The sequence below is a fragment of the Leptosomus discolor genome, chromosome 18 (assembly GCF_034619465.1).
Source record: "Leptosomus discolor isolate bLepDis1 chromosome 18, bLepDis1.hap2, whole genome shotgun sequence".
NCBI classification, from domain to species: Eukaryota; Metazoa; Chordata; class Aves; order Leptosomiformes; family Leptosomidae; genus Leptosomus; species Leptosomus discolor.
This window is the reverse complement of record NC_141408.1, coordinates 15,014,133-15,134,986: the sequence shown is the minus strand read 5'-3', so window position 1 is coordinate 15,134,986 and position 120,854 is coordinate 15,014,133. Positions and strand designations below refer to the sequence as shown.

The window sequence follows — 120,854 nt, the reverse complement described above, 5'->3', positions numbered from 1 at the left end:
ACCCCGAGCACCAGAGCTGGCCCTCGGGGCCTGTGCCCTTCCCGCAGCACCCCGGCACCCCCCGGGCACCCAGGCCGGGCCCCCCCCAGCTACGGGCGGGCCGAGACCGGCGCTGGAGGCTGTGCGAGCTGCCCGCACCGCTGCCGGTACCTCTGCCCGCACCGCTGCCGGTACCGCTGCCGCTAGAGGTCAGTGCCGGTGCGGAGCTGCAGGCAGCTGCCTGCGCCCAGCGCACACGGCGGAGCCGCCGCCGCTGCTGCAACGCGGAGCCGCAGCCCCTGCAACCCCCGCACCACCCTCTCCCGCGCCGGGGCGGCTTCCGAGGGGGACAGCCCGGTCCCTGCAGCAAACGGGGCGCTCAGGTGGGTCCCCCCGCAGCCGCCGGCCCCGAGCCCCGCTGCCCCCCGGTCGCTGCAGCGCCTGCCCGCACCCCCGGGGGGGGGCACGGCGAGCCGGTGCTGCCGGTGCCCGTTGCCGTCGGATGTCTGCCCGCTGGTGCGCAAGGGGCGAGGAGCGGGTCCGGCTCGGCCCGACGGCCTCCGGAGCTTGGTAGCACCCGTGCTGGCAGCGGGGACCCCACAGCTCCTCCTGAGGCCGAAATGGCCGTTCCTGCCATTTTTGACTCATGGTTGTTGATCACAAACTACCTCAGAGCCGTCGGAAGAGCCGTCCCAGTCCAAAAAGCTGAAAGCAGCTCTCTCTGAGCAAAAAGCTGCCAGTGAAACCAGTTCACTGTGGAACGGTGAGTGCAAAAGAGAGAGGTGATGGGAAACGCTAATAGCGTGTGTGCATTGTGGCTGGACCCGAGCTGCCAGGGGCAACCGGCTTTACCCTGTGCCACGCTGGGTGCAGAGGGCACGCTCTGCTCCGCTGCCTTCCCTCGCAGCAGGGCCGTATCCTGGAGCGATGACCTCATTTACAGAGGCAGCTCTCTGTCCCCAAATGCCTGGCCTCGATCGTTGGCAGGCTTGTCTTTTATTCAGTGGAAAATCAATGAGAACTGCACAAACCTGGTGAAACGTGACGCACTCAGAGATCAACCCTCCCTCTTCCCCCACCTCCCTGTCGCTAATTCTCTGCTACTCAAGTCGCCGCAGGAGTTAGGGGAAGACATGGTGAGATATTAAAAACAGCTCCCCCCCCCGAACCACAGCAAACTGCACTGAGAGGGACAATTGACACCCTGTCAAGCGTTGACCTGACGGTCACAAATGGGTGAGAGGTGTTTATAACAAGACAACACTTCTCTGCACAAGAAAGTCTGCACTCTCCTCCTTCGTGCAGAAATCCTTCACCTCCTAACAACTTGTCATGGCAGGAAGAACTATTTTTTTCAGAGAAAACAAGCTGAGAGGAGGCCCACACAGCAGTCAGCGTGACTGGATGAGCACTAGGAAGCACCGAAGCTCTCGGCTGCCCTGGCTGGGGCCTTAGGCAGAGGTGTCTGAATAATTCATTGCAGATCAGAAGCTTGTGTGTGCGTGTGCAGACCTTCAGACCTCACTGGTCGCCTTTTCTCCTGATATAACGATTTCTCTTTTAGTGTGAATTAAACTCACGCTCCACAGAAGAGCCCCAAGCCCAGACTTCCTCCACTAGCAGCCAGCACCAGGCTGGGCTGTACCACACCACTCTGCATTGAGTAAGGATCCAGTCTCTGGCTGTTAAAGCACAGGGATGTTACAAACCCACCGTGTCACACTTCGATTATTCACTTCTCTGCCTGCCCTCCTGCAGGCACAAGGCAGGGCTATTTCCCACGGCATCACTTTGTGCAGCACAGGCACTCAGTCACGAGTTGGAACCATCCAAGGGGAAGAAAGGACATGGGATGACAAAATGATCCCACAAACGGTGCCCTGTGGGCTGCCCTACAGCACATTCACATGCTGTGTGTGCGCGCTAAAGGCTGGGACGCTGAGGACTGCTACCCGCAGAACAGCAGCAGCTTTGACACGAGGATGGCAGCACAACTCAGCCGAGCATCAGAGCAGGAACACTGCGCTCTCTGTAGCAGATTTGGGAATAAGAGCACGGGAATCAGCAGACTGTCAGCTGACGGGGAGGACGCTACCATCGCTCTGCGCCTTCGCTGCCGCGCCACATGGAACAGACCACCGCACCCGAGCTTCCCCTGCTGCAAAAGAGGCGCAATGAATTTAGTCATCCTCGAAAGTGGAGCCCCAGCTGCTCTGGGTGTCGCAAACAAAAGGGCATGAAGAATTAGTAACCACATGAGTAAACAGCCTTTTCTCCTCCTCTCCCTCACCACAGCTTCTGGGAAGCTCTGGTTTGACTCACTCTTCCCACCGGTTTCCTCGCTGCAGCGGGTGCCACCCCGCCGCTCACCGCCGTTCCACCCTTGAGCCCTAAAAACCCCGCAGGAACACGGACGCTGCTGCTCCCCCAGCGCCCCCCCCCCCGCCCCCGGCTTCCCCGGCTGCGCCCCCGCTGCCCGGCGGCTCCCGCGCCTCGGGGCCGGGCTGGGGGCGGCGGCGGCGGGACCCGCGGGCGGCAGCTGCGCCCGGGCGGCTTCAGCACCGCGGACAGCGGCGGGACAGCGGGAACGCAGCCCCGGCCGCACCGGGGGTCGCCGGGGAGCGGGGCCCGGACCGGGTGGGGGGTCCCTGGGGAACGAGGCCCGGCCTGGTGGGGGGTCCCTGGGGAGCCCAGCCCCGGCCTGGAGGGGGGTCCCTGGGGATCACAGTCCCGGCCTAGCGGGGGGTCCCCGGGGAATGGGGCCCGGTCCTGGAGGCGTGTCCCCGGGGAGCGCGGCCCGGCCTGGCGGGGGAGTCCCCGGGGAGCGCAGCCCTGGCCCCAGCGCGGCTCCCCCCGTGGTCAGCGGAGCCCCGTCCTGGCTGTGGGGGGGACGTCCCCGGCGCTAGGCTCGGTCCCCCGGGACCCCGCCACTCCCCGCTGGCGCCCGCCCGGCGGCGGCTGACGGCGCGGCCCCGCTCCCCGCCCGCCCGCCCGCGCCTCGCCCCGGCGGAGCTCCCCAGTTCCGGTCACGTTGCCGCCTGTTTACGGCGCGGCTGCCGGCGGGCGGCGGGGCCGGGCCGGGCCGGGCGAGGCGGGGCCGCCGCAGGCAGCGCGGGCAGCGCGGGAGCCCGGCGCGGCCCCGGCCCCGGCCCCGGCCCCGCCGCCGCCCCCCGCCCATGACGCCCAGCGGGCGCCCCGCGGGGCCCCGCCGTTCCCCCCAGGTAAGGGACCGGGGCTCGGCGGGGCCGGGAGCGGCGGGCGGCGGCGCGGGGCTGGCTGCGGGCGCGAGGGGCCGGGGGGCGGCGGGGCCGGGCGGGGCGGCGGAGCGAGCCGGGGGCGGCCCGGGGAGGGGAGGGTTGCGCTGCGCTTTGAGGGGGACCCTCCCCCCAGAAGTTGGCCGCGGCCCCTCCTGTGCCTGTTGGAGAAGTTGTGTCTCCCCGCGGGGCGGTCGCGCTGCGGCGGCGGGGAGCGGTGCCGGGGGCAGCCGCGGGGCTCGGCGCCTGCGGAGGGTCTCCGGTGGGGGCCGGGGAGCATCGCTCCGAGACTCCCGAAGTGCGGGGTGGCACGGCGGGGATCACCCGCCTGGGAGGATGATGGAGTCAGAGCGCTGGTGGCGGGCCAAGTTCTGCTCCCGAGAGCGCCGAATCCCCGGTTCATTCCCCCGGAGCCCGCAGGAGGAACGCGGCCTTGCTCCAGCATCTGCAACCACATGACAGGCTTCGGCTGTGCCCGTTAGGCAGGCAGTTGTGTTCGGAGAATTGCGGGAAAACACAATAATTTATGGTCAACCTTTTTATTGATTTCATCTTTAGATAGATACTGATGGATAACGAATAGCAAAGAGGAGCCCGAGAGTAATTCTGCCTCTGCTGAGATCAGGGAAGGTTTCCCGCTGACTCTCCCAAGGCCAGGGTTTCACCTCTGGTTTCTATTCCCGGCATTGCCACTACCTCTGTGACCTTCTGCAAGTTTCTGAGCTTCCTGCTGCCTTATTTTCCGTACATTTAAAGGCATGCCTGCTTCGTGGTGTTGTTGCAAAGTGTATTCGTACTCTTTGAGATCATAAATACTAAGCAGTATGGATTTCTAATATGTATCAGTGTCTGTTCCTGCGTATGTTTTAATGCGATGGAGAGGGGGTTGCTGGCAACCATAGCGGGATAAATTATCGACCTGTTCCTGCAAACCTTGTTTGTGCCCTCTGACTCCGAGTTAATTTGCCATTTATGGGAGAAAAATGATTACACGGGTAAGGGCTGGATCTTGGTGTGACGGTGTTCACGCTGGGGTATGTGTATGTACACATACATATGCAGTACCATACCTGCCTTTCAAATGCATCATCAGTAGACTTACAACTAAACCGGTCATTGTAGCTTCTTCGAGCAGCAGCTTCAGTCATTTGGTTTTGCGAAATAAGAATTCTGGTAAATTGAGATGAAATTGCAAATCTCACTGAGATGTTCTGGTTGCACTTGGAAACACCCAGCTGAGATCAGGACTGCCGACATGCCTCGTCCCAAAGGCTGTAGTCTCACGGGAAAAAGATAAGGAGTGAGGGGAAAAAATGTGATTGGGGGGGGGGGGGGGGGCAGACCCACAGGAAGGCTCAGCGGTTGAGACCGTGCCCACGATCACCCAGCATGAGGAATTGAAGGGGGCCGAGACCAGAGCCTCTGCACCCCACACCGGTGCCATGGCCAGGCACCAGACCGTGGCCTGGGCTTGGGGAGCCCCTGCCGAGGGACCGGGCAGGGGCAGGGCGGGCTGGGGGCTGAGCATAGCAGGGAGGCTTTCGCTGCAGGGAGCAGCTCTCCAGGGCTCGTTCTGGAGCATCTTCACCTGTCCCTGGTGAATCTCCCCATGTTGGGCTTGTGAGTTGCACTCACACGGCCTCCCATGAACTGCTTGTGCTCAGCAGCCCAGAAACCTCCTCTAGCTTGCCTGGCACTTTACCCACTAAGCTGTCACAGCCTCCCTGAGTAAATTTGCAGTTGAGGGTTTAGATATTAACAGTGCATTTTTAAAGCTAAAGATCTGGTCCCAAATGCCCCGCTGAGGGCTGTCCTGCAAATCCAGGGAGAGGCCTGGGAGCCCTGTCCTTAAAATCTTGGATGTTCAGCAAGGGAAGCTTGTTCCTGGAAAGCTCTCGGTGATGAAGCAAAGCCCCTTGGATGTCCAGTCTCTAAAACCAGAGACAGCTCTGCAGGGGGAAGGGGCCAGCTCAGAGTGTCAGTGTCACCTTTGAGTGGGGGCAAAAATCACTGTTCAGCTGCTGGCTGCCTCCTTGCCAGCCCTGTGCGTGTGTCTATACAACTGCCGGCAGCACAAGGGCACAGGGCGTCCTTCAAGCTAAAGAGGACTATCACTTACCCTTGGCTTTTATTATGAATGACGCTGTTTTCTAGACTTGTAACCTCAGACGTAACTCCTCAAAGCCACAGAGGGCAGCACGGTCACCATGAAGGCTTCCACCACCAGTTGCTTTGCCAAGTCAGACCTAGTCTGGAAAAGAAAAGCAGCAGCGACAGCAGCGAGGCAGGGATCTGAGCAGGACCACTTCCAACCCCATCCCTCCTTGCTCCGTACAACCATGCTTTTGGGAGCCATGCTCGCAAGGTCGGGCATAGAGGGGCTGGTGCTTCTTAGCACCCCTAGGAGTGACAGCCCTAGTTGCTGTGCTTTGGCTCTCGTGTCTGACGCAGGCTGAAGGTTCCCACCTTGCTTCACCGCACAGAAATACAGTCATCAGCGCCTGCCGGGTGCTTTGAAGCCCTCGACATGGGGAGCTTTGGCGTTGCCAGCCAGGAGGTGCCGTGGCCCTGCAGAGCGCTGTGAAGTCAGCCAGCAGCAGCAGCTACTCCCTGTTAACTCCCAGCACCTCCCGAGTGATTGTGCTGTGTGAAATGACCAAAGGCACGCATCAAACTAAAGCCTCAAAATGCTGTTGCAATCTCCACTTGGCTTCAGAAGCAGCGGAGGGAAGGTACCAGTTGTTGAGAGTTTGGTTCTGAAACCCTCCGGGTTAACGGGTGGACGCAGCCTCGGCGGGGCGAGGGTTCATCTGCTGCCTCCTGGTAGCATTAGAGATGCTCCAACGGCTTCCAGATGCTGTTGAAGCCTCACGACTAAATTGCAGCTTCGTTAATAGCTCTTGGCTCTTGCATCATTACCTGTGACACCGAGCTGTCTAACGGCTGCCGAGTGGAACGGCACGTTCCTCCCTTCGCCCGTGAGGGCCGTGGGGTGGGGAAGCAGCAGCAGCCTCAGGTCACCGCCCGCGGCCCCCCCAGGCTCCCGTTGCAAGGGGCACAGGAGCCCCAGGAGAGATCTCCCCGTGCCAGGCAGCAGCGCCACCGTCACCAGCGATGTCCTCCTTTGCCTGTGAAGGCAGCTCCTGCCCCTGCCTGCCCCGTGTCCTTAGTGCTGATGGGGGTTTCGAGCGTGGACAAAACGAGGCACTCTCCCCCAGGCGTGGTACCTCTGACGTTCCTGCCACAAGCTGAGAGCTGTTTCTCAAGGGAAAAGGGGAAAGTCACGTTGGACAGGCAAAGCTGATCCAATCCTGCTCAGGATTTCCCGTAGCAACTTTGGAAACAGACTCCCCTCCTGCCAGGTGAACTATGCAGGATTTTTCATCTTCCAAATCAGAGTCAGCAAACAGATCTCAATTCCAGGGGTTTTTTTCTTTTACTTTCTTTACAGCTTGATATCTAGCAACTATTTATTTTTAAAGGAAAACATTTTCATTGGTAAAAAAGGGTAATTTTCTACTTAAAAAAGGAGGAGGGAAAGTTCAATGGAAAATTTGCAGCCATTTCTACTAAAGACATTTCAACTAGACAGAACAAAGTGCTTGAAAATAGCACTACATATCCCCCGGGCTTCGTCCAACCTACTTTCTGACGCTTCTCAAGATGAGGTGCCACAGCTCCCATCAAGAAGCTGCTCCAAAGCCCAGCACATCGCGCTTTCGAAGCCCCCCGCAGACAGGGCTGGCAGGAGGGTATATGCCGTAGTATGATTTGTATTCCTGGCCTACAGCAGATGCCCAGTAACTTCCCTAACTGTTGCACTGGCACCCCCACCACACCTTTAACGAGTCCCCGTCACTGCCAGCTCTCGCAGTACAAAGAACAAATGCCAGCTCTCTTGTCTATTCATTACGGTGCCATCAGGAAAGCCTAGGTGACTTACAAGGCTTAAAAATCATCATTTTGCCACTCAGAAGAATAAGACATATTAGGAGGTTAAGCCTAGAGCTAGATTTTTTTAAATTTTTTTTCCTCCTGGTTCCATTTTAAAATGCCCAACATTGAGGGACTGCAAATCCCTAGGGTTCCTGGCAATGCCCGTGGTTTCCTTGCACAGAGATGCACACCTTCCCTTCAGCCAGGCAGGACTAAGCAGGCTGAGCCAGGGCTGTTTTCACTTACATGACATTGTTCCACAGGGAAGCTTTAAGCCGGTATAAATCATACCTCTCACAATAAGCGCCTTAAATGAGAAGCAGGACCTTTGTATCTGTTGCTGTTATGTGCCACACCAGCCTTTTTCATGATTTCCCGTCACATTCATGGGGTGAATGTTTGGAGCATTTCATTCCCTGAGCAGCAGAGCCATCCTAAAACTCAAAATTTCATTATTTTGCCTCTAGAAATGGCTCCCTGGGACATGAAAAAACCCCAGTGACAATCCAGGATGCATGCCAAAGCCGGTTCCCGTTACCCTATACTCTTATTTTAGGCTTTATGCAGAGCCCCCGCAGGCAGACGCACCCCCAGGCTGCAGAGCCCACAGCAGGAGCCCCAAGCCAGCCCTCCGAGGGGGACAGCCAGGCCAGCCCCCAGCCCCCTTGCACAGCTTGGTCTGACCCCCTCAAGCGGGAGCAACGACAGGAGAACACAATTTCTATTATTTCTACTTATTTACATGCCAGTTAGGGTCTGCAGCTGCCTCGAACTGCCCTGCCTGTGCACCACCAGCATCGCAAGCCGGTGCCCACCCGGCCCCCTCCCAGCACACCCCACACGGGCTGCAGGGGAGGAACGGCAGCACCAGAGCTCCCCAGCCCCGCGGCACTGGCCTGCCCCGGGGGCATCGCAACCCAGAAATGCCCCCTGGAAGCCAGGCTGGCTGCTGGGCTTGCAGGGGGTGCAGGAAGCAGCGCTGCCCCCATGCAGCACCCCAGGAGGCAGAGCAGCACCAGTCCCTGGCGGGGGGTTATACCCCGGGAGGGAGGGACTGAGCCCGGGGCAGAGCCGGAACAGAAGTGGAGGGTCAGCCTGGGCGAGGGGCGGCGTGAAGGCAGCGCCGTGCTGTGCCACGGCCCCTTCTGCCCAGACGCAGGGCGTCCCCCACCCTCTCGCCCCCGCGGCGGGCGCCTGTCCACAGGGGCTGACGTCTCCCACGGATCCCACGGCGGCTGTGGCTACACAGGCTGCGTCAGCAGAGCTGCCGAGTCGCCCACGGGAAGGGTCACGCAGGTGCCAGGGACCGTGGCCGGTGAGAGCGGGCTGGGGCGATGCCGCAGGAGCGGGGCACAGCGGGAAACACCCCGAACCTGTTAGTTCTGCAGCCTCACTGCATCCCCCCCTTTCACGGGGTGGTAGGAACACAGGGACCTGACTTTAAGGATTTCACAAATCTGGGGAGGCTTTGGGGAGAACAAAGCTTTGAACTCAGGGCACTGCCAAGATCGCTCTCGGTGGCATCGAGCTGAAATGCAGTTTGATTCGATTTTGGTTGCAGGAACTATCTCAAAACGCGCCACATTACCGAGCTGGGCGCGCCGTAAATATGAGCCAAAGCGCTCGCTTAGCTCTGAAGTTTCTGTAGAAAGAAAACTGAAGTCAGACACGGAGGAAGGAGGGAATGGAAGCAGCTTCCCAGGGACAGGACAGTGCACGCCGTCCCTCAGGCTTGCTGGCACAATGTCTCCCCACTGTCACCTCGGTTTGCTGTAGCTTCCCCTCCTCCTGGGCCGGGTGTGGGGAGTAAGGATGGATTCCACATCCGTATGAAATGGTATTTCCCAGGATTAAGGGCTCTTTCAGGGGTTTATTTTTATCTCCACGGTGCAGCGGCACAGGTAGGCAGCTCGCGCGCGCCTCTTTGCTGAAGCCATTAATTAACACGTGCTGATGGACCCCCAACGCGGGCTGAGGTGCCCGGCGCAGGACTGACAGCAGCTCTTGTCTGCCAGGCGAATTACCAGGGAAGATGTTTCTTCTTCTGGAAGACAACATGACTCTCGTCGCCATGTAACACTGATCAGGTTAGACGGAGCATATTGTATTTTTCATGTGTTAGATCGCTCGCTGCAGTTACTGCTTCGTAATATGTGGCTTGTCAAGTGAGAGCCAAATTCGTCTCTGGTGCAACTCCCACCTGGGGACTGCGGGGAGCAATCCTGTCCCAGATGCAATCCTGCGCAGTGATAAACATTTCCTAGGGCCAAATTCAAAACAGGAACAAGCCGTTCCGATGCCGGGGTCCGTGCAGCAGCATTTTCCGCTCACGCAGTCTCTGAGCCTCCCAGGCCGAGCGCAGGCAGGACGGGAGCCGGCCCCGGGAGGCGCTGGGGCGGTGGGTTGGCTTGGGGGCCATTTCCTGGGGGATCTGCTGAGCGGGGCTGCTTCGCCCCCTGCCACGTCTCCATGGAAAGGGGAGATCAGAGCAGTCACCCCACCTTAGACCCAGCGGGCTCTGCCCCTCGCAAGGGCTCCAGGGATGGGGCTCGCCGGCCCCGTGTGCTGCTGCGTGTCTGATCACGAGCCATCTCCGCTCCCCGCAGGCCTGGACCGTGAATTTGGTAGCGATGGAGACCGTGTCCCTGGAGCACCAGATCCAGAGTGTGCAGCGGCACATCGCTTTCCTGAAGAAGGAGCAGATGGAGCTGCTCCACGACCTGCACCTGGAGATCCTCCGCTTGCAGAAGCACTGCTCAGGTGAGCGTTGGGGTGGCCGTGGCTGGTGGGAGCTGCATGCCCACGGAGCACGTTGGGCAGGAAAGCTCCTGCTGGCACCCCGGGGCCCAGGGCCGGTCCCACATGGGAGCTTGTGCTGGCGTTTGGCAGGATGAGGAGGAGGCGAGCACCAAGCCGCAGGGGATCCTGCTCCATGTGTGATCAGGGGATCCCCATCCCCTTCAGCCTCCTGCTTGCACCCCTGGCCTGGGTGCCACCAGCCCCTCCCTGGACCACGCTGGTGTGGGTCAAAGCCTTTGCAATCGCTTCTCTGCGAACGGGTGCCAGCAGCTTCCTCCAGTTACAACACCGAAGAACCGGAGCGATTTTTATTCTGGGCACCTGCTGGCCAGGCAGGTGATAAGACAGGAGGCTGTGTTGATAATCCGTCATTAAACCCTCTCCCTTTGTTTTCACACCGTGCTCAGGGCACACTTCTGAACGAGGATTAGCCCCAGTAGCTCAGCACCCTCCCTGGCTGCCTGTTCCTGCACCTTGCAGTAGTTTGGCTGCAGCACTTGCTACCCCGAGGGATTCATGGTGCAAGGAAAGGGAAAAACTCAGCCTTAGCCAGCCTTAGCCAGCCAGATGGTTCTGCCTTTTCCTCCTGTGATCTGTGCCCACAAAGGTATTTTGATTATGAGAATGTAAAAGCAGTTCATCATTTCTCACAGGACTAGGGGAAAGAAGAGGGTTGGACGCTGTGGATAACAGGGCTGTATGAAACCACGACAAGGCCACTTTCAGAACAGGAGGAAAAGTGGTTTTCTGGTTTATATTTTGTTACTCTCTATTCTCTTGCACACAGAGAGGTGAAATCCATTCCCTTTCTGCCAGCCCAGCCCAGAGCAGCCCAGCACTAGGGCCGGTGTTGGTGACCCCTTGCCGTGCTCTACCGCTGCGGTGCTGATTAAGCACCGACGCCGGCAGCGTCAGCACATCTATTCCCCCACCCCAGGCTGCTCCCAGCCTTGCCCGAGATCGGGGGCTGTCACCAGGAGCCTGGCCTCTCGGGTAGGGTGCAAACAGCTCCCCAGGGTCATGGCAGCCCCTGCAGCAGCTGGCCGGGGTCTGCCCGTCTCCAGTCCCTGGGAAGCGCAGCCACAAGCCTGGCACAGGGCTCGGGGACCTGCCCCGGCTGGGGGGTGCACGGCTGCCACCCCCCACCCACGGCCCCGCTGCGGCAATGTCACCCTCCCCTTCAGCCGGCCTTGCAAGAGCGACGCTCTCCGACCTCCTGCCTGCCACCGAAGCTCATTCCAACTTGTGCCATCGCTCTCATCAATAATTCAGCCATAGCTAATTACTCCTTGTCTTCCAGCCTCTCATCTTCCCTGATTCCTGGGCAACAATGACATGTCTGCATTGGTGAAATTGTCTGGTTTTCCCCATCCTTTCCGACCTTTTGCTGTTCTGTTTCATTGTTCTAATGGCTTCAACTACAGCCTCTCCAGACAGGCGAGACAGCGGAGTTCTCGTGCCTAAATCAAGCTGGGGGGTTCTGAGTGCCCAGGGGCAGAAATGACCTCGTTGCACAGTTGGTTCTCAGCGATCTCTTCCCAGTGCCACCAAACGACAGCAGTGCCTGACTGGACAAGTCACATCCTCATCTGCGAGGTGTGTGATTCTGCAGTGCCTTTCTGTGAGGAGCGACGGGGGCAAAGCCCCTGGTTGGGTGTAAGGTGCCTTTGGTGACGGTTTGACTGCCGTTATCTGGTGGGAAGTGGGGTCGGTAGCTGCTGCCCTGGAGCTGCTGGTTCAGACCTTAGACTTTCGCACGGTCCCCCCGAGGTGTCACCGTCAGGGATGCCCACCCTCCTGCCGAGCTCTGTTTCTCACCTGCCACCTACTCAGCCCCGAGAAGCTCCGTTCGCCTCAGCCGCGGCAGCAGTGGCAGTTTCCATGTGCCAGAGCCCCCGCCGAGGGAGGGAGCGTCTGCTCCGAGGGCGAGCCGAGCCGCCTGTGTGTGAGGGAATCCCGGGGGAGCAGGCAGCAAGCCAGCGCCTTCGGATCCAGCAGCAGGAGGGACCTTAGTCAAGTCAATAAATCCCCGGGTTTGCTGCCTCTGGACCCAAAGCAGTTCCCGCTGGCTGCACCCAGCATCCCGGGAGCATCCACCACCAAGCAGCAAGGGCCAGCAGCAAGGCGGGACAAGCCTCTGTGTGCTCAGCCCCCATGAGCTCCCGACACCCGGCAGCCTTGTGCCTTTCGCTGCAGCCTGGCAGGAGGAGGGGGCAGCTTCTTTGGGCAGGTACCGCAGCCCTCGCCACGGGGCCAGGGCAGAGCCGGCCCCAGCAAGCCCCCGCAGCCCAGCGTTCCCAGTCGGAGGCTTTCCAGGAGGGTAACACAGCCCAGAGCCCCGCGCTGTGATTCATTTATTGGAACGAGCCTCGCCTTACAGAGGAGAGTTGGCTTCCCTCCCACTCCGGTTTTATTTGCAAAGTATAAACACAGCAGAAATAGCAGTAGATTCCTCTGACTCCTCTGTTTCTCCTTTTACTGGAAGATGAGCTCAAGCCTCGTGGCGATCCTGAGCCTGCTCAGTGGTGTTAGCAGAGCGATGGAGGGAGGCTGGTGCCGGGAGCGGAGCAGAGTTTGGCGGGATCAGTGCGGCGGATACCAAAGCTGGCCGGGCAGGCTGTGCCGGTGGTCCCTCCGCACCCTCACACATCGGGGCACCAGGATGGTCCACCCAGGCAGCGAAGGGGGAAGCCCAATGTGTTGAGAGAAACCATGTCTTAAATAGACGCATTTCAGCTTGCCTGCGAGCCTGTAGCCCCCCCGAGGGGCACACAGCCGTCTCCAACAGGGTGACGGGCCTTTGGGCAGCTGGGGCTGGGGGGCTCCTGCGGGGCAGGACCATGTGTCCCAGCCCACGGCAGGGAACACAGACCAGTGTGTCCTAGCCCACGGCAGGGAATACCAAGCCCTCCTCAGCCATGTCCTGCACCAGGCACGTTGAAGCGCATCACCCGGCAGTGCCCATCCGCTGCCCGGCACAGGGGACACCCGGAGGCACCAGGGCCGAGCGGGAGAGCCGATGGGAGCCGGCTGACGGGAGGATATGGAAGTGCAGAGCAGCAGGATCTGTCCTGCAGAGACCGGGAGCTCCAGAGAGCCCTGCAGGGTGCTCTCCCCTGGATTTTCCCCATGGGGATGGTACTGGGGCAGGTTTCCACCAGCCCCCGTGGCTCCAGCACAGAGGGTTGCTCACCATCGCTGAGCCCTGCACCCACCCTTTGGAAATGGCCAACTGCTTTAGTTTTCATTTCAAATCTCAGACTCCAAACCTATTATTTTAACTTCAGAAAAATAACACAGTTGCCATTGATTTCCAATGGGGCAGGCAGGAGCGCTGAAAGCTTTCCAGAAACTGCATTACGTTCTCGGTTACTTCTGCCTTCTCACTACAGATTTGTTTTCCAAGGCAGACGGGCAGAGCAGCCTGAGCCAAGCATTTCGTTTCAGAAGGACGGCAGCGATGAGGATTAGAGTCAACATGAAAGCAGATTAAAAGAAAAATGTAGGGCAAAGATTAACCATTTGAACTCATTTTCAGGGAAAAAAAAAAGCCCCCAAACAACCAAATGCTGCTGGCTGCCCCTGTCCTCCTCCTCTCAGAGCTGGGTGGGCTGTCATAATTAATTCAAAAGAGATTGTCTGTAAAAGCATGCAGGGTAAAGTGAACTCCAGAAAGTCCCTGAGCTCCCTCCCTCGCTGCCCTTTGTGAGCTGGTCTCGTAGCTCGGGGCTAGGCAGAGTGCAGGCAGCGAGCAGGCAGCGAGCAGGCAGCATGTCAGGGCCGAGCAGGCGGGCAGGGGCTGCAGCCTTGCTGTGGGCTCACCCCCGCAGGACGCTGCCCTCGCTGCTGCTGCGGCTCCCGGGTGCAGCGTGGGCACGGCGCAGCTCTGCCCGTGGCTGCCCGTGCCCAGAGCCCGGACCCGCAGCACCGCCGCCCTGTCCTGGGCCCGCTGCAGCGGGAGAGGGGACCGTCGCAGGGACGTTCCGGTGGCCAAGGTCTGTGGCCCATGTCCTGCAGCGGGGTGTCTGTATCCAGCAGCCCCGAGGAGCCGCGCTGGGGAGGCTGAGGCTGCATCCCAAAAACGTCAGCTCCTCTCTGCCTGGGGAGATGCCCGCAGCACCCGGGCTGCTCTTGGTGGCAGACTGAGAGGGGATGCTGAAGGCAGGCATTGCCCCCGGAGCAGGGCAGCATCCTTCTGCGGGCAGATTGTGCAGGGATGAGGCCGTCCCGCTTGCGTCACGTGCAGAGGCAGAGATCAGCCTGGAAGCAGTAAATTATGAAATACTTTGGGTAGCAGCTTACACTTTGGTCTATTTTCAGTCCATTGCTCTGCTCTTTGTCCTGATTTAAAGCACCGAAAATGGTTCAGCAGCTCTCTTAGCAAAAGAAAAGGCGTTGCTGGAGACACGGAGCCCCTGCCCCGCCATGGGGCAGGACCCGCAGACGCTGCCTTGGCCACATCGCAGGGGCAGATGCTGTGGCAGATGCCAGATCCCAAGGCTGCTTAGAAACGTATAAATTGCCAGAATTGTCTAGTTTTGGCTCAGCCTGTGGCTGGTGCTCCGAGATGGCTGCACTCACACCGTGGGCTGGGCACAGGCAGCGCCACAGCCACAGCGATGGCCAGTGCCCCGGCAGGGAGCAGAGGGAGACACAGGGAGCGCACGGGAAGGGTGGGATGCTCCTGCTCAGCCCTGTTTGATTTCTCTTCCAGAGCTCACCCATGACCTGGAAATAAAAGAGCTGGAAGCCCGCCAGCAAGGTAAGAGCAGAGGTTTGTGCACGAGATGAGATAAGATAAGGGGTGTGGGTGTGGGGGCCACCCAAAGAGCCTGCGGCTGGAGGGGGCCCATCAGGGCAACCCAGGGAGGGGACATGGACCTTGTCTGCAGGGGACAGTCGGGCTGAGGGCAGGGCTGTGGCTGGGAAGGCAGCGTGCACACTCACAGCTCGTTGGCAATGCCTGGGCAGCCCCCTAGGAAGGCTTGGCATGTGAAAGCCAGCACCCCTCGGCGGGCTTTGCTGAGCCCTGACGCAGACCCAGATCTCTGGAGCAGCTCAGAGATGCCCAGGGCAGGACTCAAAGCCTGCAAACCCTTCAGCCCCAGGGGGAAGCCGACAAGGACTTTATCAGATCGCCCTCCAGCTCCGCTCACCCATTGCAATCCAGACTGATTCAGAAAATCTCCCAGCACTCTTGGTTCATGAAACAGTTTTGTCCACCAAACAATCTTTGGCATTCCAAAACAAGGGGGAGAAATGTCTTGGTGCATGAAAAATGTCTGCAAGCTCCAGGCACCATCCCAGCCCTGGGACCAGCAGCAGAGAGCTGCCCAAAAGGCGTTTCACAACACACTGTCCCCTTGGAACACCCAGCCCCATGTCCTGCAGCCCCTCCCAGGGCAGCCCTGGAGCTGGGACAGGCAGCCCTGCCTGGCTGGACAAAGCGCTTCTCCAGCCCAAAGGCCGCCTCATCCACCCAGGAGAGGCAGACGGGACTGGGAGTAACTGGAAACCTGTGGAGGCCACCACAGGCAGGACATCTCCTGCCAGACCAGCATGGCAGAGGGCTCTGGTGTCTCTTGGTGCTGGCCGAGGGCAGGTTTTCAAATGAAATCCTGTGCCAGGGGACACAGGAGCGGGGAGCTGGCGCTGAGTGCGCCCCGATTTCGGCTCCTCTCCTCCAGCGACGAGTGCCCAGACGGGCAGGGGTCCTGGCCGCAGGCTGGGCTGTGCCCGGCTGCACATGGACCCGCCGGCAGAGCAGAGACACCCCAGGCATGGGGTCCCACTTCCAGCATGCAGGTGGGCGCTGCTCCCCTCCTTCCTGAGCATCCCTCTGCCCCAGCCCCTCATCTGGAGGGATGCAGCCGCTCCCGCAGCCCTGACCCACGGAGCAGAGTCTGGCTGGCCTGGCACCCGAGCAGGACGTGTTGGGCAACCCCCCGGGCGGTGGACTCTGGCCAGTGGGGCCCACAGGTGGGAGCTGGGTACTCCCCCGAAGGATGTGCCCAGTTCCTCCACCCTTCCCAGGCGGCTGCCATCCCCTTCCCAGCAGGGCTGCGGTGCCCCAGGGCTCCCACCGCCCGCCTGGCTGGGGCCATGGCCCAGCTCCGTCCGCAGCCCAGAGGGGAGGGGGTGCGTGTGGGTGTCCCTGGCGTGTCCCTTTGGGCTCTGTCCTGCCTGGCCTTGCCTCTGTCCCGAGGTGCCACAGGCTGAGACCACCCTTGCCACGCTGCTCCCAGGGGCCAGCAAATGCCACCGCAGAGCTCCAGGTGACGCATCCCGGTCCCCAACCGCACGCGGGGCAGGCAGGGGCAGGCAGAGGTGCCTGGGTGCCCACGGCCGGCAGAGGATGCTCTGTGAGCAGCCTGGCTCCTCTTCCTCCTCCATCCCAAGGATGAAGCTGAAACTTGTCCCTGGCGCTGCCCGGGCACAGTCCCTGGCGCCGAGCCCCAGCCTGCGCTTTGTCCTCGGAGCGGGGGCTGGCAGTGCCAGGGCAGACGTGGGGCTGCTCTCACTGGGCTGTCAGGGTTTTCCTCCCTTGGCAGCACCCTCGCTCCGTGCGGTGGCTGGCTCCAGTGGGATTTGGTGCTCCCAGCCCCGAGGCCATCCCCAGGAGGGGGATGCACAGCAGGCAGTGCACACCCAGCCCCTCTCAGCCCATCCTAGTGCCCAGCAGACCCCCGTTCCCACCTCGCCTCCCTCCTCCCCCTGAGCCCGGGGTCCCTTCCCCATGCGGGTGGGCTCGCTGCTCGCAGGAGGGCCTGGCGTCCAGCCCCCCCAGGTGCCATCGGTGCATCACGGACCATCATGTGCGGCGAGTCCCACCCACAGGTCTCTGCCCATCCTTCAGCTGTTTAACATCTGACGAAGAGCGTGATCACATTTGCCACGTTTATGGGGCAACCACCTAAATTAAGATGCCATCAAATGATTGCTCTTCAAATGCCACTCGTAATAATTACCGCGTGCAACTGCCTCCCCTAAGATCTCATTATAAAGCATTTTTCCTCTGCAGAAGACACTTAGGAGCTGAGGCTATAAAGCGGTTGCAAATCGTATCATAAAAAGCAGATTATTGCAGACAATGGGAGCAGGCCTGGGCAGGCAGGGGAGAGCGCAGGCGGGTGCCAGCCTCGGCGGGGAGCGTTCGCTCCCCTCCCTGCGCCCCACCAAGGGCTGGGTGCAGGTGTCCGGCTGCGGGCAGGGAGGGTGCACCAGGGCGGTCTGGCCCCCCTGTGCCCCTGTGCCGGGCTCACGGCGCAGCTGCACCGCCCGGCCTCCCACTGCCCGCTGGGCTCGGCCCTTCACACGCCGGCTGCTCCAGATGCCATCTCGCACCCGCGAGTGGGACATGCCCCCTCCCCGGCGGCCCCTGGCCCCCAAACACCGCGAAATGAATCACTGTGGCTGCAACCCTTCCCCTCCATCCCTCACCTCCTTCAGCCTACCAAGGTTGTTAGGCAGAAGGGATCGGGGAAATGCAAAGTTCTGTTACCGAAATGGCTCTACAGGTGTTTAACCAACGCCATCTCTTGATGCCACCACGGCGGGCGGGATGGAGGAAGGACGGCTGGCAAGTGGGATGGAGGGATGGATGGTGGGATGGATGTCAGGCAGGTGTTATCACAGAATCACAGAATGTATTGGGTTGGAAGGGACCTCTAAAGGCCATCTAGTCCAACCCCCCTGCAGTGAGCAGGGACATCTCTCACTGGGTCAGGTTGCTCAGAGCCCCATCAAGCCTGACCTTGAATGTCTCCAGGATGGGGCTTCCACTGCCTCTCTGGGCAACCTGTTCCAGTGGTCCGCCACCCTCGTATTAAACAACTTTTTCCTAATGTCCAACCTAAATCTACCCTTCTCTAGCTTAAAACCATTGCCCCTCGTCCTATCGCTGCAAACCTTCAGGCAGTGTTATCTCCCTGGCCAGAGCAGTGCCGGGTGCGCAGGAGCAGCGCGCAGGGCCCCGCGTGAAGTCACATTCTTTTGGGTGCCTGTGCTGTGACTCAGAAGGGTTGGGGCAGGGAGGGCATCTGTCACCCGCCGTGGTGTGGGAAGGGCTAGGAGGGCGGTGGGAGCCGTGGGGAACTGCCGTTTGATGCAGTGGCTCTGCTTTAACAAGTCCTGTCCATGCCCCGTGGCTGGCAGTCGGCTGCTGGCAGGAGCAGAAGGATGAACAGGTCAAGCGTTAGAAACCAGAGGTGACGGCGTGGTGAGCACACGGCAGGCAGGGAGGGCTGGCTGCCTGGCCAGGCTTCCCCTGAGCCCTCTCCTCCCTCCTGGGGTGCAGGTTCCTCCCCTGCTGAGCACAGCCAGGCTCCTCCGTAATCCTGGATTAGCAGCGTCATCCTCACTAATCAGGCTGTGGAGTTTTGGGAGGCTTGAGGTCAACAACCCCTCCTAAGTTGGGCTGATAGTTTCACTGCCGCTGTTTCCTTTTCTCTCGCAGCCCAGATGCTCCCCCATGCCCTCTGCACACGCTCAAAGTCGCTTTTAGGGGGAAAAACTAGTTACCTAGGGAAATCTTAAAACTGCAGCACAAGGCTGCAGCGAGGCAGAGGCGGCAGGTTCCATGGCAACGGTGTCCTCTGCTGAGACTGCCTTTGCCTTCACCCCCGCGCCGGGGTGTTACACGTCGCACCGTGCCCGCAGCACCGCCGCTCGGGGCTGACACGGTTCCCGCGCCTGCCTGCGGTGCGAGGGGAAAGGCCGCCTGTGCTGGCGGGGAGCCTGTGCTCGGGCAGCTCTTGGGGAGGTTTGGAGCCCTGGCTCCGAAAACTCCTGAGCAGCCTCGGTGGCACTTGCTGGGATGTGCCGGCACCGTGGAGTGGCCAGCAGCCACGTCCACGTGCCCTCCCAGCCACGTTGGGAGCATGCGGGGACCCGCCGGGAGCGCTGGGCTGAGGCCATCATGCCGGGCTGAGCCCCCGCTGCCTCCCCTGACGCCTCTCCGTGCCTTGCCCCCACAGATGTCCTGGACCGGGAGCTGGAGGAGAAGTGCCGGGCGATGGAGGCCCAGCTGCAGGAGAAGGAGAAGGACAACCTGGAGCTGCGCAAGGAGCTGCAGCACAAGGAGACGCTGGTGGCCGCGCTGCGGTCCAGCCTCCGCAACAAGGAGCGCCGGTTCCTGGAGGAGCTGAAGCGGCGGAGCCACCGCGTCACCATCCTCGACACCGAGCTGCAGAAGCAGACGGAGGCGGCCGCCTACCTCTCCCTGCAGCTCCACGCCACTGCCCAGCGGCTGCCGGGCCCCCGGGCGGGTGGGCGGCCGCCCCCCGAGCAGCCCCCCGCCGGCCCCCCGGCCGAGGGCAGGCCCCGGCGCCGTGGCCACAGGGCGCACGCCCGGCGCCCACCCGGGGATGCCCCTCGCCCCAGGGACCCTGCACAAGAGGAGCACGATGCCATGCCCGACCCGGCCCTCTTCCTCTACACGGCGCGGCCGCACGCCCCGCAGCGCCCGCCGACGGAGCCCCCCGCCCAGGCCCACGGCACGGCCGGCGCCGCTGCAGCCCCCCGGGTGCAGAGGGCCCCCCGGCAGCCCCCGCAGGAGCCGGTGGCCAGGGCCAGGTCGTCCAAGAGCGAGCCCGGCAAGAGGCAGGGGTCCGGCCCCCACGGTGCCCCCCGGGCCCGGGAGTAGGCGTCGAGGGGGCAGCATGGCCCGACCGGCCGGGAAGGCCTGAGCCCAGCGGCACCGGGGTGGGCGCCGGCTGAGGTTGCTTTCCCCGTCCCCTCGGAGGGGAAGGGGCAGTGGAAAGCGGATGCCCTGCTCACACCTCCTGCCCGCAGGCAGCCAGGGTGGATCCCCCTCGTCCGAAGGGTCTGAGCCGGGGGTGCCGTGGGGCAGGCGGGCAAACCAGCACAGGGTCTGTGGAGGGAAAACAGCTGAGTGCCTGTCTAGAGCTTCCAAGGAAAGAAAGAAAGGAAAGAAAGGAAGAAAGAAGAAAGGAAGACAGAAGGGAAGACAGAAAGGACGAAAGGAAGAAAGGAAAAGAAAGAAAGAAAGAAAAGAAAGAAAGAAAAGAAAGAAAGAAAGAAAGAAAGAAAGAAAGAAAGAAAGAAAGAAAGAAAGAAAGAAAGAAAGAAAGAAAGAAAGAAAGAAAGAAAGAAAGAAAGAAAGAAAGAAAGAAAGAAAGAAAGAAAGAAAGAAAGAAAGAAAGAAAGAAAGAAAGAAAGAAAGAAAGAAAGAAAGAAAGAAAGAAAGAAAGAAAGAAAGAAAGAAAGAAAGAAAGAAAGAAAGAAAGAAAGAAAGAAAGAAAGAAAGAAAGAAAGAAAGAAAGAAAGAAAGAAAAGAAAGAAAGAAAGAAAGAATAAATAGCATTTCTGCAATGAGAAGATCTTCCTGCTGCTGCTGCCCCTCAGAGCGGACGCTGGGTGTGTTTTCCCTGGCCGGGGGTGCCCGGAGGTGGGTGTGCAGCAGCAAGCAAGGGGCTGTGTGGCACATGGCTCGGCACAGTGGGACAAGCTCAGCCAGGCCTCCAGCCCTGGCCATCACCGGCACCCGGGCTAGGCTGGAGAGGGCCCCAGACATCACCAGGAAGGTCCTCCGGGACGCAGGCAGATGAACGGGTGCAGGAGGGATCCCCTCTCCACGGGGACGGTGCAGCCGTGCCAGCCAGGTCCCAGGCCCCCGCTCCCCGGCGCAGCGGTTTGGCCGTCTCTAACACGGATTTCCCCTGCGTTCCATTCCCACGCAAGACTCGGACCAGGTGGCTGGACGTGAGCGGCAAGCACCAGCCCTGCCGGACGCTCCTTGCCCGCCGCAGCCTTCGTCCACACGCCACAGCCCCGATTCGCGTCGTGCTGGAGCAGGGCTGCGCCTCCCCCCCCCCCCCCCCCCCGTGCTGGGCAGGTCTCGTCGCGACACCAGCATTTCGGTTCTTGGTCGCGTCCGCAGCCGGGTCCGGGTTTGTCGCAGACGACTGAGCAGCCCTCCAGTCCTGCCTCCCCCACCGCCTCCCCATCCCTCCCAGCACAGCGGCCGCACAGCACACAGCCTTTGCCCCTCCAGCGCAGCCTTGCCTGACCTCCAAACCGTCGGCTCCGTACATCCATGCCATGGGTGTTGTGAAGCAGCAGGAACGAGGAGGGGAGAGGAGGGCTCCGGTGCCCAGGCAGGGCGAAGGTCTCGCTGCTCGGGCACCGGCGGAACCTGCGCTTCTCCGGGCAATACCGAGGGGCAGGTTTTGCCCTGGTGGTTTGGCTGCCAGTCCTGGCTGGCCTGGCCGCACAGGCGTGTGATGCCCAGCCGGGAGCCCCAGCCCCTGCCTGCAGCCAGCGCCCTGCCCGGCTGCGAGGGCAGCAGCCTCCCGGGGGACCCCCGCTGCTGCCGCGGGCAGGAGGAAGCTGCGGGCTGCGATCGGTCCCGTTTCCTTCCAGTTCGGTTTGAAACCTCTTCCAAAATGTCGCCCTCGTAGACCAGTCGGGCTTAGCCTGCCCGAGCTCACCCGCAGTGTGCCCATGCAGTCAGAGGTGTCTATTTTTGTAGTTCAATATTTATATACTATATTAAAATGCTTTTATGAGATTCTTGGCAACAGTCCGTAGGCCAGCTCTTTGGTAAAAGCAAATCCCTAAGCATACGAGCTGCACTAGCAGGACAGAAATTAGCAGCTTTTGTACCTTTTCTTTGGCTGTGATGTGAGTAGTCAGGCTTCGGAGGGCAAGACCCCATCTGCTCCCCCAGGGCACCCTCCAGGGTTGGGACCCCCCATTCCCCAGCTGCTGCCATGGTCTCTAATGCACCTGAGTTTGGAAGAAGCCCAGCAAAGCCGTGCCTGGGCAGGCGCCCGAGTCTGGCTCTCGGTAAGGCTGAGGGATGCTTCCCGCCTGCGTCCCACTGCGAAGTGGTTTAAGGCAGGCTCTGCCCATGCCCCGGCCCTGGGGTGAGCAGGGTGTGCTCTGCTGTCGCCCACCCCCGCGGAGGCAGAGCGGGGCAGCAAGGGGCAGCTGGTGCTGCATTGCACAAGCAGCACCCGGGGTGCAGCATCGCGGCCACCCGCTTCCCAGCGGGGCTGGGCAGGCGAGGCGCCGTCTGGCCTCTGGAAATCGTTGTTTCTCTCAGGTTCAGAGAGGTTCTGCTGAGGATTTGTCTCTGTTCTCTTTTAACATGCGAGAGGGTAACACGTGTCCCTGCGCTGTTCGGCTGTTCTGTAGCTGTGGTGTGCACAGCTGCTTTCCCCTCTCCTTCCTCGACAATCCTGATAGACAGAGTACGTTGCATTTTTATTACAAAATCCTTGATAAGATCATGGTGTTCATGACTGGCCTGAGCATTGAAAAGGGGAGGGAGAGGTACGATCCTCCTTCTGTGTAAATACCTTCCTAGCAATCATCATTTTTAGTGCCTAGTATGTAAATGAAGCAACCCTGTCTGAGCTGCAGGATCCTTTCCTCTCCACTACTAATTAGCGGCTTGCTCAAGGAGTTGATCTCATTTCCAGTCCCCCCCCGACTGCTTCTCCCTCCTCCCAGTGCTCCCCGGTGCTCGCGGGCAGCTGGGCAGGCCCTGAGCCCCGCAGCCCTTGGACGTGCAGGCAGAGCTGCCTGCAGCGAGGGGGGCTGGCTTCCCACAGGGACGGAGAGGGAGCACCCCAGTCCCCCCCTTCATGCCAATGTAACGCGCCTGGAAATGAGTTGTCGGGGCGAGCCCTGCGCTCTTCCCTCGGCACCCTTGCCTCGGAGCGGGAAGGATCAGCTCCTGCGTGCTGTACCTGCTTCAGTCGCTGCTGCTTTTCTTGGGGGGGAGCTCTAGAGATACTATATATACACTTATATATATATATATACATACACACACTTGTTTTGAAGGGAAAACACTGTATGATTGTAATAGAAATGATGTTGAGATAAATTATTTTAATCTTTGTATTTATATAAAATGATCAAAGAGATCAAAAGGATGATCCAAAAAAAAAAAAAGAACAAAAAGGCAGCGTTCCTATTTTTTCATGAGTAGGCTGCTGTTAGCCACAGCGAGCCCCGGGAGCAGCGGGAGCCCGGGCAGTGCCTGCCCCGCTCTCCCTGGGCAGGGGCTCTTACAGACCCCTCTGCACTCGGACCGCACGTTAGCCCTCAGCCCGTGAGGCGTAGCAGGGATCTGTAGGTGCATTCAGCCAGCGCTGCCGGACGCCTTGGGAGTCCAACGGGTGTGCGCAGCTTCGACCTGCGCCGTGTGCCTGACGCGCAGACCGGGGAGTGCGGCCGCTGGCACCTTCGTGCTTGGTGATGTTTAATGTTGACTCGTAAAGCTTAATGATTAGTCTGGAAATGGATGCATAGCAATAACGCTCGGTTGTTAAACAACGTCTTATGTGTATAAACCACAGCGTGCTGAGAGCTTTCTGCGTACAGCCGGGCACCTCTCCTCTGCACCCCCCCTGCCCCTTTCGTTTGCAGCTCTGCAGGGGCTCATGGATTCAGTGTGTTTGGTTTGCTAATCTCTCTTTTCCTTATTATTATTGTTTCCTAATGCTCTCTGAGAAAGCAATGTCTCAAATTGTGCAACCTTGCAGCAGGCGCGGAGTGAGCGGCGGGTGGGGAGGAGATTCGCCCGCTCCACTCGCTGCGGCTGCGCCCGTGCCGGAGCCAGTGGCACCAGGAGGCAGAGCCAGTCCTGGCGACTTCTTGCAACGCAGGGCAGAGTGGCTGGGAAGTTCTCTGTCTTGGCCCTGTTAATTAAAAAGCCATATTTTCTGAATGTGTTTGCTGGGGCTAATCTAAGCGCTCCCGGCTGCGTCCTTCCCGTCCCTGCTGCGAGGGTGCCATTGCGGGGGCCTGAAGAGCGCAGCCGCTCCCGAAAACCCCCTCGGGAGGCTGCACGACCTTCCCCGCTGCCGCACAGTCCTGCGCAGAGACCCGTCTGCGGCGGGGCCTAATCCTGCTGCCTTTGCCTGAGGCAGAACCCGAGGCTTTCTGTAAACCCCCTTACTGCAAGCGAAGTTAGGCGAGGCCCCAGCTGGTGGGTGTTGCATAGGGGCAGCTGCCGCGCCCGGACTGAGGGGTGGTCACTCCTGGATGCCCGGGAAAGCCGGCAGCGATGCAGCTCGCCTGAAGCAGCTGGAGCCAGCGGTGGTCAGGGATTGCCCTGCTCTGCACGGTGCCTCTCCATGCACGAGTTCCCCCAAAGCAGCTCCCAGGAGGTAGAGGAGTGGCAGCGCTGCGGCGCTGCCCAGCTAGCTCTCCCCACCGGGAAGGTAGATCGGAAGCACGCCGACGGACTTTGGTTTTTGGGACCCAGGTGAGGATTTCAGGGTCCTCACGTGCAGCCTTGTGAACTGGCTCCTGCTGCCCCGGTGATGCCGCAGCATCCTGCCCTTCTCCGGGAATACCAGCCCTCGCTCCCCAGCGGCCCTTCCAGCCGGTCTCGCTGTAGTGACGCCTCAGTGCACGTCTGTTCTTGTCACCCTCTTGCACTGTCGGTGCCTGGCTGCCAAGTCCCGCGGGGAAAGCGATAGGAGGGGAGAGAAAACTCCCTTACGTCTGTAGGTTGCCTCACGCTGTGGATAAGATCAGCAAGCCGCTGCGCCGGGCTGGGTGAGTGAGAGAAACCCGGGATCGATGAGCACAGCAGCCGCGGAGGATCCCACCAGGCGACGCGGCCTGTAAAAGCACAAAGGGAAGTGCCGTGTCTCCTCGCTGGTTAGAGCTGCCCTTTGCTCCCCAAGGCCAGGTTCCTGCCTCTGTCTCCTCTCTGCCAGCGCTGCCCCAGGGCCGTCCCAGCTCCCCGACGCAGACACGTGAAGGGCCGGTGCCTGTGGGCAGGGGGACACGGAGCGTGACGCTCTGTCACCGTATCAGATCCCTCCATTTCACGCTCCTTCCCCTCACGCTTTTGGGCAGGAACAGGATCGTGAAGCTGCCGGTGCGAGAGAGTGGTGCAGCACAAACGCAAGTGGCACCTGATCCCCCACAGGGGGTGGTGGTGCCTCCTGTCTCTTTCCGATAGAGTTCACTGATCTTGTGGCTTCCAAAAAATATCCCCTTTCCTGTCATTGCAATTATAGCAGGAATAAGACGATCAGGCCACGGGAATCCCCCAAAACTTTGTATGTCTGGAAAAGCAGACCCTTTCTCCCCTAGGGGACGTGGGTAAGGTGCTGAGCCACAGCCCCTCAGGGCCAAAGACCACTGTGTTCGCTCGGGTGTTTCAAGGTCATGCAGAAAGTTGCTATCATCCCAGTCCTTGCCAAGGCTGTAACACACCTCCTGAGGTGGGGACATCACCTCTGCTTGGCCAGAGCTGTGCTTGGGACCTGGGGAAGGCTCTGGCAGAGGGACTGGGAGGGGAGCACCCCCGGGTTACAGCCCCCCTGGTCCCAGAGCAGCTGTGGTTTCATTGGAGCAAAATGTTCTCCTCGGCCGAGTTTGCGAAGCTCAGCTGAGAACAATAAAAGCTTGTGCCTCGTGCTGGGGAGAGCCATTGCGGTGGGACAGATGCCAAAGCTTCGACACTGCTCTGCTTTATTTGAATGTTCATTTTACTACATGACACCATTATTCGCCAGGACGATGTTAATGTCGACTTTGCTTTTTAACCAAGTGCTTTCCAAAACGTGTTAATACCCAGAGACTAGAGTATGGAGCTGTACTTTAGGAGTCGTTGTAATATGCCTTTTTCTTAATAAAGAGATTGAAATCTGCAGAGGGTTGCCCTGTCCTGCCCCAGCACCCATGACCAAACCATGAACATCTCTGCCTCCGTCCGCGGGACCGACTCCTGCCTCAGCACCGGGAGCCCCTCTGCAGCCACGGGGCCGGCCGGTGGGTCTGTGCCCCATCCCCTTGCCCCAGAGACGAGGCAGCCCAGCCACGTCCCTGCTCCGGTGAGGGCGTGGGCAGCCCCAGCGCGCCCCTCCGCACGCCCCGTGCCTGGCTGCTCCCCCTCCACCTGCAGCCCAGCCTGTCCCTGAGACCCCAAACTGGGGAAGCCGGCTGGTTTTAAACGCTGCTGCCCGCGTTTACCGGTCCCCCGCTGCCCCGGGGAACACCCTAAGGGGCCGGGGCCAAGCCCCGAGCTCCGCCGGGAGCAGACGGGGCCCACAGGCCCGGCGCGGCCCTCCCGGCTCCCCGGGGCAGGCCGGCCGCTGCCACCCCCCGGGCGCGGCCCGCCCAAGCGGGCGACCTTGCGGCCTGCGGGAAGGTCGCACGGAGCCGGGCGGGAGCGAGCGGCTGCGGCAGCCGGTGACCTTCACCGGGGCCTGCGGGGCCCCCCTGGACCGTGACACCCCCCGCCTCCCCCCCCCCGGTGCCGGGCCGGGGGCTGGTGCGGGGCCTGGCCGTGGCCCCACAGCGGCGCCCACCCCGCGGCCCCGTCGCGGGTGCGGAGGCCGCCCGGAGGGGCGGTTCGCGCAAGGCGAGCCGGCTGCGCGGCGCTGCCCCTTTAAGGCGTTGCCGCCGGGCGCGGAGGTTGGTCCCGGGCGGCGCGCCGTAGCGGCGCGCGGGGTCGCGGCACCACGTGGGGCCGGAGCGGCGCTGTCCTTCGCGGCGGGCGGGCGGGCGGGCGCGGGGCTCGGCGCGGCCCCATGGTCATTAAAGCGGACGAGATGCCACCGGCCGCCGTGCCGGCCGCCGCGCAGGGCGGCGAGCAGCAGGAGCCCGGCCCCCGCGGCAGGAGGCCGGCGGAGACGCAGCAGCGCCCCGGTAAGGGGGAGCGCCGGGGCTGAAGCCGGGGCCTGCGGCGGGAGCACGGGCCAGGCCTGGCGGGGCCTTGCGGAGCCGGGGTGCCCGCCCCGGCAGTGTCCGCCCGGTGGTGCAGGCCCACCGCCCCGTTTCCGGCGCCGGCGCGCTTGGGTCCCGCCGGGGAGATGGTGGGGTGCCGGGGGAGTGGGGGACCAGGGCCGCGGCGGGGACCCGGGGCGCTTCTGCCAACTTGGGCCGCTCGTCCCTCCGCGGGAGACCCCGCTGGAGCGGCCCGGGCCCGACCCGCCTGCCCCGCCGCGGGGTCGGGCTCCCGGCACACCTCCCTGCCCGCCCCGGCCCACGAGGCCCCGTTTCTTGCGGGGGAACCCGTGCCAGGCCCGACACCCGCTCTGCGGCTCGGGGAGGCTCCGCGCAGCCCGCGCCGGGGCCGCCGCGTCCCCGGGGGAGGCGCTGGCTGCCAGGGCCGGAGGCCGCGGCGCTCGCAGCGGGGCCGCGACGCGTGATCCCCGCTGCTCGTCCGTGCCCCGCTGAGGCCGAGCCGGGGGACGAGGCTCGGGGAGGCAGTGAGGGACGGGGCGCGCCGTGCGGTGCCCGCGGCCCTCCCCAGCCGGGCCCGTCCCGGCGGAGCAGGGAGCCCCGGGCCCCGGTGAAGGTCACCTTCACCGGGCCGCACCACCGCGCGGCCGCGGGCGGGGGGGAGCGGCCGCTCCGGGGCCCCGTGCGCTCCCCAGGACGTCCCCGCCGCTGCCCGGGCGCGGGCCTTGCAGGCGGCGGCGTGGCCCTCTCGGGCGGTGCGGACCGGGGTGGGTGGTCCGCGGTGTGGGGCCTGCCCGGGGGGAACGCCGGTGCCCGTGCCCGGGCCGCAAGGAAGCGGCCGCCGTTCCCGGCCGCCGTGCAGGTTGCGGTGTGGCGTGGGGGCACCGGGAATGGGCGGGCGGGCGCGTTGGGCGCAGCCGTGTGCGGGTGCGGGAGCTGCCCGCGTTACGGACGTTGGCGTCTGCTGTGGGAGGTAGGAGAGGGCTGGGTCGGGCTGGGAGGTGGGGATCCAGGAGCCATTGACGCGTTAGGAAATGCTCAAAAGCAAGAACTTGGGTTTTCCTGGGAAGGGCAGCTGGCTTGTTCGGGACCTCAGCTGAAGATTGTGTGTTTTCACTAGTTATTTGCTGGCTGCTCTTGCTTTAAATCGGAGCCTGAGTGACTCAGGTCAGGGAGGAGGTGCAGCCCACTGTCCCTAGCGCTTGTGCCAGGGCTCTGGGCACAGCCCCTGTGAGGCTGCCCCCTGCTCTGGGTTTCATCGAGTTCGATGTGTTGTATCTTCAAGAAGTTCCAGTCCTGAGTGTTCATCTCAGGCTCAGCCTTTTTCCCTGATCTTTAACAACGAGAAAAAAGGGTAGCAGCAGCGTGGTTTGTGGCTGGCCTTCGTCCTAAGGCCCTTGCATCTGCTGAGCAAGTGACCCGCCACTTCCTCCCTCCCTGGATTTTATGGTGGCGAGGTGAATTTTTGAATTTTGTCACCTAAAGCAAAGTTCATTGGAGCAGGCTGGATGCAGTTCAAGAGTGGGGTGCGCAGTGCTGAAAGCCTCCCCCTCCCCCCACATGCTGGATTTTAAAGCAGGCGTCACGCCTGCAGTGCCAGCAACTGGGTTAAAAAGTTACGCTGTGTAATCCTTGCCTCTTGGGGCACAAGCTGGTTGCTGAAGGAGGAAAAGTCCTCGCTGTGTTTCAGCGTTACAGGATGGCTGAGGCACCTCGTGGGTCTGGGGAGGAGTGGGGGGAGGAAGGCTCTTGTGTGGGAGCCTGGGGTTGAGGCAGCGCACAGCTCCCAGGCAGAGGTGCTGTGCTGCGGTGGAGGTCGGGGCAGCCTGTCTGCGTTGGCATCGCCAGCGTGACGAGCTCTGGTTCCCAGGCACCCCTCTCTGCCAGGGAAAATCGGCCTCCGCTCTGGTGTACCCGGTGCTGCCTGCGCAGCTTGTGGAGCACCCATCTTGGGCACCCTGCTTTGCCGAAGGGCGCTGTCGGTCCCGCTGGGCGGTGGGCAGGCTCTGAGCCGGTGTCTCGCAGCCCTCTGCTGTGCCAGCCGTCCAGATGTGGGGGTGGTTTTCTCTGCCTCTGCAAGGTGAGAGGGCTGATGACTGCTCTGCCTCCAAGCTGGACAAAACTGTTGCAGCCACTCTGTCCTTCCGAGTGCGGGAACACACAAAAACGTGACTGGTTGGGGTTCCTGTAATGATCTCTGATGGGGGCAGTTATGGCTTAGGTTACTTTTCTTATTACCTAGCACGAGATCAAGAGATAGCCCTTGTGTGCAGCGTTTCTTGGATTTTTTTGTTCCCAAGTTGTCACTGCCTTAGAACAAGTTTGTCTTGTGTGCAAGTTTAGCAGTGCTTCTAGCTACCATAAAACGCTTTTCAACCTTGCCGTGCCCAAAGACTTGCTTTTCCTAGCTAGGTCCCTCTGTCCCTGTTCTTCCCGGCCACCCGTATCTTCAGCCACACCGTCTGTTAAAAAGCGGAGAATGCAGGTGTTAATGGAGAAGTGCTGTGGAGGCAAGTGTAGCTGTGCCTGAGTAACAAGGTCAGAAGACTCATTCTTTATCTTAGGATCTGCTATCGCTGTCTGTCGCCCGACCTTGGAGGCTTGCTGGTGTTTCGGAAAGGGCTGAATTGCTGTCAGTCAGGGTCTTTTAATATGCAGTTTTAACAGGCTTTGGGGGGAGAATCGGAGGAATGTTGTGCAAGAGAAATCTGGTCCCTGCTGCAGGGTTAGGAAGAGGAAAGGAGTGTGATAACACAGCCTCTGTGCAGTGAGATGGGGGATGGGAACCTGGGGGGGATCATGTCCAGAGCGGTTCTGCTTGTGGGATAACAGAGTTGAGCTCCTGCTGGAAGCTCGCTGCTCTGCTTGAGCAGCCTTGCTCGTGGGTTTCCCAGCCAAAAAGTGGAAGTAAGTAGGTCAGGAACATGCACCTAGATAAATCCACCTGCAGACGCAGAACTGCTCGTGCACAGCAAAAACAGCATTGTGTTGCAGAGTCCTGTGTTTGTCTTCATCGTCTGTAAATGACTCGACTTGGCAGTGCACCCCTCTCCTGGCACAGCATTCCAGCACTCCTTTGCTTCCCTGCATTGGGCTGTATTGGTTGTACTAGAAAGTTGATATTTCTAGAAGCTTTAAAGCTCTGAAGTTCATGCCTTTTTTTTTTTTTTTATTTGTGTTTGAGAAGTAAAACCGGTCCATGGGGCAGTGCTTGGACAGAGTGCGAAAGTTGAAAACCAAAGCGTGGCTACCCCCATGGTGGGAGTGGCTGTCACCTTTTGGAAGCAGGTCAGTTTTTTGCCAGTAGTAGCAAGGCTGTCTAAGGGTTCTCGCCTCGTGCAAGCGCGTGGTTGATGTAGCAGAGCTCGCACGTGCCCGTTTGGCAGCCGAGCTTTCTGTTGCCTTCCACTTCTTTAATATTAGTGAGTCTGGGACGAGTGGTTATTTGGCATTTTCTTGACAGTGTGGCATAGAGGCACTTACACAGGTGACAAACCTTCCCTCTTTGTGTGGGAAAATAGATCTGCAGTAACAGAGGTAAGCTCCTTTCTCAAGCTGAAGAAGTAACTGCTGTGGTGCTTACCAGCTACTTGACCCGTCCTGAAGGAAAAATCCCGTGAAGCGGGCCACTGAAGTGTGGTTCCCTACAGCTAGTGATGTTAGACAAATGGCACTTTTTTTAAAAAAAGCGTTTCCTTAGTTTGCCATTTTTTTACTCTTTAAAGAGAAAAGCTCTGCTGCAACCTGTTGACAAAGCTGCAGGCTCAGAGTTTCATGTAGCTACTGTCCAACAACGTAAAACTGCAGGATTGTGACTCTTGCCCTGCCTGCCTAGAGCTCCCGCGGGTTGGATGAGCCTGACACCAGCCCTCCTTCCCGGGCTCCCTGCTAGCTGACCCGCTGCCGTTGCGGTTGGATGAGGCTGGAAGTGGTGAGGTGGATATTGCCCGTTAGCCGGCCGCGTCGGGCAGCGTGCCCTGCGAGCCGGCGCTGGGGCTGAGACTTTGCTGTCGGTGGCGCTGAAGCCTGCGAAGCCTCCGCTGGCCTGGAAGCTCAGCGTGGGGCTAAGGTGGGTTCTGGTGAGTGTGGGCACTGTGTGAGGTAGGACTGGGCACGCTGGGTGCTCGGTGCCCCTGGCAGAGGGGTTTCTGCCGGACAGGCCGGTTTCCCAGGCTGCTGCCCGTGGGGAGCAGTGCCCAGCCTGTTTCCCCGGGGCTGTGCGTGACCCCGAGCAGGCCAGGGGCAGCTGGAGGCGGCTGGCATGGGGCTGGCCGGGTGGGGGGCTGCAGGCTAACCGGCACATCTGTGCCATGGGATGCAGGAAGGCAGCTGGAGCGGCTGAGGACGACACCGCAGCTGCCGGGTCTGCCCTGCAAACCCTGCCCAGAGCTCCCTGCCATCACCTCTGCGGGTCTGGGGGCTCTCAGCCACATTAAGATTTGTAGAGGGCTCTTGGGACTGGCACAGTTGGTCTTTCCAGGCTTGGGCTACATGAGTTTTCTCCAGAGCTGCTGTGGTGGTGGTGGCAGGCATCGGCGGTAGCGCGGGGTGAAGCTGGAGTCTTCCCGGTGACACTGTGGAGCTGTGATTGCTTCTGTCTGCCAGCCTGATGTTCTGCTGGTCCCACTGCACGCAGAGTCTGGTGGGATGCTTCACTGTCTTGGGCTCTCCCTGTCTCAGTAGCTTTCTGAAGCTAAGGTATGTGCCAGAGTAAAATACACGTACTTGGAGAATTATGGACTGATTCTCAGTGTCTGTCTGAAATGCGATTTCTTCGTCTGGCTCTCTTTTGAAATTTGAGAAACGTGCTCTTCTTAACATAGCTGATGTTTTTGTCGGTGCTGATCTTTGCACTTTGCCTTAGGCCCTAGTCTTTGCTCCCGATTTCTGTGAGGTTTGAATCGCACATTGTTTTAGCAGGGTCACCCAGCCAGCTGCTTTCAGGACTAAGTTTGCAAACTTTCTGTCTGGCCAAAACTTTGAAAACGGGTTTAAATGTAGTTCCCAGGTGTGGAGAGCGCAGCGTGGGTAACTCAGGGTGCCGCATGCAAAGCACTGAGACATTTCCGTGGCTTGTAAGTGCCTGAGCCAGCAGCTGTGGGACCCCGTGAGTGCCCTGGGGCACGGCTGCAGTGCAAATGGCCCAGTATCAATATGAATACAAAAAACCCACAAACTTCTAAGCAGGCTGGAATGTGGCTTGAGTTGTTTAGGTCTATCCAGCCAGATTTTACTGTGGATGCAGAAGAGCTAGGAATGAATAATTTCCCCACTTGCCATCCATGGACTGTTAGTGCCACAGGAGAGATGTCTGGGCCAGCGAGCCTGGGGCCGTTGTCCAGAGAGCCGCACGCTGCAGCCCTGCCACACTCTCTGTGCGAGTCAGTCCCTGGTGTTGTAAAGCCACTGAAAAATAAAGGCTGTGCTTGTATTTCTACCCACAGATGGGTTATAACCAATTTGAGCTATAACCAATAATGATGGCAGTAAAGCAGCTCTGACATTTCACTGCGGGCCCTTGTTAAAAGAAGTGCTTGTTGCACCTAAAGTGCTGAAGGTTTCTGGGAAGCTGTGGTTTCCGCTGGGGAGGTAAGAGGGAGGCGTCTCCGGGCTGTCTCCCACCTCCCCTGACGGAATGTCCTGCAGAAACGTTTCCACTGGGGACGTCTCTGGAGCTAATGCCTATTCATTTAGTCAGTTTATTTACATTCATTAAACTATTTATTTTGTTTAATTTATTATTCAGCTAAGATTTAATTTGCATTTGCCGTACTGACACCAGCCTTCGCGTGTTAAAGCTAGCACATCCCACACTGCTCTGAACTCGCTTTGGCTTGAGTTGAAGAAATGCTGCTCGGCTTCATGAGACCTCCCGCCCAGGTACTTCTCCAGGAGGAGATTCCACCTCTTGGTGAGGAGGAAGAGTTGAAGCTGTCGATGCATATAAACTCCTTCAAAAATCATCAGAAAAACATGAGTTACCGATGCTGATGTGATGTACAAGCTGGTGCTGGCTCCCGAGGCTGAGGGGTGCCTTGTCTCAGGGCTCCCAGGCCCAGTGGCTCCTACACCAAAGGAGCAGCCATGGCAGGGCCTAGGGCTCCTTGCTTATTGGGACGGGAGCTCAAATGAGTTGGGATGGGAGAGACTTCCCTCTGATTCCACTTCCCTTTAAAGGCACGACAGAAGCTAGCTGGGGTTTTCTGTGGAGAGCTTTTGGTCTGGTGTTCAGCCAGCTTCTGCCTGTCTCCTGGCAGGTGGATTGCTGGCCCAGGGGCTCTGGGGGCCGCTCCTGGTCTTCCCGGGGCTTTCTTTAGAGCAGGCATTGCCCTTCTTCTGAGTGTGTGTTGTGTTGGCCTTGAGCAAGTGATCGTGTGAGCTGCGTGGTCTTGGCTTTGTTCTAGTTTTTTGTGCTAGGGACGTGCCATGTTTTTCTTCTGCTTAGTGCAGAGGTGTGCCCCTTCCCGTCCGTGAAGCCATGTCGACCACTCGGGAGACTTGCCACGGAAGCCTGTGCTGCAACTTGGGCTGCCCAGGAGTTGAGGGGGTCGTCAGGTTCGCTAACCAGATGTGAACTTTCCCAGGCAGGTCCCAGGCCGGTTCCTTCAGGCTGCAGCTCTTGCACGTCGCGTTGCGTGTTTGAAAGATCCGACTTTTTCCGTGTGTCTCAGGAAACCGGGACCACTGAAGGGACCCAGGGAGCTGCATGCTGAGCAGCGCGTGTGCCGGTGTGCGGAGGGGCCGTGGTGCCAGGCTGATGGCGCCGGGGGAAGGCGAGGAGCAGGCGGCTGTGGCGGGGCCTAGCTGGAGGCGTGCCGTGGCCTGCTCGGCTGCGGCCTCCCCGGGGCACCTGGTGCTTGCAGAAATCTCCAGCTCCGTAATCCCTGCTTCAGTTGCTGGGATTTCTTAAATTAGCCCGGAGAGAGGAGTGGTGTTGGGGGTTACGTGTGTGGTTTTGTGGTTTGTTTGTGTTTGATACGGCGGAGCGGGGTGAGAGGACAGAAAATTCGTCTGGGAACTGCTTAGTGGTTCACTGCCTGGCTGTTTTGTGCTCGCCTGCTTAGTATGGATGGCTGTGCCTGGGCCCGGGCGTGCCATAGTAACTGCCCTCGCCTTGTAATTCAATGCATCTCGCTTGCTTACAGGTTTGGCAGCGCCGGAGCGCTCCAGCACTCCTCCCATGCTGCACTGGTGCAGCACTCGAGATTGGGCTATTTATAACCCTCTCTGGGCCGGGGCGTTCGGGCCGGCATCCCTCTGGGAGCGCGCCTGAGGAAGCCGTTAGATACGTGCCCGGTTTGGTTCTGGCGTGACGGGGAGAGGAGGGCTTCAGCTGCGGGGAGCTCCTTCTGAGCTTCGTGGATGTCGTGATGGTGTGAGCGTGGCGGTCGGCGAGAGGGGCGAAGGTGCGCGGTGGGTGAAGGTCACTTTGGGAGAACTGCTGTGAGCCCAGCGTCTGATTCTGGAGAGCCCACGGGACGTGAGCTCAGGGTGCGCAGGACAGCGTGCGGAGCCAGCTGCTCGTCCTCTGCCTCCCACCCTGGGGCCAAGTAGGATTTTTCTTTGGGGAAGGCAGCTGACTGTGTGAGAAGGCGAGCGGGTCCAGGCTGCGGAGGCCGAGGGCTGCCGCGTGGGAGTTTGCCTTGTGGGGCCTTCAATATATGTGTGCAAACAAGAGATTTGCAAACAAAACTAACTTTTGTGATCCGGTGCTGTGTGAGCTAGGCTGCTTGTGATCATGGGGAACAGCCTTTTTGCAAACTGCTGCAGGCATGTCACCGATCTAATCTTCCAGACGCGCAGCTCTAACTCACCCGATGAGAGGTCGCCCCTCTTACCAAAGCCTCCCACGAGCTGTGCTGCCTGCCCGGAGGTGCCAGAGGCTGCCCAGCCTGCTGGGCCGTATCCAGACATCGTCCCCACCGACATGGTGACTGGGAGCCTGCGGAAGTGCACCAAACACATCCAAGACCTATCTGAGGCCAAGGACGAAGACGGAACGGTGATCGTCTGCGATAAGAGCTGTTTGAGACCCAGCGTTGGTGCTGCCGGCCCACACCAGCAGGCAGAGGCATCCCGTGTGGTGGCTGTCCTTCCAGCCGACCTTGGGGAAGGGCCAGCAGGGCTGGTCGATCATGCTCAGTCGCTTGAGGCCTGCCAGAGCTGCGTGAAACTTGAGGACAGCGGCTTAGCCCATAGATCCCGCCGCCGGGAGGAGCACGTGGCAGCAGCTGGTGGGGGGGATGCAGCCCCCGGAGCACGTCCCACCGGCCGGGGCCGCGGCGAGGGACAAGCAGCCTTGCGTTTAGACACAGCCTTAGTGGGTCCCGACAGTGTGCTGAAACGCAGAGGTACTGCTCCCTCCCAGGGGAGCCCTGGGACACCTTCCTCCGCTCTGTCAGCGAGCGCAGGGAAAACCCTGACAGCCCAAGGGACAGTTGTGCCGCCTGTCCCCCCTGGTGAAGTGTCATCTAAGGCTTGGGACACAAGTACTGGTTTTGTAGTGATGGACCCCGCTGCCTGCCCTGGCGGCAGGTCAGGCTGTGATCCTGACGTGCAGGCGCTGCCCTCAAAGCAGCAGCAGCAGAAGAAGAAGAGGAAGAAAAAGAAGCTCACACTTCTAGGTGCTCAGCAGCGTGGCACTCTGTCGTGCTTCGTGTAGCCAAAACACTGTGTGTCCGTAACGGGAGTGAGTGGCTGCGTGGGCATGTGGGATAGGGCAGGACAAAGGAGAGGGCAGGCGAGGTGCCACATCACCTTGATGGCAGAAAGAAAAGGAGGGAGGTGGCGAGGTATCCCACCTGGGGTGTGTGCCACAGAGGGACCTGTCTGTGCCTTGTCTGTATTAGTAAAACAAACATCAGGGGGTTTTGCTTATTTTTGTCTTAATTCATAAGGCCAATAGGCCTCTTGTTTGTGACTGCAAACAGGGGCTTTGTAAAGGATGGGAGTGGCTCTGCCAGGCCCGGCCTGCAGCAGGGCAGACAGGAGCATGGGGCGGCGAGGGACCGGAGCAGCGTTTGCTCGGAGCCTTTGGTTCCCTTCAGTCACGCGCGGGTGGGAGCAGATGCCTGAGCTGCGGGGATGGAGCAGCTCCGGCTTTGCCCAGTGCATCTTCCCAGCGCTGCGGCGACAGCGGGGGCTCAAGCCAGTTGCTGTGGCGTGGGAGGGGAGCAGCCGCTCGGCCGCATCATGCTTTCCTCCTCTCCCACCCAACGTGTGGGGTGACTGACCTGAGCTGGTTGCGTGGTCTCTGCTTTGGCGCCTTGTTTGCTGTCCGCGTGCCCGTCGGCGTGCCAGCGGTGGGTGTTGAGGCTGCAGGTGCAGCTGCTTGGGAGACCGTGCAGACACTGTCTTACGCTGCTCGGAATTCGAAGTACCTTTGAGGAAGGAAAGGCAGAATTTGGGCCCTCAGAATGACACTGGAGCTGATAATAAGAAATGCACTTCTAAACTCAGTGACGGAAAAGGTAGGGTTTTAATTTTTAGTTTTGTGCCTCTAATAATCTCTGCCATTACCAAATGTAGGGAAGGAAACTCCTCATTTACAGAGCAGTCCCTCCAGACCAGGCTGACTCACAGCAACATAACGTTGCTGTCTTTCTGACCTGATAATCTAAGAAAAGGATTAGTGACTGACTTTGGTTTAGAAGATTGGTTTGAACATTAATTAGTTATTAACTGACACTTCCCATGATCTATGCTGTCTATCGCTGTATGCAGCCAGCAACATTCAGGTTCAGGTGTGGACCCTCTTTGATGTCGGGTTTGCGACGTGCTGCCACCTCCGCAGGCTCGCTGTGAGTAGGAAGCGTGATTCAAGCAGGGCCTGTCACCTTGGCGTGGGTACTCGTTGCCCAGGTGCAACGACGAAACTTAATCCTTGCACTGATCCTCTCTGCCAGGTGCCAGCCGCAGTCAGGCGGGCGTGGGTCGATTCCCCCTGGAGAGGTGGTGCCTGTGCTGCCTCCTCCCCGCTTCGGTGTTCTGCTTTGCCCGTTCTCCTGACGCCTTAGTCTTGCGTGCGCTGGAGGTTTGTCCACGCTGTGCTCCGGGTAGCGATGAGAACATCGTGTTACAGCTCGGCTGCCAGCCAGCGCAAGCTGGAGCTCAGCAGCCTTGGCCGTGCCTGCGGGTACAAACCAAGGGCTGAAAGGAGGAAGGTCCTTGCTGGGACGCTGGCGCATCCCTTGGAGTGACGGGGGAGACTAGAGGTCACAGCCTCTGGTCGAGACCGCAAAACCGCCTCTCGAGGCTGGCGTGTACCGGGAGGGATCTCCTGCTCTGTCTGCAGCGGGGCGGTAAGCGGGAGGAGCGGCCGGGTGGTGCCCCCGGAGCGGGTGGGACCGCTTCCCCGTGACTCAGCCGCCTTCCGTGACACCCTCCGGGATGCCTCGCACGGCGCTTTCTCCTGCAGGCGAGAGCTTGCAACCGAACGCAGCTACTGGCCCGTTTGGGGCTTGAACTGGGTGCGAGTGACAGGGGAGAGGTCTCTGCAGGTGCCTTGTGCCTCGCTCTCCCTGCTGGCGCTGCCGAGGCCGTGGCACAGCCGGGCTGCAGCCGGCGGTGAGAACCGGTGACCCACTTGATGGCAGGTGGTGAGGCACGGCTTCCCCGCGGGGAGAGCACACGGGGTGAGTCAGCACCCAGCGGGCAATGAGTCCTCCAGGCAAGCTCACCTGTGCTGCCGTCAGCTGGGGTTGAGAAAAAAATGCGCTGTTTTTGTTGAAACATACCCATTCTGTAAAAAACCCACTGGGAAGCCTTCACTGGCCTTCACTCGGAGGGTTAACCTGCTGGACAGCTGGTCTTTCTCAGTCCAGGCTTTAACTTTTGTTTCCAAACTTAAGACAGTGCTGGCTGGAGCTGGATCTTCTGTCATAAGGAGACATGAAGGTGTTGCTGCCTCTACATGTCTCTTCTGTCGCAAAGTCCAGAGCTGTAGCAGCCTTGTCTTCACTCAAACAGGGAAAGAGGGATGGAAGGTACGAACATGTTGTATTTCTGCAGACAAGAAGCAGTCTTCTGATTTCTGAAACAGTCAGTAGTTTGGGGATCTGATACCACTGAGTAGTGAAAAGCAGAAATGTGGCTTTGGTTGGTAAATTTTCCTTGCTGCATGCAGGCTTTCCCTGTCTTGCTTTGCAGCTGAAGGTGTTTGCTGGGCTCGAGACCAGCGGGTGCACAGGTTGCTCAGCTCTTGTGTGAAGCCTGTCTCCTTCTGGTTTGGTTAGTCCCTATGCACTGCTTTCCTCCTCCCCAGTTCCAGCTCCAAGCTGGCCAGTTAATTTCTGCTTGCTCTGGAGGCACCTTCTGAGCTGGATCTTGCTTAGAAAAAAAAGGTAAAATCACACTTACTCAGAGATGACAGTGTCCCTTTCAGGAATATCCTGCCAACTGTTGTGGCACAGAAGTAGCTTCAGTGCCCACCTCGCTACTGCTGATGAGTCTGTTGGGTGCAAAGCATCCTTGATCGAGCCTTTAGCATGACTGCCGGGCACAGGGCAGAACGGAGGAGCGTCAGGACAGGCGGTGTGGCTGGGAATGAGAGCAGAGAGACAGGAGCTGACACATCCTACGGGCTGCTCCTTCCACACCTCAGCTGCCAGCGAAAGTCCGCTGTTCGTAAGCAGCACCTCGAGCTTGTCATCTGCTGTGCTGTTAGAAAAGGCCCTTGGTCGTGGACAGGTGGAGAATGGGGTTCTTGGGGGGCTGGGCAGCACCGCTGCCGCGGTGCTTGGATTTTGCCCTTGGTGTCTGCTGCCACAGTGGTTGAAGATGGGCTGTTGGCTCTTTGGTCAGTGCTGCAGCCTTCCTCATAGCCAAATTCTGGCTCCCCTTTCTGGCTGCTGCAGCAGGAGCAAAAGTTCAGTGATCCTGCCCTGCTGGGGAACCTGGTGGGTTGTCTTGTCTGTGGTACTAGTAGCCCCAGCTGTAGCTTTTCTGCGATAGCTTTTCTGCTTTCCCTCCTCATCCCCGCACGCTCAGGCAGTGCTGGCTGCAGGGTGTGACAGGGGCTCTCCCCAGCCCTCTGGGCATGGTGTGGTTTTTCTGAAACCACGTCTCTTGGGGCTCTCTTGTGTGGAGCTTTTCTTCCTCCTTTCCAGCATGACTGCAGCTTGCTAGAGCCAGAGCCAGGCCTCTTTTCTGGCTTGCCCGTGGTTTTGTCTGTCAAAGAAATGAACAGCTCATGTTAGGGACATACACGATGTGACAAGGGACACGAGCAGCAGCTGCTGAGATGCTGAAGGCAGCAGAGGCTGCTTAAGGTAGCTGTTACCTGCTGCCTTTTGGAATGGGTGTTCTTTCCTTGTGTTTCATGCTCTCTTTCACCACGTCCTAATTCACCCTTGACAGTCATCTCTGAGGCGGGTTTGCTGTTGGCAGCTGTAGTCTGGAGCACGAGCGTGACCCTCTGGGGACGCCGCAGCAGGGCTTGTCGCTGCAGCCTCGTGTTGCGCTCCAGAGGCGTGCAAGGGGCTGTAGCGTTTCCACCTCTGTTCTGACACATGGTGAAAGTTGGTGACTTTTCTGGTCTTCCAGAGCAGTTGGGGCTGATAGGCAAGAACTAGCCGTGGTAGCTTTAGGTCTTCGAGCCGCAGCACCAGTCTGCATTTCAGAAGTGACAGAGGTTGAGCTGCCATCTCCCCTGGAGCGCAGTTGGGGCTGGGACTGATGCCTTGCTGGGAGGTGAGGAGGAGGAAAGAGACCTGCCAGGTGGAGCTGGCTGGAGGACTGCAGCTCGGTGCTCCGCAGCCTTGGGGTGTTATCCTGGCTCTGAGCCACGCTGACCCTGTGCAGCCTTTCGGAAGGGCTGTTCCCTGTGCCCGGGGAAGCCCCAGCCTGCTCGCTCTGTGCCGTCTGCAAGTGGGTGCCTGGGAGCACCAAGCTGGAACCACTCCATGTGACTTTGGGGGCTCGGTGGCCGGGTGTGCTGGCAGTGTGTGGCCGGGCCAGGACAGCCGTGCCGTGAATGCAGCCCGTGGGGTACCACACCCGCTCTCTTCCAGTGTTTGCTGCCCAGGGTAGAGGAGTTGGGGTGGTGCCTTGCTCCCAGGCTGGGGACAAGGGGGTCTCTTCCCTCTCTCAAAGGCTGTCATCAGTGGCTCTTTGCACTGTTCCAGCTTACCCTGGCAGCACCTCGATCCAGCAATGCAGTGTGTCCTCTTCAGCGTGGTCCCCAGCCCGGTTCGGTGGGTGTAGGCTGCTCTAGGAGACTGGCAGCTTCCTAGATCTTATCAGCTCTTTGACACTGTCCACCTTATTGGAAAAGAAGAGATTGCAGGAGTGGTGAAGTAGGTGCAGAGAGCTCCCTGTACCTGTGACGCATCTGTCTCAATGAGCACTCAAAATGTCGTCACCTTTTTCTTGAATAAAATTGCTTAGGCAAAGCCTCGCCCTGGCACCATGGGATCTCTGCGGAGTATTTTGGAAATGCAGAGGGTGGCCAGATGCAGGCAGGGGTGTGGGAGCTGTTTGTGTGGCTGTGGAGTAACCTGGCTGCCACGTGACGTGCAGCTTAGCAATGCGATTGCCGCCTCGTCCCCTCCCTTCTCTCCTGGCTGAACAGTAGCGTACCAGGAGGTATGTTAGGAGCTGTGTAACATGTTGGTGCAGAGGTTACAGCTGCCTCCGGGCCGCAAAGCACCACACACCCATTTCTTTTAATTAAGATGCTTCTTAAGACTAAGCTGAATGTGTTCTACACTGACCCATCCTTCCTGCTTTCCTTCCCTCCCCTCTCCGCACATGGTTTGTGGAAGATGCAAAGCCCACAGGCGAGTGAGAGCGTGTTAATTATGCTGTGAGGGGAAGGGCCTGGCACACCTATGTCTAGTAAACACCAAGTGCAGAATGAAACGCTTGCTGCCTTTTAACCCCTGGCTCGCTTGGGTTGGCCAGAGGACAGTGGTGTTGTCCGAACCAGTCCCTCCAGCCACGCTGAGAGGACAGTCCCTTTGCTCAGACCTCGTCTCAATCTCTCTCCTCTCACCCAGAGCACCCGTCTGGCGTGGCACTGATGAATGGCAGCGGCCCGCACGAGAGCCTCAAGGGCGAGAAGGATGCCAGGCAGAACGGCCACGAGGAGGCTGACCCAGGAGAAGATGGGAACGACCAGGAGGTCATTGTCATACAGGACACGGGATTTACTGTCAAGATCTGTGCGCCAGGGATAGAGCCCTTTTCCCTGCAGGTACCTCCCTTTGCTGGCTGGGGAGGGGAACGGAGATGGCACTGGAGGAGGAGGCGGGAATCATTTGAGCCAGGGCCCATGCAGCACTGTCCCTTCAGCCAGCCAGGCAGGGAAGGGGACAGGGGACTGTGCCCTGGAGGGCCCCTGTTAGCCCACGTGGTCTGGACGGTACCTTCAGGCTGCTCACAGCTCCCTGACTTGTCTGTCCTCTGACGGGATTAAGTGGGGAAGGAAGCACGGAGGGTGCAGGAGAGAAGCTGCCTGAGCAGTGGCTTCTAGAGGAAAAGGAAGGAAGAGGAGACATGAGCAACAGGCTGCCTGGCACAGGCCTGCCTAGGCTTTGCAAGGACGGGGAAGGTGTTTTGCTCCAGGTCTCAGGTGTGGAGCAAGGGGAGGGGGAATTGGCTGAGGTGTAGCTGCTTCTTGCCCCTCGCAGAGGGGCTTGGGTGTGGAGCTGAGCACGGGGTCAATGGCCTTTCCACTTCTGGGCTGTTTCAAAGGAGGAATGTGAAAACACGATTTCTGGGTCTGACTCTCAGGAAGAGAAAATCCCTTGCTTGCCTAGCAGCTTTGGCATGATGCTTCTTCAGGCTAACCTGGGTTTGGTACGGCGACACGTGCTAGTACAGCTCGGGGAGCTCAGGCACCAGCCTGGAGATCAAGGGAAGGATGCAGTCTGCACGGAGAGCTCTGCGTGTGTCATGTGGACAATGACGTGCTGCCGGATCAGGACAGGCTTTGACATGCCTAGCTGATATTCTGATTTAGCTTGATACTTCACCGAAAAAAACATGGGGATGAAGTATGTCTAATTTCAGGGAGAGGCATCTGGAGACTAAACCCAGTGAGAAGCCTTATCTCCCCAAGACTAGTAGAGTGCAGTGAAATTCCATCCCCTGTGGAACTAGCTGTATCGCAGCCTAGCTCTTTTCTCCTTTAAATCCCCTTGGCTGTTAGTTTTAATGGGCTAATAATAGCAGGCCATGTTGTTTACAGCAGCTTATGTAAACTGCCCGGAGTCCTCCTCGCTTGGGAGCGGTGTCAGTGGTGCTGGAGCCGGTGCGGGGAGGGAGGAGAGCAGCCCTGGCGCACAAGCCGGGGCAGTTTCTTGCGTCACGGGAGCTGGGCACTTGCAGGCAGCGTGCCCTGGAGGGCTGGCGCCGGCGCGGACACGCCGTGCCGCGCTGCGGGTACCGCGGCAGATCGAGTGGAGGTGACGGTCTGTTTTCAGCGTGCATCGTTCAAAGCCTCGCCACAGGCGCACGGGGTGAATGGATAAGGGAAGAGCCTCCTGTTTCCCCCGTCACCTGCTATTCCTTCACTGCCCCCTCTGCCACCCCTGTCCCGTGCCGAGTGCTCGGCACAGCGCCAGGCTGGGACGCCTCTGGGTGCCAAGCCCTGTGGGATGGAGCTGGGGTGGCCGACCCTGCCAGAGGTGGCAGTGCCCTCCCAGCAGGGACAGAAGTGATCTTCCTGGGAGGGAGAGCTAGAGTCTGCCTTTCCAAGTCTGGAGAGGTACGAGAGGTGTTTGATTTTGCAGCAGAGTTTGACAAGAACACGGGTGAGGACTGAGTGTAACTGTCTGGGTTCTCCCCTTCTTAAGGTCTCTCCTCAAGAAATGGTGCAGGAGATTCACCAAGTTTTGATGGACCGTGAGGATACCTGCCATCGGACTTGCTTCTCTCTGCAGCTGGATGGCAATGTCCTCGATAACTTTGCTGAGCTGAAGACTATTGAAGGACTGCAGGAGGGCTCGCTGCTGAAAGTGGTGGAAGGCAAGTTTCTTCAGACTTTGGGAGGGAATGAGTGAGGGTTTTCATAGGGAGTGGTTTTGGCCACCTGGCAGCCCTTTCCTGTGGCTCCTTTTGGAGACCTGTGTGCCAAAGGAGTACGCAACTCTGTGACTCCACTTTCTTTCCTCCCTTTTTGCTCATCAGAGCCGTACACAGTGCGAGAAGCCAGGATACACGTGCGTCACATTCGGGACCTTCTGAAGAGTCTTGACCCGTCAGATGCTTTCAATGGTGTGGACTGTAATTCATTGTCCTTCCTGAGCGTCTTCACTGAAGGAGACCTGGGAGGTACGGGGCAAAAAGGCTTCTCTGGCGCGGTCAGTGTTTTCATTCCCTTGACTCATTGCTTCGTGAAAACACGTCGTAACAATCAGCTGTCCCACATCATTCAGGAGTGCAGAGAAACACTCAGAGCACTTCTGCATTCCTCCTTGAATAATTACTGGAGGAGGGGACGCTACATTTTTCAGCACTGACTTTCTGTCTCTGTCCGTTCTAGACAGTGGCAAACGGAAGAAGAAAGGTACCGAAATGGAACAAATTGACTGCACCCCTCCTGAACATATCCTGCCAGGTAGCAAAGAGAGACCCCTGTGTGCCCTTCAGCCCCAGAACAGAGACTGGAAGGTAGGGTTCTCCTGTGTCATTAAAACAGCTGTTGGCACATTCCTTGCAGCAAACTCGTGTTCAGGGATTGGAAGCTGCACTGAAGTGGACTTTGGGATTTGTTCTGCCTGATGCTTAATGAGTGCTAGAATAGCACTGCTTAGCCAAAAGAATAAAGTCCAAGAGCTTGTGTGCAAAACAGTGGACACCAAGTCTGGACATCTGCAGAGTGCAGAATGGCCAGTTGTGTTGGGAGGGGTGGCAGGGAAGGGAGAACTGCATTTCTCTGCAAAGTCCTGGAGACAGGATCTGCAAATTACCCTTAGCTTTCCCATACCTTCCCACTTGGATTCCGGTTTAGAAGCTGCTGTTTGAAAACCAGTACAGCAAGAAATCCGTGCCTTGTGCAGCCCAAAGGCCCAGGGTGTCTGTTTTTACCTGTGTCTTGTGGGGTGAAAGGCAGCAAACTGAGATAAATTAGTGGACTGCACATGGCTGGAGGAGGGCTGTGCTCTTGGGACCAGTTTGGGGTTGTTTTTTTTTTTTATAAGCTCTGTGTCTGGAACCAAGCAAGGGCAGCAGGTGAAAGGAAGCTGGCATGTACATCGAATGGCTCTGTAACTCAAGGGGATTAATTCCTGCTGACGGGAGTTGCTTCTATTGTGTTCTTCTGTAGCCCTTGCAGTGCCTGAAGGTATTGACGATGAGCGGCTGGAACCCTCCACCGGGTAACCGGAAGATGCACGGAGACCTCATGTATTTGTATGTCATCACGGTGGAGGATCGGCACGTCAGTATCACTGCATCCACTCGAGGATTTTACTTGAATCAGTGAGTAGATTCCGCCTGCCCTGCCCTGCCATGGGGAGCTTGCGATAGGCAGCTGGAAAAGAACCCACAAAGAAACAATTGCTGACTTTTTTTTGTTTGTTTGGTGGAAAATAGCCTATTTTAATTCAGTGATTACATGGGTTTGTAGGAGTTGCTATACTGGATTGGGCTGTTCAGTTACGCCTGGTACCATTTCTCCGCAGCGGATAAATGCCTGATGCTTTAGGGAAAGTTTAAACATCTCATAAAGTCATCAGCTAATTAGAGCATTTTGAGTTGGGAGGGAATTCCTTCCTGACCACTGCAACTATCTCATTTTGCCCTAAAGCAAAAGCACAGCCTGTCAGAACTTCCTAAGCTGGGCACAATTTGACTAGATTTTTTTTTTTTTTTTTTTTTTTTTGAATAGTGACTCAGACTGTTGAAGTGGCTGTGCTGTGCCTGGCAGTACATCCAGCCCAGTAGCCCGTAACGGAGGCCTATTGAGTTGAGGGTGGACAGGAGGGAACTTCAGAGCAGCGAACCCTGTTGTACCTGAGCAACCGTCAGCTCAGAAACATCTCTGGGTGGCCTCGATCCTGCAATCCAGATAATTGCCTGGGCAACCATAACTGTGTGTTTGAAATACAAGGTTATAATTCACAGAAGGAGAATGAAGCTGCCTGAAGAGGAGAGCTTAAAATGTAGAAGATAAAATTCAAGCTCATTTCCACCTTCTGTCTCATTATGAAGTGGAAGTGCTCTGTGTTAAACTAGCTCGTGGAAGAAATAATTTGTAGACCATTGTTTCCCCCAGATCTGTAAAAATAAATGTGTACCCTTAGACTCATTACTGTTAACATCTGAGACCAAGTGGCACAATGAACATGAAACAAGTGGCCTTTCTGAGTCTGGCAAAATGTGACCTGGAGAGGGGGACCTGTCTGTGTGCTCCTGGCAGGCCTGGTGCTCAGCCTTCCAGCTGGGGGTCAAGGTGTCCTGCGAGGGCACTGTTGGGTATGGTTGGTGCCATTACTGTTGGGTTCTCTGTTAAGCAAAGACCCTTTTAATGTGTTTGGGAAGCTCTGTGAAATCACTCCTTCCCAGCTATGAAAATGTAAGCCTTTCTTGGCCCTGGTCATGGCTGAAGAAGGTCTACGTTAAATTTGCTGTGCAAGCCATCAGGGCCCAGGTACAGGGTTACTAGCTGTGTCGCACGTGGAGAGATTGGAGGGGGCCCTTGCAGCTCGTGTGCTACGTGGTCTCCGTTCTGCAAGCCATGGCACATTGTGCAGGCCTGTCATGCGGCGCATAGGTGGGAAGCTGCATCCATGTCCCACGTCCCTCGGGTATGGGAAGTCTCAGGTGAGACAACGGCTTGTGACTTTTGTTTCTTTTTCCTCTTGCAGGTCTACTGCATACAACTTCAATCCCAAACCTGCAAACCCCAGTTTTCTCAGTCATTCCTTGGTGGAACTACTTAACCAGATCAGCCCTACCTTCAAAAAAAACTTTTCCGCTCTGCAGAAGAAACGGTAGCAGCACTTTTTCCTCTCTAGTTGCCCCGAGTAGCCTGTTGTGAAGCTGCTTGGTGAGGCTTAGCTCTGTGGCTGGGTCTGTGGGAACTGGATACCACTGATACAGCAAGGGTTGCAGTGCCTGCTTTCTCTGAGCTCACGTAGTGGTGGGGTGGTTGGGACATGCGAGTCTGGGCAGCAAGGACCACAAAACACCTGACTAAATGTCGTGGCACCACCCTGATGTAACTGGCTTTTCCCTTGCTCGAAACATGGAGCTGTCAGAGCTGATGCGACTTGTCTGGTGATGCTCAGCACGACAGTGACAGAGGCCAGTGGAAGCCCAGAGTCCTGATCCTTATCCACGGGATGGTTTCCCTTGGCTGTAGCTCCCACATGGCGCTTGCCTACAGCACGTAGATTTGTGGATTTTGGCTCTGCCTAAAGCAAGGGGTGGGATGACAACAGCTTGCTGTTGCCATGGGAGTATCCTACCTGGGATTTGGAGTGCTCTGTTCCTGCTGAGAAACTGAACATTTAGGGCAATTTGTGCAGTGGGAGAGAAGGCCCAAAGGTGGACCGTGGTGTTCATACAAGGGGCACTGCTGATGTGTTGACTGGCTCCTGAGATGTGGGTCTCCTCGCTGAGTCTCCATGTTGGCTACATGCCTCATGGGAGACTTGATGACTTCCTAGCTAGCCAGCCAGCAAAGAGTTAATGTGAAGCATGGCCACATGCTGCAGCAGTGACTGGGCTAGTAACCTGAGCAGTAGGTACTTCTCCTCTGAATCCAAAAAAGAGACCGAAGCATAAAATATCAGGGAAAGAAACACATGAGGGCTTTGCGCAGGCTTTACAGTGGAGAGAGAGTAATTATTTTGAACATGTCTGTGCTTGTTCATTTTCTTTAATTTCCTGTAGCTTCTGTAATAATAAAATAACCAATGTATTGTTCTATTCTCCTGTCCTTGCTGCAGGGACCATTTATTCTGCTCCAGGACAGTGGGTCCTGTGCAAAAGCCTGCCATTCTTTAGAGTCCACTTTAATGAACTGCCTCGGCTCAGCAGGGTGCAAATTGACAGGCACATTGTGCGGCTTTCAGGAGCTCTGCTTCTGCTCTCATTAGGAAGATGAAAGTGACACTAGACAAGGGCTGGAAATTAGCAGTGGCCTCCAGCCACCACTGTGACTATCTGGCCATTTAAAAATGATTATACTACTGCTGCTTGGGCCAGGAGTAAATACAGATGAGACTCCAGCACCTGCTGAGAGCAGACAGATTACAGGAGAGGCCGTTTGGTGAAGCCTGCTTTTTCACTTCATTAGGGGCTGTGTGCTGTAGGCTGGTTTTATGACACAGCCCTTACGGAACTGGTGTGAAAGCTGAGGGCCAAGGCTGAGAGGTGGTAGCTGGGAGTGGGATCTCTGGTGGTACACCTGAGGATAAAACTGGGGAATGGGGGATGGGGAGAGCCAGGGTGATTCTGCAGACTGCTGTTGAGGGATGCTGCCCATGCCCATCAGTCGTGGGACACAGTACTTGTTCAGTGAGCATCCGCTGTGCTGCTCGTGAGGCCTGGTCTTGTTCTGTTGTTTGTCAGAAGCTGGTGCTGCAGCAGAGGGAAAAATCTCTTAGAACAGAAAGGAGTCTTCCTTTGGAAAATGTCTAATGGTTTTCATTCCCAAACTAGGGTTCAGAGACACCCTTTTGAAAGGATAGCCACTCCTTTCCAAGTGTACAGCTGGACGGCTCCGCAAGCAGAACACGCCATGGACTGCGTCCGGGCAGAAGACGCTTATACTTCTAGACTGGGCTATGAAGAGCACATACCTGGACAGGTACTGGTCTTGCTTTGCCTGAGAACACTGGCCAGAGTTTTGCTGCCAGCTGTGCTGGGAACCAGTTAACTTTTAACAAGTAAACCGCTCCTATTTGTTGGAAGGGTTTTGCTCATCAAGGCAAAACTCGCAGCAGTCCTTGTTCTTGACAGTGCCCTTGACTACAGGGGCTGTGCTGCTCAGGCTGCAACTCCCTGAGCACATAAAGATCTGAGGGGAGCACTTTCTGCTTGGGTGTCTGTAAATGCCACGTCCCTGCTCTGATGAGTACCACTGCACCGAAGGCAGAGCGCCTCTCCGTGCCAGTCAGGCCTGGAACAGCTCTTGTGTCGCAGCAAGCTATTCCAGATACTTCAGTTGCAGCTTCATAGCCTAGAATCCTGCAGGGGCTGTAATGGGCAGCTGTTTGCCTGCAGCGTGACCACATTGCAGCAGTGTGGTGGCTGATGAGACCTGCACCGTGCTTCTTTAGAGCTCGCGGGCTGCTGTGCCAGTTAAACGGCACTGCGTAAGCCGGGCTAATGTGAGATCTACCCTGAACTGCTGCGAGTTCGCTCCCGAGGAGTGTTCCTTCCTGCTGCCAACTCGCTTCCTCTGAACTCCATGGCAGCCTGAATTCTTGTCCCTTCCCCTCCCTTCTCTCACAAAATGCCCCGTAAAGCCCCTTCCTACACAATGCATTGCTTCCCACGAGGCTTTTGACTCTTTCAGACCAGAGACTGGAACGAGGAGCTGCAGACCACGCGAGAGCTGCCGCGCAAGAACCTGCCCGAGAGGCTGCTGAGGGAACGGGCGATCTTCAAGGTAACTTTGGGATGTGCAGGCAACTCCTCTGCTGCCTGTATCTCATCTGGACGCTTCGCCTGGGCTACCCTTTAGAAACTGCAAGAGGCGGATCCCTGCCTGTAAGCCAAGGGGTCTTGTTGTCTCTTGCACGTCTGCCTTCTGCTCCCAGCCCCACGGTGAAGAATTGTGCTCCTTGACCCGCTGTCTCCTTGCTGACCCCGAGGCAGCCTCCTCCTAGTCCTCTGCTGTTCTGTCTGATCCAGTCCTTCGAGTGGGTGGGAGGAACTAGAGGGAGGGGGGACACACTGACACCTAAGCCCTGCTCTGCAGAGAGCTAATGAGTCTGAGCCGTGCTGATCCTTAATGATCTGGCTCCTGGAGCTTGTATCCAAGCCCCTAGCCGGGCTCATGAAAGCAAAAGCCAGCTGACCTGCCTGCCTGCTGGAAGGCTGTCAGGAAGAGAGGAGTGAAGGAGAAATTTGGAGGGAGCTTTGGAAGCGAGGTGCCGGGACGGTGAGAGCCTTTCCTTACCCAGCTTTCTCTCCACCTACCTCCAGGTTCACAGCGACTTCACTGCAGCAGCAACAAGAGGTGCTATGGCTGTCATTGATGGCAATGTCATGGCCATCAACCCCAGTGAAGAGACCAAGATGCAGATGTTCATCTGGAACAACATTTTTTTCAGCCTGGGCTTTGACGTCCGTGACCACTACAAGGACTTTGGCGGAGATGTTGCTGCTTACGTCGCTCCTACCAATGATCTCAATGGTGTGCGGACCTATAATGCTGTGGATGTAGAAGGGCTGTACACGCTGGGGACTGTAGTGGTGGATTACAGAGGTTACAGGGTGACAGCTCAGTCTATTATTCCTGGCATCTTGGAACGGGAGCAGGAACAGAGCGTCATCTATGGGTCAATAGACTTTGGCAAGACAGTTGTCTCGCACCCCAAGTACCTGGAGCTGCTGGAGAAGACCAGCAGGCCGCTTAAAATCCAGAAGCACAAAGTCCTCAATGACAAGAATGAGGAGGTGGAGCTGTGCTCCTCAGTGGAGTGCAAAGGCATTATTGGCAACGACGGGCGTCACTACATCCTGGACCTGCTCCGTACTTTCCCTCCAGATCTAAACTTCCTGCCCGTTGAAGGGGAGGAGATGCCAGAGGAATGTAAGAAAATGGGGTTCCCCAAGCAGCACAGACACAAGCTTTGCTGTCTCCGGCAAGAGCTGGTTGATGCCTTTGTAGAACACAGGTAAGCTGAGCTCTCCGCTTCCTCCACCCGCAACTGGTAACAGTCCAAGTCAGGACCACGCCGTGGTGTCCCAGGGACATCGCAGCAGAGCTCCCAGAAGTGGGCAGCTAACGTCCCCATTGCGTAGTGCAGGTGCAATTGTAGAAACTTCAGTCACAAGCTGAAAACGGTAGGGGTGCTGCCAGGGTTACAGGGAGCCAGGGGAAGAGGTGGTTTGCGTTTTAGTCTCCAGATGTGTTTTTGTTTCCTGTCCAGACATTTAGAAGTTCTTCTTTCCCTGCAGATAGCCTGTGCACCTGATGGCTAGGGAATGGGAAGGATTTACCCTTCTTTTTAAGGTTCTCAGATATCTTCAATGCTACCTTTTTTTCCTGGAGGCTGAAAAAAATTCCCTATGGGAACTGCTGTGGGCACTTTTTTGGTGGGATGTGTTGGCGTTTGGGCTCGCTCAGTGCCGGCAAGGGAGTGGGAGCTCGACAGGTCGAAGTTGTGTGATGCTGGTGATGTTAACGCTCCTTCTGATGCGGGGGGCTGCAGGGGCTCTGCTATCAGATGGTCAGAGCCTGTGCTTCACTTGCCGGGAAGACAAGCCCTCGAGTTGCTGACGGAGGAGCCCTGCCCGCTGAACAACCAGTTCTGCAGCCAGCGCCCTTCCCAATTCTGCCACGTGCCTGCAGGCAGGCTTTGCTGCTCCCTGGGAGAGCTTCCAGACCAGCAGCCTGCAGGACTATGGCTGTAGGGTGCTGCTGCTGCTCCTTGGCTAGCAGAGGCTGGGCCTTTCTCTGCTCAGGTCTCCTGGCAAAACTGCTGCTGGCTTGTGTTCGACTAGTCCTGTGTGTCTGGCAGCGAGAGTCCTCCTGAGCTGTGTGTGGAAAGCAAAACCGCTGCAAGAAGATTAGTTTCCCATTGTGGTGGGTAATGAAGACCCACTTTTTTTTTTTTTGGCTTCTGCCAATAAACTAATATGCCCTCCTTTGATTTTTGGAAAGCTCATGGGAAGAGGGTGTACGTCCTGTCTTTGCACAGGGAAACTGTATGGTCTGTAATGCTAACTGTGAGGTTTTTCCTCACAGAGCAGTGGTGATCCTCTTGGATTCTCCTGCTGTGCTGAGTTCCTCTTTCCCTTTACCGTAGGTATCTCTTATTCATGAAGCTGGCTGCGCTGCAGCTGATGCAGCAGAAAGCCAACAAGCAGGAGAGCTCAGGTGCACTGGAAAATGGCGCCTCTCCGGAGAACGGTACTGCAGACAGCGAGAAATCTGAGTCAGAGGATGGTAAAATAGACGATAACGTGACTGGACTTGATCAGGTGAAAGAGCTCGCTGAGACCATTGCATCTGATGATGGAGCAGGTATTTCATCCTCAGCACCAGAAGCAGCCCAGGCTTCCTGCCCTGGCTGGTGGGCTGTGCCGCTGGTCGGGGCTACACCAGGCTGAGGTGGTCGGGGTGATTATTTGTTGTTAAGCAGGACAAGCACTGGCTGCTTCTGTCAATATTTCGTAGCTCTCTGCGTAGAGCTGCTCACATACTAAGGAATTAATCACCCTGGGGGCCGGTCGGGTAGGTGGGCAAGTGTCTCTGAATGCAGCAAGCCCATCGGCTCTGCTGCAGGAGCAAGAGCCTGGCCAGCAAAATGGCCTGCGGGCTGGGCTGCCAGAGGCTGGGAGCGGGTGGAGGGAGCGGGCTGGGCTGGGCTGGGAGGCCTGTGATGCACAGGCGCCTTTGGGGATCCTGGGCTTGGAGTTCAGAGTATCTGTGGTTGGGGGGGGGGTGTGTGTGTGTGTGTGTCTGTGGCTTTTCTGGGTCATCTTATGTGCTTTTGTTCAGCCTTTGCATGTTGCAGCCATCCTCCTTTCCAAGTATCTTGCAATTGATTGTTTTTATAATGGATTTCTGCAGGATGTGCCATTGTTGCTGCTTTTAGTAACAGAATTGTCTCTTAATTTAATAGCTAGGCTTGTCACTTTCTGAAATCCGCATTCATTTGTATTCTGGTTTTTTCTCCTGCTCCAGTGGATCCCAAAAGCAGAGAAGTGATTCGAAACGCTTGCAAGGCTGTAGGCTCCATTAGTGACACGTCATTTGACATTCGGTTTAACCCAGATATCTTCTCACCAGGTATGTGTACAGAGAGCTGGTTTTAGTCCTCCTTCAGAGGAGCGCTGGGTCCAGCCAGCTACAGACAAAAAATGGTGTTCTGCAGCCAAGAATATTGCTGGCTTTTGGCTCACTGGGCATGGTGCAAGATTCTCCGTGAAGCACAAAGATACAGAGAAGAGAAAGAAGTGTAATTGATTGCAATGCTCAGACTGCCAAATGCAGGCAGTAAGCTGTCTCCCACCGCTGTGCTCGGGGGAGGTCTGCAGATTGCTGCCAAGAATCTTCTTGCGATTCTCCAGCATCCCAGCTGCTAGACCACACGAAAAGAAGCAAAGGGAAGGAAAAACTTAAATTTGATCCTAATGTAGTTTACACAAAAACCAGCAGTTGTAGTTGGATGACTGATGTTGCATCCTCGGTGAAGGGCAGGGTTTGTTTTAGTAACGTTATGGTAAGCAGGTCACAGTGCCCTTTCAAGTGCATGCACCACTGTATGTCGCTTTCCATGGCTGGAATCAGTATTTTTCATTCGGAAATACAGAAGAAGCTCCCAGAGTGTTTATGGGGGTGCATACCGAAACTGTACACGTGCAGATTGCAGGGAAATGGCCCAAGAGTTGAATTTAGCTTGGAATAAATGTCAGAAGGAGCATGTTTGAAATGCCCAAGCACCTTCTAAGGCTGGTAAGGATTAGCGCTTTAACACTGACTTTGCAGCGAGAATTTAAAACCTAATTTTAATTTTGGTGTGCAAAAAGCAAAAGGCTCTGAGTTTCTAGCACTTGCAGTATTTGCTGGTCCATCTGCTGAAACGTCCCCACTCCAGTCTAGCCAGTTGACTCTTCTGCACTGGAAGTGTACACAGCACTCTGCCATAGGTAGAACGGACCAGATAAAGAGCAGAATTGGTGCCTTTAAAAGCTGTGTTAAGAGTGAATGAATGGGCAAGAGCAGCGCAGCTGCTAACCGAGCAGAGCAGCTAATGCTCGTTCCACTGAAACCTGTTGTGAAGCGAAGTGCCTTTAGTGCAAGGGAGACAGAATCACTTCAGTTTTTACCCGCTTTTCCTATACGCTTTCTGCTTATGACTCGTTTTGTCTTTGAGTTGATGTGGTTTATGTTCTTCTCGCTTGCCCTCCTAGGTGTTCGCTTTCCCGAGTCCAGCAAAGAGGAGGTGCAGGATCAGAAGCAGCTGCTGAAGGATGCTGCTGCGTTCTTGCTCTCGTGCCAGATCCCAGGTTTGGTAAGGACCCGAGCACCAGCAGTAGTGTCCCCTCTGACAGCTTGCCTCAAGCCTGGCCGCTCTGAGCAAGCCCTGAGCCGGCAGCGCGCCAGCTTCGCCCCCCCAGCGCGCGCTGTGTCCTGCTGGCAGCCGCGTTGGGGCACCAGCGGCGAAGTGGGGGGCGCAGCCCAGGCATCTCGGGTGCAAGCGCAAGAGGGGGTTTCCACTTCCTCTTACATCACGGCACAATTGTCCCACCTCAGTCCAGCAAAGAATTTTTGACACTGGTAATTAACAGCTATTGCTAGGAGTTTGGGACAATAAAGGCCACGTAAGGCATCCTCCCTAGCCCTGGGCACCCTGCACAACTTACTGGTACTGTCAGACCCTGATGGTGACTCAGTTGGTGACTAATAATTTGGAGTGAACTGGGATATTGTTCTTACTGGTGTCTATTACTAGAAACTCCCTCTCTGTGTTAAGCATTTTGGATGCTTACCCATGCAGCTGGATAGATAAGAAATACCAGCCTTTCCCTTCTCAAGGCGCTCTCTAAATTGACTCCGATGCGTACATTACAGCAGGCGTGTGACTAGGAGGGTAGAACGGATGATCTCCAAGAGGTTGGGGAGTTGTTGGTCTTAGGTAGGAGCAGATTTTCCTTGCTGGAAGGTTTTTTCTGAACTCTAAATCCACTAGTTTTGTGGTCAGCATAACCTTTAAGACCAACTATTCAGCCTTTGAATAAAAAAGGAGGGGGAGCAAATCGGGAACGGGCTTGGTGACTGTAGTTTTACAAGACAGTTGATGCGTTAGGATATAAACCCAGAACGCTGCACAAGCATGTGTGAGGGCAAGTCCCAGGCCAGCTGCTGTAAGCAGGCAGTCCTCCGTACGCCGCGTATCGGAGAGTAACTGGTGTCACTCCATGACGTGAATTAAGCGACTCTTTATCAGCACTGCAACACAACTTCAGACGCCACTGCCATTTCACCTTATCAGCTGAGCGTGCACAACTCCCTGTAGCCTTTTAATTGGAAATGGTTTTTAGTTGGTGACTGTGAGGCCCGTAAAGAAGGGTGAGCCCGCTCGTTCCCCAAGCGTTAGTTAAATAAGCCGTGCCAAAGGGAAAGCGGTTCTCAGTGCCTGAGCCGCAGGAATCCTCCGAGTCCCTGCTCTGCTGCTGAGTCCCTGTGTGGCCTCGGGCAAACCGGTGGAAGCCGTGCGCTGAGCTGCGCCGGCCGCCGTCGCCGTCTCCTTGGGCTCCTCAGCGCTTGGTTACACGGCTCTGCGCTGCTCCACGGGGCCTTTGCCTCCGCTCGTTTCGCCCCAGGGACTGGATGAAGCCTGAGCTGGTTTACTACGACAGTTGATCCCTCCGCACCTCAGTTGCTGGTGCTTACTGGGAGCACGTAGTGCTGGTCGTTCTCCACTGAGACCTGGCGGTGCGAGCGCAAGGAGCGTGCACAAACGGGGCTGTCCGCTGCAGGCATTCCCCTGCCCCTGTGGCGTGGTGGTCTCTGGGGTTACAGCACTGTGCCCCCCAGGAGAGCCTTGCCTCGGGGTCTCTCTGCCTTCGCAGGTAGCAGAGGTGTGTGGGGCCGGCCGCTGGGGAGCAGTGGTCCTGCCCCGCGCCCTCGCAGCGCTGGGGGGGTTGCCCTCCCCTTAGCGCTGGAGGTGCAGTTCTCCCTCCTGCTGCTGGCTCCTGCTTGCGGCCCCGCTGCTGTGCCGGGGGCTCGAGGCCGTGGCCGCTCGGGGTTTCCTCTGTGCCGGGTCCCAGAGCAGCCATCCTGCCCCAGAGCGGAGCAGAGGAGGCACTAACCAGCTGCACGAGCTCCTGAGGAGTCTCTCCAGGCTGGATTTATCCACTTTGCTGGCTGTGGAACCTACGGCTGGAGGCAGGGAGCACCTGGCAGCCCTGGCTCTGGCTGATCAGTGCTCGATACTTGCCAGTTCTTGCTGTGCTTGTAACTTAAATGTCATCCTTGGAAATTGCCTTCTCTGTCAGGCAACGCCTTTTTCCCTCCCCAGTCAGATAATTTTTTTTTTAAAACTGAAATTCTTTACTTCATGTCTGCTTTCGGTAACTGAAGTTTGTATATACCCTGCAGGTCAAAGACTGCCTGGATCACACAGTGCTCCCGATGGATGGGGCCACCTTAGCAGAGGCCATGCACCAGAGGGGCATCAACATGCGTTACCTAGGCAAAGTGATCAACTTCATCACCAAGACCCCTGGCCGAGCTCAGCTGGATCACATTTTTGTAAGCAGCAGGCTTAATTTCGGGCTGTCGGTTAAAACCACCAATTTGCCCTGTATAGATTCCAACTTGGCCAATTGTTTTCTCTGTGTAAAAAAAAAAAAATAAAAAAAAAATAAAAATAAACAGCTTCAAAAATAGAGGAGGAGGGAGAAGGACCTGTGAGTGGTGGGTGGGGAGTTCTGCTCCCAAATCCTTTGTGGCTTTCATAATGTTGGGGGGTTTGCCTGTCCTTGGGGATAGAGAAGTGCTCCAGGGATTCCCAAGTGTAACAGCAGGTAACGCAGGTGGGTTTTAAGCCGTGCATTTTGGCTTTTTTTTTTTTTTTTTAAGCCTCTAAAATCCATCAGAGCTTTGGATCAAACAGGACAGTGCTGTGAGCGCAGCCGCCCGTGAGCACGTGCCGGGCTGGTGCCTGCGGTAGCTCCGTTAGCGCTGGGCTGTGCCGCACGGGTGGCTTGCGGTCACCGGGCGGGGGATGCAGGGGGCTCTTCCCCAGCTCCAGGAGTGCTGTCAAATGCAGAACAGCTCTGCTCTGCAGGGGAGAGGCTGGGGCAGTCTCGTGCAGATCTCGATACGAGCCCCTTCAAAAGCAGCGTGTGTTTCCCTTGTTACTGACTCTTGGCCTGTTCTTTATTCCTTTGGGCAGAAAATAGGAATCAGCGAATTGATCACTCGATCGGCTAAACACATCTTCAAGACGTACCTCCAGGTATGACCCGCAGCCTGACCTCTTGCCTCCCGTGTCCTCTCTAATGACTCTTCCCCACGAGCAGAGCGCCGTTCCGTCGCTGCTCGTTAGGCAGGTCGCGGGGGTTGCTTAGCAACGGGAAGTACAATCTCATTAGTGCTAAACTAGGTACAGGCCTGTGCGCAAGGGAAAACAAGTTCCCACTTGAAGATGGCTTTCCCAGAGAGTAATCATTCATGCTTTTCTTCCCCAGATCCTCACTCATTATGGTGAACGCTTTTAAAAGTGAAATCGCAGCTTGTTTTCCTTGTAATACCTTTTCCCCTTAAACAGTGTTACTTTTGCCCTTCTAAGAAGCTTTTTAAATGCATGAACACTGGTGCAGCCTCGGCCCTGCCTGTGCACAGCATAGCGATACACCTGGCTTTGTTCCAGCGTCAGGTCGTCTTTACGCTCTCTGGTTTCTCTGTCCCAGGTAGCAGCCCCAAATGGAACTATGCATTTGTGTGTGTACTTATGCATTATCTCTTGTATCTACATAATTCTGTCTGTGCTAGTTCCACTTGCAAATAGTGCCTTCCTCTCCTGGAAGAGTTCCCTGTTCCCGGTAGGACTGGATCTGTGTGCGGCTCGGGGTCAGAGCACTGCCGGTGTGATGGCGGGGCGCTTCCACGACTGATTTTGGTGTCTCGCTGCAGGGCGTGGAGCTGTCGGGTTTATCAGCAGCCATCAGCCACTTCCTCAATTGCTTCCTAAGCTCCTTTCCAAACCCCATTGCCCATCTTCCAGCTGATGAGCTGGTCTCCAAGAAAAAGAATAAGAAAAGGAAAAACAGGAACCTTGGAAATGCTGATAACACTGCATGGGCCAGCATGACCCCGCAGGAGCTTTGGAAGAATATTTGTTCAGAAGCAAAGAACTACTTCGATTTTAGCCTTGAATGGTAAGCAGAGCAAATTACCCTCGCTTGTGCCCGGGCTCTCACCAAGTGTCTGTGGCTCTTGCTGTTCTTTCATAGGACCTGCCTTTGTGACTTGTTGTCTGTTTGATTATAAACTTGTACTCTTGAGGGAGTCTTACAGGCTGATTATGGAAAGAAGCCAGGCAGGGAGCTGCAGGGGGAAGTGTAACTGAAATTGGGAATGGGGCGAAACCTGTGAGGCAAAGGCAGAGGAGGAAGGGAAGGCTCTCCTTAGTGGGGCAGAGGGGAGCAGAAGGCAAGAAGCTGAAGGAGTGTAGTAAAAAGATACTTGTCTATATAGACTATGATCTAGGCTGAAGGGAGCTTGTGTTCCAAAAACAAGGACAGCTTCTCCTGTATGTGAAAAAGAGGTGGTGAATAAGGCTGCTGGAGGGTGCAGATCGTGAGTGTTGAACTGGAACCTCAAGCAAAGTGGCCCAAGAGAAAAACCATGACTAGTTGGCTAGACCAGTGACCATCCCTTCACGTCAGGGACAGCTCACTCCTTACCAAGAGCTGGAGGCATCCAGCTCTCGCCTCAACTCTGCAGCGAGCTTTGAAGAGAGAGAACACGCACAGGATTTCAGTTGGGCATCTCTGAGCTGGAACAGATCGTTACAACCGCTGCGACGTTAGTCAGTGGTTTCAGTTAGCGCCCGGCTGTGCAGGGACCTGGGCCTCAGGGACTCCGCAGCGGAGGGATGTCCTTGAGCAGGAACTTACCTGAGAGCTGAAGCTTGTGTGTGCTTTTTGCAGTGAGAATGCTGACCAAGCAGCTGAAGTGTATAATCTACAGAAAATCACCCTGCTGCGTGAAATCTCCCTCAAAACTGGAGTCCAAGTAAGATCCACGTTCTCTTCCCTCCCTTCCCCACCATGTTCTGTACTGAGAAACAAGAAGTAAGTGCGAACTGCTTTGCAGGGGACAGCCTGTCAGATAGGCAGCGCGAGCCCCCAAAGGCCTTCGTGGTGTTAGTGGTGGAATACACGGAGAGAGATTTCTAGTCCAGGTCCCTGGATTAGCCAACCTGGACACCGTTCCTGTAGCTGGCTCTGCCTGACAAACCAAACGCGCGTCTGAAGCTGATGGACACGCGCGCTCCCCTTCCAAAGAGGAGCAGCTCTTTGTCTGAGCAGAGCAGGGCTTTGGGGTTGTCCTTGCGTGAAGAACGGGGGTTCCTTCCCCACAGCACTGCCTTCTCACCCCTCTGCGGGGTGCGGGAGCTTGGCTGGGTGGGTTCCCTTGTTGGGGCTCCAGCAGTGGCACTGCGGTGCGGTCTCGGCACGCGCACGTGGTGGTGCGCCCTACACGCGACGGCCTCTCAAGGCTCTGTCCCCAGGTGGTGATACAGGAGACGTTTCGAGTGGGAAGCCACGTGCAGAATTCAAGGCTCATCTGCCCCTCTTCTCTTGCCGAGTCCCTGTGAAAGTGGTGACTGTGACCTCCCGTCTTTTCGGTCCCCCAGATACTGCTGAAAGAGTACAACTTCGACAACAGGCACAAGCCCACCTTCACAGAAGAGGATATTCTCAACATCTTCCCTGTAGTGAAGCACGTAAACCCCAAAGCCTCAGATGCTTTCCACTTCTTCCAGAGCGGGCAAGCAAAGGTTCAGCAAGGTACAGACCCAACGTGCCTCTGCCTCTCGAGGCAACTGCTGGTCAAGGGGAGAGCAGGGTATGTGTGGCACGGCCCGCTGCCCTCCACCAGCACGCCCCCAGCCACCCCGCTGTGGTAGAGAATCGGGGTCTCCAAGACCATCCGAAACCCACGCCCGCTGTAGAGTTACCAACGGGGAACGAGGGTGGAGGCGGGGCAGCGATTTCCTTCCCCGAGCTTTCGGTCCTTAGGCAGGGCAGTGCCCTGCTGCTGCCCGTCCCGCCGCTCGTTCCCCTCCGTGGGCACCAGGAGTGCCGGGGGGCGTTCCACCTCCATACGCGTACGAACGTGACTTCTTTCAGGTTTCTTGAAGGAGGGCTGCGAGCTCATCAATGAAGCCTTAAACTTGTTCAACAATGTGTATGGTGCTATGCATGTCGAAATCTGTGCCTGCCTGAGGCTGCTAGCTCGTCTCAACTACATCATGGGGGATTATTCAGAGGTAAGCAAGGGCTTGGATAGCGTCTGTTTACTCCCCTCATTCTTTCCCCGTGCTTGCTCAAGTGCACGGCACTGTGTGACTTGCTCTTGGGTCTCCTGTTCTGTTCAGGCCTTAAGCAATCAGCAGAAAGCGGTGCTAATGAGCGAGAGGGTCCTGGGTATTGAACATCCCAACACGATTCAAGAATACGTGAGTACGGGCTGCTGGGGGAGAAGCAGCGCCTCGTGTGTCCACCTGGAGTCTGTGAGCCTCAATTTGAGTCTGCATCTAGAAAACAGTTGCAGTTCTCCCTCCTTCTGCAGTGTTCTTCCCAGAACCCTCCCCTTTCCTAAGTTTTGCATCTTAGGATTTTGCAGACCGAGTACCGAGTGTTTGCGTTGCAAGCAGCTGGCATGGTCAGCCTTCCTGCTACTCAGTTTAGGATGTTGGGGTTTTGTCTGCTGAACGTTTGTTTATATTCATTAGTTCTGCTGCCTTTTGCCCTGGGCTTATGTCAAAGACAAAGGAAGAGAAAGAATCCCCCCAAAAGTGCAATCAGAATATCATATATAGAGGGGTCAATTTTGGATTATTTCTTGACGTGCGTAAGAGGAACTGAAATGAAACACTTCGGCTTCCGCAGTACTGTGTGTCCCGTGCTACCTCGGTGGAGCTGTGAATCAGCCACCAGACTTGGACCCTTCTGAGTGGTTGAAATGCTTTTGAACCATAAAAGAACACCTTTTTGTTGGCGTGCAGCTGAGGAAAGGAATGAAAAGGAGAGATCAGTTTGCTTTACAAGGTGGTAGATAAAAACCGCTAATGCTGGGTCGCTTCTTTTGCTGCAGATGCACCTTGCTTTGTACTGCTTCGCAAACAGCCAGCTCTCGACCGCGCTGAACCTACTGTACCGTGCACGCTACCTCATGCTGCTGGTCTTTGGGGAGGATCACCCAGAAATGGCACTCTTGGATGTAAGTAATCTTCTAGACTCTTCAGCTTTCTAATGTCCAAGAAAGCTCTTGGCCCTTAAATGCCCAGAGTGCTGCTGTTTAAAACAAACGTTCAGGCACTGCTTGTTCCTCCCTGGGTTATTACCAGTTGGTGCCATTAGAAGGGAAAAAAGGGGGTTGACTCTTTCGCTGGGAAGGTCAGCCTTCCGTGACCAGAGCTCTGCCCTGGGACACTGGAGACGTGGGTTCAAGCGCCTGTAATCCTTGGGCAAATTCCTTCATTTATTCTGCTCTTGTTGCCCTTGCGTGAAACGGAGAGAGTTCCTCATCTCTGCTCTCCGGCTTGTTCGGACTGAGCTCCCCAGGGGGAGGATGGGCTCCTGCCACGTGCCGTGGGGCTGTCCGCTGGGGACCTGCGCCTGCTGCGGCCTCTCCCCCAGCGAGGCACCTGGGTGGTCTTGGTATTTACGAGCCTGAAGTTGCCTTTCTGAATGTCCGTGACTTCCCTGGGCAGAACAACATTGGCTTGGTGCTCCACGGGGTTATGGAGTACGACCTGTCCCTCCGGTTCCTGGAGAACGCGCTGGCCATCAGCTCCAAGTATCACGGCTCCAAGTCGCTGAAGGTTGCACTGAGGTGAGGCAGGGCGGGGTGCCGGGCTGGGCCGCTGCGCTGTAGAAGAGAGCGAGCACGTTCACGTGCGCTCCTGCGGGAGGGCTCCGATCGGGCCGTGTCCAGCTGCACCCCGCCGGATCAGCGATTCCGGCTCCTTGGGGCTGCTGGGCTGCGCCAGTCAAGGTCACGGTGCAGCATCCAAGTTTGTTGTCCTGAAAGACCGAGATCCCTTGTTCTTGTAGCTAATTGTGGGATCAGCTGGGATGCTGGTTGCCCCAAAAATCTGCCAGGATGACCCTGGTTCTGTGGACTCGGTAGGAAAACCCCTGTGGCAAGCGAAGGTTGGAGAGCACGGCTACTGTAATTATACTGGGAGAGTGGGACGATACGTAAACACCCGTGTTTAATTGTTTCAGCCCTCAGGGAGCTGTCTTTGAGCAGCATATAATTTGCTTTTGTCCTTCACCATAAAGCCTTGTATTTGGATAAAATACTGAGCAGCTTCCTTGTGTTTCCAAGGGAGCTATGAGGGGTCGGCACCTTTTGGATCTGCTCTAAATACCCACCTCTCCTCACTGCTGCCTGCGCTGTCCTTGAATGCAGAGCTGGCTGGCTATCAACCAAGCAGTGGCCCACTCCTAATTACTACTACCACATTGCAACCCATCTGTTCTTCGTCAGGGTGAAAATAAATCTTATTAAGCACCCACAAGAGTCTGATTTGTTTTCCAGCAGTTGATGGATATGCATTCTGGAGAAAGCATCTTGCCTTCCCTTAGTAGCACGGGGATGCTTGATGAGATTCATCGCCTCCCCCAGAGTGACACTGCCAAACCCCGAAATCATTTTTTCCCTTCCAGAAACACTAAGGAAGCAAAGCCCCGGCCGAGTCGGCTCTCCCAGCTGAGAGCCCAGGTGACGTGGGGCCCGGCTCTGCCACTGTTCTGCTGGTTGTTTCTGTGCCAGAAGATTTTTTTGCTTTTGGCTGTGCATAATGAAGTAATTCACTTATTTGCTTTCGAAGAAACAATAAGACCCTTTTTGAAGGGTAAGGGCTTACGGCTGCTTCCTCCTCCTCCAGTGAACAAAGCGAGCCCCGAGATGTTCCCGGGGATGTGCTGCCTTCGCTGCGGTGGCCTTCAGCTTTCTGGGGTGCAGGAGAAAAAAAAAATCCCCAGTTCAGTCTCAATTCTGTAGGTGACATCTCAGCATTTCGGCAGAACTCCCACCCAGATCAGCGCAGTGTATTAACCCAAACGGGGTGGGGGGAAGTACCTCCCAGGTCCCTGCACTCAGAGTCCAGCATCTGCCTCCTTTGACCCTGGTATTGAGGCTTCTCGCCTAAACGTGGCCGTACTAACGTCATTCTCGCTGTCGCGCAGAAATGTCCTTCCTCGTGGCGGTACCTCTAAACCCTGTTCCTTCCCTCAGCCACCACTTGGTAGCCCGAGTGTACGAGAGCAAAGCAGAATTCCGGTCGGCTCTGCAGCACGAGAAGGAAGGCTACACCATCTACAAAAACCAGGTAAGGGGCGGTGATTCGGGTCACACCGCTTTCCCGCCAGGACTCGGGGTGGCTCTGAGCAGGCGCCAGGGAATCTTCTCTGTAGGGATGGGGCAGAGCTGCTGCCCTGTACAACTGATTGTCCACTTCTGTGGCAAAACAGACTTCCCGTGAGTTTGTCCTTGCTGTACCCCTGTGGCTGGACAGAAGCTTCTGTCGGTGGCACGGCCCCGCGCTCTGGCAGGGCGCCGCGAGAGCCGCTCCTTTCCCCTCTTGCGCCGCTGTCTCGAATACCAGAACCAAACTCGGTGGTGGCTGAGCTGCTCCGTGGGCAGCGCCTTCTGCCGCTCGCAGCCCTGGCTGATGCACAGTGAAACTCCTGCCTCAGCCCGGGCTCCGTCCGGACACGTCTGCGGTCGTACGCGGTGATTCGGCACCCTCTCACTGGCTGGAAGCACAGCCTGGTGGAGGGACAGCCGCTCGCCCTGCAGACGTGCTCCTGCTTGATGGGAATGTGTCATGTTGATAATGAGGCTCCTAGAGGAATTGTTTGTTTGTTTTTTGAGTGCCAAGGCAGGTGGAACCCAGTTCTGAGCAGCAGGGACTAGGAGCGCACCCTGGGCTGGGTCCCGACTGATTCGTGACGTGCGTTCTCTCTTTTCTTTCCTTCCCCTTCTGTCATTAGCTTGGAGAACACCATGAAAAGACCAAAGAGAGCTCCGAGTACTTGAAATACCTGACTCAGCAAGCAGTCGCTCTTCAACGCACAATGAACGAGATTTACAAGAACGGCTCCAACGCCAACATCATGCCCCTCAAGGTAAGGGCAAGGGAGAGCACTGGCCGCGAAGGCGGAGGTTTGTGTTCAGCCGCTCCTGCAGGACACGGGAGCGGACGCAGGGAGGTGGGGATGGCGGTGGCAGCCGCAGGCCCTTCACGGGCAGGAGCTCCCTGCACAGGCAGAGGCTCAGGCGCAGCAGAGAGCCGCCGCTGCGGACTGAGCGTTGGCCCCTCCGCTCCGAACCGAGGTCCTGGGCTCTTGCTCCCGAGCTCAGACATTGGGCGCAGCGGGCTGCGTCGCAGGGCACCCCGGGGAGCGGGGCGAGGACAGGCCAGGCAGCTCGCAGCGTGGGAGCCTGGGACGCCTACGCACGGACCTGCCCCGCTGCTGACTCACTGGCTGGAGGCAGGTTGCTCAATCCAAAAGCACTTCAGTTTCCTCATCCTCGAAACGCTGTCGTCTCCCACCAGGTGCTTTGTTCTCCTTCCAAGGATTTTGTGGCGTGGGGAGGCTGGACAGCTAGCGGAGCGTGGGGGGGCCTGCCTTGCCTTGCCCGGGGCAGAGCCCTGGGCCCTCTTGGGCCAAACCCAGCTGCTCTCACCTGCCGGTGCTGCTGGCAGAGCGCCCAGCCCGGCCACGGCGTGTCGAGGGGAGTACGCAGGCCCTTGGGCGAGGGGCGCCCTCCCGGCCCCGCTGCGCACCGGTGGCTGCCAGAGGACCGCGAGCCGGCGCGTTGGGGAAGAGGCTTCCAGCCGCAGAGACTCCCTCCCGGTAGAGAGGGCAGAGCAGGGCAGCGCTCTGTGGGAGCTGCCGGGTTTTCTTCTCCCTGGAAGAACCGAGTCCTGAGGAGTTTGTGGCGGAGTAACTTGAGCCTGAGGACCTCGAATCCAGTAAATGATCGAGTCCAGGAAATAGTGTCCAGCTAAGAGGCTCAAACCCATAAAAGAGGCATAAAAGATTTTACCCTTGTTAGAACACCTGAGGGAGGAAAAAAAAAAATAAACCCAACACATTTTGAACTGACATCTACGCTGCAGGAACTGGAGTCCTGCAGAGCTTGGGGGGAGGTTGCCCACAGTGGCTGGCTGGGGACCTCTGGGTGCTGCTTTTCAACTTAGGGGTATAAAGAGGTAGAAAAAATAAGTGATGCCACCTTCCAGCTCCTAGCACGTCCTGTGGAGCTAGGTTTTTGTAAGCTGTCGGTAAACAGTGTCTGGACTCGCTTAGGAGCTCCGGGTTCTTCTGTCTGGGTTTTGACTTCTAAAATGTCTTTTTCTCTGACGCTGCAGTTCACAGCTCCCAGCATGGCCAGTGTCCTGGAGCAGCTCAACATTATCAATGGAATTCTCTTCATTCCACTAAGGTAGAGTGAGACCTCTGGGTGTTGTGCCTTTAGAAATCGAGTGGTGCTTTTGTACTGTCTTTGTTCCTGAGGCAGCATAAACCAAATCCCTTTGTCGCTGACCCCCAGTGATCTCGGGTACCTCTTCTCTTCAGGCTGCACCAGGCAAATGACGGCAGAAACTGTCACTTCTGCATCAAAAACTGCTTTTGGAGGTGCTGGGGCCCCCAAAGGCACTCCCGAGCACCCACGAAGGGACGCTCTCTGGGATCCCTGGGCAACCCTCAGGGCCCCTAAAAAAGCGGTCCCTTTCGAAACCGTAACCTTGGCCTTGCAGCAGCAGTGTGACCTCACGAACCCCGGGCGGCTCCGTGAGGGCAAAGGCAACGGGACAAACGTCCTGGAGCGCTGGCGCAGCAGCGGGCAAGGCCGCTGGGGTGACTTGCCCCGTGGGTCGCTCTGCAAGCGGCCAGGAGCCGCCCTTTCCCCTGGTCACCCCAGCGGCAAAGGGACTCTTTGGTTTAGCTCCGCTTGCAGAGGGAAGCAGTTGAAGCACATCAGTGGTCTCGGCCCAGAAGAGAGGAAGGGAGCAGTGTGGGGCGTTTCCACAGCCACGGCTGCTCAGCAGGGTGGTTGCTTTAAGTGCACCCTGGAGGTGTTCCTTCCCCAGCTCCACAAAGACCAGTAGCCGAGATCACAACACCAGCCCTGATTCTCATCATCGTCATCTTTAAGACCACTCTAGACAGCAGTATCCTTAAAAATTATTTTTTTTTTCACTAACTCTAAATTGTCTCTTACTGTTAGCTGAGAATGTGATGGGGGGCTGGGAAAAGATGAGCTGACCTGGGCCCGCATTCTTCTCATGATCTAAATGGTCACTGACGGTAAAAACTCACCAGCAGCAGCTGGAGGCTGCCTAGGCCTCGACAAGGTGAAGGGCACCGCCTCTGCCCTGCGGGGCCACTGACGGGTCACGTCCTGGGGTCGGACCCCAATGGCAAACCGAGCGCCTTGCCTCGCTCGGGTGCTGCTGAGCCCCGGGGCCTGGCAGGGAGCGGGCCAGCGCCAGGAGCATCCCCGTTTGATTGAGCACTACCCTCTCCCTGCGCTTCACACCCTTCCTAAAGCTGGTCTAATCTTTGCTACCCTCCCTGCTTTCCCCTTCAGCCAAAAAGACTTGGAGAACCTTAAAGCAGAGGTGCAGCGACGCCAGCAACTCCAAGAAAGCATAAAGAGTGGCGGACAGCTGGAACCAGAGGACAAAGCTGTGGAGGAGAAGGAGGCTGAGCCAAGCATGCCTTCTGCTGAGATCCCCTTAACACAGAGCTCTGCTTAATGTGTACCTCGCTTAAAAAAAAAAAAAAAAAAGTTAAACCACCCTTTTCTGATCTGACCCAGGGTCTCGGACTCCCCTGGAGCAGCTCCTCCTTTTTTGACAATGTTATTGCACTGGTACAATTAATACACAATGCAAAGAACTAATCTGAGAAATGTAATCTGTCTGACTGAGCGTGTCTGCCCCGCGGAGGGGAAGGTGGCCAGGATGCAGCAGCGAACAAAAGGCCCATCCTAGTGAGCGCAGCCCGAGGCGTCGTGCCTGCGCCCGTGTGTCCGTGTCGTGTGCGTGCGTGTCTCGCCGGTCGTTTCTACTGTGTACATAGGAATTCCAGATGAACTGTTGGAGGTATGTAACATTTCTCAGGTCATTTTTATGTTGACTAAGGACACTGCTTTGCTAAACCAGTACAAAACCAGCCCCATCCACTGCTCAGCATTCTTGTAAAACGTGGATTCCAAGCCAAAAGATTTCTTTTCCCCCCAGTAACTCTCCCAGTTTGTGCTAAGGAAAACTAAGCAGCCATATTTGTATCGCTCCGATGACTGAAGCCTGTACCGTGTGTGTGTAAGTGGGGGAATGTACAGCATTTTCTACATCAGGATATAGCCATTGGATTCCTTTAACCATTTTTTTTCTACTTTGGTTGGCAGTTTGGCAATTCAGTGGGGTTTTGTAACATTCACATTCTAATTTTCAAAGTAAAGATATAGATAGAGAGAGAGATAGAGATATATATATATATATATGAGATGATACTCACAGTTCCACCTCTGCTCCGCTTGCAGCTGAGTAACTTGGGATACTGTATCCAAAGAGTGAGGGCTTGATGCTTAAAAAAAGCGCACAAACTTCCCTTGCAATGGGAACCCCAGTGCCTAGGAGAGACTGGTAACGGCGTCGACTGAGGCCTGAGCTTGAGTGAGCGAGAAATTGTGGCCCTACTGGGGGTGGGGGGGGGAGAGAGGGGAGGAAAAGTCAGGAACAGGGACTTAGTCTCACTGGCAACAGCAACTCTACCCCAGAGCTGCGGGCCTTCAGCCCCGCGGGCACGCTGGACCCAGTGGGAATCGTTTGTTTCCCACAACCTGAAATTACCAGGCTTTGGGGCTGGGGCTTAAATACGACCTGACGTCCCCCCAGCACTGAAACCCGTGGCCAATACCTCAACTCCCGGGTGCGCACCCTGGTTTTGAGATTGGGGCCAGGGGAGCTTCCATTGCTGGCGATGGACGTTGCTGAAAGGGCAGATGCCACCAAAATCCTCCCGTCCCCTCCTCGCCACACCCACGTCCCGTGCGGGTTGGCAGCGACCCGCGGGTGCTCCCCTGGCCGCGCCGGTCCCAACGCAGGCCAGACGTGGCCGCTGCGGGCCAGGGCCTGCCGACAGAGCTGAATGTCCTTTTCTCCACCCGGGTCAGGCTGTAGAACGCCCGATCGCTAGTGCACGGCCCCTGTGCTGGGAAAGGAGCCCCCCACCCCTCCCCTCCCCTCGTGTTGTCTGTCACGGATAGTGCCCTGGGCTGATTTGCGTTGCTGCTTTTACCGACCTTCTGAGAACAAGTGCTGTCCCCGTGCTCTGTACCTTGGTTCCTGTACGCGGTGCAGGTGTTTGTAACTCCGGGTGGGGGGCAGGGAAGGAGGGGAGCAGCCTCCGAGTTGTTAAGAGGCGACAAAGCAGGAGGAGTCTTTACTGCAAAAGAACTTGCTCCTATTAGAAAACTTCTGAATTTCCTGGAAAGCAATCAATAAATGACTACAGTGCATCTTTCCTACAAGATTTTTCTTTTCCTAGTGTCTTTCAGTCCATTAAAAGCTTTTTAAACTGTTGTAGGTATTCTGTTCCTTGGTTTCTTCCCAGTTTGGCGCTGGATGCCATTTTGGAAGGTGCTGTGGTCACTGGAGCATTTCAGTGCCACCCCGTTCACAAGCTCGTGCAGGTCTCCCCTGCCCCGGCTCTGTGACCCCTTCTCTGCCACGGTATCCCTGTGGACAAAGGGATCGACTCCACAGGATCCGTAACAAAACTAGGACTAGAGTCATGACCAGCGAAGCAGGAACATTTGCTGCTCCCGCGTCACTTCTGCCTCAAGTGAGAGGAGCGACTTCTCCCTCTTGCTCGGGGGGGGGGGGGGGGGGGCAGGGGCTCCCTGGGTTTTTTGGAAATGATAATGTGAAGCTGAAGGCTGCAAACCCCACCTAGTAAGGCTACACAGTGCAGCAGCTCAAATACCGTCAATAACTGCATTATCAACGCGGCATTTGGGGTTTGGGTGCTCTCAGGCACCTGGTTCACAAGTTCTTAACCAAAACCGAAGGTAGAAGGGCTGACACAAACCGGGGCCGAGGATGGGCCAGGTCAGGAGGTGGGTGGGCGCTCAGGAACCTGAACCTAGCTCCCCCGGCCCCAGAACAACACCCCCCCCCTGCGAGGCCAGCTCTGCTCCCCCATCGGGCACCTACACACCATCCAGCTTTCCCCACCTCTGCCCTGTCCAGGTCCGGCTCAGCCAGGACTTGCCCCCTGTGTACAGCTGAGAGCAGTAACCGCAGCAAAGTGGAATTCCTTCAGAGAAAGGGTAAAAGCAGCAGCAGCAGCAAGCCTGAAGAGGGCACACGGAAATCAACACGCTCCTTTCCTCCTCCTTGCTCTCCAGACAGGGACTTCCAGCACTTACTTAACGACATCAGGCCTGCCACACCCCACCGCCGCTGCCGCTTCCTTTCCAGAAGTCACCAGTGAAACCCCCCCCTGCTCAGCTGCACCTACTGGCTCCCGCCCTTGGCCAGACTTCCTAGATGTGTCCTCTCTTTTCACGGGCAGCCCTGGCTGCTGAAAAATGTTTTAATGCCCATCGCTGCTCTACCGCACTGGAAACAACTGGTGGAGGACAGGCCCAGTGTAAAGCCGCTTTCAGCAAGGCGCTTGCTGCATAAGCCAGTCCCCGAGTTGAAGGGGAAAATGAGATCCTTCAATTGCCCAGATTGCTCTTGGCCACCCACGTTACAATATCCCCTCCTGCCCTTTCAATCAGCTTACCGGGCCTGCAAGTGTGCAGGGGCTTTCCTTCCACACCTGCACCCCAATTCTGTCTCTGGACCGAACCCTGGGGACACCCCCTCGCCTCAGCCAGGACGCCTGACCCACCTTAGCAGGGCGTGAAATTCTGTTGTTTCTCCCAAATGACAGGCAGTCTCCCCCAAAAGCCTGTCCCTGGCCTGCTCCCGCCACCAAGCCGTGCTGTGCACAGCCCCCTCCCAGAACAGGGCTGGCAGGAGCTTTGTCCCTTCTCCCCCACCACGGTCACGGTCACGTCCTGCGCTCCCACCACCACAGAAACGCTCGCTCCCACCTCAGTTCACTGACCTGTTCCTGGGCAGCGCTCAAGACAAACCGGGCCCCAGCACAGGGAAAAAAACCAACCAAACTACAGCCAGACAAACGGAAAGGCACCAATATGAAACCAAAGCTGCCAAGAACCGCCCCGTGCCGCAGCTTCCCAGGCGCCCCCTCCACCTGCACAGGACCCCGTGCCCCGGGCAGCAGGACAGATGCCCCCAGGCCGAGCCCCGCGGAGGGTTCCCCGGGAGCAGATCGGCCTCAACAGCTCCAGCGGCACCGCCTGACGGAACGGCCACAGACGGCTCTGACCGCGCTGCTGTCGAGCTCAAGGCGAGGGAAACCACCCAGCCCAGCCCAGCGCAGCCCCGGACAGCGCGGCCTGGCCGAGGAGCAGAGGGAGGTGACCCCAGCCTGGGCCCGAGCCGTCCCGGGCCGGACCCCAGTGACCGCCCCAGCCCCTCGCACAGCTGCGGGGCGGCAGCGCTGGAGCCTGGCCCCAGGGAGCCCCCCGAGCCCGGGGAGAGGCAGGACCCCCAGGCCCAGCCCCCTCAGAACCCGCTCACCAACATCCACAAAGCCGCTCATGAAATCGCCCTCGGCCCCATCGACCAGCTCAGCCTCCGCCTGCCTCGAGAACTCCCCGCGATCCCCCAGGGCAGCCCGATGGCCACTGCAGTCAGGGAGAAGAAAAAAGCAGGTGTGGAGCAAAATCCGAAGGGTGAAACACCAGTAGCTTTTTTCAAAATAGTTTTAATTCTTGCATCCAAGGAAACAAAACCACATCTAGTTTTATATGCATTTAATAGTTTACCAATTGGTACAATAAGATTTTTTTAATATGCAGAAAACATGAATAAATTTTGTTTTACACAGTCTGAGAGCAACAAATCTTACTGTAAAACACAGAGCAGTATTATATACATTCTTGTACGGATTTTGTTTTGTTTTGTTTTGTTTTTTTAATTGTGTCAATAGCTTCAGTTAACTCCTACAGTCTGGGAAACGTTTTCTCCAATTGCAACCTCTAACACCGTTCTTATGAAAAAATCCCACGTTTGCCTTCATGCCAACGCCAGGATGAGCCTCTACGAGGTGAAGGCTTTGCTAACTTATCTTCCGAACGAACCGGGGGAAGCCTGAGGGACAGGTAGGACAAGGAAGCAGCTACTTACATGACACAGTGGAAAGATAAAAAGGCCAGTTAAATCCAGTCGTGACTTGTAAATCCAACTCAACCTTCCCCGCTCCCAACGCTGCAGCCCCGCCGTCTGACGGGCGTGCTCTTGCTGGAAGATTCTCGGTACGACTTCCTTAAGTACACGGGACTTAGGTACAGCTGGACAGCAAGGAACTCCTTCGAAGTGCGTTTCTCCTTCGCTCAACTCAGTATTTTTAACATTCAGATCATTAAAAGGATTATCAAGCCACCACTGTCTACAAAACCAAAGTATAATCTTTTCCTTTTAAATAGCTTTCAGGCGAGTCAAAAGCTATTTAAGAGTGATGCCATCAGGCAGCTCACGTGAAACAGGAGGCGGCGAACAGGAGCAGCAGGGTACTGACAGGGTGAGTGGACTGGGCTCGGTGAGTCTATAGCCAAAGCTTTCGAAATACTACAGTGCTCCACAGCCCTGGGACAACTCGCTAGCAACTAGGGTTTGTTTTCTTTTTCACTCGTGCCCCGGGCACATCATTGGTCACACCACACACAAAAGCAGGACGGTTTTGTTTTTGTTTTTTTTTTTTTAAAATCTTCTAAAGTGCAAGATGCTCTAAAACATCAACTTCCAGATCACGCCTAACCCACAACGAACGCTGCACTTTTCAGAACGCATCTACGGCTTCCTGGGCACTTCCCCCAGGGCGGCACCGCAACGTCGGGCTGCCCCCGCGCCACCAGGTCGGCGCGGTCCATCTGGCATCGCCGTCTAGAGACGGTTATTTTTAAGCGATGCCAGTTTCAGCGAGGGGAGCGAGAGCAGCAGTGAACCTCCTAAACCCCCCAAGAAATCTGTGTCGTCATCCAAACCAGCGACCTCGCCGTTGTACTCACTGTCACAGGGAAGGCACGGGATGAGCTGAGACACTGCCACAGCGGGACAGGTTCAACGCGGCGCAGTGCGACGGAGCGACCCCGCAGGAAACCCTCACACCCCCACCTGGGTGCCGCGGCTTTCACTGCTGGGTCTACACAGGGCTTTAGCTTTTGATCCGCCCGGGACCATCCCTGAGATCGTTCACTGCTTGTTACAGGAGGCGGCCGCGACTGCGTCGCAGGAGGGTTTCACCCAGCAGTCAAACGCTGCTTCCGTGACTGGTCAGTCCCGTGTCCTTGGCAGGAGCTGTTCGCTGCAGGGAGGAAATGCAGCAGACAACTTCCACTGAACAGGTACCTTTAATTTCTCGTCATGGCTACGAGTTATGTACACGAGTGTGGTTTACTTTATGCTTAAATAAAGTTTATCGGTCCTATCAGGAATTGAACAGATTATTACTTTACAGCTGCAGATGCACCGAGGAGTTTGAAGATGCACTACTTGTGTATCTGGAATTCTCAAACAGGACAAAAAGCAGCAAATTTTTCCAGTCCAAGCAGCTAACAAACGAAAAAATGCTTTATTCGTGCATGCTTAACTGCGAAACACACACTGAAAAGTACATAAACCACTGGATTTAAGAGATTAGCCTGAATTTCAACTGGCTCCGAAACACCCCTGTCAGAACTCCGCTCCCTCCACCCCCTCCCAGAGGCAGGCCCGCGCCAGGATCCGCGCTGACGTCCGCCTCCTCCCCGCGGAAGAACGGATCCCTCTGTGGGCGGCCGCAGGACGTGAGCCACCGCGTTGGTGCGCGCCCTCCGGCCGACCCGCGCGGGCCAAGGACTCTCCTTGGTAAAAGGGACAGGTTTAAAAGCCACGCGTTAAACAAAAGGGATAAAACAAAGCACAACTTCACCTGTTAAAACATCAGACTGGTACTTCATTATGTCGTAAATTTTAAAGTGGATTTTTAAAAAGACCTGGTTAGTTTGATAAGTATTGTAATTCTTAGTTATCTACAATGGAATTTGTCACAAAAATGCTGATTAAAATATTAACTTGTAGCATTTCCGATCACTTCAGAGCAAAATATGTAACTTGAGGGATATGCAAATTAAAAATTGTATACACCAAACAACACAAGCACTACTAACCGAGCTGGGCTAGGTTTGCCGATGGGATTCGGGTTTAAACGTTTACTCGATAGCATCATTCCCACAGACGGACTTTGTTTCCTTGATGGCGTTTTGTTTTTCTTTTAGAAGCCTGTATCGATCTGTACCTGCCAGTACAACCTGACTCTCAAGGCATGCAGTGCTGGCTGTAAAGCATTGCAACGCTGCACCCCAAGATACGTCTCAGCACGCAAACCACAGTGCGATTGAGTCGAGCCACCTCGTCTTGTCAAGGTCGGGACAACCTCACTGCCAAAAGGGATCCAAGGAGGCACCAGAGAAACCAAGAAACCTTCGTACACCCCAACCTCCTGCACCGAGCGAGGGAAGCGCCGCTGGTCCTGCCGTGCCCCAGGAGCCGCGCTGAAAGCCAACAGCGAGCTGTACCGTGGCAGTCCTCGGGGAGATTAAGCTCTACTAGAGACCAGGTCCCTAAGTGCTAGTGGGATGGACAACTCCTCCTGGAAGTTCGTCTAGCATAAAAAAAACCCAAACAAAAAAACCATTTAAACTTAGTTTAACAGCACAGCTTAACCATCGAATGACCAAATAAAAAATAAATACATTTATCACATCAGCTGCTACTAAGGTTGGTTGTCTGATTTCCGGCTTACAGTTAGTTATATAAATATACCACCCCTTGCGTGATAGGAGGCCAAAACAAGTGTATTCTGTTGATTTGGCAAATGTTTCATGACAAATATTCCAGAGTTTAATTACTTTCCATTAATTACATATAAGGTTCAGAAGATTCTGAATTGCAGCCTTATTATCTAGTACTCTTAGAGAAGATTTATTAAGCACACTTAAGTGATGTTACATAGATACACGTTTCTGAAAGAGCCCTACAAAACTTTTCCCAAATGAGGTCACCAATTCAGGCACCAACAGACAGCAGAAAGAAAAACAGGTATAATTATCCGACATAGAACGACACTGTCAACTATTCAGTTAAGTGCCCTATTTCAATTATCCAGCTTCTGCCTTCTCAGGTCTGATGTGACCAATGCCAGCCCATGTTCTTAAACCTATGGTACTTCTAGACAACGTATGTAAATTTACAGTATACAATTTGGATTCACCATGCATGAATACTTTGTGTGTAACATTTAATAAGCTCAATCTACATCCAGAATAATTTACATGAAAGGACAATATTTATTTAAACAGAGCTCAATGGGTAACCATGGTATCTGAGTGCATCCAGAGGAAAAAGGGGTCAAATGTGAATTCGATCAACGGCACTCCCACACTTTTACTGTTTGATCTACACTTCCAGTAACCACATACGGTGCCGTCTTGTGGAAATCTGCGAGGAAAGAAAAGCTTACGTTAAGAACAAACCCACAACTTCGGTATTTTCCACGCTCACTGGATGTCATTACTTTTTCAAAAAATTCTCAGCGACTAAATTTCAAAGCTCATCACGTCTGTCGTTCCAAAGGCAAATTCCCTCATACTATGATTTTGTAAAGCATGGAAATCTACTTTCAATTCAGCTATAAAGGAGCTTTCACCGTAAAGAAATCAAGATAAAGTTGTAACAGAGGAGCCCAAAACACCTCAAACTGGTAAAACCCTTGAGTACTACCAGAGGACTGAACTTCACGTCTTTATCTAAGAGGTATTCAAGACCCAGAAGTCGACAAAATTGGCGTTCTCCTCCTGCTGCAGACAGTACAGGCTGTGAGCCAGTGTTTAAGAACCGTAAAGCCGCACTGCTGCTCAGGAGAGCCCAAACTACTGCACACATACAAACCAATGCTGGACCGGGTCGGACGACAGCACTGGGAAGCTTGACCAGGAGGAACCAAAAAGCCTCACTGTGCAGCAAGGGCTCAGCAAAGCCGTCTGCCAGCCGGAGCAGCCCGCTCCTTCCACGCCAACGGCTTCACGTTCTCCAGCTCCCAACCACCCTTCGCCCCGTTCTGACCCGCTGTCCTCAACTGTTTACGCGTCAAGTCAGAAACCCCGCACTTTGGCGAGACCTGCAAGCTCCGTCAGGAAGCCCCAGTGCCAATTCCAGGGTCACTGCTACCCTAACTTGCGCAGCTTTACTGAAGCGGCTACAAACTGCCGGGGGAACACGGAGAAAAACCCAGGAGAGAAGTCTCCAGAGTAAAGCCAGCAGTGTCGAACAGGGAGGGGTTGGTTTGTTTTGGTTTTGCCAGGGCAGGGGCAACTAATGTCTACCACGACCCAGTAAAACCAACCAGGAATGCCCAGGAATTCAAAGTGTACTTCTTTCTAACCATTTTGCTTTGCTCCACACACCGCCCCACCCCCCCCGCCCCTTTTTTTTTCCCCCTGGGCAAGCATTTGCAATACAGCACTCCCCAAATCCTTGCACACTCAGCGGTGACAGGTTCCACACCACCCTGGCAGTTAAGGTCTTTATCCAACATGCAACACTGGCAAGAGAAGCGGAAAAATCCAGCACACTTGAAATTCATACTGTCCTTATTTGGTTAAAATGCACACAGCACCGCACTTCACTAGAGCCCCAAAGGTGGATGTCTAGCTTGGTGCTCCAGCTGGTGCAGCTGCAGCAAAATCTGACGCTCTGGCTCTGCACTCTGCAGCACAATACCTACCCAAAGAGGTAACAAAGTGTTCGTGCGCATTGAGGGTTTTCATGCATCGCTTGTTCTTGAAGTCCCAGACACGTAGGGTCTTGTCATCAGCACAGCTCAAAATAAATTTTCCCCCAGAATGGAACAGAACGCCACGTACCCAGTTATCATGGCCCACCTTGTGCAGAAGGAGAAATCAGTGAGCGGGTGCACGTTTCGGGGCTAAGCACCCTCCCAGTTACGCTACGCCAAGCTGAGCGCCTCCTTGCCCCGCTCCCGCCAGGACACCATTCAGCTTCCCAAAACCTCGGAAAACTCTGAGTTTTTATCTTCGGTTTCTATTCTTACACCTCTATCAGCACCACCAACAATGCGAGTTCCTGTCCTTGAAGGCAAACAACCAGAGGGCCTCATGCGATCTGCGCCGATTCTGCTCCCCACCCCCAGCACCCCACCCAGCCCAGCCCCAGCCCCGGGTGCGAAACAGCAGGCACAGCCCGCGGGAAGGCCCGCACACCGTGAGGACACGACGTTCCCACAAGACACAATTCAGATGATTATCAGCATTTCCATAGGCAAACCAAGATGTCATCATCACAAAACCCACACCACGGTACTCCTGCATTTATACTCTCTGTTTTCAGAGTCTTAGTATTTCTTAGCAAGGAGGCCTGAAATAGAGAGGCCGTTAAAACTGTGTATTTCCAGTCTTTGTCTTATGTCAGTTACTGTGGCTTCTCTCGAAGACATCAACCCGTAAGCTAACTCATTCCGTTAAAACTGGTTGTACACAGGCAGCTATGACCACCAGAGAAACACCAGTGAACTTACAAGTGTCATAAGGCACATGCCAGTGCTAATGTCCCACATCTTAATGGTCTTGTCTCTGGATCCAGACAGCAGAAAAGGCCCAGGCTTGCCGCTCTTCTTAGTCTACAGAAAATTATGATTTCAGTTATGGCACGTATGGGTCAGAGGGGAAACAGGAGGGAGGAAGCAGATCCCTTCTGAGGGCTATTTCATAGCAGCAAAATTGGATCATACAGCAGCTTTCAGCTAAAAAACACACTGAGACTCACAGGCATTTTGTTACTAATACCAGCAGAACTAAACAACAACAACAACAAAGGAATTAAACAATCTATTAAAAGAAATGGTTGTCTGTCCTGCTGATGCACCAAGCCAAGTAACACTTTGAACCCACACTTGCTTACTGCAAGACACCCTCTTTTAACAGCAGACACAGTTCAAGCAGCCCCAGACACCTCAGGACAAAGGAGTACGAAGTTCAGACACACCTTTGTGTTCTCACTCTTCATAAAAAGTAATGAAGCAAGTTTAAGAATTTTTGAAAAGCTCCTACTCTGAACTTATTTCTGTTTGTAATCATGCCAAGTACGAAGGAAGACTCGGTTCTCCAAACTTGAAACGCTTCCACTCTGAAGTTAACCTTAACGTGCCTCCTGCTCAAAGCCTAGTGCTGTGCTGTGCAGGGGTGGTCAGACCAGCAGAGGGCAGGGGAGACACCACTTCAGAGAGTTACCACCGCAAGAGGAAGTGAACATTTGGCATTTAGTTTTAATTGCTTTTAATTAAAAGATTATAAGGATCTTCTAAGGATGTAAGTAAAATTTGACCAAAATAATCTGTAAAATCCATCACTAGACAAGTCCCTGTCTCCAGTGGATCCACTCCTCCTCTTGGGTGTTTGTGTCCTTTCTGAGGGAGGGGGCAAGGCAGAAACGCGTGGGGGCTTTTTAAGCCGAAATTGGGAGTTAATTCCTAGTTTGTTCCTTCTCCACTCTGTCATCCTTAGAAGGAAATTTCTGCTGACCCCTAGTAAGCCTTTCTTGAAGATTTAGTAACCGAACCCAAGAAGACCTATCTGTGATCACACAAATGGGGAATTCTGTTAAGGAACGCTTTCTCCCATCCTTAATTTTATACACGAGGACAGGGCGGTCAAGGCTTAACTCCAGCGCGACACACCCGAGGCAGCTTCGTTTCTGCGTTCCTGACTCACCGCTTCCCCCCGCAACCTTCACGGCTGAGCACCCCTACAACCTTCACCTTATGCCAGCTGAGCCGCCTCCTCGGGAACAGAGCACCGCTCCAAAGCTCCCTTTCGTTAGTGCAAAGGTAGGGTCCTACTGTTAAAAAGCACAAAAGCATGGATCCCAGGAAGCCAAGAGGGGGGATGAACAGCAGCACACCAAGCGTACTAGGACGAACTCTCATACCCCTGCTGTATCTGCCAAGCACCCTGAGAGTAAAGCCTCGTCGTTCCCAACGCTATCCAGCAAGTTCTATGTAGAGCAGAGTCAAAAAGTCTTATTTAACAGCATGGGAAGCGTTACCTCTGATCCCGTAGCTTCTGATATGGTGGAGTACGAGCTCTCGGGAGCCCAGGAAATGCATTCTACCACGTGCTCATGTTCTCGGAGCTCAGCTTTGCATTCCTTCGTCGCTACCACCCAAACACGCACTGTCTGGTCATTAGAACAACTGGCAATTAAGGTGCCATCCTGGTTAGGTCGCACCATGCGCACCCATTCTCTGTGACCCGTGAAAGTCTTCACACAGTAACTATTCAAAAAGAGAAACACAGCATGACTCCATTAACATTGCAACACAATCATCACACATGCCTTTGAAATTTAAGGACGCTTGACCTACTCTTGGAAGTTAAGATAAAATATTTTAGCATGCACGTGTCCATCCTCGATGACGATGTACAAGGCCAGAAAACAGTTCATGGAAAGGAAGCTGATATGAGAAAGAAGTGACAGCTAGGAACTCGCAAGTCCTTGTTAAGCTAGAATGCAGGAAGCTTAGGGAAAAAAAATGAAGTTGACATGACAGCTTGCATTAAATAGGTATTTTAAGAACAAGTAGAGATTTACAGGCTATTTACAGATAGCCTTCACCCACGACTTCTAGCAAACAGATGGATAAGAAACAACTAATAAATGAAACAGTAAGACAACCCCTCCCCAAAAATCAACAAAAAACCTCTACCCCCTCCCCCCCCCCCAACAAAAAAAAAGCAGAGGAGACATCTGGATCTGCGTCAAGAAAGGTAACAGATCTCTCCTCCCTCCTCTCATGCTCCCTTTAAACTTGTGGTTAACCACCAAATTTATACTCCTACCTGGTCCTGAGTTATGGTGTTCTACCCTCATAGCTCCCAGAAAGATAAAGCCAATTAGTTTTAATTAGTCGGTACTAAAACCTAAAACCCTGCGCTTAACGATTTAAGGCGAGTCCTTAAGTGAATTACTCTAAAGGGCACAATATCGTACCTCAATTCAAATAAAGTTTGCTGACATTCAAGATTTACATGGCCCATTTCCTATAAACAGTGGTTTACGCTGGTTTTGTTTAGCTGCTGATGTTCAGCCAGAAGTGCACTCACCCTGTTTGGACTTCCCACATTTTGATAGTTTTATCCCTTGAGGCAGAAACTATATGATCTCCATTAGGCATGATGGCTACTGAAGAAACATTATGATCATGACCTAAAAACAAATAAAACCTTTATTAAGTGGTACTGTAATAGTTTTTACAGAGCACACAGGACTTGCTATTCATTTATCTTGGGCAAGTAGCTGGAGCAGTAGCGCAGGTTTTATGCAATAATCTTTACATGTAAACTTAAGGTTTTATGAAATAGTAATTTCTATTTTCAGAAACCACACAGTCCAGACATGGAGAATCCTTTAAAACTGTTTCAAAAAGGTACTTAAGATGTTTTAAAACCAGACACCACTGCAAGCAACACTTCTACCCAGTTACAAAAGCTGGTAGTTTAGAAGACAGAGCTGCTACAGTGACTTTAAAAAAAAAAGTGTCTTTTACACTTTAAAGTGCCTTTAAGATGATCGGTCAGGTCTGATCACAGTATGCTGATGCACTGTGCAGACGTTTAAAAGGCAAACAGGTCTTCAGCGAGAGGTGTGCCAAACCTCACTGCAGCAGCTTAATGCTAGAAGACTGAATGTTTCCAGACACCCGATATCAGGCTTTAATAAATCACTGTACTGCACGGATTCAAGGACCAGTAAGAACTGACTGTATATACGTGACAGCAACCTCTGCTACTGCTGAGAGACCCAAGAGGAAGATGATCAATGCCGAGTCAGGAAAAAGCATCCAGACTGTTTCCTGAACACAAACTCCTGAGGACCTCCTGTACGTGGCTTCAGCTCTCGACCCCACTCATCCCACAAGCAGTGGGACACAGCAGATAAAGGCAGATAGCACGCTCTCTAAAGACTTCTCATTTCCAGTATTACAAAAAATTAGAACTTAAACTTCCCAAAGTGGCAACATTAGAATTAACTGTTTTGAAATTTTAGTATTCTCCAGAACCAGCTGTTGGGTAGGGATTTTTTGACAAGCCCAGTGTACAAGCTCAACAATAACAGGTTGTATGTAATTCCTGCACTTGTCTTTAAGCTCTGCAATTGTCCCTACTCAAACTGTCGGGATTAGAAATGAATCTTCCAAGATCAGTAGTTTAGAGTATATATAATTTCTGAGCAGATTAGAGGCATTAAACAGCTTCCTTTCTTTCCATCTGGAGATCTGATGTTCTTTTTTCCAAGAAGTTACAGTCAGTAAGTTCACTACTAAGGTGTTGTTTTACTTTTATTGGCAGCTACATTGCATCTTGCATGCCGTGGACCTAAGATGATGTACAACTTCACCATTTTCATTTCCATTTTTTCCACTAAGAACTCAGAGCCCCAGCAAACTCCTACTAAAAAACAATCACACCAGTGATCAACTATCTGAAGTGTCAGAGAATAATAGTTTCAGTGCAAGCACGGTACTTTACAACTCCTCACTGAACAGATTATTTATTTCTTTTTACTTGAATTGAGTTGAAGGGATGTAACTGCCAACACGCATGAAGCTAGTTCACCCACGCGCCTAAGTTCATAAAAATACACATACTGCGTGTGTGTTCATACAGGAGTCTTTGAAGGCCAAAAAACCCTCCAACCCTGCAGCACTATATTTTCTTGCTATCAGGCAGCTGCAACGCCTGTTCTTCCTCTACAGTCATGTTCTGTGGAGTTTAAAAACTGCATGCACAAAAGCCAACAGCTGTCTGTTTTCTTTGCTGTACGTGTCCCTGGGTTTATTTTCATACATCTCATTCCTTCATTTCCACTCACCACTTCTACAAGACGATATTAAAAGCAAGACAAGCAGTAGCATAAAATGCTTGTACATTGAGACTACAAAATAATTAGAATCTTGTAGTTACAGTGGTTTCATTCTCCCATTTCTTCCTCAGGCTGCCAAGCCTAATGCACAGGGCGCGTTCCTTCGACACCAACCATGAGCGCAGGACTGCACCGGCACACAGAACACCTTTTGCACTACTTGCTTCCCTCCTGAAGCAGGATCAGGGAAGTAGAGAGCTGAAGGAGGAGGTGATTTTTCACTGATTTGAAGGCACAGTTTTACTGTCTAGTAAGCACTTAATTTTTAGTGCCAAATCCCTCTAACGGCCATTTCATTTCAGCATCATTATGGGACGCTTCCCACAGCAGCACATGTAGCAGATTTCAGATGCTACTTCATTCCACAGGCACTACACAACACCTCATTCACAGAGCACTCAAAGCATCAAAACATCCCCCCTCTTTCTTTTGGACAATACTCTGGTTTATAACCCCTTTCCACATCACCAGTTTTCCTGGATTAAAAAGAAAAATCACTTTACAGACTGCAACATCACTTCCCTTTGTACCTTACCATGCATAGTTCTGATGCACTCAAAGCCCTGGAAATCCCATAGCTTAATGGTCATATCAGCAGAACAGGAGGCCAATAGTTTGCCAGTGTGGTCAAAGGAAATATCTTGCACAGAGTCTGTGTGCCCCTTAAGGGTTCGTTCAAAGTCTCCTGTCTCGTAATCCCACACCTGACAAACGAACAGAAAATCCGTTAACAGCAACCTATTACTCTTTGTATTCTCCAGCCTTATATTTGCACTCTGCAGGCCAGTCTGGCACATTACTCAATAATTAATTGTGCAAGAGACAAAGACAGACAGCCCGAAAAAGCCGAACGGCATAGAAAAAGCAGCATTATTTTTGCATGACTGTTACTTATAAATTAACCAAATTCATGCATCTTGAGAACTGTTTTTCAGCTAATTTAAAGCATTATAAACACAGCAGGAAAATGAGTTCCATTGTATCTAAAAGTCTTAGCACCCAATACCCTTAAAACAAAAAAGAGTGATTTAGAAACATTGGACAGAATAAATCCGCTTTGCACAGACTGTTTTTCTCCATCCCTTCCTATGCTAGTTCCCTAACTCCAGCAATACAGCCCATTTTCAGCTGGTGGGGAAACCACCATCTTTAACACCACCCCCACTCCCCTTTCCCAAGCTTTATTGTGGCTCCAGAATTTGCTTGCTGCTTCAGAACCAAACAGCAAACACTCTGCATGCTGAAGAGCAAGAGTCAGAACGCACTGGTTCAGCAATGGTAATCCAAACCACTCTGAAGAGTTCGATACGCACACATCAGCAGATTACAGCGTTTGTCAGAAATTAAATACACATTTGCAGTTAATAACTGCAAGATAGCATGAAGCCCCCACTCTCACCTCCTAATTAAGTCAGTCTTCTATCATCTAACTGCAAACAAAAGCTTTCGAAACAAAACAAGTTCCTACAGATTTTACTGTGTCTCTCTCAAGCACGAAATTAGATAGTTCATTTTAAATTATATCCTAAACAAATGAAAAAAAAAAAATCACCAAACAAAACAAAACCCACCCAACAACAAAAAGAATCCATCATCCATCCCAACAGATCGCAATCACTGGGAATGCAAGTCAGAAATCAAGCTCTAGAGCCTGACTTCAAGAACATGGCAATTCACCCAGTGTATCCGTAAGAGGGAGCAAACCCAAAGTTAATTAGGCTCCTCCGTAACATCTAACACACACAGAGCTGTCACTGCTTCAGCTGGCCCTGTCTGCTTGAAGGAAAAAACCACCAGTCCTCTATGTTCAAGTCTGCTGCAGAAACAAGAACAGGTTAAAGCTTTCCATGAACCGAATCTGGCTGACACTTTTTATTTCAACCTTCAACAGGCAGCCACTATTAGAACAACTTGCATTTTTAAGCACATAGCTCAATGCACTCCTCAACATTTTCAGAGCAGCACTTTTCCAAATAGTTTTCAAACCAGTGTCGAAGAGAACAAGAAGTATCCTTTATCAGGATAATTCCCTTAAATTGTGACATTCCAACAACACCAAAATGCACAATCACATCTTTCTTGGATGCTAAAATGAGAAACTGCTCGCCTACTGCAAGAGAACTCTTTATGCCACTGTATATTGCAATGAAGGCCTACAAAGACCTTTTAACGTCACGGGGACTTCATGGGACTTGCATGTCCATTTAGAGTAAATGGGAAGAACAGAATTTCGGTTCAGAATACAGCTGCATAACCACTTCAGCTCAGCTTTAAAAATAATCACTTCAGATGACTTCAGGCAACTGTCTTCCTCCTCCTCATCACGTCACTACTCTATATGCCATTCCTCCTCCTCCTCTGAGCAGTCCAAATGCAATCTTCCCCCACCAATACTTTATTTATTTCTCCAGTCTCTAAATCCACATTAGCTTATAAAGTCAAAAGACAGCAAAATACTCTTGAAGATATTAACTGGACCAGCATAAACCCAAGATCTGTGGATGACACAGGACATCATACTGTCCCTGCCGAAGCCGAATCTGAAACCATCTTCCATCAGCACGACACACATCCAGCTTGAAGTACTGATGTTACAGATTGCACAGCCTCTGATTTGCTTAGTTTAATTTTCTGTTGCAAACACATACCTTTATTGTGGCATCCTCTGAAGCAGAGACCATAACACTGAAAACTGGATGGAAAATTACTCGAGTGACAGGACTCCTATGTCCACTCAACGCATACTTCTCTGGAGGACGAGGAATCCACTCTTTAGGGTCTCGTTTCTGACCAAGAGGTCCACCTGATGTAAATTCTTCCTTAGCTTCATTCAGCTTCGATTCTAATTCCATTACCTAAGTTTATGAATTTTAAAGAGACCGTTCATTTCTATTTTATATAATATTTAATCCACCTTCAGCCATTAATAATCCAAATACCAGCTGGCTCCCAAACTCACAGTAAAGCAAAGACTGCACGGGTGCAAACAGATCACCAACATTCAACAGTGTGGGTATTTCTAAAAATCAAACCTAAATTAATAATTTATAAATTATTCTTTAATCATTTACTCTTCTCCAACTTCTCAAATATTTTGACAGGAAAAAGTTCTACAAAATACCATTCACTGGTACAAATACTGTACAAACACGTCTGAGCTGCTATTTTGACAAACTACTGAAGGAGGCTGTGTTAACAAAAAGGAACGCAGCGTAGGGCAATAGTTTCCTTATCCCCGAGACGGCATGCGTGTCAACCCACAGCACAGAAACGGAAGGTATAATAAAACCTTAGATCTATTAACCTTCACAACAGATAGGTCTTTATTGTTAGCACACTGTGATATCTTTTTTTTTTTAATACACTCTAGATCCATTGAAGCATTACTAAAAAGAGTTTTGTACTGTCTACTTGCAGTAGAATCACTTCCTCTAATGCACTGGAGTTAATGGTTCCTTCCCTTTAACGTAATGGCCAAAGACAACTGGCAGCACAGGTTTTACCCTCTTTCTAAACCAGTCAAGCCTTCTGAAGACAGCTATTCAATCTGTCCACTCACAAACTGCCTAGAGGCACCTCTTTCCAGCTTCAGAAACTGCACATGCAATCCATAAACTGAAGTCAGGAAATTTTTATAAGGAAACTGGGAGGATGTCTCTGCTAGCACTGAGATAGACACAACATTTCTTACAACAAGGATTTAGCTATTTTCCCTACCCAAGTCCTCAAAATTCACCTGTGAGGCATCACTTTCTAAACCCTGTATTTGTCCGACAAGGCAAATACGTAACATTCTGTTCAGTGATGAATATTTGCTTTCAGCCATAACTTTTTATACAAGTAAATCCACCAGATCTCTACTTACCTTCTTTTGTAATCTTATAACAGATGTCCATTTTTTTTCCAGAAGTCCAGCATACTTCTTATCTAACTCTTCATTCTGAGGAGAAGTATTTAAATAAATTAATATATTCTAGTTCTAAAGCCTGTAAAGTGGCGACATAAATAGCTCATTTTAATAAAAATACCTTGACTATAGAAAGAGTAGTCAAAGTATTCAAAGAGTATTCAAGAAAAAGACGATACTCAGAAGCAACCACACTTTGAATTTTAATAGCTACAATTTCCACAGAAAAGAAGAAAACATTTTAAACCATGTCATTTTTAATTAAAAGCGCTGCAGCAATACAGATTAATGATGCTAGATTCTGCAAATAAAATCCAAGAACTGGGACTAAATGGTCATCTGTGCTGTTTTCTATCTCCATTACGTGAAAGCTTTTTAAGTGCTTTGCCCATCTGAGAACACTGTGTCATCTTTTGGTACAGGATTCCCCCCATCCCTCTGCCCAACGAACTCAGGAAAAACACAGCAGACAGCAGGCCCTGACTGCAAGGACCAAGCCACACAGAAGGGTAACGAGTTTCTCAGCCAGCCTCCTCTCATACCCACCAACCAGAGCACTAGGAACTAACGAACTCCTACCTTCAGAGCTCCGAGCGTGCTAGCACTGCCACTTGTGAGCACAGTGCACTTTTTCCTCTCGTGGAAGCACGAGTTTCACAGCTGGAGACAGCTTTCAGAGTAGGATCACATATACTCCATCTCACTTGAAAACCAGTTAGCCCAAACTACTCTGATTTTATTTTAACTTGGTTATAGCCAACCTCAAATCACCCCCATAACACTGCATTGTTTGGTGCTGCCTTCTCAAAGGCAAGCTTTAGGCCCATTCTCCCTGCATCTTTATACCTCAGCAGATGACCACACCTGCCCTACTGACCACCACCTCAGATACTGGAGAAATCAACACTCATTTCACAACTCTAATGAAAGTTTAATGAAGAATAATTTTCTTCCACTAAATATTTTTCTCTTTTGGGCTCTAAGGAACAGCAGAGGAGCAACGACAAACAGCTAATGTTATTGTAAAAGCTGCATTTTCTTTCCATGTACGAAATCACAATCTCATACAAGAATAATTCTAAATTAGATGGAGAATAACAAGGGCATGGGGAAAATAGCAATGCCATGGCTTACTCCATAAAAGCTCTGAGGACTGGCTACCTTGGTCAGAGACCAGATGTTAGCCTACAACTTCATGGGTGTTTGTAAAAGCTGGAGTTATCTGCAGGATTAATCAATACAAGAAATGAAATCCCTCTTTGTAGAGCCACACTTGAACCCTTCCAATTTACTGAAATAATTTCTGCCTTTAACATTTTTGTCATCATTTTAGGATAGCTCCCTCCAATTCTTGCAAGAAAGTCATGTGGAACTTCCAGCAACAGCATTTTCTATTTCCCTCAGGACCATCTAGCCTATTTAGACTGCCTTTCTAACCTTGGGAAGAGAAGACTTAATTAGGTTGATAGATAAGGCAGATACAGGAATGGTATTAGGATTTTCAATTATAAGCATGGTATTCCAATTTGTCATTTCTACTTATTTATTAGATGCTGGAAGCAGATTGTTAAGAAATTAAGTAAAACTTCAACAAAGCTTTTTGGAAAAAGAACAATGCAAGATTTACATTAGAGAAAATGCAAGGATTTATCAAAAGTCAGCACACAGAAGTTTACTAGTCGATCCAGCTGTATCCACAGAAACTTAAATTCAGATGAAATGCACATCTCCTGTGCTAGTAAGAGGCAAGTTTAAAAGTGATACCAAGAATCATCTGTCACAAAGGCAAATCACCAGAATTGAGCTGCAAGAAATGACTGGTCTAAGTCACTAGCATCCGTACAGCCTAACAAAACAAGAGTTGCTCACCAGACCTGGTCAGCTTATATTAACCAGTTTAGGCTTGCCCTCCTACTACACAGTTAACCAACTGGTACACCTCAGTTTCAGGCCATGATTTAAACACCGACCCAACTCCATTCACAAAACAGACTTCCACCATTTGCTCAGTATGATAAAGGGGAGGACAAAAGCAATCCTGTTAAGTCTTCCTGTTTCTTAGACATTACCATGTGAAGTCAGCCTCCAAAGCTGCACGGTCTTATATCATTTCAGATCTGGTTACAAGAGGAGACTCTTCAGTTTTCTAATTTTGGATTACAGAAAGTTTGTGTTTTTACACAAAATTCTGTCGTAAGAACAAGCACAGTTAAAAAACGAGTTACCGGGGGGGGGGGGGGGGGGGGCGTGGACACAACAGCAGGAAACAGAAATTAAATGTGTTAAAATTAAACACGTTTTCCTCAGTATTAAAACAGAATAGTTCAGGTCAGAAAGGACCTCTTGAGATCATTACATCCAAACCCCCGGCTCAAAGCAAGGACAGCTGGAGCGGACTGGCCAGGACTGTGTCCACTGAGGTTTTGAACAACCCGGGGACAGACACTCCACAACCTCTCTGGGCAGCCTGTTCCTGCACTCAACCACTCCGACGGTTAAAAAAAAAAAAAAAATTTGTATTATGTTTAGCTGGAATTACCTATGTTTTAATTTCTGCCCCCTGTCTCTTGTCCTGTCCCTAGCAGCACTGAGGACAGCCCAGCTCGGTCATCTTCACACCCTCCCATCACGTATTCCTAAACCAGGGTAAGGTCCCCCCAAGCCGGCTCCTCTCCAGGCCGAGCAGCGCCACGCAGCCTCTCCCCATACGAGAGGTGCTGCAGCCCTACATGGAGTTGCTGCTGTGAATCCAGTGACGGGCCAGGCCTTTTTTTTTTTTTAATACCATCTTCTATCACCTTTCTTACACATTCATGCTGCCTTTGTTGGCTTTGTTTCCTAGCACCTTTCACCTTGAAGTATCCAGGCCCTCTTAGGACTTGGGTCCTTAAAAGGCCATTACAGGAAAAACTCAGCATTATATTGGTGAGTGGTAGCTAGACACACACACACAAAAAACCAGAAATATGCCCAAGTCACCAGTTGAACACAAAGGTAAGAGTTTTGCTCAGAAATCACCAAGTCATCCAAAGATTATTTTTTAACTTTATGGGAAGGCCATAAGCCGTATGAGTTTATCACCTCCAGCTCTGAAACTGCACGAGCTAATGGGCAGATAATAGATACACGTGTTCAGAATGGATGCAAATGACAAAATTAGAAACTCTTTACTTAAAATACAGACGAAGAAAACTGCTTGAACTCACCACATCTAACTCGGCTTCCTTTTTAAAAACCGAATATGCCTCTTCATAGCCATTAGAACGAAGGTAATCTGCTATTGCTCGATTTCTATAAAAAAAACCCAAAGAACAGTATCTTCAGCCACAATTCTGAGGAAGAGTAGAAGAATTGGTTCAGATAATCGTGCTTTTTTATAAGTCTTCAACACAGTACAACAACTAGGATTACAGGTTTGTTAAAAGCCCAAACAAATTTTATAAATACGTTTGTCAAACAGATTTTGCTTCAATAGCAGGATACACGTTTTATGTTTGGTGAAGAGATTTTTTTTTTTCCTTTTAAGTTATCAAACATTGAAGTAGCATGAATGTACTTACCCATCATACATAAAACCCATACCAGATACAAAAGTGACAACCACATCTACATGTTACAGTTGTGGCTTTATCTTTGAAGGAAAACTGTTTTGGGTAGAACAGTCTAGGGTACAAAATTTTAGTTCAGTTAAGCTTGAATAAAATGCTCACTTCAAGAGAACAAGTCTTAGCTTTGCTTCTCAGAATGACGCTGTAACTTCTAGCTAGATTACACAAAGGGATACTGCCTCTGAAGAAAACGAACCATGCTTCAAATGTCCCATTATTCTTCAAAACATTCTGCATTTTGACACAAGACAATTACCAAATTAATCTGTCTTGAACCTCTCTCTCGAGATAGCATGCATTTGTTTTGGACCTACTCATAAAGTTTCAGGAGGATTCTAAGACTTCAGTAAGCAGTCAGCACCTTCTGTTTAAGGGAACAAGGCTAAGAAACCCTGCATTTTCAAAATTTACTTCAAATGGATAAATATTTTCAAGTTACACCACAAAGACGGTTTGCTTAAGAGAAGAAAGACCTTCTAAACCAACTTAAAGGTAAAGTTAAGGTCAGTTACTTTATCAGCCTCCAGAAGGAAGCCTAGTTCTGTTTTCTTATCACTGCTTTCTTGAGAAGAGGTAAGTGTGGGCATACATATATACACGGGCAGGGGGGCAGAGGACATACACATGCTACAATATTTAAGTAAACTGATAAGAGTTACTTTTAAAAAACAAATCAGAAGGTCATCTACACAAGGCATTCAAGAGAAAATTAATACTCTTTGGCAGCTGAAGAAAGAAGCAATAATGACTTTTTGCTTTGAAAAGAATTTGCCTTTCTTTTGAAAAGAACTTGCTTTTCACATGTAAGTTCTTCCTGTGGCTTTCATCACATTCTTCTCTCTTACCTTTCACATGTATTCAATCTCTCCTCAGACATTCAACTCTAAATATAACTCTGCATTCAAGCAGAAATTTCAAATTTCTCCCCATCAACAACGATGCTAAAACAAAATACTGCTGCCTCAGACCTCTAAAGTAAATCCTAGGTCTCTGATCATCTCCCATTTCCATTCATAACAGTTCATTACGTCCATCTCCCCATTAACACATGCACTCTTTGAAGTTTTTGCCACAAAAAAACACTTCAGAGAATTGTGAAAAAAAAAAATCATAATCCTGAATGTGTTTAAACCCCAGAGCTGCTCCAAATCTAATGAACAAACAGTTGTTAAAAAAAAATAAAAATCACAATTTGAAGATAGCTGCCACTCTACTTTCAGAATAGAGTAGTATACAGACCAACAAAGTCAATGCATCCTGCATTTAATAGAAAGGGGCTTGAATCACTGCTGGAAAAGTGAAAAAGCTGTATTAAAACAACTAAATATAGAGCTTACCATGGACAAGAGAGAAATCAAATGCTAAATTACACTTAGTCCACATTTTTAAAAGGAATATAAACCCAAACCACAAACTGTACGTATGTTTATGGAAGTGAGCATCATGTGAGACATTGCCATCCTGATGGCTACCCACCACCTGCCCTTTCATGATTTATTACACAAGAGAGAGCAAACTAAGGCATGGAACTTGACAGCCTGTTCCTAGCCTTAAAATCTGGAAAGAACACCTTACCTTAAATTGAATTAAGGTAGGGGTTTGGGGTTTTTTTTATTATTTTGGTTGTTGTCTTTTTTTTTCTTTAAATATACCCTCCATTTTAAATACAATTTAAGGAGCCAAAGAAAAGCTTGTAATCGCAATGTAGCACATTCTGATCAGATCCTTAACTCCATTCAGGAGTAAAATAGCAAAAAACCTGTCAGAATTTACTCAAGATGAAAGTAGAATTCACAAATCAATCTGGAGCATATACTGCAACGTGTTTGCTGCTCACTGTAACCCTTCCATAACTTCGTGATTGAAGGCAAAACAAGACAGATAATACATTACAGCAAATTGAAGAATCTTGGGTTTATGCCATTAATAACTTTTAAATTATGTTTTCACCATTTCACAATTCCACTATCAAATACCAGCGGTTGTATCAAGAGTAAGAGCACAGAGATCTAAACCATAACACATGGTACTTGATCAGCATGTGAGCAGGGTCACTCTGTAAAATCAATTTGCAAACAAAAGTTGATATTTAAAGTTTAATGAAAGTGTGACACAAACATAAAAATAACAATTCCTTACAGTTCATCTCGTTGCCTTTGTGACAGCACCATTGTGGCTGCGATGTCAGGTTAACGTGATTCAGCAGCAGCTGCCTCCTCGAGATCTAAAGTCCTAGGAACCCTGGATCCACAATTCAGTCTGCCAGAGTGGCTTAAATCAGAAGTATTTTTCCAGACGTGAAATCCAATAGGAAATCCGGAGGCATTCAACACAGAAGACTCAATCCATCTAAAAGGAAGAGGAAGAGACACCATTAATTTCCTTTGAATAAGCATTCAGTCACTCTGGACTGACATGAAGATTTCTGTACTCAGACCACAACACTGCTCTGGACAGAACAAACTTGACTGCAATTGTAAATGCCTTTTTTAATTTTTTTGCTAGTCTGCATTATGCCCTTATAGCCCATCTCCAACCCGGACCGAGTAGTCTGGGGGACTTGTACACTTACTCGCCCTCTTCCCACCATTACTCCTTCAAAAAACAGCGAGCTGAAGGAGATCTCTTCAGTCACAGCCCAGTTTAGTTTGTAGGCAACTCCATCGTACTTTCTTGTGACAAAAAGACCTTAGGCTCCCCTGTAACCAGCCTACTTTTTGCAGTCACCTCTCCTAGCAAAAAGCTATCCCGCAAAATCCTCCATCCTTACCCTACATCTTTTTATCTTCTGTAGATTTATCTCTTCAAACCAAATCCAGCCAGGTTCATTCAGCTAATTTCCAACACTCTAGGTATCAGCCAACGCTCTCCTACACCTTTCCAGGTTTAGGGGAGAGTTTAAGGAAAGAAGAGAACGTTCCAGAAAGGGGCTATGCAAGATCTACGGCACACCTCAGGCCATAACCAACGGCATCAAGGCACACTCAGTTCGTCACTGTAGCTCATTCCTGGCATTACACTGGATGGTTCTCTAGGGTTTACCCAAATAGCATCTTTGAAGACCACAGCTGTAATTCAGCATGTGAACTTTACAGGCAGATTACTAAAACAATTCTCTTAGACAAACTGCTTTTTCTGTGCTAGTAACACTCTCTGAAGAAGTTCTGAGGAACCATGTTCTAAATGACAAGACTTGCCACTTTCAGTCACGTGTTAACACAGTTTACCTACAGTTAATCTTTTATATCACCCATATTTGGGGTTTAGCAAATTTTTAAACAGATCTTCAATCTTATCAGAGCAGCACAATTGCTGTGGCACAGAGCTGCCACAAGCCTGTTACTTCAGCTGGATTCAGAGAGTGACTCAATCCCTACATATCTGACAACATAAGCTAATTCAGAATATAGCTGAAGTTTGATGTATTCAAGATAGTGTTCAAGTCGGTCAGAATTGTCCATTTCCTCCCCCCCATTTAACATCACCTTACCCAGTAACATGAACTTCAGCATTCTTCATGTACAATCTACTTCAACTGGACAGTTTCAATCTTTGCCAAGGCAACATCACCAAAATCCCTTTAGCAGCACTGCCTTTTGATTTCTGCACTGCAGGTACTCTTTTTGTAAGCAACATGATTACGAAAAATGCTGAAGATGGCATTTCTTGCATACCTGGCAAGAGTCTGTATATAACACATCATTTACTCAAGCCGTTCAGCAAGTTTGGCCAACTGGCTTTTAGCAACGAGATAAACGGAACATGACAATGCCCAAAGACTCAGGAGAGCGCAGCTGGGTTTGTAAACTTTCTACCAACTGCTGCAGGACACACGTGCTCCCACTGCCCCACCCTGACTGTTTCTCCCCTAGACACACAGGTACACAAGGTTCACTATAAAAGCTGGATAACAGTTTTGGTAAGGAGCCCATTTTAAACAAAAGCCTTTATTAATTTACAGAAAATAGTAAGCTTGTATCATTAATGTCTACTTATCCATCACAGGGGATCAGGAGCTTGTTTCTAAACCTATCTAGGCTCTGCTGTCTGCTTCAAAATAAGCTTAAGCTGCAAGTTGCTTGTATTTCACTCTGCCGGTGGATTTTCCATGTCAAATGCTGTACACCATAATACTGCACTGCAAGCCGTTTAGTACAGGAGCACTCTAAACAGGCAAGACATTATTTAATTAATTTTGCCTCTTCCCTAATAGCTCTTTCAGTACAATTCAGTTGAAAACTGATAGCACAGGCTGCATCCTTTCAGAGAATAGAAGCGAACGTTTCACTTGTTCTTGTCCCGGACCTCACCTCCTGACAGGTAAAGAGACAACTGCTTTTCCATAGATACTTCTATTGTACAGTGAACAAGATGCATCGCATATAAATTAATGGAAATTTAGCTAATATAAAAAAGCAAGGTATCGAAACGATCAGAAGAAGTGCCCTCTAGAGGGCAATGCTGCTATAAATTTAAGTATTGAAAAATCAAGGCTTATAATGGCTGAATCTCTGCACTTCACTACGAACATAGCAACACTTTCAGCAGCAATAAACACTGTGGAGACAAACAAAATAATCCACTACTTCACACACAGAGGAGCTGTTTGAAGCACTCCATAGCAGAACATAAAGATACAAACTTCCAAAATCTGCTTGGAGTACTACCATGGTAAAAATCACAGTATTAAAACCAGAAGGTGGTTTTTGTATTATGAACTACCACTACAGCGAAAGCCTTGGAAATCCAGCATTGGCGCAATAACTCCAGTAAAAAAATCACACTTGGGTATTTTGTCAATTTTGTCACTGCATCTAGGAAACATAACTATAGCACTTGCCTAAAACTAACACCAACTGTGTTTAGGCTATCTTTGACACATCATCCAGCTAGAAAAGCACTTTTCCCCCCTTAAATGTAATGTAACCCCAAACTTCCCTCCCTGTATCCCTAACACTTAGCAACACCTGGCCGGCTCCGTCCCTCTAACTATGAATTGTTATTCAGAAACAGATCTTAGCACTAGATGAATTTCAACAACTGCAGGGCAAAGCAGCTATTTCTGCTATTAGCAAATTCCCGCCGATTCACAGTAATTACCAATCAACACATCTACAGTATCATGCTTCTTTGAGAAGCGTCTGTTCCAAGCACCATCCTCAGTACTCCTGACCTCAACTACAACGGCACCTGAATATAAGGCAAACTATTTTTAGGGCAGTCTCCTTCATATACACCCTCTTACAAAAGGCAAAACAAAACAAAAAGAATGAAAACAAACAGAAAACACACACAAACAAACCACCCCACCCAAGCAAGAATGGCCAAATCCAGAAAGCCCCAAAGAACCCAACTTTAATTATACACCTGCGCCACTTTTAGAACAGAGAACGGATGAATACTGTCCCTGTGCATTGCCTGTTCTTCAGCCAGAGAAGGCTTGTGACATACCCAGCGCAGCGGAGCAGGACTAACCAGTCCTCCCCCACTGCCCATCAGCCAGCCTCAGTAATGAGAGGAAGCAAGCGCTCAGAGAGAACCCTTGGGGGAAAACACAAACACACAAAGAAACAACACCTGTTCGCTACATCTTGCCTGAAATCCATCATTTTTAATATCGGCAGCTTACGGTGAACAAGGGGGTGTCAAGACAGAGCTAGATCTTCTTTGAAAGAGGTCTTTGTATTAAAATTTTAATGCGCTCTGTATTAAGTACAAGAACAAAAAAAGACTCAAGTTAAATAGAGCCATCCATGGAGTTAACAGCTACTAATTAAAGGCAAAACAGGATGCGCCTTTTATTAATAGCCCCACTTATACTGCAAAAAGTTTGTTTCTAACTCAAGACCTATTTGACTCCATATCAATAGTCTGCACATAATAAAGCAGTGAGCGGCAAACCTCTGCACGTGTACGATCCTGCAACAGAAGTGGGCCACAAGTGTTTTCAGCCACATCAGGGGTCTTTACAAGCATTTCAAAACTGGGAGCTAGACCTGGCTGAAGGCATTAACACTGGAACTGGTATGGTATGAAATATTTGCCTCCTACTCCTCCCAGTATCTGCTGGTTTCTGGAATGTACAGGTACCTGGTGGGGAAGGGACACAAACATTACCCACTGCAGTTTAGGCAGGCTACTTCTTTATGAAACAACACAAACCATTTGAAAACTGTATGTAACATCCTCCTCGGCCCCATCAACAGTAGCATATCCTCAACAGCCAACCACATCTCATCTCAACTGCTAACTTCCACTTAGCTAAAGATCAGCTTTTATACTTAGGACTTGTAGAAATGTCTGAGTAATAAGGACAAAAGGTCTAATTCAACCCTTAAGTGCCTTAAGGCCTGAAGAGTGGCACACTAAAGCATAATTTTTATTTAAAAAAAAAAAAAGACAGCCAAGAAATCATCACAGGCCAGAATTTTTTCCCCCTACACAAGCTCCTAAAACATAGAGAACTATTGATAAAGAACAACAAAACAAATCAGGCAAAAAAACCACAGAAAAGCAGAAGAATCCTTCCTTGTAAGGGAAGGTGGAAACAGCACAGTACATGTTCTTCTGACCTTCTCATTTAAAAAAAAAAAAAAAGAAAATAAAAGAAAGGGGAAGACTCTCTCTCTTCACGTCTAAGAATCGTCTCCCACATTCCTAAACTGAGATTCAGAGATTCCTTAGCTTCACCACCTCCAGCCTTTTGCTGGAGCCAGCTGCACTCACCACAAGAGTCACCCACACTGCGCTGAGGACACATCTACTCCTACTGAAATTGCTCTGAGGCTCAGGGATTCTGCCTGGCATGCATTTAGCCACGGTCCCACCCTGACGGTGACTGAACACACACCTTCTGCAACTGGTTAGCATCAAGGCGCTCCGCTGAGTAACTTCACACTCCAAGTGGACATCACAGATCTGAGGTACAGGAACCACCCTCTTCCCGAGGGTGACTAAGACATCTAAACAATTCAAAAGACAGTTTCTTCTTCCAGATTTTAAACAGTGGGTCCTTACACTGATGTGTATCAGTGTGGTTCAAGTGTTCCCCAGATGACTGGAAAAGTTCACAGTAACTTGACAAGAGAGACCTGCTAACCGTTCACGAGAACAGCAAAAGGAGACAGGCTTGGCTGTACCTGTTAGCTCGGAGACAGCTCTATAGTAGGTATTCAAAGCACAACAGCTAAACAGATACAGCCAGAGCAGTGGGGAGGAGTCATTTTCAGGCAAGAGATCGTGAGAATTCCCCTCAGTTCACGATACCTCAGGCCAGTAAGTGATGAGCCTTGGCTCATAGGTGTTTCTACGATGGCATTCATACTTGCTTGAGGAGATATTTCAATATTATTTTCCGTAAGTATTCTCCAAATATACTTCAGAAACAGATTATGGAATCAAATTAGCCCTTCAGTATTTTAGTCTCAACCCGCCAAAACTACCTGTTCATTTACCTAAACTAGCAGTGAGCAAGAGCAAAGGCACTGGAATTTAATTCCTAAAACTGCCACTTCTTTACACATAAAAAATAAATTCAGTCTGTAAGTACCTTCTGATTTCATTATGGTTTTGCTTATCAGAGTACACTGGATGCTAAACAGTACTAAAATTTGGTTTGAATACATATATCCGGTAAAGACATGATGCCCTAAATTTGACATTTATCTTTCATCTATTTCAAACTGACCATCTTCTTTGCAAACCCACAATGAGACTAAACAGGAGTTTGCAAACACAGTTGAAGACAGAAGTTTTTTAAATCAAAACCAGCCTGCTTTCTTACTTTTAGCTACCAAAATAGTGTTTCTGGGCTTAACCCCTGACATACTGATTACTGCTGTTAATTACTGCACAGATACCCATAGATACCACAGCTCATCTGAATATTTTAGAGCAGGATGAAAGCTTTGTTATTTTTTCCTGTTTCTAAGCCCTTTTTTTTTTTTTGGCTATTGTTATGACTTAGTTTAGCAATTCTAGTAACTTGTTGCTACAGGTTTAATCAGAAGGTTTTATCTGTATGTGGCAGGGTACCATTCAGCTCTTTCAAAGTAACACATACACTGTACTGAGACATCGAAGCCATAAACATGGAGGTCAAAGAAAGCATTAGCTACTAGTTATCAACTCATGACATAAATTGTACCCTCAGTAAGATACTACATCAGTCCCTGCAAGGTATGAGTTCAGTCAGGGATTTAGCATCCCAGAAAGAACGAAGGCTTTTGTCCTTTAAACTGCCTTACAGGAACCACACCATGGGAAGGAACTACACTCGGTGCTTACCAGCTGCCAGCAAGCAACAATCAAGCTTATCAACCTCTCCACTAATGCTGCTGTCAACAGGCTGTTTCACATTAAGTTCTTACAGAGCCCTTCCAAATCCAACCGTTTTCATAAATGTATCCCAAGATACCAAACTCTGCCATCGCTGCCAACTGAATCCTCTTCCGCAGTGTTTGATCAGCAAGACCAGTTCAAGGTTCTCCATTATCTTTCCTTTGCTCCCACCAACCGTGTCAAAAATACTTCTTTGGGATCAACACCATCACCAAATCACTGAAATGGCTCAATTGACTAACAAGACCCATTTCTGCTCTTCAGAAAAAGTTACAGCAAAAATCACTCCCAATTGAGATATGATGCAGATAAACTGCAGTGTAGCAAGTTAAACAATTACATACTTTACTAGAAACAACATATACAGCAGTAAATGTAAAATACATAAACGGGAAATAACGGTGGTCAAACATCTTTTATTCTGGATGGAGGCTTGCTTTGCTAGACCCAGCTGAGCACACCACTGCAGCGTGAGCAAGACCCAATCTAACGTGCCTGCAGGAGGATCAGCGCTCTGCTTTCAGCGGGAACGACTGTGCTACACAGCAGAGCCATCTGTAGGGCTGCCATGCTGACTGGCAGTGCTTTGCTACCATAGCAATGGGGCGTAAGAAAATCTACACAAACATCAAGTGGTGACGTACAGACAGTGAGCAGAAAGCTATTCCGAGTTCATCATGAACCAGTATTCCTTGCAGACGTCTGTAAGTGCTAACCAGATTTTTAAAGTCACCTCAATAAAGCTGCCGAGAGTAATGCAGAACAAGATGTATGACATTATAAGGCCTTTACAAATTCCAGAGGTTCCATTTCACAGGCTTCTTTCACAGCTCGAGTGACTCTGATTACTTAAGCCAGGGCTCCAGTCATCAAGAAAATCCTCAACAGCACCACGATGAAAGATGGTCTCACCCACTGGAACTCCAGTCTCAAAACCTTTATCATCCTGATAATGCAAGTCCTCAAGCCTACAGAATCATTTGCTTAGTAGCTACTACAAAACCCAGCCAATCAGCCTTAATACGTTCTTAAGCACTTTTCCCACCTCCCAGAATTTTCAAAGGCACATTCATCCCTCCTGTATTTATGTTTTCTCTCCTAACTGTTACAATTTTTATGAGTTAAGCCAAGAAAATCAGTTTCAACATCATTCCTTGGTTCATAACATCCACAGCAAACAGTTAAATACACCAGCACCACTCCAAGTTCACCCTGCTGCTGTCTAGCAACCTAACAACCACTGCTGATCAATCTGCTACTGCAGAGCTTGGAATATATGTCCATGGCTCCTCCAGGAACTTAAAAATAAATTAATTACATTTCTGCAGTTTTAATGACCGTTGCTTAGGCTCCATAAACAGTCTTCCTCACAAAAACCCAAGCTATGTACACCCAACATCAGAAGATAGATGGCATAAATTACAGAGCAGATGTATCGGCAGAGACAGAATACACCAGCCCCATGCAACTCTGAAAGCTTAGCAAAGAGCTGTGCACTGCTGAGCTTTAGTGACAGTAAATTTTTGCCTTTTTTTTTTTTTTTGCAGAATCCTAATACCTTAAAAACCTCAACTACAAGTCCATTTGTTTTCTAAGTATTATTATGACAAAATCATGTATTTAATAATATTCTACAAGAATGTGTCTTTGAAGGAGAGAAAAGCTGAGGTCACACCCTCAGACTGTCAGGGGAGGCAGGCCTCATAGCAAGCACTTGGGTGTTAAAAAGGCACACAAGCCTTTACAAACTCAAGGAACACACAGTTGGGTTCACATTATGAAATCAGTTAGAGTTTTAGATTGCTCACATTTAGCTTCAAATGTAAATCTTAATTCGCGATCATTTAAAATTCCCACACCCTGTGCAAAACTCAAACCAGTCTTGAGTGTCCAGCTACGTGCTATCAACTTTCAAGTGGTTTCTCTAACACATTCTACTGTTCTTAGATGTTTTACCCGAGAGAAAACTCCTTAGGTTTTCTTCCGAGTCTTTTAACGTATCCAAAGTCCTAGTTCAGTTAGCTTCCTCTCTTCAGGTAATTTTTCAATCCCAGTGACAGGCAAGTCACCTACAAAGTGGGAGCAGAGACCAGAGCCACCAAAACCACCAACTGAGCTGATATAATCAGAATTAAATTCCACAATTGTTTAAAGTCAAGATGATCCATCTATGCATTAATAAAGCAGAAACCCTTGCCTTATCCCTTGCTACACGGCTGGCACATTAGATCCTCACAAAGTTTTTCAACAGTGTCTCTTGTTTCACAGCATACTAACAAGACAACTTGAAGTGGTTATTTGTGAGTATTTGCAGGCAACTAGGGCATCAGTCCTTCATATGAGAACTAGATTAAATTGTTCTCTTACACCTCTAGATTATACTGCTAAATAATAGCAAGTATATAAGAACACTGCCTTTTAACCTAGACTAAATTTTAATTGTCTGATTTTGTTTTAAACCCAGTAAGCAAAAAGCTGCTTTATCAAACTCAAGCCACAGAACAGCAGAATTCTTCCCACAAATGTGCTCTAGAAACTGATTCCACAGAAGCTGCCACTTAAATACAAATCTAATTAAAAGTGACATAATATCCATACTTCTTGGGTATAACTACTATGACCTGAAAAGGTTTCTCAGAAATCCATCTCCATCTGTTGATAGGACAGAAAACCAGTTACAAGTAAAATAAAACATCCAGCTCCTTTCCCCGCTTCACGCACCCCCAGTTACAGCAGAACAACACATGCACTGCACACAAGAGAACAGCCACACAGTTCATCATACAGTGCAGCAAACACACCTTAGCCTAGAAAACGTTAGATTTCATCACCTGCTAAGCTGGCAGGGATGAAGCAAAGAATACAGGCAAGCTACTCATTCATAAGGCGGGCTAGTCTCTTTTGCACTTTTCAGCCTACGTCAGTAAAGCTAGCTGGAGGATTATGATTATGTGAGCTCCAACAACTATCTTATTTTGGAAAAACAAACCAAAAAGCAGATCTGATCAGAATTACAACCCTGAGCCTTATTTTTAATTCACATGTTTAGTAAGCCTGTTATTCTACAATTAAGCGAAGTCTGAAAACGCCCATAGGTCTTAAACACAAATGCTTCACCAAGTACATCAGTATAGCATTACACATAATATAGTATCTTCTGCAGAGTTTGCTCACATTTTGCAGTAATTTACCAAAAATATTTTCCATTTCAGTTCATTTAAAGGTTTATCAAAGCAAATCTATTTTTAACACCAAAAACTGAAAAGTCCTATGCCTGTTTTCTTATCTATTTCACCTACTTTTACAGGTTAACTGAATTGACTTTGCTAAAAACCTGATACTGCAGTTTACTTCTGAAAGTAATTCAACAATAAATCCGTGGGGCACTAGAAAGTAACCTATAGCAAATCAGATATAGCGCCTATGTTCTGAAGACTCAGAACGCAGACTGTAATTACATGTGAAAATAAAGCTAAGAAATGTCATCAAGATGCTACAAAACAGGAGCAAGTTAATTACTCTATACTGCAGTTCCCTAAATAAAGATATTTCTGTCCTAATTACAGATGTGCATTTTGAAACTAACTTACATGCCCATCTACTCTTTCCATATTATTTCAAGTTATCATCAGGAATTAACAGACCACTGACAGTCACCATCTACCCTCAGGATTGCAAAACAAAAAAAGACATTTTTGGTTTTGTTACCTTCCCAGGCACCAAAACCATGTGACTTTGATACATTTGGACCAAATTTGCAAGGAAAATATTTTTGGGGGAAGTCTTTAAATCATTTCAATCTTGACATTTATCCTCCCTCTATGACTTCAGTTTTGCAATTCTTACGGAAGCACGATACAATTAACTCACTACATATCATTTTAGTGCCTTTAAGCGTCTTCCAGGTCAGAGCTCAAGTTTGTAGTCTGCACGTAGACTTTGGCAGAAAACAAGTAATAAATCCTTGTTCCAGCCTGCCTGTTCAGTTCTGCATGAAAATGCAGGTAAATTTAACTACCAATAAATGAATAACCTAGAAAAAAAAAGCAGGCTGCAGTAGAGAAGAAATCTTTAAAACGTGTGAAAAAATTTTGGACCTAGAGCTCGCTCTGCTGTTGTTCAGTATGTTGTGATAGTGATATGACAGCAAGGAATTATTTCAAAAAATAAGTTTCAGATTCATATTAACTCCCACTGGGTTTTCATTGAACTTCACTGGAAACCTGAATGACTTACTGGTCAGACTTGGGTTAGTGCAACTGGGGCGGGGGCAGGAAGGAGGAGCAGAGTTAGTGCTACAGGGGACTAAAGCATTACAAGCTGCTACTCTCCACTGAGTTGGAGAAACGCACAGTGCACATCATGGTTTATCTGGATGACTTCAGCAGGGTATTTTTGAAAATCATCTTTGCTAGGCCACACAACGCAAACACACTTTGTGACAGCAACTGGAGAACGCTGTAGGCAAGCTACTTTCTCTTAGCCACCATGGGAAGAGCGCAGGTACTCAGAGCTGCTTCTTACGGTTGGTCAGCAGTCATGCCCTGGATTGGAACTCTATTCTTTTCCGGTCTTCCCTCGATATGTCTCCTGCTTGAAGAATTAAGCAGTAGACTTAGAACTGTAAAGGAAGTCACAGGACTATATCAGAATATAAGTATTTCAATTATTAAACTGCTTGTTATATTGGAAATGTGATGTCAAAAAAAATGATTGATCATTCATTGAATTTATGTACGAAAAACAGTTTGAAGGAAACCTGAAAGAACACCCATGTTAAAGCTTTAGAAACATTACAAGGTTAAAACCACAAAAACAACCAAACAAAAATTCAGGCAGAACTTCCACTCTTCAAATGATGAGAACATTGTTAGTCCTTTAGCCATTTTCAAAGCTTGTTGACCAAAAACAGCTTGACAAGAGAAAAAAAAAAAAAAGAACGTCAAAAGAACATCGTAATTGTCATACATACATCTTATTCTATTACAGGGAACAGAGTTTAATCTTTCATGACACCAGTACCAAGCGTAATGAAATCAGGGTGTTCTTGTTGGAGGTGTCTCATCTTTCTTACGACCCACCTTCACCTACACCACTGCCTCTACAGCAGATCTGAAGTTGTGGGAACCAGTCCCTAAGAAATGCCTGCCTGCCTCTTCTCAGCACCCCTTCGCAGAGCCCCCACATCTCCCATCTATCTGCACACACAGGAACTCTCCTGCTGGAGCGGCTGCTGCTCGCCCTGGAAGAAGGTCCCTCATCTAAGCCAAGAGAGCAGGAGACAAACCCAGAATTACTCCTTTACTGCTGAAATGGCAAACACTGTCCCATGCAGAACCGATGTCAGAGAGCACAACACAGGGCCAAGACAGAGCAGGCACCAGACCACATCATTCACAGCCATCTTGGTTCTCATTTTGTTGATGTACAAATTTGTGACTGTGATATTCTGCCGTACTGGAAATTACCAACCATTAGAACTCATCCCAGCCTTATTAGTGTGACAAAAAACATGAAAAAGATAAATTCCAAGTTTGTTGGAATAGTGTTAGCTATCCACAAGATTTCATTACAAAAAACGGCATGCACGATGTTGGAACTTCAACCCCATCCTCACTGCCTGCTGCGGATGAACACTAGGGTCAGAGCTCCTCTGTTGAGCTTCCCCCAATCTAGTTTGTGCTTGCTGCCTACAAATCCAGCTGAGCGAGAACCAAAAACTTCTACCATCACCGATTTAACAGACACCATCTGTTTCAAAATACATGCACACACTCACATTAATGACATCATCCTCCTAATAGACTGTAAAGACACTAGCATTTAAATACACCCAACTGTTTATCCGGTCTTTTTCTTCACCCCAAAAAACAGGTGAATCAAGCACAAGACAAAGCGCCAACATTCTTCCACAAGGAACCAAACAGCCACTTATCCACAGGTAAACAGGCTAGATGTTTCTAACTGATTTCCCTCTGGTCTTAAAGCAGGATAAACGTAACACCTTTGCTTTAGCACTAAGCTACCTCCATGCAGAAAAACAAGGCGGAGACAATCTGCAGGGGGCGGGGGGAGAGACTTGCCTAATTGAACTGAAAGAACTTCAGATTCGTGGAGCACAATAGGGCCCATTAACATTGACCCAGGAGGGAAGGACAAATGAGCAGTGGCCTTCGTGACTGAGGTATCGCAGATGTAAACCAGTACAGCATCGCACCATGAAACCTGTTACCTTTAGCCCTGCCTCGAAGGAGGCACGCCAGCTGACTCACCAGCAAGCACCGGAGAGCAAGAGGTGCTTCAGAAAAGCCGATCTAGAACTCACTCAACAGGGACCTATTTAACAATGGATCCGAGAAAATTACAGGACAGACATTTGCTGCAGCACCACCTATAAACCTCAACCATGACGGATTGTCCCGTAACTGGAAATACCTTTTCAAGGCTGCAGCAACTAGTTAACCGGGTAAAAATATCAGGTAAGTCTTCCAAAATCAATGGAAGCACAACCATTAAGGTGTATTTATTACACCTATTTAATCACAATCCTTATCCAAAAGTCCATAAGCAGCCAAGTCAAACCGCTGGGCTCTCTCAGAAGCAGCAGCACTAAGGAGGAAATGGCTAAAGTACTTCTAAATCTATTAACTAACAAGTACTTTGAATTCATAATGTTGATTTTTTTATATCGTTACGCATGCATCAGTGCTCTTGATACTGCTTAGTACCACAATGCTGTGCACACACGATTTGCTTGGAAGAGGACTGTATGTTTCTAGTACCGATGAAATGGATCACAGCACACACTGACTTTGTAAGTAACATTCTTCTTTGAAATTTCCTTAACACTACTTGCCAGCATGAAGTAATAGGATAGGTGGCTGCCATGACAGTGAACTAAAGGCAAGACAGCCTAAGTCACACCTATCTAATTCCCCAATGAGTGTAAAAAAAGAAGAAAAAAGAATGAGCTTTTAAACATGCTTAATGAGACAAGCACTGCCTCATTCAAGTCCTGTCTCAGTGAGTATTAAGAAAAGGCCCTTCTTTAAACAACTAAGATAATATCCAAGTTAGACAGACACATTTGTTGGGGCTAACTTGCAGTACCTAGCTGTTTGCCAGGTTAAAACTAGAACTAAATTATTGATCAGATAAAAATAGTGGTTCTTTTGAATGTTTCCAATATGTAATACTCATCAGTGGGTCTCAAAACAGGGTAGGAATGAGGAAAAGCATTGTTCTAAAATAACTGTAACAAGAAACTGGACATTTAACTCAACCTAAGCTCAGAGCACCACAATGAAGCTGACATAACAGCTCAAATCACACCACTGCACTTCCAGTAAGGACATAAGCCTTCCATGCAGAAGACGACCATGTGCACACTCCTGCTAACTCGGACAGCATGTATAGTATGAATTCCGAAGAAATAACTTTATGTACTTGAAAACTAGTTTTACACAGGTCAGGATTATGTTAGGTGTAAATGCCTATTTTTAAAAACATAAACTGAGGTGTAACCTCCTCTGTCAGGCAGATCAAAAGACAAAGCCACATCACCCATTAATAAACACCTATGCTCCCAACACCCAAAAGCCACGTGAGGAGCCCCATTCCCCTTGTGTGCGGTAACGAAGCAGCTCCTGAGAAAGCCATTCAACCCAGGCGAGCCTCAATCCACTGAATACATTTTTAGTAGTCAGATTGTTCTGCCAATGATATTTAAGCTCTTCTCAGAAGGAGAAAAAGGAGACCAGTTGTAACTTCATTAATTGATCTGCATGCATAGACAGTATGTAACTTACTACTTCTCTACAATAAACCTCAAACAAGAAACCCAGAACCACTTTGATTAACACACATGGCTGATACTTGGGAAGTACCTTCCATTGCCATCCCATATTACACGTTATAGGCTGGAAACTCACACACTGTATGAAATCTGAAATTATTATTTATTAATTACTGATTTTTATGGTCCTCTTGATCTCCTAAATTTAGGCCTAAGCAGTTCTTATTTCCAGGCTGACAAGTATTTCAGTGTTCACGGCCATTTCAGCAGCCCTCCCACAGTCTTTGCCTTTAGTTTAGAAAACAGGCCTGAAGTTCACATAAGTAGGGGAAAGCTGACTGAAACAAAACTATTGAAAAGCTGCTCCCCTTTGTACCACAGTGATTTCAGCCACTCTAGTTCATGAACACCAGAAGGGTATAAATAAACTTGGTAACAAACACAGTATATTTCTGAGCTATAGAGGGGCAGGAGTTTTCCACCTAGTTTGCCCAGAATATTTTACAAGAGGGTACAAACGTATTATAATTAGCCCTCATGGAAGCTGGTTATAGAGTTCTTGAGGAAAGACAAGGTTGGAGTGTTGGGAAAGACAGTCAACAGATGCTAACGCAATGGCGGTCCCATTGATAGCAGCTGGATAGACAAAATACAAACTGAACACTCAAGGCTGGGTGGAGCACAGGGAGGAGTACAGGCAGAAGAGTCAGCAATACCCGCAAGACAGACCTTGCACACTCAGAAAGGTAAGTATTAATGCCTTTTTCTTTTCCAGGACAGAAATTAACAAGTTACTCCTGGACAGAAAGTAACCGCCATCACTTCAAGTTATAAGGAGGCAAGTGTTTTACCGGATTCTTCACTGCTCTTAGCCTGGATACGTTCTTAGACACAGGCACTTATTTAGAGAACACATCCATTGAATCCTGTAACATCTACTCTAAGTGAATGAACTACATCTTATAAAAAAGCCACTACCCTTTAAATTTAGCCTTAGGCAAATTAAAACCAAACACAGCCTCATCTGTGGCCATCTATCCCCAAAAACTGGACTCCAGAATGGAGACAGACCCAAGAAAAACCAAAACCCCAACCTGCTTCAGAATCATTCCAGTTCAGTGCTGGACTTGCTCCCACCAACACTGAATTCAGGTGGGAATGCCACAAGCCACATCTGGAGCAGGAGAGCAGTTCTACAAGCTGCCCTTCCTGGGTGCTTCAGCTGATCCCTATTGTATCCCCAAACCCTTTGTTCCAATGCCTTTCCTACACAACTTTAAGTCTAAGCATTGGTATTACCCCCGTGATGCAGCAGCACCCCAGTGATGTCTTACAGAGCCATATTGTTCAAAAGGGCTTCCAAAATCTGGAGATGTTATTTCAGACGAACTCGGCACATGAAGAAGGGTAATGCAATTAAGTCTGCATACCTATAGGAGTTACTCTACTGTGGTCACCAGAGAAAGGAGGGATTGTCTTGTCTTGTGTGTCCACCCATAACCCAGCCTAACCAAGAAGTTACATGAACAAATAATAGCACCAAGAAACAATACAGGGGCTTGTCTGTATTTCAGAGAATCCTGTGTGTACAATATCCATGCAAAAATTATAATTCTTATCTAAAGCGTAAATGAAATCAATTCAACAAGTGAATACCTAAGTCGTTAAATTGAAATGGTTATCAGACAAAAAAATTTCAGCTTTGCAACAGTGACTGGTCACTTCTCACTGTCAGACAAATCAAGATCCACCCTGCAGAAAAATAAGCCTCAAAACAGAATGCGAGATTTGTTTCATTTCAGAAGGTTCCTGCACCATTAGATTCTTCCCTAAAGAAGAGACTTCATTGTTACGGCAATTAGTATTCCTCCACCCCAGCGAAAGAAAAAAAAAAAAAAAAAAGCTATGAAAGGGTAATCTAGCCATTTCGCAGCTTTGCCTCCTTACTCCACCCAGTCTCTTCTCTGCTCAATGGCTGCACACAGCATCCATAAACATGGTAATATCAAAAGAAACACACAAAAATGAGATCCCTGAGAACAAGCTAGAAATCTGCAATAAATCCTTCTGTTTAAAAATATTTTCTTTGTTTAGTTCCCTAACGTTATTTTCCGATTTAACAAAATGACTCTAAGGGCAAATAACATTTTGATAGACCCTCCCTCTTCTGAAAAACCAAACGAATTCTGAAAAACCAAACGAATGCTGCACAATCATTTACAAAATGATCATCACTGAATGTAAGTTCTTTAAGCCCCATCTCCTAATACTATAAACAATACTGTCATAAGAATATACACTTAAAAGAATCTCCACATAAATACTTAACTCAGCCAGGTCAATATGCCCAAACATTTATTTACAGTAAAATGGTGTTTATTAAAGATTTTTAATATACCTTAGGTTAACCTCCCACCATCCCCTGGTTAGGTAATTCATTATGAATTGACTTGACCTGCAACAACCAAGCCCTTTGCTGCAGCACTATCAGCAAGGAAATTTTGCCAGTGATACTATGGCAAAGAAAGGGAAGGTGTCACATTATTATTGGTATTAAAGGTCAAGTTTAATTGCATCCACCTTAATCAAGAAAAACAAAATGTCTCACACCCACGGAACTGAGTAAACCCTAAACTTTTTAAGGGAGGCACCACTCCCACCCCCCAACTTCCATCAAAAGCCCTGCCTGCGTATAACCTCCTGCTGAAACAAAACCTCAAGAGTAGCAAATAGAGCATTTTAGCAAACCCGATTGCTATTAAAAGGTTTCCAAGGGAAGTCTGTGCGACTGTAGACACCCAGGCAGCGATATGACCCCAAGAAGGAGAGATTAGACCTCCCTCCCCCGTTTTTACTGCAGCTGGTTCTGAAGGTCTGAGCCACCTCCTATCAACGCTCTCCCTGCTAGATCACTGCAGGAAAACAGGATGGATGTGAAACAAATTCTTAAAATAACACCTACTCCTTTCCCCTGTATTATCAACTCTCGTTTTGTTTTCCGTGCTGCGGCCGACTCTGGAGATCTGGGCCATCTCCTGACAAACGCCTGCCTTGTCCTCGGAGAGGACGGGGGAAGAGGAGAACAGGAGGGAGCCCTCCAGGAGGAAATCGGGGAAGGGATGCTCGGTATCCTCTCCGGCACACATACACCGGCCTCCTCGCCCCAGACTATTTTTTTTAATCATTATTCGCGTCTGGCCCATCGCCTCCTCCTCGGCATCTTGCTAAGTCACCAGAAGAAATTAAGCGGCCTAAGGGAGGGGGGGGGGCGGGGAGGGAGGACACGCTGGCCAGGAGACCCGGAGCCCGCGGCAGGGGCTCCGCTCCCCCGCACCCCACCCCGCTCCCTTGTCTGGCCCACTCCTCCCCCGCGCCCTGTTTTCCTGCTAAGTCACCGGCAGCGAGGGCAGCGCTGGAGCCCGGGCAAGGGCCAGCGGGGAGGGGAGGGAGCCGCGCCCGGCGGCCCCCACCCCACCCTGCCGGGGCGCGGGGACCGTCCCCCGCCTCGCCTCGCCTCGCCTCCCTCCCTCCCGCCCCGCCGCCCTGCCTCCCCCGCCTCCTCCCGGGCTCCCTCCTCACCAACGGGCGCGGCCGCCATTTTGAGAGCGAGCTGGAGAGAAGGAGGGAGGGGGCAGGAGAGGGAGCGGAGGGCGGGGAGCAGGAGAGGCGAGGAGAGGAGGGGGAAGAGGCGAGGAGAGCCCCGCCGGCCGCACGGCCCGCCGGGCCCCGCCGCCGGCCGGGACAGCCTCCCGCGGCGGGCGACGGCGGCCGGGGGAGGGGAGGCAGGCAGGGAGGGAGGGGAGGCGCGGCCCCGGCCTTACCCGAGCCGCCGCCGGCGCCGCCGCTTCACTCTGCTCTGTGGGGCCGGCGCCGCCCGCCTCTCCCATTCACCGGTGCGGCGGGGCGGGGCGCGGAGGAGGGGGGTCCGGGGGGGTCCCGGGGGCTCTCGCCGCTCGCACCGCTCCGCTCCGCGCTCTGTCAGTGGCGCCCCGGCCGCCAGGAGGGAGGGAGGGAGCGGCGCGGCCCGCCGCGCCACTGCGCATGTGCGCGGCGGGGGCGGGGACAGCCGCCGGCCACCATCTTGGGAGGCTGAGGCGCAGGGCGCGTGTCCCGGCCTGCCCCGCGCCGCCCGCCTCCCGGCCTGCCCCGCGCGCGGCCCGCTGCGGCCTGCGGGGCCGGGCTGGCGGCGGCACCGGGGCCCGTCGGCCCCGAACCCGACCCCGACCTGGAGCAAGGCGTTGTAGCTCCTTGTACGTGTCCCTTCCCAGGCGCCTGCGGCCCCCACGCTCCGGCTGCTGCGGCTACCTGCTGCCCTGTCACCCCCCCCCCCCATCCTTGATACTGCCGTTCTTCTCTTCATCAGCATCGCACTGGTGATGAAGCTGCGTTAGTGGTGCCTGTAAATGGCAAAGAAAACCCTGCAAATACCAGTGAAGAGACTTAAAGCCACTGGAGGGGCTGGGAAGAGAAAGAAAAGGCAGAGTGAATGCACAGTTACCTGTGTGGTGTAGCTTGGAGGGTGCTTCGTGGGCTGCTCGCGTCAGCACTGCTCGCACGAGGTGAAGCGCCCGGGGCCTGCGCTGTGCCGTGCGAGGCGAGGGCGGGAACAGCGAGACGGGGCCCTGCGGCGCGGTGCGGCTTTCTGCCCCGGTTCGCCGCTAAGGTGCCGGTGCCGGCTTTGTTCTAACCCAACTGCGGCAGCTGCCAGGAGTCCTCGAGCGGAGTTCTGCTGCTCCTCGCTGCGGGCTGTTGCGTTTGGTCTCGCCACATACATACGCTGCTATGGCGTGTTTTGGCTCGTGTGGAATCTGCTCCTGAGACAGCGCTATTTTTGGTGACTAACGTTGTCCCACAGACCTAGAGTTACAGACTTGAAAGAGGCATGAATATCATTTGTGACTGTTACCTCTGTACGGCCGGAGATCCAGGAACTTGCCGTGTTCCCCTGCGTCCTGCTAGTGCATGTTCACAGTATCAGTAGGGAAAAAACCCCATGCTTTATACTTGGAAGAGAATGTTTTTGTAATCTTCTACAAACCCCGCTTAGTTAAATCTCAAAATACCCTTGGTTTAATATATCAGTGTTCCTAATGGTAAACTGAGGCATAAGACCACTGATCATTTAATCCACGTGCTCACAAGAAGTGTCTGACAGAAGAGAGTCCTGGAGAAATGGGCTGCCTCCTCCCTCAATGGCCATTTTACAAACGTAGTCAAGCAACTGCATGTATCAGAAGCCAGATTTTCCCCTCAGTTTTGGATTTTGCAACCCTTGTGGTCTTCAGCAGTTTGAGGATCAGTGGCAGCAGTCCTTCCCCAGGTGCTCTGCAGACCACACTGCTCGGTAAGTGCCGGGGAGGAGCTGGCAGTGGACCCAACCACTGTAACTGCTCAATCGCAGTAAATCCAGAAGCAAAACAGAAAGAGCCCCGCTGTTACAGGAAACAGTGACATGTGTCACTATCAAAGACTGGTGACCAAAGTCACCTCTAATGTTGGCAGGCGTGACAGCATAATACAGTGTGTAACGTGGCCATAAAGTTTTCCGAAATGCTGATTTGAGGAAATAAGTAATTCCACATGCAAAGTTATCTGTATGGTAAAAACTTGAAGAGACTTCAAGGGACACAAAAAATTTCATGATCAAGAGCTGTGTAGTTTTACCTGGTTCTATTGCAAGTAGCAATGAGGTTACTAATACTTGAAAATTATGTAGTGAATCTCCGTTTGTGTACTAAGGGCACTTGACTGCTTTCTGTCAGCTTCACGGTTGTGCCATGGTTTAAGGTCAGTCACTTTCTCTTTCATTTATGTTGCTGTTTTATGTAGCAGTAGCAAGAGAGGGCTGTTTAAACCCAATACGTGATGCAAAACTGCAAATGCATCCAGGACAAACTTTGCGTGTGAACCTGCATTTAAGTTATTTAATTGACTGGATTACAAATTTTAGATCCATTTAAGCCTTGAAAATTTGGCCTAGTTTACACCCATAGATCGTGATATCACAGACATTCCCAAATACACTGACGACATTCCAAATGGACTAAAAGTAGTTCAGTTTCAATATACTGATTAGTATAATTAAGGATGAGATAAACACTTGGATAAGTCAGTAGGCCAGCTTTCCAGTGAGGAAACAATGCAGTGTGGATCCGATCCTTTTGTTAGTGAAAAGCAATCAAAACAGAGCAGCATGTGTCCGTGTCCCGTACCAACGTTTCAAGGAAGTGTTCAGATACTTCCCAAAACAGAGGACTGGATCTGGCCATACTGCTGGGGTTTTCTCCTCGCAGTATTTCTAAATTTCTGCACTGATCACTGGCAACAGCACTTTCCTTCCGTGGCAGAGAACATTCCTTGTTCCCGTGTGAGGCACCTGTCAGTGGTATTTCACAGACACATCGACATGAGAAGCACAGTGGATCAAAATTGCAAATCTGCATGATCCTTCGTGCCACTTGGGTATATAGAAAAATAACGTGTCCGACTGAAGATTATTACTCCCCACATTCTAAACCCTAGGGGGTATTAACTGTTGGTCAATTTTAGCCGCTTAAATTGTTCTCTGGCGATTGACACGCTTTTAATTTTTAAATGTGTTCAGTAAATTTTCTTATTTCTTGAGAGGCTGCAGTCGTTGGCTCATTTGGGTTTTACTGTGCTGATTGTAAAGGGACAGGCCTGGAGGCAGCTTAGAGCCTTCTCCCCCTGCTGCGAGTGAAGGATGCGAGCCCTTTAGCCCTTTCCACGGCCGGGTTGGTGCCCAGTAACACGTTCTCAGCTGTGGCGCCGTGCGTGTAGCGCGTGTCCCACGGGCTTTGAACTGCTGGTCGCAAGCCTTTGAGCCCGGGCTTCAGCCGTGCTCTCCCCACCTGTACAGTCTACCTGTCCAGTCCACACCTCGCCAGTTTGGCCATAATGATACTGGGAGACCATGCCAAAAGCCTGGCTGAAGTCAGAGTAAACGACACCCGCAGCTCTCCCCTTGTCCCTCGAGCTGGCCATCGCCCTGCAGCGCATCAGGCCGCTCAGGCGCCTCAGGCACAGTCTGCCCCTGCCTGCCCGGGGCCTCCCGGCGGGTCTGCTCCTTCCTTCCCGGGAGCCAGGGGCGGGCTGGCCAGTCTGTAGCTCTCTGGACGTTAACTGCAACCAGTGAGCGGGGTATCTGCGGACACAGGGACTGACATTTAGGGTAAGACTTTACAGCGGTATGCCAAACTTACCTTTGCTTTATTTCAGTTTGTTTGCAAAGCAGGCAAAACTGTATTCTTGAAATTCTAATATTGCAAGTATTTTGGGGAGCGTACTCAAGTGATAATTAGCGCCTGCCCGAGAAATTAAATCCATTTCACAGCAATTAATGAGTTTTCCCAACACTTTCATGGCACGGGTATTTTATTTTCCTTTTACATCTGGCCTTCCTTGAAACATCATTGCTTGACACTGGGATGGACAAAAAATCCCAGCTCCCAGCACGGCTGAACTATGAGGAGTCTCAGAGCCTGGTTTTCGTGATAGCTTCCCTGATTGCCACAGTGTACCTCGAGAACAGAAAACACATACCCTCCGCCTCAGCGGGGGTGTGCAGATCCAAATGGCATAGCTCCTTCTGATTCCCACTTCATATTTTTCTTCAGGGTAGTTCTAAGGTGAATGTTCTCCATTTGCACGGCCATGCTTCCGAGCGAGGCAGGCTTCGTCAGTGGATTTGTTGCCACAAGAGGTGGCACACACAGCTCTGTCTGCTACGCCAGAGGTTGCATATTTCCAAACGTTACATGAAACCTTGTGGAAAGGTTTCTGCTCAACACTGAAAACCTCCTTCATTGATCATTCATACGTTGCCTGTGAATGAAAGTTGTCATTAATATTCTACATGTGTACGTATTTGTGCAGCAAAACATCCGCAGCGACTGTACCACTGTTATCAACTAATTTGCATGTTGTGAGTCCATCAGAGTGCCTGACCTACAAAAGATACGAGCTGTTACAACTACAGAGCTTTGAAAGATGAAAAAGTTGCACAAAAATGCCTCTGCAGATTTGAACTGAAAGGTTGACTCAGTTTTAGGTTGGGAATAAATTCTCGTGACACAAATACTGTGATAACTAGGTGCCTAAGCACATACCAAAGGAAAATTAACTTCTAGCTGTGTCTTGCCATTCAATTTAATGAGTCAATGGGCACGTCTACCTGTGTCATTAACCCTGTCATTGGAATAAATCACAAGAAGTGAGAGTTTTCTCATCTTTTTGTTCACTGGTAAATAGTGACTTCTCTGGGGCTAAAGCAAGACTGGCCTCTAGAACTGCAAAATTGTCCCCTTTATTGTTTTTATAGATGGAAGTACATGCAAAAGTTTCTGCCATTGTGTATTTTTGAATTTCAACATGATTTGGGGTTTAGCTTAGAGACACTGAAAAAAGTATTTTTGCAACCAAAACAGCGATAAAATACCTGTGTGTGGGAAAACATGTTCCCATTGCAGAGCATAGCACAAGAGCACTCAGATTCCTTTTAAATGTATATTTTCGATTTCAGAAATCCCACCTCCAGCCCTCCTGTGGCCTTTCCTACGTGTTGTGAGCATAAGGAAGAGGGCAATCTGGAACCGCGTCCCTCTCTACCCGACCTTCTTAATAGCATTAAAAAGAAGAGAAGATAAACAAATCTGGTCTCTAATGTGTTCCAGTATTGAGAACCTTGGCCTTGTGCAAAGTCTTCACCCTTCACAGTAGAATTTTTTGCTGCAGTGAACCCCTGTTCAGGTTTATTAGAAAGAAAGAAAGTGGTGACATTTTCAGCAAGTCTTCCATTCTCACTGCCAGAAGTTCCTATGCCTGTGTTTACTCCGGTTTGCTTCTCAACTTCACTGCTCCTCGTGCGTGGGTTATAAATGGTTTATGCTACTAACAGTGACGCTGTTGTCTTTCCGTGCCTTGATTCAATGGTCTGTGTTTCTATGGATGTCACTTGCCCCTGGTGCCTTCTTTAAACTCCCATGCTAGTCCAGCAACTGCTTTTGCTAGAGCCAGAGGATGAAAGTCCAGGCGCAAGTAGCATTTCATCAGCTTATCAGTTTGGGTTTTACTGGCTGTACCCTGCCAGAGGACCTTATATAAACTCATTGTTCCCCTTTGAAGTACCGCTTTATCTGACAGCTGTGGGCCTGCCTCACTCGTTAAGTCACAGTCTATCTGCTGGCTGGTTTGCGTTTTAGTGAGGGAGTAATCAGTGTCTGCCGGGCCTCACGTTCAGCCTCCTCTTCCCATGCAGTGAGGTAGTAAAAGGATCCTTTCTTGGGGTGCTGTGTTGCCTGTAGTAACCTTGGCAAAAGTTTTAATAAAAAAGAGTATTAATTGTGGGTATTTTTTGCCATACAAGATGTTTCCTCTTCCCAATTTTTTCAAATTTATATGAGAGTTACACTTATTCAAAGGATGTATATACTTATTTTTAAAACTTTTACGTAATATTTTCAGGAAATAATTCCTTGTACCTTCAAAATGTCTGTATGAATTAAAGTGAATGCCAGTAACACGTACGTTCCAGTTAAAAGTACAGCAAAGCAATGCAGAGATAATAAAAGATACACCTTTCAATCTAATTGGGCATGCATTTTTGCATGCAAAAGCAGCACACAGTTTTCATGCTAATTCAGAGCTGTGCTCCAGCTGAACATGCAGATTAGGGCATCATACACTCCTGTAGCTAACTAGAATAATTTGTGTGCATAAGCACCTGTTTTGCATAGAAAACGGCTGCAAATGCCCATGCAGATATTGTAGATCAGATAAATCACTATTGATCTTACAGATACGTTCCTGAGCACATTGAAACTGCAATTAAGCGAGGTTTGCTGCGCTCTAGGTGCAACCATGCTGTACCTCAGCAGCGCTGTTTCGTTCACACCTACACCTTTAGAAATCACGCTGCAGAATGAAACAAAAGGAACTCAGTGCACAGGTGGTTAGAAGTAGCGATGTGAGGTTGCTTCACAAATTCAGGTACCGAAGTAAAAAAAAGCAGCTGTAGCATTCAGAGTCGGTCAGTGTAAGGGTTGGGGGAAATAATCCAAAGCATATTAGCATGAGGTAGAAGTATTAAAAGAGGGGAGCACAAACTAACATCAATGTATTCTTAATCCATAGTTATCCCAGATTTGGATTAAACTGCCTTCTGGAGGGTTTTTAGGGCCCTTTTTATATTGAAGTGTTTACCTTTGGTCACAGCATTTCTCCTTCTAGTGGGTTTATATTTTAAGAGAAACTGAGATAAACTTTTCTGCCAAGTATATCAATGGAATTGCTGCCAAGTCAAAAGCGTAGTTAAAACAAAGCAAATATGTTGCTTTTTGAATGCTTTAAATTCCATTGCTAATTATGTTAGTGTCTAATCACGTATGTTGTTACCACTGACGCTCTCTACCCCCCTTCTAAAGTCCTTTCACTATATTCCTTTTTGCTTGAAATAAGAAAGCGCTGCTGGCAATGCAAAATGATATTGTTTGCATCTTTGTATAATCATCATACAGCAAAGGGTAGTTTCATTGCACTCAGCCTAATATGAAAAAATTTTCTTGTTATTTTCCATGCTTTTATAATGTTATTGTTTATATATAACACGTGGAAATCTGGCATTTGCTTCTAAGTTAAGAGTTTCTTTCCTTTAAATCATTTTCAGCCATACGTACTAGTTTGTAATTGCAGAAGCACCAGAAGCTCTTTAAAGTTCTGCTTTTACAGCTGAAGATCCTGTAGAACAGTAGGGAAATGGGGCACCTGGCCCAAGGTCGCTGCAGGATTCTAGACACAATTTAATGGTACAAGTGTCTTTGTTTAGTTGGTCCATGGAAACCAGAGAAAGATGTTATTCGTAATGTCATTTCCATCATAGATGTGAGAAACAGAAAGAGCTGTGTAGGAACTGCGACTTGTGACTGCTCTAGAGGAGATGCATCGACAGCCACTGCCTCTGTGCTCCCTGCCTGGCTGGCTGACAGAGCATCTTGCTGTTCCCGCCAGGTGCCGCAGGAAGCTGAGCTGCCTCGAAGCCTGAGTTGCTGCGTCTCCAGAAGGATGATGGACTTTGCAGCTGAGGTTATTAACCAGCTGCCGGAGGAGATGTATAGCGTGGAGGCTAAGGTATGCAGAAAGCCTGCTCGGTAGCTACTTGAAAGGTGATTTTTGATAGTACCTGTCTTCTAAACAAAAACCAGTCCTGAACAGAAATACTTACCTCTTAAAGGGAAAATTAATGCTCTTTTCCTAATTTTCCTAATGTACAATCATTCTACTTTCCAAACTTTAATAAACTGACAATCTATTCCCCTGTTAAAATCAGCAACATTTTTCAAAAATTGGCGCTATCAGAACTTTAAATGCCATGCCGATGTTTCATTTTTTGAATTTTAGAGTATTTATTATCACCAGAAAAGTCAAATCCTCTTTTAGATCAGAAAATTCGTAACTATTGTTTCTCAGTAACATCATGAATGTTACTGGTTTAACTAGAAGGCTTAGGAGATGAAACAGATGTGTGCCGAGCCTGCTGTCAACTTCCAAAAAGACAGTCTGGGTTTCTTTCTAGTGGGAAGGTCTATTGCAGGTTCCCGACTACCAGGAGGCGAGTGACTTATAATGCCTCATGATTCACGTAGGTAAGAATGTGCCGTGAACAGCCCGTGCACAGATACTCACACGCCCTGATCAAATTATATGTTTGACACATTCTTAAAATGAAACTTTGTGAATGCAATTACACTCTTAGCTGTGCTGTGATTCAGTAACACTCGCTGGTCGTGGAGTGCTTTGGTGGAATCTGGCTGTTCGTAGCGCATCTCATAAGGAAAGGGTAACCTCAGCTTGCCTTTTCCCCACTGTTTTTTCCCTGGAGAACAGCTATAATTAAAATTATGTTTTCTAACAGGTTGTGAAGAAGGACCACTTAGAGGCATTGCCTGTTGTAGCAGGTATTTTCTAGTAAATGTACTGAAAATTGTACATGGAAGAAAAGATCTGAGATTTGAGACTTTTGTCAGACAGCAGATAGGCAGAAAGGAGACAGAGTGGGGCAGCGTGCTTGCTGTTACTCTTGGGATGCCGCGTTACTGCCCCGTGGAAGTTCGTCACTCAAAACTGTAAAGGACCACAGCAGTGAAACGATTCGTTCCGCGGTACGCGAATGCGGGTTTTTCTTCAGCTGATCCCTCCTGCCTCAGACTTTACTTCTGAATAGTGAGGAACACAGTAGAAAGAAGGAACTTCTGTTCATTTTTGGAAAAGTTACAAATTCTCAACACTGATACACTGCGATGTCGTGCCGTGCTTTGTTCTCTCAGTAGCTCCCCTGCTTTTGGTTAAATCATTTAACATCTTTTGGATGCTTCTTAAAACATGTAGAATGCTGGCATGATTAATTCATGTCTATGAAGTTCATTTTTATCTATACTTCAATAAATGTCACCACAAAAATAATATTAACAAGTATTGGAAAAAATCTCTTTCAAAACCAGCGTAAAGCTCTAGGTGACTGTGGTAGAACTGATCACCTAACTGCTCTGTAATGTTCATAGCAGAGAGTTAATGTGCATTCACACTCTGCTGGCTGAGGTGCTTTCTCAGATTTTTGGTACGCTTCTGTCACTTGGTCTAAGCATAATTTAGTGCCCTCAATGACCTTCTTATGTTTGTGTATATCATTAGAAAAAGGTACATTTCAGGAAGCGACATTTTTGGCCAGATTAGGAAGCACACTTGATTATAAATGCTTTGGAAAGGATTAATTTTTCCCTGACTCTCTACTGTATTTTCTGTATTCATTCCAAATAGGAAACTAAGCAAATTTCATTAAATTAATGTGTGTTACCTAAAAAATTGATAAAGATTGAGTCCTATGGTTTAAGAGCCCTCTGTGAAAAAAGGGAGTAGAACTTTACCTAAAGATAAAAAAATGGCATCCAACTGTGACATAACATTTTGCAGGTGAAACTTCCATCGGTTTCAGTTAGAGCTGCACTAAAATAAGATTATTATAGTCAGGTAATAGAATGGTTTATTGAATAGTTTCATAATTCAGTACATTATTTTATGACTGGAAGAGACTGGGACAGAGTGGTCTCAGCAGATGCAGGACATGATTTTCAGAGTGTTCACCCTTTGTTTTACATTAGTACTCCCTCTGGCTTGCCCAGCAGTGATCTACAGCTTTAACTGGCAACAAGACGTGAGACTGGAATTATAAAAACTTACTTTGTAAAAGTCGAGAGGTTCAGTTTGTTACCATTTTAATGCACAGTGACATCCTCGGTTAGAAATTGCGTTAATAAATAATGACAATCCTTATTTGCAATTGAGAATAATTTACTAATTCTTAAAAAAATGGGAATGAACTCCTCTGGTTCATTTACAGAATCCCACTAGATTTCCATTTGGCCTGGAGAGTTTTCTCTGTCCCCATTTTCAGGCTTCCTTGTGTTATCTGTATTCACTTCTTTATCTTGTACGGCAGCTTTTTCATTATTAAGCAGGCTCTGCGAAGGATACACTGAATTAGAACAGTTTTGTCATCTTACAGCAGAAGACAGTACAAAGTAGCTCCGAAGATTTCTGACACAGGGATAAAGCAGAAGATGCCTTGATATGAACTGTATCTAACACATTGGAGCTGTAGTAGTCTTCCAAAGTGGTGTGTTTACAGAGCTACTCTGGGATTTTTCAAAATCAAACAAAAAATTTGCCTCTTTTAAGGGTTAGCTCAGAAGGATGTAGAACAGCCACAGATGCTGACCAGCCAGCAGAGACGGAGAGCTGCGTACATGAGGAGTTCGGGTCTGCAAGTTTTTTCTTCCCATAGCAGTATTTTCTGGGACTCTTATTTCTTAGGACTTAGAATTCATCAGGCTGACAGTACCCAATACAGCTGAAGGAAATAACTTGGTTTGTTTTAAGTTGGTGCTGTAACCATAATTTAAAAATAAAACCAAACAGTGTTGGGGGGGACACACACAGAGACACGCTGACTGACACATTATGCCAGAATAATTAAGTTAGGTAAGGCTGTTAAAAAGACATTGAATTATGGTAAGACAGTAATAACTACTATGGGAGTTTGGACTTTAAAATTTTCAGCTGTAATAGATCAACAGTCAGTCCTGTAAAATTCACCTTTCTGCAGCCACCTATGCATCTGTGGGAACTGCTTGTACACAGCTGATAAATCCAGCCCAAGAGCTTGACTCCCGAGCGAATATATGTGCAATTGCCATTTGTCACAGAGGCTGTTGTAGAAGCAGAAAGAAATTAAGCAGCCCAGAAACTGCTAAGAGTTACTTTAGTGAGTTGAAAACAAAAAGGAAGTTATGAGGAATAAAACCTGAATCGTTTGGAAATAGTGGTTTGGTTTTTGAAGGGCCTGATCTTCTTGTACGGACTTCTGCTTCCCACATCTCCTGCCTTCTCCATCTACTGATGCTCAGGACACTTTCACCTTTTATTTTACCGTGAGCAGAGCTGGGCTCCCTGTGCCAGCACAGCTTTCAGAAGCATTCTTTTAATGTAGAGAAATACCTGTAGGCAATTCCAGCAACACAGCTTTTGTTTTCATTTTCTTGACAGAAAAAGACCAAGCACTGAAAACTGCGATGATTACATCTTAATACAAAACCCAATCAGATAATTTTTTAAATGTCTAAGAACAAATGCTCAAGGGAAAATAAACCAAAATCCTTTCCACCTTCAACCTAAGACATCAGTCTTCAGAGTGTATAACTTGCCGGATTCTGTATGTTCGCTGTTAGGTACTTTGCACAAACTACCTTTTTTAGTTCAGGGTGGTTTTCCCACAAGGGAATCTTGCCATGCTCCAAGTTAATTATATTTCTCTCCTCTCGAGTTTCTTTACTACCTAGAAATTTAAGCTAATGTGGTCTATTTTAGGGTTTTGATAGTGCTCAGTGCTATGATATCTATTTACTAATCTAAAAAGATTATAAAAATCTGAATAGAGGGAAGTAAGAGGACAGCGAGGGATCATCCTAGTTCCCACAGAACATATTATCTTTTGGCTGGCTTAAATAGTCTTCCTGAAGTAGTACTGCATTATGCTATGCCGAATGTGTACATTTTAATGAGGTGAGTTAATCCCTATATTCTAGGAAAAGACCTTGATAGCATTATCTGTCGTTACTCCCAATACTGTATGTATTAGAGTGCACAGAGCTATTCTTGGACTGCCAGGCCAGTTAAAGAAAAACAACCTTTTGCAGGGAACTGAAGTTTACTCGCTTACAGGCTACCAATCAGGCACTGCAGTGAGGATCAGAACCAAGAAATGCCTGCTGCCTGTGCTGTGAGCACTAAAGAAGAGCAGTGGGGGCACTGGTAAGGTCCCAAGGAACAACTCACTGGCTTTTGCAGGTTGCAGGGGCTCTGCAGCTCTCAGGTCCAGTTTGGGTCGATATTGGCAGTGGCAGCTAAATAACAGAAAGAGGGCCACCTCCTTTGCTAGGACAGTGCCAAACGCTGAGGTTTTGTAACACATCTCTTGCCCCGCAATTTCCATCGTCCTTGTCCACAGCTGGAAGTTTTCGAAGGCTGTTGGCAAACAGCAACAAGTATTCCACTGACACCTGAGATGGGGAAAATAAACCACCAGCACTGCCAAATGTCACGCTTGGAAATTACTCTCGTACTTGTTCAGCCGCCCTTTACCAGTTGAAGATTAGAAAATAATGTGGGTCCTTGCTGATGGGATGCATCGCCAGTCAGAAAAATGGAAAGCGCTCTCAGACCAGAGAGAGCTGAGCCAGCTGAATGCGTTGGAAGGAGCTCTGTGCCAATGAGCTGTTGCCGAATAACTTGGTAGTTCAAGCTCTGATACCGAGGCCGAGAGCACAAAAGAGCCTCTTGTACCCTGACATTTAGATACCTGAAACTGCAAGCCAGCTAAAATACAGTATAGATATGTACCTTCATGCTGTAGTATCGCTACAAGCTTGACCTGAACTTACCATGCAGATTCAGAAAATTGAACGGAATTATTTCATATAAAGAGACTTCTTCAGGATTAAGGACATCTGCTACTTCAGTATAGTATCACTTTGCCATTTTTCAGTGCGTATTTTCAGCTCATAACATCTTTTTGCTGCTGAATGAATCCTGTGAGCACTTCCTTGGTGCTGCAGTTGTTAGAGGCGAGCTATTTATCTTGTGGCTTCTCAGTGAATGTTAACTGCTCTAGGACAGCACCTACAGCTAAAAGGCGTGGTCCCCCTTCTGCAGTTCCCAGCCTCCTCTTTCTCTCCCCATGCTGTTCTCTCCCTTTGTGTGATGAACGGGTGGGAGAACAACTGGAGATAAACATAACCAAGAGTGAAAAATCACCCTAGTTTTTACCTGGCTCAGTTTCATGATGTGTTTCATCACGTGGCTACATGAAAACTTTGGCTGGGGCAAATAAAAGGGCTCTACCAGTGTAGGAATGAGCGAGTGGAGAAGAATATGGCTGCTCCTCTTAGCACCAGTGCCAAGCTATAATGGTTCAAACTGTGATTTTAGAACCACAGGATACTTCCCTCCAGTATTTGCAGCATATATACAACGAAAACAGAAAACCAAGTTCCATAATCTCCACTGGGATAAACTAAAATGTTTCTGTTAACTTCAGTTACACTATGGCTGTTTAAGAATTTGGAAGATCCACCCCCCACCTTACCTCTTCTTAGTCTGATCCAGTTCTTTAGGCTTATGGAAAGTCCCCCGTTAAAGTCAGCTGGAGCAGGCCCTTTAAGGTGCAAGTAAATCTTTGGTTTAAGTTACTAAAGCCACACCAGGAGTGAATATAGCCCTATTCCAATCAGCGATCTAATGTCTGCTCAATGATTGCAATTAACAAAGTACGTTACTTCCAGATCACTCTTAATGGATGTAAGAGCTTGACATTAGCTGCTTACTAAGACCAGCTTAAAAACACTGCGGAACCTCATCAGAGTGCCTTGGAAACAGAGCAGAAAATTTCGGTGCTTGTAATACTTTTTTCTTTAAGATCTTGAAGTAATGAAATTAATTTTCATAGCATATCAGGATGTTTCACTGTGTGATGCTGACAGTACTCTAGAATTCTTTACTAGTGTATTTTTGTGCACTTCATTCTTCATTTTCCATTGCCTTGCTCCTTGTGGAGTGATTTACATATATGCAAAATGAATGTGAAAAAAAATCAAATCAAAATTGTGGCCTGTCTCACTAAGGTTTTGCAAGTGCTAATAATAAAACAAGGGTGCAAGGCAAGTGGAGAATCTAGCCTTCAGGCATGAATCTGATTTCACATTATTCTTGTCTAGTTCTTTGTTTCGATGTTATTCTTAATTTTTTTCAGTGTTTTTGCTGATTAAAAAGTATACAACAAACTACAGCATTCAAAAATTATTGTGAAACTCATCAGCTAATACAAATTTTAATCTGGAGTGTTGAGAATAATGGTGGGAAGCAAGACAGGATGGAGTGGGGGTAGGGAACTTGGAATGATGTGAAGAAATTGGA

General features: G+C 51.2%; 3 protein-coding genes across 4 annotated transcripts; 2 read left to right on the top strand and 1 right to left on the bottom strand.

Annotated features, from left to right (window-relative positions):
- Positions 1-3,155: 3,155 nt before the first annotated feature.
- On the top strand, positions 3,156-19,611 carry CCDC92B (coiled-coil domain containing 92B). Its single transcript, XM_086475376.1, has 4 exons — positions 3,156-3,200; positions 9,776-9,929; positions 14,683-14,730; positions 18,944-19,611. The coding sequence occupies exons 1-4, from the start codon at positions 3,156-3,158 to the stop codon at positions 19,609-19,611; spliced, it is 915 nt and encodes a 304-aa protein (XP_086331502.1).
- Positions 19,612-34,386: 14,775 nt separating this feature from the next.
- Positions 34,387-67,128, top strand: CLUH (CLUH binding protein of NUMT mRNA). 2 transcript variants are annotated; one of them, XM_086475105.1, is made up of 26 exons: positions 34,387-35,272; positions 40,646-40,842; positions 42,446-42,617; positions 42,780-42,923; positions 43,135-43,262; positions 43,918-44,072; positions 45,461-45,586; positions 47,262-47,409; positions 48,121-48,213; positions 48,753-49,447; positions 50,582-50,796; positions 51,442-51,567; positions 52,692-52,792; positions 54,883-55,035; positions 55,682-55,744; positions 56,422-56,666; positions 57,441-57,525; positions 58,151-58,304; positions 58,647-58,786; positions 58,895-58,975; positions 59,614-59,739; positions 60,233-60,354; positions 61,765-61,858; positions 62,523-62,657; positions 63,908-63,981; positions 65,131-67,128. In XM_086475105.1, the coding sequence occupies exons 1-26, from the start codon at positions 34,387-34,389 to the stop codon at positions 65,297-65,299; spliced, it is 4,827 nt and encodes a 1,608-aa protein (XP_086331231.1). In that variant the 3' UTR covers positions 65,300-67,128. The 2 variants fall into 2 exon arrangements, with proteins under 2 accessions (XP_086331231.1, XP_086331230.1); XM_086475104.1 differs by having other exon boundaries at positions 50,582-50,799; positions 51,463-51,567.
- A 5,229-nt stretch (positions 67,129-72,357) lies between these two features.
- Positions 72,358-107,163, bottom strand: PAFAH1B1 (platelet activating factor acetylhydrolase 1b regulatory subunit 1). The gene is made up of 11 exons (XM_086475196.1): positions 107,135-107,163; positions 89,318-89,527; positions 86,777-86,861; positions 83,529-83,603; positions 82,312-82,518; positions 80,199-80,367; positions 77,845-77,947; positions 76,787-77,015; positions 75,261-75,362; positions 74,451-74,607; positions 72,358-73,165 (listed from the first exon to the last, which is right to left on the bottom strand). The coding sequence occupies exons 2-11, from the start codon at positions 89,347-89,349 to the stop codon at positions 73,092-73,094; spliced, it is 1,233 nt and encodes a 410-aa protein (XP_086331322.1). The 5' UTR covers positions 89,350-89,527; positions 107,135-107,163; the 3' UTR covers positions 72,358-73,091.
- Between the last annotated feature and the right edge of the window lie 13,691 nt (positions 107,164-120,854).

Bases quoted from the DNA above. Each gene is read 5' to 3' on its own strand.
- CLUH (XM_086475105.1), top strand. From the start codon at position 34,387: ATGGGGAACAGCCTTTTTGCAAACTGCTGCAGGCATGTCACCGATCTA. The intron at 55,745-56,421 runs GTATGACCCGCA...GTCTCGCTGCAG, and splicing joins TCTTCAAGACGTACCTCCAG to GGCGTGGAGCTGTCGGGTTT. The intron at 62,658-63,907 runs GTAAGGGCAAGG...CTGACGCTGCAG, and splicing joins CCAACATCATGCCCCTCAAG to TTCACAGCTCCCAGCATGGC.
- PAFAH1B1 (XM_086475196.1), bottom strand. From the start codon at position 89,349: ATGGTGCTGTCACAAAGGCAACGAGATGAACT. The intron at 82,519-83,528 runs GTAAGTAGAGAT...TCATAAACTTAG, and splicing joins TTATAAGATTACAAAAGAAG to GTAATGGAATTAGAATCGAA. The intron at 74,608-75,260 runs GTAAGTTCACTG...CTTCTGCACAAG, and splicing joins GCATGTGCCTTATGACACTT to GTGGGCCATGATAACTGGGT.
- CCDC92B (XM_086475376.1), top strand. From the start codon at position 3,156: ATGACGCCCAGCGGGCGCCCCGCGGGGCCCCGCCGTTCCCCCCAG. The intron at 3,201-9,775 runs GTAAGGGACCGG...CGCTCCCCGCAG, and splicing joins GGCCCCGCCGTTCCCCCCAG to GCCTGGACCGTGAATTTGGT. The intron at 9,930-14,682 runs GTGAGCGTTGGG...TTTCTCTTCCAG, and splicing joins CTTGCAGAAGCACTGCTCAG to AGCTCACCCATGACCTGGAA.